The 144,179-nt window shown below is 44.3% G+C and overlaps 3 protein-coding genes across 4 annotated transcripts; 1 reads left to right on the top strand and 2 right to left on the bottom strand.

Annotated features, from left to right (window-relative positions):
* Positions 1-2,363: 2,363 nt before the first annotated feature.
* On the bottom strand, positions 2,364-39,568 carry SPATA6L (spermatogenesis associated 6 like). 2 transcript variants are annotated; one of them, XM_040420326.1, is made up of 14 exons: positions 39,495-39,568; positions 39,163-39,303; positions 38,948-39,085; positions 35,850-35,898; positions 34,380-34,421; positions 23,512-23,636; positions 14,209-14,286; positions 13,822-14,073; positions 10,597-10,693; positions 10,384-10,427; positions 6,268-6,389; positions 5,774-5,864; positions 4,998-5,096; positions 2,364-2,507 (listed from the first exon to the last, which is right to left on the bottom strand). In XM_040420326.1, the coding sequence occupies exons 2-13, from the start codon at positions 39,199-39,201 to the stop codon at positions 5,010-5,012; spliced, it is 1,164 nt and encodes a 387-aa protein (XP_040276260.1). In that variant the 5' UTR covers positions 39,202-39,303; positions 39,495-39,568; the 3' UTR covers positions 2,364-2,507; positions 4,998-5,009. The 2 variants fall into 2 exon arrangements, with proteins under 2 accessions (XP_040276260.1, XP_040276259.1); XM_040420325.1 differs by having other exon boundaries at positions 13,813-14,073.
* An 88-nt stretch (positions 39,569-39,656) lies between these two features.
* Positions 39,657-59,019, top strand: CDC37L1 (cell division cycle 37 like 1). Its single transcript, XM_040417131.1, has 7 exons — positions 39,657-39,781; positions 41,950-42,221; positions 46,980-47,064; positions 49,051-49,166; positions 52,329-52,451; positions 56,816-56,980; positions 58,625-59,019. Exons 2-7 carry the CDS (start codon positions 41,955-41,957, stop codon positions 58,718-58,720), a joined length of 852 nt encoding a protein of 283 aa, XP_040273065.1. The 5' UTR covers positions 39,657-39,781; positions 41,950-41,954; the 3' UTR covers positions 58,721-59,019.
* A 23,796-nt stretch (positions 59,020-82,815) lies between these two features.
* On the bottom strand, positions 82,816-117,292 carry AK3 (adenylate kinase 3). Its single transcript, XM_040417132.1, has 6 exons — positions 116,904-117,292; positions 95,644-95,763; positions 92,963-93,135; positions 86,115-86,233; positions 84,232-85,043; positions 82,816-84,201 (listed from the first exon to the last, which is right to left on the bottom strand). The coding sequence occupies exons 1-5, from the start codon at positions 117,049-117,051 to the stop codon at positions 84,938-84,940; spliced, it is 666 nt and encodes a 221-aa protein (XP_040273066.1). The 5' UTR covers positions 117,052-117,292; the 3' UTR covers positions 82,816-84,201; positions 84,232-84,937.
* Between the last annotated feature and the right edge of the window lie 26,887 nt (positions 117,293-144,179).

Raw genomic sequence — 144,179 nt, forward strand, 5'->3', positions numbered from 1 at the left:
TCCGGAATTGTGCTCTGGCAGCCAGTTCTGGCAAAAAATGCCGGGAATCGACCACAAATTGCGGTCCCCAATACACGGAATGGAACGAATACGTTCGTGTGCAGGAGGCCTTATGCCTAAGTTCAGAGAACCTGTGTCTCTAGGACCTCAGCTGCCAAAGAATCAACTCTTTTCTTACCAGAGGACCCCTGAGAGAAAGAGTCCAGTCTCTTAGAAGGTCCAGAACCATCCAGGCAGTGCAAGCTTCAGACAGTATTTGCTAATTTACGGCAAAAAGGCTTTGCTGCTGTGGAAAGGATTATTGTCTCCTGCACCTACCACACTTTGAGATGGACTGTCCATCCGTATCTAAAGTTTCTACACCCTTCATTCCAGGAACTGCAGAAACACTATAGCACGCCTGTGGTTAACCTGGGAAAATAGTAAATTGTATGGAGTCAGACTCAGGGAGTACTACAACTAACATAATTGTCATTGCCGCTAGACTGTTATTGAAAGAATATAGCACTATGATATACTTTGGAAGGGTGCTTTTGCTGCTATATGTACTACTACTACTACTACCATCAACTCAGTAAAGAGACTGTTATTTATTGCAACCTGCAGCCTGGTTATTGACTCCACAGTCCAATAGCCACTGCATTCGTGCCTTGCACCCAGCCTAACATCCTCCATCAAGGGCACCCTAGCTACCACCAGGCAGGAGCCCCTACACCAGATTGTGCCCCGAGGGAAGAAAGGGTGTGCCCTCGATCTACTGGAAAGCCCCTGGGAGCACCAGAGGGAGGACTGCCAAAGTGAACTGTGAGTGCCAAAGTGAACTGTGAGTAGTACTACCTCTCTTAGGGCCACAACTACCTCTCCCATCCTCTCCGCCCTGTGCCTATGGGTTGCTTCTAATACAGCATGGGACAGCAAAGTTTAGTAGAGGAGAGAAGGGAAACAGAAGAGGGGAAGCAGCTGTCAAAGTTTGAAACTCTTCTCTTGTCTCCACTGGCACGTAAACCCCACCAGCTCATATACCATATCACTACACATATCACAAAAAAATAGTGGTATGCAATGACTGCTGCAGCAAATTTTTTTCATTTGGTCATGGCTCCAACCAATTCATTAAATATTTGAAACCACACCATTAATATTTGAAACCACAACATTAACACACACAAGAAGGAAAATAAAAGTAGAGCATAGAAACACCTAATTAGAGAGGACAGCAAATAAGGGGCGCCTTCACAAGCGGCAAATTTTCTTTCAAAAGATTTCTGGAACTGAAAATCTGTTCCATTCACCTTTATCGGGCTTGCAGAAATCCATTTGCTTGCTGCCAAAAACAACCCTATTCAGATAAATGGAAGGGATTTTCAGTAGCAAAAAATTTCTGCAACAAAATCTGCCACATGTGAACACCCCCTAAAAGATCATTTTTTTGTGTGATTGTCTCATAGAGGGTTTTTGCTGTATTTTGAACTCCATCATTAAATAGAAGACAGTAAGCTCCTAGGCTCCCCCTAGTGTAGGCAGCAATAACTGTATAATTCAATTGTATGAATGCAGCAGGATAATGGGCAATAAACATTTCCTTTTCAATCCCTAACAACATTCAAGGATATTTAGCATTCTGCCCATTAGATATAACAGAAGTCTGGAGGAACTGACAGATATCAGTACAGTAAAATAACCTATTATTAGCAGTATGAATTCTAACAGAAATGTTAAAAAAATTGAAAGTTGTTCCATTAAAAGTGTGCTTGTAGATCTGTAAGGTCAATTTTGCATTCCGACTTCTACAGAGATAGGAGCGGATCCACATACTGTATGTACAGCTGGTTGTCATTTATAATTCACTGCAGGATTTCAATTATATACTCGCTCTAATTAGCTAAACCACCAAGAGCGCTAAATGCACCACTGAGGTGATAAAGATAAGAAGAGCTCGCTCTGCTCATTTATAGCAAATCATCTTAAATTGTATTTCCTCTGATATTATTGTTTCTGGTCATGTAATAATGAAGCAATTTCCATCATCATCTATGTATATCACTGCAAGATAGGTATAGTAAAAGTATAGCTTAGTATCACAAGGGTAAGTTCATCTTGTGGCCAATCCGTGCTGATTCCCCAGCAAAATCTGCACATGTTAAATCCAAACCCTCATGTAAATGATGCAATCTCCGCACTGACTGGCAGTCCTGAGACCATGCCACCGATCTGATATTTATGACCTATCCTGAGGACATATCATCAATAGTGGCTCCAAGGTGGAACTTCACTTTCAGCCTGCAAAGCAAGTTTTTAATTACAACGGGCCAAGGTATTTTATGTTTTATTATAATTCTGCATTTTTCGTGGTGTATAAAACATTAAAACTGATTACAAAAAATTACAAATGTGACAAACAGAGAATAAATAATTATATGATGCAGAGGATGAACACACTGGTTTATATCTAAAGCTTGCAAACATTCAGTTGAAGATTTCTGGATCCCTGGATAATCATTTTAGTCCTGCACAAAAAAATGAAAGATGCATTAGTAACTTTAAAATGAATTGATCGGGGTCTGTTCACACCACACTTTTGCATCCTGTTGAAAAGTGAACAAGAGGCAACTGTCTGGACACAAAAATGATGTTGGTTCTTTTCTTTCTGTCCTGTTGAAGAACAAAATAGATACTGCTTTTTTTACAATCTAACTTAATGGCAGCTATGATGCTACATGATGTTTTAAAGGGAATCTGTCACCAGGAAATTCACTGGTAAACCAGGCAGATGGTGGAGATTTATCAAACTGTGGTGTAAAGTAGACCTGGCTTAGTTGCAAAAACATGGTGTGAACCATGCCTGGACACAAAAAAATCACTTAAAATGGAAAACAGCACTTCTGAGACGCAGATGACACTAAACTGTGTAAAGTAATTAACATAGAAGAGGACAGTATACTGCTACAAAGGGATCTGGATAGATTGGAGGCTTGGGCAGATAAGTGGCAGATGAGGTTTAACACTGACAAATGTAAAGTTATGCACATGGGAAGGAATAATGCAAGTCACCTGAACATACTAAATGGTAAAACACTAGGTGACACTGACATGGAAAAGGATCTAGGAATTTTAATAAACAGCAAACTAAGCAGCAAAAAACAGTGTCAGGCAGCGGCTGCCAAGGCCAATAAGATAATGGGTTGCATCAAAAGGGGCATAGATGCCCGTGATAAGAACATAGTCCTACCACTTTACAAATCATTAGTCAGACCACACATGGAGTACTGTGTACAGTTCTGGGCTCCTGTGAACAAGGCCGACATAGAAGAGCTGGAGAGGGTCCAGAGGAGGGCAACTAAAGTAATAACTGGAATGGGGCAACTACAGTACCCTGAAAGATTATCAAAATTAGGGTTATTCATATTAGAAAAAAGACGACTGAGGGGAGATCTAGTTACTATGTATAAATATATCAGGGGTCAGTACAGAGATCTATCCCATTATCTATTTATCCCCAGGACTGTGACTGTGACGAGGGGACATCCTCTGCGTCTGGAGGAAAGAAGGTTTGTACACAAACATAGAAGAGGATTCTTTACGGTAAGAGCAGTGAGACTATGGAACTCTCTGCCTGAGGAGGTGGTGATGGTGAGTACAATAAAGGAATTCAAGAGGGGCCTGGATGTATTTCTGGAGCGTAATAATATTACAGGCTATAGCTACTAGAGAGGGGTCGTTGATCCAGGGAGTTTTCTGATTGCCTGAATGGAGTCGGGAAGGATTTTCTTTCCCCCTTAAGTGGGGAAAATTGGCTTCTATCTCAGTTTTTTTTTTTTGCGTTCCTCTGGATCAACTTGCAGGATAACAGGCTGAACTGGAGGGACAAATGTCTTTTTTCGGCCTTATATACTATATTACTATGATGCACAGTGTGAATCAGTAAATTAAGGCACTTTCTACTGTCATCGGATTGGCCAGCATTGCTCACATATGCCTTGTTGGCCAAACCGAGAGTTGCGCTGGACAAGCAGGATGTGTCTTGGACTACCAAATGCACCGTCTGCATTGGGTGATTCGTGGAAGTGGTGCAGCCTCATGGCCAGAATACAGGGGGGGATCAGCAGAACTGCAGCTCAAAAGAAGGAAAGGAGAGCACCATGTAAGTGTTCGGTGCATTATCTAGTTAACATGAATTATTTACTAGAAACCAGGGCACAGCCAGTACCTAGTTACATTTTGATGGTTTGAACATAATGGGTTAAAAGGGGTTGTGCTAAGTTTTTAAGTTATCCCATATCCACCGGATAAGTAATAGCTAATTGCTGGGTCCAACTTCTGGGATCCCCACTAATCATGAGAATGCGGTCTCCTGTTTCCCCATTCTAAAGGTCCTGCATGTGCCCTGCTGCTCCATTCATTTTCTATGGGGGCTCCGGAGATAGCAGAGTGCAGAGCTTGTGACCCCCGTTCTTGTGATTGGTGGGGGTCCCAACAGACCCAGCAATAAGCTAGTTATCCCCTATCCTGTAAATGAGCCACTAGGAGCAACGGGGGTGTTGCTTTTACTCCTAGAGACTCTGCTCTCTCTGCAACTGCTGTGCCCTCTGCACTTTGATTGACAGGGCCAGGCAGTGTAAACATGATCACAACTGGTCTTGTCAATCAAAGTGCAAAGGGTGTGGCAGTTGCAGAGAGAGCTGAGCCTCTAGGTGTAACGGCAACGCCCCTGTTGCTCCTAGAGGCTCATTTGCATATATTAAAACTTCATATTTCTCAGCAATGTGAGCACATGTGAACATGGGACCAACTCAGATGCCTTCAGCTGCCAGGTGTACATGTAACAGGTCAGCCAGTGTCATAGGTACAAATCTGCTGACAGATGCCCTTTAAAAACTTGGGATAACCCCTTGAACATATTATGTGCAATCAAAATGTAACTAGGTGCCCTAGTTCTACAAAAAAAACTTAGCACAACCCCTTTAATGAAAGCCCTAGTTTTCATGAAAATGGCATACAATTTATATTCTTTAAAACAGTTTCTCTTCCAAGCTGCTGTTCAGTGATCTCCGTGAGGATCTCTCCAGAATGCGATCCACTTCACTCCTGGATATATCCTAGAAATACAGGAAAAACTGAGCATAGTAAAAGAGGATACATTCAGTAGCTTATGAACCGGCATTACCAGCTCACACACACTCTTTATATGGATTTTACAGAAATGTGTGGGCGACATTAGACCCAATACAACTGTATGTAGGTGATTTTACTGAGCACAAAGCTGACTGATTGGTACGTTATAAGCACAATTACATTTTTACTGTCTGATATAATATTGTATATGAATGTTCAGGTGTGCATCATTTAAAATGCAATGAAATGGAAAAAAAATACAGAAATCATACACTTTTATTATGTGGAGAGACTGTGCAACTGCCGGAGACTAGGAGCCTCCAATGCAGATTCTGTCCAAAATGGCAAAACAGTGCAGCACTGGAGGTATGTGTATGTCTGAATTATAGTATCCTATAGGCATCCAAATTATAAAAAATATTAAATAATAAAATAAAAAAAATTTGTGGGACGCCACAGCATCGAAAAGAGCATATCTACTCAGTAACAATAATGGTATACTGATGTATACAGACCCACGAGGGCCGACAGAATCAAGGAAACGGAGGAAAGGGTGTCATGATCAGTGGGGGGGGGGTGTCCATTTTTTATTTTAGCTTTATTGTCCAATCTTTCTTAATAGGCTACTGATTATGCACAGTGGTACATGCTTTATACTCACTAAGGAAAGTCTTTTCTTGGCACTATGGGTGGATAACAGGCTACGCACTCGATTATGTATGGATTCCCAGGTGTTATTCTCAGATCTCAACCTAAAAAATGAAACACACTGAACACATGACACACACAGCACTGCCATCATTTATGCATGAGTAATAAGAAACATGGCTTCATGTACAGGACCGTATCTGTATTTCAGTTCGCAAATCACAGATCCACAAAATATGGGTACCTTCCATGTGCATTCCACATTTTTCTTACTGCCATCAATAGAAATAACTATTGTCAAACACAACATGGACCAGAATAGGACATGTTCTATAACAGGAATCCCCATAAAATATGGATGTGTGCATGGTCCCATAGGAATATATGGATCAGTGTGCTATCCGCAAAAAATGTGCATAGAACACGGATAAAAAATAGTCTATAAAGTTAAACCGCAGCTATTAGATCATTTTATATGAGTGACCTTTGTGCAATGTGAATACAGACCTTTCTCTTATAGACCGCCTGAGGATTGGACTGGCTCTTAAATCCTGCAAGGAATAGTCACTGGATGTAAAGGGGGCATCCAGAGAAGCTTCTGTGTGAAGGTCATCTATGTCCAGACAGTCCTGTACAACATATTAAGTATTCATATATTAATAAGCCACCACAGAGAATAACACTTCTTACATTTTGTTGCATAAAAAATTTGACTATTATTAATTTGCTTGATCAAGTAAAGGTACCGAAATAAGTCTGACATTTGGTTAACCACTTCCTTACCGCCAGATGTAAATACAGTGGCATGCAAAAGTTTGGGCACCCCTGGTCAAATTTACTGTTACTGTGAACAGTTAAACAAGTTGACAATGAAATGATCTCCAAATGGCATTTTAAGCAATATCAGTTTATTATTTTAATTTGGTACAATTTTAGAGTGAAAAAACGAGATTTGAGCACTCTCAGGGTTTTTTAGGTCTGAGACCTCGGTCAATCTGTTAGGGTTAAGGCTTGTTCACAATCATTGTTAGGAAAATCCGAGTGATGCAAATTTCAACGCTTTACAAATACCCAGACTCTTCTAACCTTGTCCAAAAAACTGCAGCAAAGGGTTCTTCTGAAGAGGTGCCTAACAGGTGCCAACCATGAAAATGGTTGAGGCCTGCAAAGCAGGAGAAGGCTATTTTCAGGTTTTCAGGTTCCCACATTCTCAGTTGGAAAAGTAATTAAGAAATGTCAGTTAACAGGAACTGTGGAGGTCAAGAGAAGGGTTGGAAGGCAACTGCTTGTAGGATTGCTAGAAATGCAAATCAGAAACCCCACTTGACTGCAAAAGACCTTTAGGAAGATTTAGCAGACTCTGGAGTTGTGGTACATTGTTCTACTGTTCAGTGACACCTGCACAATATGGCCTTCATGGACGAGTCATCAGAACAAAACCTCTCCTGCATTCTCACCTCAAAATTCAACACCAGATGTTTGCAAAAGAACATCTAAACAAGCCTGATGGACCGATGAGGTTAAAATAGAACTCTTTGGCCACAATGGGCAAAAGTTTTGCTTTGGGCCGTTTTTCTTTTTAGTTATTTTGAAAATATAAAAAATGAAAAAAAAAAAGTTTTTGCTTAAAATACAAAGGGAATGTTTCATCTTTAACTTTAAGCCTTTTGGAGATTATTTCATCTTCAAATTGCTTAACACTTCAACAGTAATTTTGACCAGGAGTGCCTAAACCTTTGCATGCCACTGTATATGCCAACATATATGCACAATACAAATGTGTACCAACAGCTGTATTAAGCCTCATGCACAAGACATGAGGTTGGGGTCTGCATCCAAGCCCCATTTTTTGTGGTTTGATACAGACCCATTCACTTCAATTGGGCTGCAAAAGATGCAGACAGCACTCCGTGTGCTGTCCGCATCCGCATGTCTGTTCCGCGGCCCTGCAAAAAAAATAGAACATGTCCTATTCTTGTCTGTATTACGGACAAGAATAGGACTGCTCTACTGAGGGCTAAACATTCCGTTCTGCAAAATGCGGAAGGCACACAGCCGGCATCTGTGTTTTGCAGACCGCAAAATGGACACGGTTGTGTGCATGAGGCCTTAGGCCCCTTTCACACGGGCGAGTATTCCGCGCGGATGCGATGCGTGACGTGAACGCATTGCACCCGCACTGAATACCGATCCATTCATTTCTATGGGGCTGTTCACATGAGCGGTTATTTTCACGCATCACTTGTGCGTTGCGTGAAAATCGCAGCATGCTCTATATTCTGTGTTCTTCACGCAACGCAGGCCCCATAGAAGTGAATGGGGCTGCGTGAAAATCGCAAGCATCCGCAAGCAAGTGCGGATGCGGTATGATTTTCACGCACGGTTGCTAGGAGACGATCGGGATGGAGACCCGATCATTATTATTTTCCCTTATAACATGGTTATAAGGGAAAATAATAGCATTCTGAATACAGAATGCATAGTAAAACAGCGCTGGAGGGGTTAAAAAAAAATATAATAATTTATCTTACCTTAGTCCACTTGATCGCGTAGCCCGGCATCTCCTTCTGTCTCCTTTGCTGAACAGGACCTGTGGTGAGCATTAATTACAGGTAAAGGACCTTTGGTGACGTCATTTCGGTCATCACATGATCCATCACATGATCTTTTACCATGGTGATGGATCATGTGATGACCGGAGTGACGTCACCAAAGGTCCTTTACCTGTAATTAATGCTCACCACAGGTCCTGTTCAGCAAAGGAGACAGAAGGAGATGCCGGGCTACGCGATCAAGTGGACTAAGGTGAGTTAAATTTTTTTTAATTTTTTTTTTAACCCCTCCAGCGCTAGTTTACTATGCAGTCTGTATTCAGAATGATATTATTTTCCCTTATAACTATTTTTTAAGGGGAAATAATACAATCTACAGAACACCGATCCCAAGCCCGAACTTCTGTGAAGAAGTTCGGGTTTGGGTACCAAACATGCGCGATTTTTCTCACGCGAGTGCAAAACGCATTACAATGTTTTGCACTCGCACGGAAAAATCGCGGGTGTTCCCGCAACGCACCCACACATTTTCCCGCAACGCCTGTGTGAACCCAGCCTTACACTGTTAATCACTGCATTGATGCAAAATCAATTTAGAAAACACAGGAAAATATGAATACACAGCTGCTAGGCGAGGAAAAAGGATGTAGCACTAAAGCCGCACTACAACTATCATTTTCAGGATTGGCTGGGCAGCCAATCAGAAAATAATGACATATCCTAGTAATATAGCATTACTTTCTGTGATAAGGACATCAGTTTAGGGTCCATTCACACGTCCGTAATTTGGGTACGCAATCGTTCCCCAATTTGCGGACCCATTCACTTTCAATGGGGCTGGAACGGATGCGAATCCGCATTTTCGGGATCCGCATTTTCGGGATCCGCATCCGTTTTTTTGTGATCCACAATTCCGTTCCTGAAAAAAATAGAACATGTCTTATTCTTGTCCGCAATTGCGGACCAGAAAAGGCATTTTCTATTATAGTGTGTGTGATGTGCGGTCCGCAAATTGCGGATCGCACATTGCAGGTGTCCGTGTTTTGCGGATCCGCAAAACACTTACGGACGTGTGAATAGACCCTTAGAGAGGTTATCTCATGGAAATGATTAGTATGTAATGAATAGGGAATTTCAATTAAATTATTACTGCAATATATATGTAATAAAAATGTTGTTTATGTACATTATATTTTCTTCTCTGGTAGGGCCTACTGGTGTCTATCCCTCTATTGAGAAGCTGATTAACATGTTCTGTAGCTGCTCCCTTCCCCTCTCCTCAGTGTTGATGGAGTGATCTCATTGACATTCAAGTGAAGAGGTCCAGACACCTTTCATTCATCCCTACTTCTAAAGTCACAGAAATATACAGCTATATCTCTGTCAACACAAGGGAGAAGGAACTGTGGGGGGCCATTACATAGCATATATATCTCTGAGAGACTCTGTATATGTGAGCGATTTTCTATGCAGAAGAGAAAGGGGTTAAAGAGAGATGCTGCTGCCTACCCACAGAAAGGAAAGAAAGTTCTCAGGATAAGAAGATAAGGGTACTTTTACACTAGCATTATTAGAATCCGGCAGGCCGTTCTGGCAACGGAACTACCGTACCTGCCGGATCCAGCAAACCGTGTACAAACGGATAGCCTTGTTTTCCGGATCCGTTAGACGGATCCGGCGAAATACTGGATCCAGCTCATCCAGAATAACGGATCCGGTATTTACATTTTTTCAAAGATCAAAAGCGAAACTAGCTCCTCCTATATCCCGACGCAGGCACAAACCGAAATCTCTATGGCAAGTGCGGTATTGTTCTGGGATTTTGGCCGGAAAAAATACTGCAGCATGCTGGAGTATTTTTTCTGGTCAAATACCGTACAAGTGACGGAACGGAAGACATCCTGATGCATACTGAACGGATTGCTTTCCATTCAGAATGCATTAGGACAAAACTGATGTGTTTTTTTCTGGTATTGAGACCCTTTACCGGATTTCAATACCGGAAAAGAATAACGCTAGTGTGAAAGTACCCTTAGTGAGTGAAAAATTAGTTTTAAATTAAAAAACCCACCTTTTCAATAAATTCATCAGAGTGCAGGCTGTCAAATGTTAGAGCTGTAAAAAAACACAGAAAACAGGTAAGTAATTCTCATTGTATTTCTCAAAGTTTGCAAAGCTCTAAACATGAACATAGAAAGTTCAATAAATATCACAAAAATCATATGATTTAAGAATGATGCTATCAATAAGATGCCATGCTATATTCTATATGGACTGTCGTTACCTCTTCTTGGAGAATTGCTACTAGTTAGATGGCGTCTGGACTTGGGAGAAGGAAGCTGTGTTGATGTTTTCTCACCTACAGGCTTTGAATAATCAATCTAAAAAGAATGGATCAGTGTTAGAGGCATGCACTTTTTGTATAGCATTTGTGAAATAGACTCTACCTTTCTTAAAGACTTGCCCTCTAAGGCTACTTTCACACTAGCGTTGTTTGAATCCAGCGTGCAATTCCGTCGCCGGAAGTGCCCGCCAGATCCGGAAAAACGTGTGAAACTGATTACATTTGAATCCTGATCAGGATTTTGATCACAATGAAAAAATGCATTGGAAAAAACGGATCCGCCATTTATGGACTTGAACTTTTTTTTTCAAATTTTTCGGGTTTAACATGCAAAAGCCGGATCCGGTTTGATGGAACACACGGTGCCGGATCCGGCATTAATGCAAGTCAATGGGAAAAGGGCCGGATCCGGCGTTCAGTCAAAGTGTTCCGGATTTTTGGCCTGATCAGTCAAAAAGACTGAACTGAAGACATCCTGATGCATCCTGAACGGATTGCTCTCCATTCAGAATGCATGGGGATAAAACTGCATGGGAAATCAGTTCTTTTCCGGATTTGAGCCACTAGGACAGAACTCGGCGCCGGAAAAGAAAAACGCTAGTGTGAAAGTACCCTAAGGCTACATGCACACGACAGTGGAAAAAAAAGTCAGTTAAAAACTAACACATTGTCAGTTTTTCATGACCATTTTGCATCAGTGTGTGTATCCATTATCTGGCCGTGTGTCCGTTTTTAATGTCCGTTTTGCATCCGTTTTTCATGTCCGTCAAAAACGGACATGAAAAATGGATGAATTTGATTGGCAGTTATTTATAGACCCACCCTTCTGAGAACACCCACAGGATGGTAGGCCCCCAGTTAAAATAATGTCCCCCCATAGTGTAGGATTTTGCAATTTTTTTTGCTGCCCCCAGCTTTAATAATGCCCCCATGTAGGCCCCCAGCTAAAATAATGTTCCCCATAGTGTAGGATTTTTTTTTTTTACTGTCCCCAGCTTTAATAATGCCCCCAATGTAGGTCCCCATCTTAAATAATGTCCCCCATAGTTTAGGAATTATTTTTTTAATGTCACCAGCTTTAATAATGCCCCCAATGTAGGTCCCCATCTTAAATAATGTCCCCCATAGTTTAGGAATTATTTTTTTAATGTCACCAGCTTTAATAATGCCCCCAATGTAGGGCCCCATCTTAAATAATGTCCTCCATAGTGTGTGATTTTTTTTTTAACGCCCCCAGCTTTATAATGTCCCCCATGGTTTAAATAATGCCCCCATAGTGTCCCACAGCCAAAAACAAAAACAAAAAAAGACCTCACCTTATCCACTTGCTCGCGCTGCAGCAGTCTCTTCTCTCTTCACTGAACGGGACCTGCCGAAGGTGCGCGATGACGTCACTGTGCGCTCCCACGTGGTTACGGCAGGTCCTGCTCTATGAAGAGAGAAGAGACTGTCGCACCGCGAGCAAGTGGATGATGTGAGGTTTTTTTTTAACCCCTAAATGGCCTGGGTAAAGTGTACCTGTTTTTAACGGCCGTTAGACGGGTGCACTCGTGTCAATCGGCCGTTAAAATTGATTTCAATGGGTCTGTCTGACCGTTAAAAAAAGCCAAAAATAGGACATGTCCTATTTTTGGACGGACGCTGTTCACTGGCCGTTAAAAGAACGGCCATGTGAATAGCCAATAGACTTTCATTGGTGTGCATGAGGCCTTAAATCTTTGGTTACAACCTGGAAGCGATGGCTGCATGATTGGTAAGGAGGTGAGGTGTGTACTGGGTGTTTTTTTATGTTGCTACATTTGCTGCTACTATTTACTATTTAAAGTTCAAACCTTTATAATAGAAATGTGTCCCTTCCACAACAGTAAGGCCTCATGCACACGTTGTTTCGTGATCCGTTTCCGTTTTTGTTTCCGTGTGTCTTCCTTTATTTTTGAAGGACCACCAGACATAAAGGAATGTAAAAAAAAGTCTAAGACAGGTTTGCCATGCGAATGATAGGAATAAAGCGGACGCGCGGACGGGGATGACAATCTTATGTGCCTCCGCGTTTTTTAGCGGTCCCATTGACTTAAATGGGTCCGCGAACCATTTTCCGCGGAAATAATAGGACAGGTTATATTTTTTTGACGGACTGGAACCACGGATCATGGACGCGGATGGCAAACGGTGCACTATCCGCATTTTCAACAATCCATAGAAATTAATGGGTCCGCACCTGAAACGCTAAAATCGGCGGAACGGACGCGGAAGCAAACAACGGTTGTGTGCATGAGGCCTAATAGTAACACATAGTTACACAATTAAACCACCTCCTTGCAGCCTCTGCTCAATATGTAGCATTATGCAGAGGCATACATAATGCCAGTGCACCTGAATCAGCCGCACAGGGGCTCAAAGGAGAGCAGTGCCCCAAAATTTTTTTTTACATTATGTAACTTTATACATTGAGCAACTTGCTCCTCTGACTGGTTGAAATGCTCAAGAAGCAATCGGCAATTCCATCATTCTGAGTGAAGACAGAAGTGCTAAAGAGGACCAGGGAGTATGTGAAGGCATCTCAGGTGGGGTCTGAATATTTTTTTCTGTATATATGAAATATGGCAGAAATATTTGTGTGAAGCATCCTCCATTATCACACACACCATTATACTATACTATAATAATATATCCCACCTAGTGACCTGATAAAAATAAGGGCAATATTGTAAGTCACAAAACTGGCTTAGAAAAGTTCCAAATTTAGGCACAAGTCCTCTCTTGTGTGAAAATGTTGAACTTTTTGCCTTTTCATGCCACTCTTGAAAAGTGGGTGGGGAAGTGGGCATGGATATTTTCACTCCAGATTTTACATATAGACTTTTTTTAAAAGTTGCAAAACCACTCTAGTAGGGGATTGGTGTAAAAAAAAACTGAAGTAGCATTTCTATACAAAGTGTTACATTTAAAGATGCCCCAAATTTATCAAATGTGCCCCATTTGATGAATTTGCTGCAACTTTCCCCAATATAAACTTAAAGCAAAAAGTCCCTTCAGCAGGAAGTCAGAAGTGAACAAACATGGATTCGGCTACATTCTCTATGTTTGCACATAAAAATATTGATGTGGATGGACAGTCAGGTATGAATGACTTTCTGTAACCTGTTGAAGACATACATGTCTTACTATAAATGGAGGCCTTGACTCAGCATCAGACTTGAATTCATAATTGCCCAGGTGTAAATGAGCGAGACGCTTCTCATTGTCTTTGTTCAGTTCACACATTCGCCTTCGTGCATATGGTGATGGAGAGCGGGAATGCGACGATCTAGTAGGGCTGTTGTAAGCCTTCTCTGGACTGGAGTGACCTTTAGATGGACTCTTTGACCTTCTATTGGGAGAGCTCTGCAAAGATCTCCGGGATTGCGTCTTCATGGACTAGACAAAAATGAGTGCAAAATGATATGCACATGTATAGAATTGATTAGGTGGCAACAATAAAGGATTCAGTGGTGAAAACTAAATACTAAAATGCAACGACGCTCTAATCAATCTGCAGAATTTAAACCTTACATCACATCGTTTCCGGGAACCATTTGCTGTTTCTTTGATTGTCGTCGTAGTGGAAAACTCAATTTTCGGTGCAATTCCCTTAAAGAAAAAGAAATAGAATACATGGTTCAAAATAGGGCTTTTATATAGCACAATTTATGTGAACTTATACAACCAACGCAAATCAAATAATGAAGGGTGTGTACATGGTTGATAACACTAGATATGGCCATTATATGACTTTTTATCTGGCATTTTTCAGCAGTCTGCCCATCTGCAGGCTCCATCTCAAATTCTCAACTGTCCCTCAGTTAGTGGGTAAAGACTGTTATGATCTCTTCCAGTAGAATTCACGAAGAGACAGGAGGTTCTGATTTGGATCTGATCAACCTCAGATTAAAGTGGTCATCTGCCGTTGAGCCTAATTAGTAGAATGCGTGCACGCCGGAAGAACACACTGACACACACTGTTCAGTTGGAGCACTTCCAAAATTCTCTGCCTTTAATAGGGCGGGGTGATGCCTTATATAGGACACACAACATAGGTTTACATAGGCAATGTGCTATAGTACATTTGGCAGTTCATGATTGGCTGGTTCCATATAAGGTCATCTTCTCCCAGGGTCCTTATTTCGTGTGCACAGGGTGGGTCCCAGATGGAGGAGTCACCTTAGTTTCTGTAAGCTTCACTCGGGGGAGGAGAGGAAGAGCTCGCAACCATTTTTGAGTAAGGAATCTATAGGCAAGTGAAATAAGCATTTTATAATTCCCTCACTGTCCCTCACAGTCCTCCCTTAAAATGCCATTTTACTGTCCCTAGATGAATTGTCCTATCACATCTGTCCATATATATATGTGCCTAGGAACTCTTTCAGACGAGTGATGGCTTGTCCATCACCCCCCTTGTTACAGTCTTTGCCCATAGAAAAGTCAGATGTCCGTCCCTCATGGCTGAATGACTCGATAATTAACTGGAAGTGACTGTAAGGGAGTGTAGGGTTTTCCTGTTTGTGTCATCATATTGGAGCAAAGTGGGTCTGGTTACCTCAACAGTCTTCTCTATCATCTTCTGGATACAAGGCACGACACAACACTACCAATGCTAGGATAACCAGGATTATTAGAACCATAATCCCTATTTGGCAAAGGATCTTCTGCCACCCATTTATCCAACTAAAGTACTGGTCCCAGGGGTCAATAATCCCTGAGTTCTTTTTTTAGTTCTATTGACAAGTCCTCCAACTTTTTAATGGCTAGAGTGACCTTCCCATTTGGACCAGTATTGTCAGGAATATACGTGCAGCATACACCAGCATCAGGGAGCATCTTACAGACTCCACCTTTCTCTGCCAGAACCATGTCTAGAGCTAGTCTATTTTGAAATGTCATCTGTGAGGTGGCTTCCAATTGTTCTGCTAGGCCTTTCAGAGCATCCCTAGTGTAGTTCACGAACCTCTGTTGCCTTTGTTGCCTTTACCTGATCTCTGGCTTTGGTACCCCCTCGGAACTCCAATGGTGTGTGTGTGTATATATATATATATATGGATCAAAAACTCCCTCCTGGGGAAACTTCCCTTTTCCTTCAATTGTTTTCTGCCATAGGGGCCTTCTCTCCTAGGATGTGCAAGGGCATAATGGCTTTTGCCAGAGCACATTCACCAGTCCAGTTAACTTATAACCGGGTTCTGATTTTCATGTCCCCACAGATCCAATAGATGTCACCAAGGGATTGCACCTGATTCTGTGTCTCTTCTGCTGTCAGGTCACTATAGGTGGAACAGTACCCTATTGTGCAGTTTTTTAAGAACCTTTTTCCCTTTCCCATAGTTTGTGTAGCAGGTGTAATCACCGGGCTTCGGGGTTTTGGTAACTATGCGGTATATAGCCTTCCAATCCTCACAAGTAGAGTGATTGGTTGATGTGTTTGTGTAAAGACTGAGAAAGCAGCTTTCTATGTCCTTGGGAAGGTTCAGGGGTACGGTACCTAGGTGGGGACATGCTCCTCCACATACATAGCAGTTGAATTGGTTGTGTGAATTCGCACTGTATTTCATCCACTCCAACCACAGGTTGATATCTAAATACCCTGTTTCTGAGGCCATAATGTCCTCAAAGGTGGGATCTGCTATGGCTATCATATCTTTGAAAGTGGAGACATGAGGTTCTAGGGAATTAACAGGTGCACTTGTTGCCACGGGTTGCCAGTCTGAAGTTTTGTACATATCTTTTATCTGAAACTTCCCTTGCCTGCCTCTGGTTCCCCCTGCCATCCAAGCACCAAGAATATATGTACCTGCGTCCCCAGGACTGGGGTTTTCTATGTTTAGTGTAAGGTTCATGCTTGTCCCATTCCTTGGTTTGGCCGAATGTTTCTGTGGGGGCATCTCAGTGCGACCTGGATTGCGTTTTGCACATATGGCACATGACTTGCACTATCTGTCTGTCACTGAAGTTATCTCAGAGGCTACATAAAGTTTGTTAATCAAGTCATTCATCAATCCCTTAGATAGGTGTGTAGCCCCATGTGCCCATTGGAACACCGCCAGGTATAATATCTGTGGGAGGCAGAGTCTCTTCCCTATCCTCCAGATGCTGTCTTCCTGCGCATAGGGGAATAGGGGCCCATTGTGGAATTTGAATTCCTTCTTTCCAAGGCTAACTCCCCCTCTCGTGTAAGTGCAGGTTAAACATAGATATAAGATGAATAAGTATACAAAATAGACGCCTTATAATTTCCCTCACCAATCCCCCCTTTTGCGAATAATTTCAGTTTCAACACTCAAAACTTTCTTGAAATGCATGGACCCAAGCTGTTTACTTGTAGTGGCAGTTGTAAAGAAGACTTGGAAGGGTTCAATTGGGGGTCAAGGCTTTTCCTGACGTGTCTCCTCAGGACCACCCAGTATCCTGGTTCAAAAGAGTGGCTCCCTTCAGGACTATTTGGATCTTAGATATCTGTATGTGGTCCACCTGCAATCTCTGAAACAGGTAATCTGGTCTCGTGGTGCTCTTCCTGGGTACTCGGGTAGGCTTACCAGGGTTATGCCTTGCACATGTAAGGCATACCTGTACAACTTTTTCTCAGCCGCATTCTGAAACCCTGAGGCAAACTAGTTCTGTAACTGAAGGTATGAAGTTATGGACCACTGACTGGGACAAGGCGGCCATCATGAAAAACAAACAACAGGGCAGACAGACCTTAGTGCATATACGCCAGGACACCTCCCTCCATCCATCCATACTTATGAGGGGATGTCTGGTTCTGGAGGGTCCATAGCAGTTCTACTTCTACTGCAGGCATGGCCGATGGGGCAGCCACCATCAAGGGGAGTAATGCTGCCTTTCTGGCCTCCTGATCTGACAATGTATTCATCAGAGTTTCAGCGGGTCTGCTCTTTGGTGTATGCTGACACCTTCACCATGGCTGCCCTTTTATGTAATATAAGTCCAATAACTGCTCCCAAACCTAAAATCACCATATAGGACAGGGGGCGTCAACCTGCGGCACACGTGCCAGAAGTGGCACGCAGACCACTTTCTGCTGGCACACCAACTGTCACCAAATGACGGCAAGACATTTCAGTCTTGTAGCCATTTGTTGGATACTCCGCCGCCGCGATGTACCTCTGAACATAAAGATCTTTAGACGCATCATGAACGACACGTCTGCTAGGCCCGCCCCTCACACTTCCCGCCCCGGACTCCACAGAGGAGCGATAGCAGAGAGTGGCACTCTGCTATGCTACTGGCTGGCCTCTACTGTACCTGGTGTGTGTCTCCACCTCCTCAGGTCTGCCAGGAATGCTGTTAGAGGTATTTAAATGTACTGAGAGTTTGTGTGTGAACAGATTGGGGGTGGGGAGATGAGGGGAAGATGGGGAAACCAGCATGTGACCTGATTGGGACTGGGGGCAGGAAGGTGAGCTTGGGGAGATGAGCATGTCACCAGATTGGGGAAGGGGGGGAGATGAGCTTGGGAAATGGGGGAATGGGCATATGGCCAGATTTGCGGTGGGGGGAGGAAGGTGAGCTTGGGGAGATAGGGGAACAAGCATGTGAAGAGATTGGGATTGGGGGGCAGGATTGTGATATTAAGGAGACGGGGGAATGAGCACTGTGACCTGACTGAGGGAGGGGGAGATTAGTGAGCCTGAACAAGATTTATGGGGGGATAGGGCAGGCTGGTTATGAAAGGAAACCAGCTTTCTGACTACTTTGGAGGATTGGGGGAAGGAGTGATGAGCCTTAAAATGATTTCTGGGGGGGATGGGGAACAAGCTGACTACTTTGGGGTGTGCGGTGGGGATGGTCGGAATGTGATTAGTCTGTGGGGGGTGAAATTCTCTGGGGAATTAGGGGGCCAAGGTAGCACTTGGAAGTCTTGGTCATGATATTCCAATCAATATCGGACATTTCTAGCCGTGTGACAAGTCGCATTGTCTTGCTGGAAGATCCCATCTGCCCCAGGGAAGACAATCAGCATATATAGGTGTATGTGATCTGCAAGGATGGATCATTACCCAGATCAGCTGAGAGTGCCTTCCACATTGATTGGGAATGGGTCCAGAAAAGGCCACGAAAACATTCCTCAGACCATAACACTGCCACCACTGGCTTGTGTTCTTCCAACACTGGTTGTAGGTTGTTTGTTCTCTCATTTGTTTTTTAAGCAGAGAAAGTGATTCATCTGAGAAGGCAACCCTTTGCCAATCAGCGGAAGAACAATCTCAATACTGCCGTAAAAATTTAAACCTTTTCTGCTGATGCCACTTTGTTAGCAAATGTGCAGTGATCATCCATGAAGTGTTTTAGGCATACGTCTGGTAGCCCCCTGCTTCATTTTGGTGGTGGGCTGCTCTACTGTAGCGTGTCAGTCCGCCCTCATGGACCTTCGTAACCAACGTTCACCTCTCACATCAATGATGTGTGGTGCTCCGCAGTTCCCATGTCTCTTAGGCTACTTTCACATTAGCGTTTTTTTAAAGGATCTGTCATGGATCTGAAAAAAAAACACTTCCATTACAATAATACAACCGCATGCATCCGTCATGAACGGATCCAGTTGTATTACGTCTTGAACACCATTGAAAGTCAATGGGGGATGGATCCGTTTTCTATTGTGTCAGAGAAAACGGATCTGTCCCCATTGACTTACATTGTGTGTCAGGACGGATCCGTCTTGCTCCGCACCACATGGTGGACAGAAAAACGCTGCAGGCAGTGTTTTGGTGTCCGCCTTCAGAGCGGAATGGTGACTGAACGGAGGCAAACTGATGTATTCTGAGCGGATCCTTTTCTATTCAGAATGCATTAGGGCAAAACTGAACATTTAATGCACACGTCAAAGGTGGGAGAACATGTCAAACTCCATGAGGCTGTCAGACACACTGCAAGTAATAATACTCCAAATCATATTGTATTGTATCTTTAAAAACTAGATTTCTTAATAGGAAGGTAGCAGCTGACATTGCAGTTGGCAAGCAATGTAACTTGCTAATTATCAGAGAAACATCTTGATGTGATACTCAAGGACAGGGCACTACAATGCAATCATAAAACATGCACCATTCTAAGATATGAGGACCTTTACAACAGTGTTCTCCAACCAGTGCCTCTCTAGCTGTTGCAAAACCACAACTTTTATCATGCCCTGGCAGCCTGTTGCTCAAGTCATGATGGAAGTTGTACTTTTGCAACAGATGAAGAAGTCACATGTTAGAGATCGCTACTCTAGATCAGTGTTCCCCAACTCCAGTCCTCAGGACCCACCTACCGGTCATGATTTGAGAATATCCCACAGAATGAATACCTGTGGTAAGTCCTGATGCATTGAAACTAATGATATCCCCTACTCAATACTAAGGAAATCCTGAAAACCTGACCAGTAGTTGGGCCCTGAGGACTGGAGTTGAGGAACAATGCTCTAGATCAGGCATGCTCAACCTGCAGCCCTCCAGCTGTTGCAAAACTACAACTCCCAGCACGCCCGAACAGCCTACAGCTATCAGCCTACAGCAGGGTATTGTGGGATTTGTAGTTTTACAACAGCTGGAGGGCCGCAGGTTGAGCATGCCTGCTCTAGATGATGAAAACTTCAATCTAGTGTTTAAACTTAAGAAAACTTTTAAAACTGTATAAAATTATAAAATCTCACTTCAATAATTCATCCTCAGATTTAAAGGGGGAGGACTGACGATTGAGGGTAATTTTTAAAGTCAGTATTGAAAGAGTCTGCACAGCCATACAATGTTCGATAAATGTAATGTCTAACACTTGTCTTTGAGATGACATTCCTTTACTGAAATGAGATTGTGATTTTTGAGAATGTCACTAACCACACACTTTCTACCCATACATTACTGAGGTCAGTGATGTAAAAATACAAAATGACACAAAATATTTGTGTATATAAGCCCATAAAGTCACAAAGTGCTATTTTTTACTTTGTGAAGTCAGAATTCTGGAGTGCAGGGCTTGATAAATTCCCCTGGAATTTTGTTTTAAGCCAGCACCGCAAAAATGATGGCAATTGTGGTTAGGAATCAAGTCAGAAAAAGGCAAATAAAATGTGCTGCCCCTCATTAATTTGCAACTAATTTTATGTTTAGCGGTTTAGTTTTTTTTTGTCATTTTTCTATTCCATTGTCATGGACATTCTAAGAGAAGTGACAACAGGGCCCAAACCATATTGGTTCCATTTTTGAAGAACTCTTGGTATCGCATTTGGAGTATGCTAACAATATAAGCTTTCTATCTACGCTGCTTACGTTTTAGAAATTAAGGCACAAAAAAGGTTTAGACAGATAAATGTCAGACAGAGCACTATGCTTATCTCTTCAGTTCTCAGATGGAACGGTACAATGATTTAACATCTCATTAAATAAGCCACCAAACCATGATATCCAACTGTGGCATGACTGAGGTCAAGCAAGCTGGCAGTAAATTAAGCTGTAAGCACTGCTTGGAAGAGAAAAATTACAGCAGTAAATAATGTGACACTTCTGTCCAGTCAAGGACATACAATCTTCTGAATCTCTCAAAAGCCGACTTAAAAGGGTTGTGCCAACATTAAATGTTATTTTAAAAATAATTAAGCATGAAAAACGACTTACGGTACTTTTGCAATTTGCTTTCTACAAAAAAAAATTCAGATGCAAGATATTCCCTTTACTTTAAAATAGCACCTCTGGTGGCTTATCTGTATAGTAATGTGCATGTCCACCTACTGAGCTGGAGGAGCATGGTCGCACACGATCCAAGACAACACAGGACTGACTTAGAAAAACCTCTGTGAAGGTCCTTGAGTGGCCCAGCCATCCTTCAACTGCCATCAGCCATAACTACTGTTACAGGGAGAGAGCTGCAGCAGAAGGTGTACACACCTTAGAAAGAACATGCCACTGAGCTGCAATAGAAGAGACACACTCCCTGAGCTGCAACCCTTCTTTGCAGGATCTTAACGGGCTTCTGTCAGCAGATTTGTACATATAAAACTGGCTGACCTGTTACATGTGCGCTTGGCAGCTGAAGACACCTGGTTTGGTCCCATGTTGATATGTGCCCGCATTGCTGAGAAAAATAAAGTTTTAATATATGCAAATTAGCCTCTAGGAGCAACAGGGGCGTTGCCATTACACCTAGAGGCTCTGCTCTCTCTGCAACTGCCGCGCCCTCTGCACTTTGATTGACAGGGCCAGGTAGTTTGTAAACATGATGATGCCTGTCCCTGACTTCTCCTAAAGCTAATTAAAGTGCAGAGGACACAACAGTTGCAAAGATTGCTGAGCCTCTAGGCGTAAAGGCAACGTCCCCATTGCTCCCAGAGGCTCATTTGCATATATTAAAACTTCATTTTTCTCAGCAATGAGGACACATATGGACATGGGACCAACACAGATGCCTTCAGCTGCCAAGCACACACATGTAACAGGTCAGCCAGTTTCATAGGTACATATCTGCTGACAGATGCCTTTTAAACCAAATTATCCCTGGCCTTTAAAGAACAGATCAGTGATCTGACTAAAGTAACCACCAATTTGCTACCTATATCTGCCCCTAGGGGGAGCTCATTGCAAACGAATATATACAGCTCCCAATATTAACCATGTAAAAATCCATGGTCAGATAGGTTTTACCATTGGGGTTTTACTATTGTCAAGGACGTACCGAGACATACGGACGTTCACGCGACAGGTGGCAGGAGATCTGTGAGACTGGCAACACATGGTTTGATCTGACATATTTTCCTTTTTGGATCAAATGACCTCTGTGTTGTTTCTGGTGCCTGCCACACCTTCTTTCCCCAGGTGTGGCTATTGTGGTCATTTTACCTTCTCTATTTATTGTTGTTTCTCCCACTATGCCATGCAGTTTATAGCTTCTGTTGGACTTGTGGTTAGCTTGTGTTTGGTTCTCGGCTGAGTTCCTGGTGCTACCAAAGCTTCATTGAAGATAAGTGCTTCCTTTCTTTTTTGTATTTTGTTTATTTATATGTGTGTGTGTTGCCTTTCCCTGTTGTTTGTCATTAGGCCTGAGGGAGACTCCTGTTCGTCTTTCCCTTTGAAGGAACAGGTAGACTCAGTCCTAACACTAGTTCCAGGGTCCTATAGGGTGAGATAGGATTCTAGGTATCCGGTGTATGAACTTGCCTACCTTCGGGGCCTGTTCATACTGGTAGTCTGTCAGTTAGGGTTTTCTATAGATGGTGTCCATCTTCCTTCCCTAGTTTCCAGGCCTTATTCTGGTATCCCCTTTCCCTCCTATGCTCGGTGTGGTGTTTTCCTCCCACACAAGAGCGTGACAACTATAGACAGTCAGAAAACAGGGTTCCCCAAAACAGATATATCAAGCATGAAATGATGGACATCAGTTTTAATAAAGCCTAATTTATCAAACGTTTCCTACACAAAAACTGACCTTGTTGCCAATAACAGTAGTGTAAGTAATGAAAGCTGAGCTCTGATTGGTTTCTTTGAGCAAAAAGGTCAGATTTTATGTTAGACAGGATTTTTTAAATGAGGTCCAAAGTACATTTGGGGAGTTCTCAATGTAGACTGTCACCCATTGTGAATATTGCTTTGAGGCCCTGTACTTTTGGTACATATATGGGACCACCTGAGTCCTCAAGACTTAAAAAAATCGTTGTGAAGTTTGTCAGAAGATCAGTCCTGACTGATTTGTATACAGATCACTCTTCCTTTTACGCCACTCAAGGAGTTAGAAGGTATATTAATACATCTAAAGAAGCAATCGATGAGCACAGAAATCAAATTTATTTTACTGTGATAATTAGCAATACAATGGAATTAAAACAGAACCACTCACCGGGAAGCCAGGTACAGTTTTCATCAGCACCTCCCGGTCTACTCCTGGATACGGAGGAGTCAGCTTTGGTTCAGGGAATAAGAAGTCTCGATGGTTCTCTTTGTAGGTGGCTAGAACATCCTCACCTGTAGCACCAGAACAAGAGTCTATAAGCAGCTAGAAAGTGATCTGAGCTCAAAAATGAGGTTATTTCTTAACTATATTAAACAATAAAAATCCATTCATTTTTACCATTAAAGCAGAAACTTAAAGTAAATGTGTTCTTATAAAATGATCTATTGTATAAATCAAGTTTTTATTTTAAAGGGGTTCTCCGGTATTATTTCCATAGGCCTCCAGCAACCTGTCGTAGAATGTGAGCAGGACTGGTTGTCACCACTTGCAGAGCAGAGCTGAGTAGGAGGCCATGCCCCTCACTCCCTGAAGGCAACCAGTCCTGCTCAAATTCTAGGACAGGTTGATGGAGGCCATTTTGAATCATGCCACTATCTATATTTTAAAAAAGATCCTAAAATCCTGCAGTTTTCACAATGGCCACTAAGCCACCGAAATCATAGAAAAGTTCAGAGCAAATCTAGCCAGTGGATTCATCACAAATGCGCCACAGATCCGTGTGTAACATAAGGATATTTTACAGTATTTTTCGCCTCTCTACATTTCTGGAGCATGTGGATGAGATGATTTCTCATGTAATCCACTATACTTCACTGCAGATTTTGTCCGTCCTGTGTAATCAGTCCTGCCGCGGGGTGCCCATCACTTGGCCCAGGCAGACTTTTGTCCATTAGAAGTGAACAGTGAAGGTTCCTGCTGAATGACAGCGACCAGAGATATTGAAAACAGCCAGGCATTGATACAGAATATATACAAAAAAATTGCCTTACCTTTTTGTATACAATCACCTTTTAGAAAACCCCTTTAAACAGTCCCGTCACCTCTCCAGACAGGTCTGTTTTAGCAAATACTTGAATTCCAAAGAAACCAACAATCCTGGATTACCATTTCGTCATTGTGCTGTTCCTCTGTCATTCCTCCTATAAATTATTAAATTGACAAGTGGGTGTTACCCCTTGTCAAATGGGTGTGCCAGCAGTGCCATCACTAATGGGACAGTGTCAGTCTGTGTACAGACACACCTAGCTTTCAATGTAGTCATACATTTCTAGGAGGAATAACAAAGCAAAGATACAATGTACAATTATTCAGAATAGATATTTCATGTGAAATCAAGTATTTTACTACGGCAGGCATGCCAGCAATGGTGACAAATCTTTAGGTCAAAATGTATTTGCCATAACTGATGGCTGTAGGTGTTTGAATCAATGAGGAATGTGAATATTCAATGTCTGCAAGTGATTGCACCTCCAGAGAAGGTAGAAGCCTTGACTATTCATTCATTATTATTAGGCTGCTTAGAAATTAGCATGTGAGTTACAATGAGGCACCCGGCCTCCTCCGGGTTATCAGAATGTTACTGTCTCAGGGGTAATTGCAAGTATTACCTAATTCCTAGGAGAAAAGGCTTCTTAAAGGAAAGAAAAGACGAATGAAATGTACGTGAACACAACGAAGCCTTCTCATGAGAAATGAGCCATTTCCCATTTTATTTTTCTTGTACAACCTATTATGTTCCCTCTGAGAAAAGTGAGCTATTACTTAGATGACGGCGCTTTTAGCAGTAAAATGCTATACAATTCTGCTTTTGTATGTAGAGTTGATATCTGTAATGGGAAGCAAAAGGAAAAAAATTACAAACTAGCTTTGGAATATATTTGTACTGTTGAAAAGACGATTACTGGAAAATGCAGAACGGGTTGTTCAAGTGTTTAATAATGATGACCTATCCTTAGGCTGGGTTATCAGTATCTGATCGGTGAGGGTCCGACTTCCAGCAACCCTTCTGACCAGCTGTTTGAGAGACCATGGCGCTCCGTCACGCTCATTGGTCACATGGTCCTCAGACTCCACCGATCAGATACTAATGACCTACCCTGAGGATAGGTATTGTAAAAACCGTAGTACCCCTCCTCAGGTGTTAATAACTCATTTAATTGACCAAAGAATACAATGTTTCAACTATACAGGGAGTGCAGAATTATTAGGCAAGTTGTATTTTTGAGGATTAATTTTATTATTGAACAACAACCATGTTCTCAATGAACCCAAAAAACTCATTAATATCAAAGCTGAATATTTTTGGAAGTAGTTTTTAGTTTGTTTTTAGTTTTAGCTATTTTAGGGGGATATCTGTGTGTGCAGGTGACTATTACTGTGCATGATTATTAGGCAACTTAACAAAAAACAAATATATACCCATTTCAATTATTTATTTTTACCAGTGAAACCAATATAACATCTCAACATTCACAAATATACATTTCTGACATTCAAAAACAAAACAAAAACAAATCAGTGACCAATATAGCCACCTTTCTTTGCAAGGACACTCAAAAGCCTGCCATCCATAGATTCTGTCAGTGTTTTGATCTGTTCACCATCAACATTGCGTGCAGCAGCAACCACAGCCTCCCAGACACTGTTCAGAGAGGTGTACTGTTTTCCCTCCTTGTAAATCTCACATTTGATGATGGACCACAGGTTCTCAATGGGGTTCAGATCAGGTGAACAAGGAGGCCATGTCATTAGATTTTCTTCTTTTATACCCTTTCTTGCCAGCCACGCTGTGGAGTACTTGGACGCGTGTGATGGAGCATTGTCCTGCATGAAAATCATGTTTTTCTTGAAGGATGCAGACTTCTTCCTGTACCACTGCTTGAAGAAGGTGTCTTCCAGAAACTGGCAGTAGGACTGGGAGTTGAGCTTGACTCCATCCTCAACCCGAAAAGGCCCCACAAGCTCATCTTTGATGATACCAGCCCAAACCAGTACTCCACCTCCACCTTGCTGGCGTCTGAGTCGGACTGGAGCTCTCTGCCCTTTACCAATCCAGCCACGGGCCCATCCATCTGGCCCATCAAGACTCACTCTCATTTCATAAATCAGTCAGTCAGTCCATAAAACCTTAGAAAAATCAGTCTTGAGATATTTCTTGGCCCAGTCTTGACGTTTCAGCTTGTGTGTCTTGTTCAGTGGTGGTCGTCTTTCAGCCTTTCTTACCTTGGCCATGTCTCTGAGTATTGCACACCTTGTGCTTTTGTGTACTCCAGTGATGTTGCAGCTCTGAAATATGGCCAAACTGGTGGCAAGTGGCATCTTGGCAGCTGCACGCTTGACTTTTCTCAGTTCATGGGCAGTTATTTTGCGCCTTGGTTTTTCCACACGCTTCTTGCGACCCTGTTGACTATTTTGAATGAAACGCTTGATTGTTCGATGATCACGCTTCAGAAGCTTTGCAATTTTAAGAGTGCTGCATCCCTCTGCAAGATATCTCACTATTTTTGACTTTTCTGAGCCTGTCAAGTCCTTCTTTTGACCCATTTTGCCAAAGGAAAGGAAGTTGCCTAATAATTATGCACACCTAATATAGGGTGTTGATGTCATTAGACCACACCCCTTCTCATTACAGAGATGCACATCACCTAATATGCTTAATTGGTAGTAGGCTTTCGAGCCTATACAGCTTGGAGTAAGACAACATGCATAAAGAGGATGATGTGGTCAAAATACTCATTTGCCTAATAATTCTGCACGCAGTGTACAAAGTCTCTAGGTCATCAGAATTTAACACTCAGACAACCCCTTCAGGGGCCAACTGGTAACAGACCCTACAGGGAAACTTTCTGGAGGGCTTGAGCCCTCCTCACAGCCGCCATTCAGGTAAGGAATGACCTGACACTACCAGTGTTCTGAGCTTGGAGCATCAAGTACTTATATACCTGGCTGGTGGCTGTAGGTGCCTTCTTCATTCCTGAATTCAACTGTAGTGCCACCCTGAGGCAACCAGAGTAGGGGGACAGAACTAGGGCAGCTATCGACTATTTTGTAATCGAGTATTCTATCGATTAATCCAATGATTAATCGACTACTCTAATAAAAAACTAATTAAAAGTACTTTTTTCTTTATAAAAACTCACCAGCCCCCTGTGCCATCTGCTGCCCCCATAGTGCCATCACCTGCCCCTTTAGTGCCACGAGCTGCCCCCCAGTGCCACGAGCTGCCCCCTCAATGCCACCAGCTTCCCCCCCAGTGCCACCAGCTTCCCCCCAGTGCCATCAGCTTCCCCCCAGTGCCATCAGCTGTCCACAGTGCCGTCAGCTGTCCCCAGTATACTATATACATTGTAACAATCCCAAAATATATAGAAGTGATAATTGTCTAAAGCCTGTATTAAACCAACAGATTATCTTACCAAAGATTGGTTAGATGGCCGTTTACACACAGATCTTTTGTAATACACACCAACTGATTAGACAGATATTGTTCAGATAATCTGTTGGTGTAATACAATCCTAAGCCATGTACACGTTAACAAGAATGATATCAATACGTTATCTCAAGTTTGTCATCTAGAAAGTAAAAATGTAGCTGACGACTGAATAGAAAGCTGAGGAGAGCCTTACATTAGACGAGGCTACTCTGCCACCTTGTGTCTGGATGCGACATGGTCAGTGTGAGCTCAAACAGCATTTATTGTACACTGAAGGGACTTTTAGTGGGAATTCAGAGGGTTATATGGTGCACATTACATCATTGATTGAACCAGAAAATATGTCATCTTAAATGTTTAAAATCTGCTTGAAACTAAAGAGCTCAAAAACAAATGTTCCGCCTACTAATAGTCCATATATGTGGCTCTGGTGATCGGGAGTATTCAGAAAATAATTGAATTTTGCCAAGGCCAAAATTTAGGAACTTGGCGCACAGTCCTATTTAAATGATGATTTTTTAACATCATAATTATTTATTGCATGTTTTAGCAATGTATTATTTCCATATTCTAAGTCTACTTGACGTTTAGCCAGAAGTCATTGGGCGAGATTTATCATCCCCCCGCGCCAGAAAAATGGGGTTAAAAAGTTCTGTTTGCAACTTTTCATTTGTGACTTTTTAAAAAATAGAAGCAAATGCTATTTCTAAGTTGCCCTCGCCAATTTTCCAAAAGGGGGCTTGGCGGGAAGAGGACCATAAATGTAGCCAGATATCTACGGCAGTGGACGAGCCCTGCGCCTTGTCATAAATTAGGAGCATCCTCCGGCAGGGCATGGGATATCAAGACCAGAGCAGAAAGCACTGGTCTTGATAAATCTCCCCCATTGACTCCATTTCTTTCCACGTCTGTATGGAAGTCTACAAAACTAAGGAATATCACATTCAGGCAGGTTCAGGACGAGGGTTAGGCATACACACACTGAATAATTTACAAAGCTGTATTTATGGTTTCTGACCTTGAAATATATTCATTATGGCCCATTCACACAACCGTATGGCCGCCGTGCCTGTGTTGCGGACTGCAAATAGTCTGCAAAACATGGGCACTGGCCGTGAGAACTCCGTATTGTGGTGCAAACCCATTGACTTGAATGAGTCCGTGATCCGCAAGATACGGCAAAAGATAGGACATGCCCTGTCTTTTGTGGTGCGGAGGCGAAGACCCAAAACCCCACAGAATGGCTTTGCCTCCTATCTTTTGCCATATCTTGCGGATCGTGGACCCATTCAGGTCAACACACAGTACAGAGTAATGCACCACAGTACAAAGTTCACATGGCCAACGCCTGTGTTTTGCGGACCCGCTATTTGCGGTCTGCAACACGGGCACTAACAGTGCCCCATATTTACCAGCTACAATGCATCATATAACACATCAAAAATCCCTCCCATACATGACAGCTGAGGCACCCCATATTTCGAGTAGTAGGATTTCCAGCAGTAAAATGTAATCCCTATCTCTATAAGAGTGTATCTCTTTGTGCTGACTGGAACAGAAGGATAATATTTTGTACTTATTTTCAATGGCTTAGTATTAAAAAATACCCCTTACTGAAGGAAGTGTCCTTTTTAACTCAAAAATTATGAAGGGTGTTCACATACTCTTCGTCATGTACATTTGCCCAAGTCAAGTGTGCATTCTGGAGGACATAGGCCCTGATTTATCAAGGCTGGCGTGTGCTACACCGGCCTTGATAGGGCGTGCACTGCCAGAGGAGGCATGTAATATATGACGTGGCGCAGGCATCATCTTAAAGTACCTGCCTCCGCCGGCTCTCCGTGGGCCGGAGTGAAATCTATAGGAGCTCGGAGATCTCAGTCATTATTTATGCCAGTTTCTACTGTAAATAATGATGAATTAGCTGGGGGCTGATGGCCTCACTCTACCCTCGCCATGCCCGTTTTTTTGTAGACTTGGCAAAAGCAGTGTAAAATGTAGCTTGCGACTAGAAATGTAGCAAATGCATGACGTTTCTACTATAAAAAGTGTCTGATCAGCGGGGGCCCCATCGCCAGAATAGAGGAGGCAATCACGCAAGCCCGCCATTCAGCTCTGTGAGACTGCTGAGGCTGCAGCGGTCCACAGTATATGGAATAAGTTGTCTTAATGGTACAGTAGCAAGTCCACATAAAGATGGGCCAATTATGAAAATCTTCTGGTCATTATGACAGCTCTTTTCTAGAAGAAACCTTCTAGTGCCAGGTATGCAAATGATCAACGTTTTCTACATTACCACATTATATTCAATGCATAACCAAAGACAGCAAACAAAATGTATATATATATATATCTATATATATATATATATATATATATATATACACACTCACCTAAAGAATTATTAGGAACACCTGTTTCTATTTCTCATAAATGCAATTATCTAGTCAACCAATCACATGGCAGTTGCTTCAATGCATTTAGGGGGGTGCTCCTGGTCAAGACAATCTCCTGAACTCCAAACTGAATGTCAGAATGGGAAAGAAAGGTGATTTAAGCAATTTTCAGCGTGGCATGGTTGTTGGTGCCAGACGGGCCAGTCTGAGTATTTCACAATCTGCTCAGTTACTGGGATTTTCAAGCACAGCCATTTCTAGGGTTTACAAAGAATGGTGTGAAAAGGGAAAAACATCCAGTATGCGGCAGTCCTGTGGGCAAAAATGCCTTGTGGATGCTAGAGGTCAGAGGAGAATGGGCCGACTGATTCAAGCTGATAGAAGAGCAACATTGACTGAAATAACCACTCGTTACAACCGAGGTATGCAGCAAAGCATTTGTGAAGCCACAACACGCACAACCTTGAGGCCGATGGGCTACAACAGCAGAAGACCCCACCGGGTGCCACTCATCTCCAGTACAAATAGGAAAAAGAGGCTACAATTTGCACGAGCTCACCAAAATTGGACTGTTGAAGACTGGAAAAATGTTGCCTGGTCTGATGAGTCTCGATTTCTGTTGAGACATTCAAATGGTAGAGTCCGAATTTGGCGTAAACAGAATGAGAACATGTATCCATCCTCTGATGGCTACTTCCAGCAGCTCGAATCATTTCAAATTGGTTTCTTGAACATGACAATGAGTTCACTGTACTAAAATGGCCCCCACAGTCACCAGATCTCAACCCAATAGAGCATCTTTGGGATGTGGTGGAACGGGAGCTTCGTGCCCTGGATGTGCATCCCTCAAATCTCCATCAACTGCAAGATGCTATCTTATCAATATGGGCCAACATTTCTAAAGAATGCTATCAGCACCTTGTTGAATCAATGCCACGTAGAATTAAGGCAGTTCTGAAGGCAAAAGGGGGTCCAACACCGTATTAGTATGGTGTTCCTAATAATTCTTTAGATGAGTGTATATATATATATATATATATATATATTTTTTTTTTTTTTTTTTTTTTTTACACTGCTACAACAGAATACATGTGTTTTTTGATCAGTAAAACAAGCCTCCCGGCATGCTCATGAATGTGTAAATGTATGAATGATTCCCAGATGCCACATCACGAAGAAGCATTATGTTCTAAATCTGTGTCTCTGGCTTTTGAACATACGAAAAAAATTAAAGAGGTGTCTCTTTCAAGGTTGCTTTGAAGTAGGTTCAGATAAGCCTCAAGCAGTAGATGAACTAGCATTTTGTACAAAATGGCTTCCTTTAATCCTTTTGATGAAAGACACTTCCACCAGTCAGCTGTAGACATGCTTTAAGAAAACCTACAAATCTTTTGTGAGCACCTAAAGATTGATTACACAAATCAAATACACATGGAAAAAAGAAGAGAAAAATCTCAACCTACATATGCACCGAGAAAGCTGAATGCGTTTCAAAGCCCATAAGAAGCTTTAAATTCACCAATGCAGTTGTGTCTGTTTTGCTAAGACATAGAGGAATATAGGTGTTATAGAGGAGCCACAGTACTAATCTTTGGAGGGCTCTGCATGACCAAGTGTTACATGGATGCAGATTTTGGCAACAATACACTTACAAGAAACGTGGGCTCGCATAGACCTGTCAATCAAGCCAAGCCGGACATGGAAAAGCCATTGGGGGAGCCACCATCATGACTCTTCACCTTGTTCCTACGCTCCCGGCTTGTTCTTAAGCTATGTTTCTCATCTGGCAGTGCTTCAGAATTGAACACCGCTGTTTGTAACCAGAGAGCCTTTTGGTATTCCATGGTTCCTGTGCTTCAGGAGGCATGACTCTCCTCACTGGTTCCCTTTAAGGCAGTTGTCCCTTTTACACTGTAAGATTCCCCAGGTAGGAGATGAGAAGCTTGTGTGAATCACGTATTGTGGTGGGTTACTACTGACTTGTAATAATTTGCGGAACAGTATGTCATTTATTATGATGCATCTATGATCGACTTTGTAGTATGAATTAAAGGGGTTTTCCAGCCTGTAGATACTGATGACTTATCCTCAGGATAGGTCATCCATATCAGATCAGCAAGGGTCTGACACCCCCACCGATCAGCTGTTTTCAGCAGCTACTGGCGCCAAAAAAAAAAACGTGTACAGAGCCAGAAGCAAAAAGGCTCTGTCCACTGTGTAGCGGCTGTGTCGGGTTACCAATCACTTGAATAGAGGTTGAGCTGCAGTACGCTGACATGACCACTTCACAGTGGACACTGGTGGACTGGCCATAGACTCTACAGGGAAAGGTACCAGTGGGCGGATGCCTAGGGAGCTTCTCCTCCTCACAGCTCCCTGCTTAGTACATCATGATCTGATGCTCTCAGCATTAATTAATGCTAGAAGCATCAGGTAATTATCCACCTTGCTGGAGGCCATAGGTCTTCTTCTGAATTCAACCATATCGCCATCCTCAGGATAGTGATACTGTTGAATACTGCAGGGGGCAGCAGTGTTTTGTGCTGTACTGTGGTATTTTTTTGGAGTGGTACTTTGTGTCTCACTAAGGTATTTCTGGTCTGCCTACTTATTTTGCCCTGCCGTCTATCAATTCGGACCCACCTACAACATAAGGGCCACTTTAAGTTTCCAGTCTGCCCCTGACATTGGCCGGGCTTCTAAATCTGGTTTCATCTACTGCTTTGGTTATGGCACTGGTGGCTGCCAAAAATAACTCATTGCTGGGGGTGTCGGGTGTCAGCCTGAGGATTGGTCATCAATATCTACTGGCTGGAAAAACCCTTTAAGGTATGATTATGATTAGAGATGAGCAAAACAAGCTTTAGATGTTACATCCAAATTTGCTTCATTCATAACTTTGGATTAGTACTGTACGGAGATCCATCTCCGTACAGTATTAGAATGTATGGGCTCTGATGAGCTGAAGTCAGTTATTCGCGATGTCACGCGTGACTTCGTAAAATAACTTTGGTGATTGATTTTTAAGATGGAAAACCACTTTAAAACTTGAAACAGACCTCAGCTTCAGTTCCGACTGGTACCACTAGTGCTCAGTGAACTTCTCTTCAGTGCTGCTAGAGTTAATCCTTTCTCCTTGCTCTCTGCCCAGCTGCTGGCTAAGGTGCTGATCAGCCTTCCTATTTAGCTGGGCTGGTTGCTCCACCTCTTTGCCTGAACTTTGGGTGTTCTAGTGTTTGATAGTGATAGTGAAGGTGTGCTTTTTCTGTCTGTCAGCCCAAGTACAAACCCTGCCTGTTTCTCAACTATGATTTTTCGCTGCCTGCCATGACTTCGGATTGCTTTCTAGTATACGCCAGTATGCTGCCTTTCCCATCCTCAGCCTGTCTCCCGACTACACATATTGCCTGACTACTTGGTGCCTCTGATCCCTGTGGGTCAGCTGCCAACTACACCAGGACTACTCCAGGAGGTAGCGGCCTGGTTGGTGCCCTGCAGCGAAGTCCAGATACCTGTATAGGGTTTAAAGGGTGAATACAAGGGTAGTATAAGGATAATAGGCTTAGTTTAAACCCAAAATTGTTAGTTGGCACAAAGGAAGGAAGGAAAAAGGGAATTTGTTGTACTAGTCCTACATAGACAGTCTAAAAAAGTGAAAATGTGGACTATAGAGTTACATAACTGTCCTATACACCTCCTGCCAGCCTTTGGGACATGTCATAATCTGCTCAAAATATAATAACTTAAGGCAGTTGGTGAGTACTGAGAGCTAGGTCTAATGCTGATGAGACAAGTTTTGTACTAAAAGAACTGAAATAATGAAACAGAGCAAGAATATAAGTGGAGACAAGGACTGCAATTTGTCATCCAGTCCAACAACATACCTGACGCTGTACAGGAAACAGCACATCGCTGTAGACGAAAATAAGTGGTCTACAGTTTTTGTGTGAGCTGTGCATTACCAAAATTACAGTAACTTGACTTTTGCAATGCATAATTACCACACATAGAAATATTCACCTATGACAAAATATGCTTTGTGTACTAATAACTTTTATTGTATATACTGTGCATATAAAGCCAGCATTACCCTATGTACATCCTCACATATTGCGACCAGGAGAATTCTAGGGTAAAATCTTACCTAATGCATTGAGTTGTATTAATTCAAAACCAGCAGTGCGCTCTGGAAAATAAGAGAAAGTTTCAGTGGTAAAATACTCCAGGAAAGTAGAAAAATCCAGTATATATCAACAACCAAAAGCAACAGAAATGGTAACAGGTACAGTAACTAAGGTTGCCTAGAAATAAAACTTTCAATTATATCCAATATTAAAATCCACACACATAAATCCTGGACAAGGTTCTCATGGCATGCGGCGGACCGCAAAAACGGAGGCTTTACAATGATACATTTAGAGAATAAATGTACGGCACATATGGCAGATGTCCTGAGGGGTTGTCCCTATTTTATGACTTCTGTTATTAGGGTCTACTAGGGGCACGTTAGTCCAGGGCATAGAAGGTCAACCATATGCTATTCATTCTGATGCATCTTGATTCAAGTCTGGCAGCTACAGAAACGGGTGAGGTTAAAATAGTGAAACCCCATTTTCCCCCTCGTTTTGATACATGCCATGTGTATGTTTGTTGTCAGAGATTTACATGGCACTGGATGTGTAGATAGTAATAATGCATATCATGAAAGGTTATCTTTTATACACAAATTTATTTTTAAAGTTGAAATATACTCTAAGAGGCAGTTTTGTCAAATTTAAAGAGTTTAAAGGGGTCGTCCCACAATCCCTATTTATCACCCATCCATAATATAGGTGGTAAATGTCTGGTTGATCAGGGTCCCACCACTAGGACGCCAACAGTCAGTAAAATGGGGATCCTGTGCCCCCCCATTCTTCGTCATTGTTTGAGAACAGTTAGAAGGAGTTTGAATGGAGAAGTGGTTGAGTGAATGCTAACAAAAGTATGTTCACGGATGGCAGAACACTTTGCGACTGTCTTAGACACGTGAATAGTGTTTGTCAAAATCCATGCACATGCTCCTCAAGCAGCCCCATTGAACAGATTGACTTTCAGTCACAAAGTTTGTCTTACTATTTTTTATGACAATTGTATTGATCATTTAAAAGTATATTGATTGACAGTAATGGAAGTAGTGAATTTTCATAACACCACTGGCACCATCAACATCATAATGTGGCAAAGCATCACCAGCACCAGCCAACACATTGTGCAAGAGAAGATACTCATCAGCCCCTAGCATTAGGATAAGAATGGAGATGTAACCCTTGACAGATCCGCTGGTTGTACTGTATAAGCTCTTCGAATTTCTCAGTTGAGGTCCCAGTCAATGAAGTCCATATCCCCTAATAAGTCATATAGGTAGGGGCAGTGTAGTTGGAGCAACCCTGGTATAGGTACATACAGGTGTGTGTAGTGAACAAAGTAACCCTACTATATGGTTTAGTTTAAATGTACACGTTCTATTTTTGAGGGATTTTTGTCTTCCACGTAAGTACCGCTAGAGAAAATGGAGTGGAAATGCAAAATAATAATTATCGTTTTAATCACAACTCTAGCAGTTAATGTCACTCACTTTCTAGTAATTCTACTACAGTTGCTGGGTCCACTGCCTTTTGAAAAACCTGAAAGTAGAGGAGAACATAAACAAATTAGTTTTAAACAATCTGTGATTAAAGATAAAAAACAGCACAATAAAGTACAATGAATTATTCATTCAAAAAGAGTCACAAATCTGCAGAGGATTCTAGACATACTGCGAATTTTAAAGCGTACCTGAGTTTTCAAAAAAGGTTTGCATAATGGTTGTGCTGCTTTGTACTAGGGCTGCAGCTAACGATTATTTGAATAATCGATTAGTTGTCGATAATTTCTTCGATTAATCGGGAAAAAACACCAAAATGACCAAAAAAGGGGTTTATATGATTTTACTTGAAAAATTATGTTCAAAGGCCATATTGAAACAAATTGTGGATGGCACTGTTATGGGGGATCTGTGGATGGCACTGTTATGGGGGATCTGTGGATGGCACTTATGGAGGGGATCTGTGGATGGCACTGTTATGGGGGATCTGTGGATGGCACTGTTATGGGGGATCTGTGGATGGCACTGTTATGGGGGGGATCTGTGGATGGCACTGTTATGGGGGATCTGTGGATGGCACTGTTATGGGGGATCTGTGGATGGCACTGTTATGGGGGATCTGTGGATGGCACTGTTATGGGGGATCTGTGGATGGCACTATTATGGGGGATCTGTAGATGGCACTGTTATGGAGGGGGAATCTGTGGATGGCACTGTTATGGGGGATCTGTGGATGGCACTGTTATGGGGGATCTGTGGATGGCACTGTTATGGAGGGGATCTGTGGATGGCACTTATGGAGGGGATCTGTGGATGGCACTTATGGAGGGGATCTGTGGATGGCACTTATGGAGGGGATCTGTGGATGGCACTTATGGAGGGGATCTGTGGATGACACTGTTATGGGGGATCTGTGGATGGCACTGTTATGGGGAAATCTGTGGATGGCACTGTTATGGGGAAATCTGTGGATGGCACTATTATGGGGGGATCTGTGGATGGCACTATAATGGGGAGGGGATCTGTGGATGACAATGTTATGGGGAGGGGGACCTGTGGATGACTATGCTATGGGGGATCTATGGATGACACTATATAGCATCTTATGCTATATGTGCCATCCACAGATCTCCCCCATAGCAGTGTCACCCACAGATCCCCCTCCCCATAACAGTGTCATACACAGATCCCCTCCATAACAGTGCCATACACAGATCCCCCTCCCCATAACAGCCCCGGCCCCGCCACTCACAGCAGTATTCCTTAACCGGCAGTAACTTTTACTTTAAATCACCGCATCTTTATTACCTTACAATGAAGCTCCAGTAACAGGTAGAGCGGGCGGTGGCGTAACGTCACTTACTCACATGATGCGCCTGCTCGGCCCACTTTATGAATGAAGCAGGCGGAGCATGCGCGTCACGTGAGTAAGTGACGTTACGCCGCCGCCCGCTCTGCCTGTTATTGGAGCTTAATTGTAAGGTAATAAAGATGCGGTGATCTAAAGTTCAAGGACCCGCAGGCAAAGCGCCTGACCGCCCACTCCATCCCGCATAGCAACGAATCGGCCGATTATTCGATAACGGGATTCGTTGACAACGAATCCCGTTATCGAATATTATCGATAACGTCGATTAATCGTTGAAGCCCTACTTTGTACAATCATAACTGTGAAGGAGCAGGTGTTCTTGGGCTTTCCTAATGTCTTTCTCAGACTAATTATTCCCCTCTTCAGCTGCACAGCTAGATGCATGTCACTCAGAAGCAGGGAGCGTATTCCTTTCTATGAAATCTGCCTGCACTGTACTGCTTTGACGTCCTTTCTCTTACTTCCCAATGTGTTTGTTTTCAGCTCCAGAGCTCACAGAATAGATAAGGAGGGGGAAATCACACTTACAGATGGCTCCTATAATCTTCAAAAGCTGTGGAGAAGCTGTTCTTTTATCAGGCTCAGAATCTCAGCTAGCTCTGACACGCCCACATTTCTTGTATGCCGCCTTCTGAGTCTCTGTTACTAGGGATGGATCTTGCCTGGCAACAGGCAGTGGACTGAAACTTAGGTGGAAGTGAGACCCGTAGTGGCCATTACTTTACAACTTTTTTCAAATAGATGCAGGCAGTGTCGGACTGGGGTTCCTAGGGCCCACCATTAACATTCATTCTGGGGGCCCACTGGACAGCTGCATGCAAATAATACAGAGTTCTCTGGGGAAGGGATGCTGACCAGCTTGTCTCTATACCTAGAAGTCACCTCAACCACCTGATGCATCTATGATAATAAACTGGATAGTTTGATAAATAATCTGCCCAGTTTTATATGAATATAGGCTGGTTAAGGTACTGTGTGAAGTTTATCTGTATATATAGTGCAATCAGTCTACTGCGTTATGAGCCACTTGTGCAGGGGATAAAGGACTAGGGGCCCACCTTGCTCAGGGGCCCACTGGGGGATTCACTTGTTCCCCCGTGGGCCAGTCCGAGCCTGGATTTAGGAATATTTTTTAAATTATGTGATTTAGAAATTCACTAGTTACAACATGCTCTATTAATTAAATGAAATTGTGTGAAAGCACAGTGACTCTTTAAAATCCTTAACATACCCTACGGTCTGTACATCTTCATTTCACACATTGCATTATTCATGTGGATTTTCAGACTACCTCCGCAATATCTATACTTTGGGAAACATGTAATGCATCTCAGAAAATTCTGGGTTGGTCTAGGTTCATGAACATCTCTGATTCTCAGAATGGTAGTTGCTAGTTCTTTTAGGGAACACTACGGAGCTACATCAGTGGTCTACGCAACACATACCACATCTGCCAAACTTAAAATAGACCTGTGATGGCTAACCTCCGGACCGGCACTCCAGCTGTGGTAAAACAACGACTCCCAAGATGTTCTCAGAACTCCATAGAAATGACGGGAGCATGCTGGGAGTCGTAGTTTCTCCACATCTGAAGCGCCGGAGGTTAGCTATCTGTGCAATATATTATGGTAGGCACAGGCCCCCATAAAGGCACATAGCTATGGGGAACAGCTGGTGATAGATGACGCCAGTAAATGTAGATAAATGATGTCCTTCTCACCTTCTCAAACCTCATTTTTTCATGAAACAAGAGTGGGAAAACAGCAGGAAGGCACCTCGTCTCTTTAGACTGGGACAAAATACTGACACTGAGAAATATGTCATCTTTATCCGGCAAGAAGACTCCGGGGCATGTGACCTTAGAGGGAAAGAAATGAGATGCATGATGGCTAGGATATTACCTGGAATATTTAAGGCCAATACATCGACACTTACAGCATGGATCTGGAGCTCCACCACAACTTTCAGAGGCATGTTTCTGTTAAATAGCAGCAAATAATGCTTCAAACTATCAGGCGGGATGTATGGTGCATTGATATTAATGAGCCATTACTAGTAAGGAGCCACACCTCGTATCTGAAAAAAATCACACAAACAATAGAATAATACTCTGTGTATGTATATGTATATATATATATATATATATATATATTCTTTCATTCATGAATACAAATGAGTTAAAGTATGAATGAATAAAGTTTGATGGTCAGTCCATGAGAGATTATGAGTAATGATAGATAGATAGATGAATATAATATGGTACTTACCGTACTAGTGTATCTTTCCTGTCGCTTTCCAGTATCATAGAAGCGTCGCGTCTCCATGGAAACCCAAACAGGCTAATCTTCACGCAGCCGCTCAGACGTCATCATCAGGCGCAGCCCAACGTGCTTTCGTCGCACTTGCAGTGACGTACACCTTGAGGAAGCCATCTTAGTTGAGGCACGCGTGTCTGAAAGCTGGAGGCATCATTGGCTGTGGCCCCGCCGGAAGGGCATTGATTGTGGTACACGTCCGGTTGTATTTGCCTTTTCATGTTGCTTTCTGCTAGCAGGTAAGTGAGTGATTTGTATTAGGTGCTAGTTTATGTGCACGGGTCTGCCAGGTGTGGCGCTCTGTAGGGGTTAGGTAACCGTTTGGTACTTTGTATATAACCTGTGTGCTTGTTTTCAGTACATGATCCCTCCACTTGTCATGTGTGTACTTATGTATGGTGACACTTAATGGGAGCAGATGTCTATACCAGTGGTGGCGAACCTATGGCACCCTTATATTATAGTCAGGCGACTCGGTTATACTAGGCGGAGACTCGCAGTTTTGCTGGGGGTGGTTCTCTTCTCCCTGGCTGTGAGTGCATCCAATCAGAGCGCACCGCTCTTAGCCAGGGAGAAGAGAACCGCCCCCAGCGAAACTGCGAGTCTCCTCCTAGTATAACCAAGTTGACTCCTTATAATATAAGGCGCTTAAATCAACGTGGCCAACAGCGGATGAATGGGGGGGAGGTGCCATGGCATCAGTGGGGGCCGCCCTATAAGGTAAGACCATAATTAGACTAGGGCTAAACTGATGAAAGGTCCTCTTTAATTATAGCTCTGACACTTTACTAGGTAATCAGGTGGCATAAAGCAGCAGTAGTGGTTCCCTCTGTTGCCATAGTAACATAGGATGCTCCCATATTGCTGGTAGGAGTTGTAATCATGAGTAGGGATTAGTGAACTTCTGTTTTCAAGTTTTTGCGTACGAATTACGGTCTGTGTACTGGATGTCTGTGGAGTCCAGTTCAGGAAAGGGGGGGGGGGGGGGGATCATGCAAAGGAGTTTGATCTTTACAATTACACTGCTGGCTGTAAACGCATAGAGACCCGAGATCCATGGCGTCCAAGATTAGAAAAACAATATCTCCTTTTCCCCCCCCAGAAACAACGCCACTCCTTTTCATGGGCTGCGTCTTGCATTGCATCCTAGCTATGGATGAGCGAATCGACTTCGGATGAAGTCGATTCGCATAAAACTTGATTCCAATACTGTATGGAGCAGGAGCTCTGTACAGCATTAGAATGTATTTGCTCCGATGAGCAGTGGTTATTGCTTCGTGAAGTCTCGCGAGACTTCGGGCAATAACTTCTTAAATTTGTACTGTAAAAAACCATTTACCGAACTCTGGTTCGGTTCCAAGTGGTACCGTGGAACCGAACCTGAGTGCGGGGGGCAGGCTGCTGTGTGTGCAGATCTGCTGCAGGAGAGGGGAGCCAGCCTCCTGAATCAAGCAGATGTCTTAGTAAGGGAGCATTCACACGACCGTATAAATGGATCCGCATCCGTTCCATCAACTTGCGGAACGGGTGTGGACCCATTCATTTCAATGGGGCCGCAAAAGATGCGGACAGCACACCGTGTGCTGTCCGCATCCGTTGTTCCGTTCCGTGGCCCTGCAAAAAAGATAGAGCATGTCCTATTCTTGTCCGCGGTTGCGGACAAGAATAGGCGTTCTCTATATAGCACCGTCCATGTGCGGTCCACAAAATGCGGAACGCACACGGCAGGTATCCGTGTTTTGCGGATCCGCAATTTGCGGACTGCAAAACACTTAGGGTCGTGTGACTGCACCCTAAGAGTCTGCTGGATTCTTTGAATGCTCTTATTGGCAGACATCCATTGTTGTATTGTGCCATATCATTTTGCAAATTAAGCCTCATTCACACGTCAGTGTTCCACGTGTTCTCCACGGACAGCTCACGTCCCCATTAATTTTAATGTGTGTATTCACACATCAGTGTTTTAGCACCGTCCGTGGGTCCGTGTTTTCAGCACGGATGCAAGCTCTATTTTGTCTGTGTTCACGGATCCATCACGCCCATTATAGTCTATGGGTACGTCGGATGCCATCCGCGTTTCACGGATCATTAGGAAGAGATGCTTTGAAAATTAGTTTTCAGCTGTTCAGTGTCAGTGAAACACGGATGCAACACGGACCCTACAAGGGTCCTTCACGGACAGCTTCATGGATGCATCACTGACCACCTTCTCACGGACTTGGACACGGACGTGTGAATGAGGCTTTAGTCTGTGCCACACCTTTGGTGCACACTGTGTATGACTATGGACCACAATGTCCCAGGAGATCTTAGTTTAGTTCCTGCTAAATACATGGATAAATCCAATATCATTACTTTGCATTTAACACTATGAATATATCTGCATTTCTTTCCCTTGATAAAATAGGTGGCATGGATTATCCTTGCCAGGAGCTGTGTGAGGGTGACAGAAGTTCCTTGGCATGCATGTTGAGCTTGGCAGAGGCTCAACAAAAATTGAATAGTTTGGCACTTCATAATTCAGAGTCCATAGATCAAGAACATGCCAAGGCCCGAGCCGAGGTGTCAGAACTGCAGCGTAGCGAGGAAGAATGGAGACGGAAAGAAGCCGCTTTGCCACTAGGGGAGAACGGGGGAATGTCGTCTTCGGATGCCTTTAGTCAAGAGGTTTTTAATAAGGTACTGTAACATGTTACTAAGTCTTAAGTACACCAGCTTAAGGCTACTTTCACACTGGCGTTTCTGGGTCCGCTAGTGAGATCCATTTCATGGCTCTCACAAGCGGCCCAAAACGGATCAGTTCATCCCCAATGCATTCTGAATGGATAAGGATCCGTTCAGAATGCATCAAGTTTGCCTCCGTTAAGCCTCCATTCCGCTCTGGAGGCGGACACCAAAATGCTGCTTGCAGAGTTTTGGTGTCCGCCTGGCGATGCGGAGCCAAACGGATCCGTCCTGACTAAGTCAATGAGGACGGATCCGTTTTCACTGACACAATATGGTGCAATTGAAAACGGATCCGCCTCCCATTGACTCAGTGTTTATATTTTTTTGTTCATGGTAATGCAAACGGATCCGTTCTGAACGGATACAAGCGTTTGCATTATCGGTGCGGATCCGTCTGTGCAGATACAAGACGGATCCGCACCTAAACGCAGGTGTGAAAGTAGCCTAAGAAGCCTACTTAGAAAGAAATCACAGGCTTAAAGGAGTTCTCCCTCCAGCAAATGGCATTTATAATGTAGAGAGATTTAATGCAATGCAGAATTTCCTTACTATGGGACAAAATCTTAACCTTTTCTGTAATATCCTCTGATAAATCTAGGCATGGAGCTCTTTCCTTGGGCCTGGCTGTGTCCTGCAGCAGATTCATGTAGCTCTTTAGCATATATGCCCTTAACCCCTTAAGGACTCGGCCCTATTTCACCTTACGGACTTGGCCATTTTTTGAAAATCTGACCAGTGTCACTTTAAGTGGTGATAACTTTAAAACGCTTTGACTTATCCAGGCCATTATGAGATTGTTTTTTCGTCACATATTGGACTTCGTGACACTGGTAAAATAAAGTAAAAAAAACTAATTTTTATTTATAAAAAAAATACAAATTTTTGTTAAATTTGGTAAAAAAAAATTGCAAATTTCCAAGTTTCAATTTCTCTACTTCTATAATACATAGTAATACCTACAAAAATAATTATTACTTTACATTCCCCATATGTCTACTTCATGTTTGGATCATTTTGGGAATGATATTTTATTTTTGGGGGATGTTACAAGGCTTAGAAGTTTAGAAGCAAATCTTGAAATTTTTCAGAAATTTTCAAAAACCCACTTTTTAGGGACCAGTTCAGGTCTGAAGTCACTTTGCGAGGCTTACATAATAGAAACCACCCAAAAATGACCCCATTATAGAAACTACACCCCTCAAGGTATTCAAAACTGATTTTACAAACGTCGTTAACCCTTTAGGTGTTCCACAAGAGTTAATGGCAAATGGTGATAAAATTTCAGAATTTAGATTTTTTGGCAAATTTTCCATTTTAATCCATTTTTTCCAGTAACAAAGCAAGGGTTAACAGCCAAACAAAATGCTATATTTATTGCCTTGTTTCTGTAGTTTGCAGAAACTCCCCATATGTGGTCGTAAACCGCTGTATGGGCACACGGCAGGGCGCAGAAGGAAAGGAATGCCATACGGTTTTGGAAGACAGATTTTGCTGGACTGTTTTTTTGACACCATGTCCCATTTGAAGCCCCCCTGATGCACCCCTAGAGTAGAAACTCCAAAAAAGTGACCCCATTTTAGAAACTACGGGATAGGGTTGGCAGTATTGTTGGTACTAGTTTAGGGTACATATGATTTTTGGTTGCTCTATATTACACTTTTTGTGAGGCAAGGTAACAAGAAATAGCTGTTTTGGCACCGTTTTTATTTTTTGTTATTTTCAACATTCATCTGGGTTAGATCATGTAATATTTTTATAGAGCAGGTTGTCACGGACGCGGCGATACCTAATATGTATACTATTATTATTTTTTTTTTTATTTATGTAAGTTTTACACAATGATTTCATTATTTTTTTTTTTAAACTCGTTTTATGGAAAAAGAGTAATAAGGCACTTTCATGGTACAGACATATGCACACAAAGTATTCTTATACAGTAACATGCAAATTGACTTTTTCTGATAGAAGTACAATAAAATGTAATAAAACGGATTTAGTTGCGTTAAATTCACTACACATGAAATGCATACACCCGTAATAACAAGTTAAGCTATTAGAATCATGATAAGCGTGTAAGATTTATTACTGTAACGTATCAAGAATCTATAGAGACCGCAGAGCCGGAAGAGGTAGAATGATTTCATTTTTGATACAAAAAGAAAATCATGTTTTAGTGTCTCCATATTCTGAGAGCCATAGTTTTTTTCAGTTTTTGGGCGATTATCTTAGGTAGGGTCTCATTTTTTGGGGGATGAGGTGACGGTTTGATTGGTACTATTTTGGCGTACATGCAACTTTTTTGATTACTTTTATTACCTTTTTTGGGAAGTAAGGTGGGCAAAAATTCAATTTCATCATAGTTTTTTATTTTTATGGCGTTCACCGTTCGGGTTAAGTAACATGACCGTTTTATAGATCAGGTCGTTACGGACGCAGTGATATCAAACGTGTAGGGAATTTCTTTTTTTTTTTTAATCAGTGATAAATGTGTTTTTTTTTTTTTTTTTTTTTTTTACCCAGACCCACTTGGTTCTTGAAGATCCAGTGGGTCTGATGTCTGTGTAATACAGTACAGTACACTATATCCCGGCGGGCGGCGGTGATCGGAACTATACATGACGTACCTTCTCATAACACAAATTCTGATTTTAAACCAGTCATGCTCCACAGCTTACCTTGAATCGGCTGTTCTGTTCTATATTGTAATCCGTCCAGTAGTTTTGCAGAAAAACAACTTTTATAATTATGCAAATTAACCCTGAAGGTGCCCAGAGGGGCGTTATGTTTCCCTTTGTGTGCCCAGTAACGCCCCTCTTCCAGTGCCCAAAACGCCTTCCTCCAGAATCCCTAACCGCCCACAGCGTCTTATCCCTCTCCTCCCCCTCCCTGACGGCTGAGCGAAGTCTCGCGCAGACGCAGTACCCACTGAGGGCTGCGTCAGTGCGATTTGCTGGAGACTGAGGGAAGAGCGAGCGTGACGACGATGAAGCTCCTGCCCTCAGTCTCCAGCAAATCGCACTGGCGCAGCCCTCAGTGGGTACTGCGTCTGCGCGAGACTTCACTCGGCCGTCAGGGAGGGGGAGGAGAGGGATAAGACGCTGTGGGCGGTTAGGGATTCTGGAGGAAGGCGTTTTGGGCACTGTAAGAGGGGCGTTACTGGGCACACAAAGGGGAACATAACGCCCCTCTGGGCACCTTCAGGGTTAATTTGCGTAATTATAAAAGTTGTTTTTCTGCAAAACTACTGTACGGATTACAATATAGAACAGAACAGCCGATTCAAGGTAAGCTGTGGAGCATGACTGGTTTAAAATCCGAATTTGTGTTATGAGAGGTGACAGAATCCCTTTAAGTACCAGGACAACATGCCGTACCGATACGTCATGTGTCCTTAAGAGGTTAAAGGATAACTGTCATTTTTTTTTTTTGCTAGTTTATTAGAGCTGGGCATGTATACCTGAGTTAGTCTGTCAGTGATTGTCAAAAGATCTGTAATTACCTTATAATAACAGCTTTCATTAATACATAGAGGATGTCTCCCTTTCCACTGCTCCCTTAAAAGACTTTTGCTATGGCTTGTCTGTCTCTGGCTAAGAAGACAGGAAGAAAGAGGGGCGGTCCTTCACACTGCATGCCTGCATTAGGCTTCAGAGTGAGGAGGCGTGTCTCTCAGTAATCCAATCTGATTGGCTGGCAGGGAGAGCTGCTGGCTACAGCAAGTGTGTATGGGAAGTGAGGGAAAGCAGTTTTGGCCTCAGAGAACTGGCAGAGGAGCCATCTTGAGAAGATCCTCATATTGTAAATGTTTAAACATCTGTAACTAAGGGGAAAACTCAAGGAAAACAGTGGTATGAGAAGAAACTAGGGATTGCTTTATGCATAATGCTGCTGCAGCAGTAACATATACTAAAATTGATTATAATTGAAAACCTGACAGTGGTACCTTTTTAAAGTGATATATGCAGTGGAACCACTAAAAGGTCCCATGCAGTGCAAACTGTAATGAATTAAGGGAGATAGCAGTATACGCTTCACTCAAGCTTTTATTTTTTATTTTTTTTTCTCTCTTCAGAAGGGTCATTCATAATTTTCAAGCAATATGTTTTGAGCCCCAGATATTTTAGGCTGACGGCTAAGGCTACTTTCACACTAGCGTTAGGAGCGGATCCGTCTGATGTTTCATCAGACGGATCCGCTCCTAAAATGCAGACGTTCGCATCCGTTCAGAACGGATCCGTCTGCGTTAAAACTTAGAAAATTTTCTAAGTATGAAAGTAGCCTGAGCGGATCCGTTCAGACTTTACATTGTAAGTCAATGGGGAACGGATCCGCTTGAAGATTGAGCCATATGGTGTCATCTTCAAGCGGCTCCGTCCCCATTGACTTACATTGTAAGTCTGGACGGATCCGCTCGCCTCCGCACGGCCAGGCGGACACCCGAACGCTGCAAGCAGCGTTCAGGTGTCCGCTCACTGAGCGGAGCGGAGGCTGAACGCTGGCAGGCGGATGCATTCTCAGTAGATCCGCCTCCATAGAGAATGCATCAGGGCCGGGCGGCTGCGTTCAGGACCGCTCGTGAGCCCCTTCAAACGGAGCTCACGAGCGGACACCTGAACGCAGGTGTGAAAGTAGCCTTACATGCTCATACTGTCTTAGTACATTGCCATGTTGAGACACATATTTAATACACTTCTGTTTCCCTCTGTGCAGAGCTTTATCAATCAGGGTAAAAGAGAGCAGGAAGATGAACCATTATCTTTTATACAGAGATACGAAGGAAAAATTCGACATTTTGGTACGTAGAACTATCCCTGCATTTTTGTGGTTTCCCGTATTCCATGTCATTTTCTATTTCATCCACCATGACGGCTACAGATGAGATTGACCCCTTGACCTCTGTAGGGCCAGGAACACACAGAGAGAGAGAATTGAAAAGCCCCCACCCACTCTCTCCCGTCAGTGTTTCCTGTCCCTACAGGGGCCTTACACAGAGAGGCCTCCCAGGAGGCAGGTGAAGAGTTTCAGTTTTATAATTTTTTTATTTTATTTTTTCATTATTATTTTCCTTAAAATATAACTGGAGGTTGGCTTACCAATCTTCTCCTTTGCCCTCCCGCAGCTGCTGCTAAAGCTGGGCAGAGGAAATTAGGGTGGTTCTCGTCCCTGAGATTGGGGGCCTGTTCTCACCCCTTGCTGCATGGTCTCCCTTCCCTCCGGTGAGGAGGCAGACCTGTGAGAGCGGGACGCTGCACGCCTGAGGGGGCGGAGCCAAGATCTAGCTTTCGGATTCCAATTGAGGTCCAGAGGGGGCGGAGCTTCCCCTTAGTGACTGGCCTGTTTTGCACCTTAGTGAGCTAGCAATTTTTATTTTTATTTTTTTCGTCAGTGTAGCCCATTTTAATTTTTTTTTTTCATTTTTTTTTTTTTATTGAAGAGATACACATTATACGGACCAAATAATAGTAACTGTTTTATGCAGTATAAAAGTAAGAGACACGTGGTTGTCAAGTCATTGCGTTCCAAAGAATGTAAGGAAAACAGAACAAAAATAAGCAGCAAATAATAACCTGGTGGACTTGTAATAGTTTGGCAGAAAAAATAGATGTGGGCATGGAAAAGACCGTACCGTTATATCAGAAAGGGCCGCACACATGGGGTTGAAATCGGAGTCTGGGCACATATGCACAAGCAGTTTAGCGGGTGGGGAGACTACTGCGAGAAGGGCAGAACTGAGGAGTAGGTTTCCAAAGTGCGATATGTTCCTGAGTCAAAATAATAGAGGAAGAGTAGTAGATCCAATAGAGGTACAAACCCTGACCATAATGTCCATAATCCAGGAAGGCACAACAACGGCCCTTAGTCATAGATCAAGTGAATAGAGTGGTCGAAGAAGTCTATCCTGGGATCTGGACACATGTCCCAATCAATTACAACATAGAAAAGGGGAGTAAAAACGACGTACTTGAATTTAAAATCAAGGCAGTTCTATGATTGAACATGAATATCCAGTAACAAGCTCTCCTGGCATCACCTCCTCTTGGAGACTTTAACCTGCTCTATGCCTGAAAATCCAAGTCCAGACTCCAGATATTTTACATGGGCGGCTCTCTCTGAAATACTTGTATACATTAGAAGGCTTGCTTACTTGGGCATTTAAAGCACCGTTAATCCTGATCCATTGATCCTGCATTACTTGTTGTCTATACAGTAGACTGTGTGGGCAGAGCGCATTTACAACATGTACAGCATATGTCGCCCCACCTGAAAAAACTGAGAAATGTAGGTTGTTTTTTGTTGTTGTTTTTCTTTGTCAGCTGCAACTGAACTAGTAGAAAACAATGAAGCCAAAGTATGGGTTCTCTATGTTAAAAAGAATAAAACCTCACCCCTTGAATTGGATTTCATGCGCCGCTGCAGCCAGTGACTGGCCTCAGCGGTGATGTGTCCCTAAGTGGGACGTCATAGCTGGGTCACGTTCCACTTGGGAACATGTCATTGGCTGTTGCAGTGCCTGCAGCCTTGTCCGTGTGGAACTTGACAGACCGGAAGTCCAGTAAAGACGGCCCAGGAACCAGAACAGAGCGGCAGGCACTGGCTGCGGAACAGAGCAAAAAAATAACAATCCTGGACAAGCACTTTAAGGGCTACAATTTTTCACAATACTAATTCAATGCATTTTGGTGCAGACACATTATTTTATTTTTCCAAAGGTAACGGACACATCTGTGTATGCACAGTACTAGTACTATAGGTTACTGACCGCTGTTTTCCATCTTTTCAGGTATGCTCAGCAGGTGGAACGACAGCCAGTGTTTCCTGTCTGAATATCCTGACCTTGTCTGTGAAGAAACTGCTAGATATCTACAACTGTGGTGTTACCATCTAGAAAGTGAGCAGGTATTATCGCCACCACTTTGGATTACCCGTGGCAGTTAATTTGTTTGATTGCTGTAACATTTGCTGCTTCATTTCACATCAACCCTTTTTTATTGGTATGCATTATATTGGAATGAAAGCATGTGATGTACATCTGTGTATGGGCGCATTTATTATACCCAGCGTTCTCAGCGTCTATTAGCCAAGACTCAAATGATTCAATCAGAACTGATCAGCCCATCATGGGTCATGTGGTGCTGGAAGACCATTCCTCTTGGGCTTTGCCTAAACCAAAGCAAGTCCGACCCCGATGTAAGTGGGTTTTAATTGATCAAGAATCTTGTATTGGAAGATCCGAACGTATTAAACCTTTGATTTGTAAAATGGGCTCCATTTAAGGTAGGTCTGCACGTTCGAATACCAGAATACTATAACATGCCGCCCTTTGCATGGCGTTTGGCCATGATAACAATAATGAGGTAGACTACTTTCTATGGATCTGTACTCCACATGCTTGGACAGCCGAGCAGAGGAATTGAAAGCCAAAGGTACAGAGTGCTCTGAACGTGTTTGTAAAAAAAACACATTTTCTTCTAACATTATGGCTAGCAGTATGTACTGAATGCAGATTCCAGGCACTGTTCTGTAACGCAGCAGATGTCTCTATATAGAATAGCATGTGCTATTTAGTATACATAATCAGTACGTATAGATGCCTAAAAAACTAGGACCACATACTGCTTCTAGGTAGGTCAAGAAAAACATATAATAATGTTAATAAAGCCTTACATTCCCTTTTTAAGTCGGCCAGCAATAACTCCAGAGAATGTAGAGTTAGGCTAGGGCTACACAGCGACACTTGTCACGGCCAGGATCGCTGCGCAGCGGTGATCCTATAGAAATGAATGGGATGGCAGCGGCAGTCGCAAGAAATCCAATCTTGCGACTTCTGCGGCGATCCCAATAATTTTTATGGGATCACCGAGGCTTAGTGACCTTGGCTGCAACAGGTGTCGTGCGACCATTGTAGCCCTGGCCTTAGGCCACTTTCAGACGAGCGTATTGAAATCCGTCAGTATTGTGGCTCAGGATCCTGATGATATACCTTCAGTATTGTCATCAGGATTTACATGCGTAGCTCTTCCTTCCTTCATTATTCATGCACTGCACAGACTGTAATGTACGTATTTGGAAACACATCCGCACAACACTTGGACATGCTGCGGATTACAAATACTGAAGGAAATTAATCGCCCATGTGCCTAGCTCCATTCATTAACTTTAGGAGCGGATTCTGGTACATTAAATCCAGACTATATACGTATTGCAAATACGCTCATCTCAAAGCGGTCTTAGGGTAGGTTCAGACACCGTTTTTGTTTTTTTTGAGGAGATTTTGAGGCAGATTTCGCTTTTGGTTTTTCAGCCAAAGCCAGCAATTGATCCAGCAGGAAGGAGAAGTATAAGTCCGTCCTTTATATGTCCAATTCCTTTTGAATCCATTTCTGGCTGTGGCTGAAAACCCTGCAGAAAACTTGTGAACCTACCCGTGCACGACATCTGTTTGGTTTCCTCCTAATGCAATTCAGAGGATGAGGGCAGCCTAGGACTGAAGTTCCCTGGGCTCGCCAGAGAAAATGATCCTGAGAGCCTACCCTCATAGATTGCAAATGGCCCCTGTGCAAGAAAATAATGTGGGCCCTTGTAATCTAACAGCTAGTTAGAGTGAGGTACTCAAATATATATATTCGCTTGACAAAGGCTCTTGTATGAGCTGAAACGTTGCCATCCACATGGGTGAATAAACGCTATCTACTTTTACCTGGAGTGCTGTCCGTTTTTTCATTATATATATATATATATAATAAATACCAGCAGTCAACTTCACTGCATTCCATAAGTCAGATGATAAAGTTCAGTGCATTTTGACTCCTCTAGTGTAATTGCCATTTGTGACAAGCGCCCTGTGTGACAGACTCGCGGGGAGTGTCTGTAGCATCAGGTCTCTGCCTCTCCTTCCCCTCCCAGCGTCATAGATCCAAGCCTGCTTTAAAGAGGACCTTTCATGGGTTTGTAGTAAGTGAGATAAATATCTGTACCTGCGGGGTACCCCCCACTGATGCTGCCACCCTGCCTGGCTTTTTAAAATAGCGCTCCCGCGCCCCCTTATAGCCTCCCGGTATTTTTCACGCTCGGTATGCTAATACAGAGCATCGGAGCAATGAGGAGGAGATGCAGTCTTTCTCCGTGGGCGTCTCCTTCTCCCATGGCTGTAGTGCTGTCCAATCGCTGAGAAAAAACCTCCCTGGCTGTGACGTTCTGCGCTGCGATTGGACAGCGCTACAGCCAGGAATAAGGAGACGCCAACAGAGAGAGACTCGGTCTCCTCCTCATTGCTCCGATGCTCAGTATTAGCATACTGAGCGCAAAATTTGTGGGGGGCCATAACGGGGCGCAGGAGCACTATTTTAAAAAAAAACAGGCAGGGTGGCAGCATCAGCGGGGGGTACCCTGCAGGTACAGATATTTATCTTGCTTACTACAAACCCATGAAAGGTCCTCTTTAAGACCTGCTAGAAAAACCCCACCCTAAGACATGGCATCGTTGCTGACATCATGTCTACAGGCCAGGGTCCAGGAGAATGAGCAGAATACCCCTTTAACATTGAGCTCCCTTCTAGCAGGTTGCTTAATGATGTGCCAACTACTTTTAATCCACCAGTAACGGCTATGATAGTAGTGAAACTGTCCTTTACATCCAATGAATGGGGACATTAGGATGCATGGTGGTTGTGTCGGTAAGGTGGTGGTGGACCACTACTCCTGCTGGGCCTGCAGCACATATAGTATGTCCACTCCTGATCTCATTCCAAGTTCAGCTTCAAATGAAATTGTCTTCTGCTAGACTGTAAAGGTTCTGTTTAGTTAGAGGTTCTTTACTGTGTTGTAGCCTGGGCTCAGTGGACTCTTGCTTGAGAGACTGAAATATTGTTCAGCCCTAGACAGACATCGGTTGTGCCACTCTTCAAGACACCCTTTAGTACATCCACATGCCTTAACAGGGTAACTAGACGGTTACTGTAACTCCATTTAAGCCATTATAGTCTGAGTATGAGAATGAAATATACTGTGATTGCTCTTCTTTAGCTATGAATTTAATATTACATTTGTGTGACTTTACAGAAAAAGGCACTTATGGAACAAGTAGCTCATCAAGCAGTTGTCATGCAGTTTATTATTGAAATGGCAAAGAGCAGTAATGTGGATCCTAGAGGATGTTTTCGGTTATTTTTTCAAAAGGCCAAAGTAAGTATTGCTACTGTTTTAGTAACATAGTACATAAATAGAAAAATACATTTGTCCATCCAGTTCGGCCTGTTATCCTGCAAGTTGATCCAGAGGAAGGCAAAAAAAAAAACTGTGAGGTAGAAGCCAATTTTCCCCACTTTAGGGGAATAAAAAATTCCTTCCCGACTCCAATCAGACTAACTGCCTGGATCAACGACCCCTCTCTAGTAGCTATAGCCTGTAATATTATTACACTCCAGAAATACATCCAGGCCCCTCTTGAATTCCTTTATTGTACTCCCCATCACCGCCTCCTCAGGCAGAGAGTTCCATAGTCTCACTGCTCTTACCGTAAAGAATCCTCTTCTATGTTTGTGTACAAACCTTCTTTTCTCCAAACGCAGAGGATGTCCCCTTGTCACAGTCACAGTCCTGGGGATAAATAGATGATGGGAGAGATCTCTGTACTGTCCCCTGATATATTTATACATAGTAATTAGATCTCCCCTCAGTCGTCTTTTTTCTAAAGTGAATAACCCTAATTTTGATAATCTTTCAGGGTACTGTAGTTGCCCCATTCCAGTTATTACTTTAGTTGCCCTCCTCTGGACCCTCTCCATCTCTGCTATGTCTGCCTTGTTCACAGGAGCCCAGAACTGTACACAGTACTCCATGTGTGGTCTGACTAGTGATTTGTAAAGTAGTAGGAATTTGTTCTCATCACGGGCATCTATGCCCCTTTTGATGCAACCCATTATCTTATTGGCCTTGGCAGCAGCTGCCTGACACTTTTTTCTTTTCAGCTTAGTTTGCTGTTTATTAAAACTCCTAGATCCTTTTCCATGTCAATGTTACCCAGTGTTTTACCATTTAGTATGTACAGGTGACTTGCATTATTCCTTCCCATGTGCATAACTTTACATGCACAGATAACAAGTATATATAGGGAAAATCATCTATAGATAAGGCAAATATGTGAATAGAGTCCAAGTTGTAATTGGACTATGACAAAAAGTACACAGTAGATCTGCATCAATGGCTGGTGGTAATTTGAGTGGGAAAATGAGGCTGTCTTTCAGCATGGCACTGTAATATGCGGGACTGAAGGAGACATGTCACTATATTAACTAGAATGGGAGCCGAGCTGCTGTAATCTGGCACAGCCACACAGTGTATGGAGCTCTATACTTCCATCTCTGTACACTTCTAATATTGATGACCTATACAATATCCAAGTAAGGCAAAACTGTGCACATTTCAGAGTGGCCTTTTATTGTGGGCAGTCTAAGGCACCTGTGCAATATTCATGTTGTCTAATCAGCACCTTGATATGCCACACCTGTGAGGTGGTATGGATTATCTCAGCAAAGGAGAAGTGCTCTCTAACATATTTGTGAACAATATTTGAGTAATGGGTCTTTTGTGTATGTAGAAAATGTTTCAGATGTTTTGAGTTCAGCTCATGCAAAATGGGAGCAAAACCAAAAGTTTTATATCTCTATCTTAATTTCGTATAGCTTGATAGTAGTTGGAGGTCTGTTTTCTTTCTGACACGGTCTTCCAAATACACTGCACGCACAAAAAATTTAAGCATAGCATGTTGTATACCTGCAACTGCCACCAGAGGGAGTTTAGCTGTCAAAGGGGTGGTTTCATTACAATAACTCCCGTTTTAAATGAAGCAGCGAACTCTGAGACTGCTGGGGACAGCAAAGTACAAGATGTCGGCTATCTGCAGCAATACCATAGAGTTGAATGGAGCAGCAGCGCATGTGTGTCTGCCACTCCATTCAAACAGGGGAGCACAGGCCTACGTTCTAGTGATCGGTGGTGACTCCAGTGGTCAGACACCTGACCTGAAGTGGTTGTAAGGAAACAACCCAAATAACTGAATACTGGTGTTCTTCACTATCTTAGGCTGCTTTCACATCAGCCTTTTCCTTTTACGTTGTTCTGCTCCGTTATAGGAGCAGAAGAACGGAAAGGACCGATTTGGCACATAACTGAGCCGAACTGCATGCAAACTGTTGTAATTCCTACACCGTTCACCTGATTTAGATATAAATACCCTCAAATTAAAGCGGATAGTCTGCAGTTAACCTGTTACGGACACAGGGCGTACAGGTACGCCCTGATGTCCTGGTACTTAAGGACACAGGGCGTACCTGTACGCCCTGTGTATTTCCGATCACCGGCAGATCGGAACCCTGTGCCTGCTCAAATCATGCACCTTGGCTAAATGCGAGGGGGGGGGGGGGGGGGATCCCGTGACTACCCCCCCCCCCCCCTCCCCCGTGTAGGCGATTGCCGCAAACCGCAGGTCAATTGCGGCTTTTACATGTGGCGGCGGTTGCGGGCAGCTGTGCCATCGGGTCCCCGTGGGTCTGTAGGGGGGACCCGATGGCATGGAAGGCAGCGCGATGCCTTCCTGAGGCATCGGCGCTGCCTTCCGGTGAAGAGCCTGTGAGATACAGCACCCTGGATCTCACAGGCCGGAAGCTGTATGAGTAATACACACAGTATTACTCATACAGCCAATGCATTCCAATATAGAAGTATTGGAATGCATTGTAAAAGGGATTAGACCCCCAAAAGTTGAAGTCCCAAAGTGGAACTAAAAAAAAAAAGTTGAAAAAATAAAGTCCCCCCCCCCCCCAAAAAAAATTAAGTTTCAAGTAAAAATAAACAAAAACGTTATTTTCCCCAAATAAAGTAAAAAATAGGGGGGGGGGGGGGGGGGGAGTAGACATATTGGGTATCGCCGTGTCCGTATCGACCGGCTCTATAAACATATCACATGACCTAACTCCTCAGATGAACACCATAAAAAATAAAAACTGTGCTAAATAAACCATTTTTTTGTCACCTTACATCACAAAAAGTACAACAGTGAGCGATCAAAAAGGCGTATGCCCACCAAAATAGTACCAATCTAACCGTCACCTCATCCCGCAAAAATCATACCCTACCCAAGATAATCGCCCAAAAACTGAAAAAACTATGGCTCTCAGACTATGGAGACACTAAAACATGATATATATATATTTTTTTTTTCAAAAATGAAATCATTGTGTAAAACTTACATAAATAAAAAATAATTGTATACATATTGGGTATCGCCGCGTCCGTGACAACCTGCTCTATAAAAATACCACATGATCTAACCTGTCAGATGAATGTTGTAAATAACAAAACAAAAAAAAAAACGGTGCCAAAACAGCTATTTCTTGTTACCTTGCCTCACAAAAAAGTGTAATATAGAGCAACCAAAAATCATATGTACCCTAAACTAGTACCAACAAAACTTCCACCCTATCCCTTAGTTTCTAAAATGGGGTCACTTTTTTGGAGTTTCTACTCTAGGGGTGCATCAGGGGGGCTTCAAATGGGACATGGTGTCAAAAAACCAGTCCAGCAAAATCTGCCTTCCAAAAACCGTTTGGCGTTCCTTTCCTTCTGCGCCCTGCCGTGTGCCCATACAGCAGTTTACGACCACATATGGGGTGTTTCTGTAAACGACAGAATCGGGGCCATAAATATTGAGTTTTGTTTGGCTGTTAACCTATGCTTTGTTACTGGAAAAGAAATATTAAAATAGAAAATCTGTCAAAAAAGTGAAGTTTTGAAATTGTATCTCTATTTTCCATTAATTCTTGTGGAACACCTAAAGGGTTAGCGACGTTTGTAAAATCAGTTTTGAATACCTTAAGGGGTGTAGTTTCTAGAATGGGATCCTTTTTGTGTGGTTTCTTTTATGTAAGCCTCACAAAGTGACTTCAGACCTGTAGTGGTCCTTAAAGTTGGTTTTTCAAAATTTCGGAAAAATTTCAAGATTTACTTCTAAACTTCTAAGCCTTGTAACGTCCCCCAAAAATAAAATGTCATTCCCAAAATGATCCAAACATGAAGTAGACATATGGGGAATGTAAAGTAATAACTATTTTTGTAGGTATTACTATGTATTCTAGAAGTAGAGAAATTGAAACTTTGAAATTTTTGGCAAATTTGGTATTTTTTTTATAAATAAAAATGATTTTTTTTTTACTCCATTTTACCAGTGTCATGAAGTACAATATGTGACGAAAAAACTGTCTCAGAATGGCCTGGATAAGTAAAAGCGTTTTAAAGTGACACTGGTCAGATTTGCAAAAAAATGGCCTGGTTCTTAAGGAGTTAAAGCACATCTTATTCGTTTCATTTCAAATCCATTGTGGTGGTGTATAGAGCCAAAAATGTTAGAATTGTGTCGGTGTCCCAATATTTATGGACCTGACTGTATCTATTAAATATATCTATATCTCTCTCTCTCTCTGTAGAAGTATGAATTTATAGAGTGTGTTGAATAAGCAGCTTAATTTTTTCCATATCTCCATCATTGCTAGGCAGAGGAACAAGGGTATTTTGAAGCTTTTAAAACTGAACTTGAAGCATTTAAATTAAGAGTTCGAATGCACACAGAATCTTCTAGATGTTCGGCGGCAATGGTGCAGAATGTATCTTTTTTATCAGACTATGGAAATGTAAGAACACAGTGTTTTAACCAACAGGTATGTATGAACATGTGTGATCTGCGTGTAGACAGTTGTATTTGCAGTACATTGTGTGGATTTTTTATATACAGGACTTCCCCACATACGGCACTCATGATTTAGCAATCTGTAATTGCCACAGAATATTTTTAAAGGGGTTGGCCCATGTCACAGATTGGGGGATTATATGTATAGTTTTTTGTTTCTTACTACTTTAGCACAATGTTGGCATGTCTCATGCAAAAACAATTGTTGATTCAATCACATTCTAAGAGTCATCATTTTATTCATGTTTCTGCCAGTGTAGCCATATACAGTTATTTTTTTGCGGGACAAGATATGGTTTCATTGGTACTATTTTAGGTTATATGGCACTTACTAATTAACGTTTTTCTTCTTTTTTGGGGGGGGGGGGGATTTTTCTTTATAATACGGGTTTTGTCAAACACAGCACTGTACAATAGATGGGGGTTACCCTTTTACAAAATATTTTTTTATATATAAACTTTAATAACCTTAATTTTTTTTATTCTCACTAGTGGTCATGGCATTTATAATGCACGGGTATACCTTGTATACCACTGTATTATAGCCTATCACTGTTACTTGATCACAAATTAATACCTTGCAAAAAAAAAACCACAACAATATAAAGTCTTACACCTGCAGCCTCCTTGATCCCTTCGTTCTCCCCAGGTTCTCACTTCGCAGCGTCCTTGATCTAGACTCTCTCCCCTAAGCCTTCTCAGCTCCTGTGCTTTCTACCGGCTCCACTGAAAAAGCTGTGCAGCCATGACACATCCACCATATTAAAGATCCAAGACGCACATGCACACACCATAGTGAACATCCAGCGTAGCCTGTGCAGGGTCTCTTCAGTCCCAGCAGCCGGTGCCAGGATTAATGGTGCGGGTGGGAGGGGCTGAACGGACTACACAGGCTGTGCCGATACGGCACTCCAGATGAAAAAAAAATTTGATTTCTATAAACCAAATTGCAGAACACAAAGTGCAAATGAATTGAATTTGATTAATCGGCCAGCCCTACTGTATGCATGGCATCATGTGAATACAGTACAATAGACCCCGCAAGCCGATAGGAACTGACTATCATAAAACTCTATGTTGCAGGCAGTTCAGGTCATGGGTGATGCGGTTGGTTCGGGATATGTGGCATATGTGACTCATATGCCATGTTTCCTGGACTTAACATGGCCGTGTAAATCAGCCCATAGGGTTCTCTGAGGATTGGAATTAGAATTAAAGGGGTTGTCCAGCCATTAATATTGATGACCTATCCTGACGATCGTTTATCAATATCTGATCGACGGGGGTCTGGCACCTATGATGATCAGCTGTTTAAAGAGGAGACGGAGCATAAAGCTGTTTAAAGAGGAGAATGAACTTGTAATTACATTATACCTTCCACGAGACGAGGTGTTGTGTAAAGACTAGGAAGCAGTACTCGTATGGAGCGCTGCCTCCTCTTCAAACAGCTGATCAGCAGGGGTTCCAGGCGTTGGGCCCCCGACAATTAGATATTGATAACCTATCCAGGTGATAGGTCAGGAATATTAACGGCAGGACAACCCTTTTAAATACCATTGTTATCAAGCAGGATAAGTCTGTGTAATTACACACTTTGGCTATTCTTTTAACACAGGATATTCCACAGTGTCATCTGAATACTGGTACGGATCATGTAAACCTTATGGAGCAGGTCGGAGAAGAGGACACAAAGATGATGGATATGCTATAATATCTTCTTTAGACAATATTGCTACATGGACTCGTGTTCTTATCAGTGACAGTTATAATACACAATTCTGCACTTTATTTATTGATATTTTTTTTTCATTTTACTTCCAATGGGCAAAATCCTGAGAACAGATTGTGGTGTCTCTGCGTAAATATAATGCTGCTATTTTACCATGTCAGGCAAAAGAATGGAATTTAATGCAGTGCTTCTGCCAATAGTAGATTCGCCTTCAAGCTCCTCCATGGTTTTTATGAGGACAAGTATTAACTTGAATAAAGAGCTAATGAGCTATTGACAGTATTCTGTGCAGATCTGGAATGCTTATTTTTATTCCATCATGAATATGATCGTTTTTTACGACTAGATCCATGACTTTACAAAGGTGGGGACAAGAAAAAAAAATACATATTTTCTCATCCGTTCATTGGGGGAAACAGGCTTTGACCATGGGTATAGTTGTTGCCACTAGGAGGCGGACACTAAGCACAAAAGTGTGAGCTCCTCCCTTTAGCTATACCCTTCATACAGGAACTAAGCTAAAGCAGTTTAAGCTTAGTGTCTGTAGGAGGCAGACCTCCCTGCTTTCCAGGTCTGCTAATTTTCTTCCATTTTAAAAAAAAAAAAAAATTTTTATTTCTTTTCTTCTAGCGGTATTTTAGTCAGTCCTAGCTGCCTGCACTCCCACACGGGAGACCAGGGGGTCCGCAAGCCCGCTGCTCCTTCCCAGTCTCCAGATGTCAAGGAGGACCAGAGGTTCCAAAAGCCTCTGCATCCCGCCAGCCTTCGGATCACCGCGGCCGTCCACTACAAGTCCCCTCTGTTCTGGTGTAGCAGCCCTCCTCAAGGGGCCGCACACCGAAGGTGGTGATCCAGCTGGAGCCAGGGGGGCAGAAGACACCGGACGTGTGAGTATTTCTGGCCCCCAGAGTGCACCCCTCCTCCCTCCCCTTCTCAGGTTACCTTGAGCAATTCCCCCACGGAGGCCTTGTTCTCTCCATGCGCCTTTTTCCTGTCGGGAGAAGCCTCCGGTGCGCACAGCACCCTCTCCTCAGGGCCCTTCCTCCTTCTCAGGGTTTCTGGTCCTGTGCTCCACGGGGGCCGCTGCTAATTGAGACCCCAGCTTCTCTGCGGTCTACTCCCGCATCGGCTCCGTTATCCCACAAGCGGAGGGGGGGGGGGGCCTAGGCCTCTTTAGCAGGGTCGGCCCTGCGCTTCCCCACAGTTTCTCCGGGGACCGACTCCATTTTGGGGCCGGGGCATGAAGTTCTCCCCGCTCCCCCACCTTCAGCTGTATCCTGGGGCGAATCTTGGCGCCTTTTCTGCCTCTGCCCACCTCCTGTTTCAAATGAACCTCGGCGGGACTCTGGCTCAAGGCACCTCCGGACAAGCTGCATTGAGGGACACAGGCCAGGTAAGCTCTGTCTCCCCTTCCTACAGGGTTTAACCTAACCACCTCATCCTCCTACCTGTCACTACAGGGTACTCATTATGTCCGAGCCCAGACTCCAGGCCCCAAAGCAGGCGGTCACTTCTGTGTGCCATTTTGCTTGTGCTTCTTGTCGCTCAAAATTTCCATTCGGTCAGTTAGATCCCCTCTGCTCTTCGTGCTCTGCTCCACCGCCAAGTGGCTCTGCCCCTGACCGTCGCCCCTACTGCCCAGCCTATGGTAGAGCCGGAGTGGGCGCGCTCCCTGTCAAAGATGGTACAGGACGTCTCCCATACCAACAAAGTCATTGTGGAAATACTGGGGCGTTTGTCCGCAAGGCCGTCCTCTGACCAGTCCGACTCTGGGGATCCTTGGGCTTATTACCATCGCGGCCATCCCGCTAAACGGGCCAGACCATCCTCCCCCAAAAGGGTATCTGAGTCTCCCGTTTCCTCTGCCTCTCCGCCACCTCCCAGAGAGTCTCACTCAGACGTGTCCTCCTTGGAAGAGGCATGTTCCGAGGAGAGGATTTTGTCTCTCCTGAGGGTCAGTCTTCAAAGCTGTCCTCCATGGTGGACAATCTCATTACAGCGGTTATAGAGACCTTACAGGTTGAGGACCCCACACCCTCATCGGCTGGCTCGGGTTTTTCCTTTTAGTAAGGTCCCATCGCTCTCCCAAATGTTTCCCCAACCACCAGGATTTTGATTTCTCTCTTTCCAAGGAGTGGAATTTTCCTGATTGACGTTTTGCCTTGCCAAAACGCTTAGACGTCCTTTATCCATTTCCGGAGGATTTGACTAAAAAGTGGTCGTCCTCGCCTATAGTTGACCCGCCAGTATCCCGCTTGGCAAAACATAACACTTTGCCGATGGCAGATGGGGCTTCTTTCTCTGATATCAGGGATAAAAAAATTGAATATTTTGCAAAATTTTCCTTTGAAGCAGTGGGCACAGCACTGCGGCCGTTTTTTGCCTTATACATGGGTAAGCAACGCTATGGGGGAGTGGGCAAATAATCTACGTCAGGGTCTCACCTCGGGGGAACTTTCCGATATTGCCCTGCAGCTCTCCCATGCCAGTGCATCTATTTGTGAAGCCTCTATGGACGCGGTCAGGCTTATGGCCCACTCGTCAGCCCTTTTGGTGGCTATTCGCCGTATCCTATGGCTCTCCTGCTGAGCGGCAGATAATGCTTCAAAGCGGACCCTGACGGCCCTCCCCTTTACCGGCAGCAGACTTTTTGGTAAATGCCTGGACAAGATCATTTCTGATGCTACAGGTGGTAAGAGCACTCATTTACCACAGAACAGGGTTCGTTTCAACAAGTCAAAAAAGCATAAAGCTCTTTTTCACCCCTTTCAGAGTTTTTCCAGCCCCAAGCGGCCAACCGACAAGTCTGCCACGGATCAGATGCGCAAACCTTCCTTCAAACCTCGCCCTTTCTCGCGTCCCTGTCAACAGGGCTCCAAGTCCTATAACCCCAAACCCTCCTCTGCATGACGTGCAGCTTCCAGTGCCCTCTGATTGGGTGGGTGGCTGGCTTCATCTGTGTCGTCATGTTTGGCTGGCTCCCATCTCGGATGCCTGGGTGAGAGAGGTCATCGCAGAGGGTTGCAAGCTGGAAATCAGGTCCTCCCCTTCATCCCGATTTTATTGCTAGTCTCCTCCGACCTCTCCCTCTGCCGCAAATTCCTTTTTTCAGGCTATTCACACACTGCTGCGGTTCTACTCCAATCTCTTTGTGGTCCCCAAAAAGGAGGGGACGTTCCGTCCCGTTCTGGACCTCAAGGCACTCAACCGCTTCCGGATGGAGTCCCTGAGATCGGTCATTGCGTCCATGGAACCGGGGAGTACCTGTCCTCGATAGACATCAAGGACTCTTATCTTCATGTTCCCATCTGCCTCAGCCACCAAAAATGTCTCTGGTTCGCAGTGGGTCCCTTTCACTACCAGTTTGTGGCCCTCCTGTTTGGCCTGGCCACCGCTCCCAGAGTCTTTACAAAGATTCTGGCGGCGGTCATGGCCCTGCTCCATGCCAAGGAGTATAGTGGCGATCCCTTACTTGGACGATATTGTGATAAAGGGTTCGTCATTCCGGGCAACGGCGGACAGCCTGCGCATAGTCCTGGACACCCTGGAATGCTTCGGATGGATCCTGAACCGGCAAAAGTCTTGTCTTTATCCATCTCAGTGGCTAACCTTTCTGGGCATGTTACCAGACACCTTTCAGGCCAAGGTACTCTTGCCCCCGGAGAAGCTATCCACTCTCAGTCTTCAGATTCTCCCCTTCTTGCGGCCCCGTCCTCTTCCCATTTGTCACTGCATGCAGGCTCTGGGTCACATGGTCTCTGCCTTCAAAGCAGTTCCCTATGCTCAATTTCATACCAGGACTCTTCAGCTAGCCATTTTAACCAATTGCGACCGTTCCCTAGCCTCCCTGGATCGGCCCATACGTCTCTCTGCCCCGATCCGCCGGGCCCTCAGGTGGTGGTTGGTTTCCCCGATGCTGACGTTGGGCCGCTCTTTCCTACCTTTCCGTTGGACGGTGCTGACAATGGACGCAAGCCAGTGGTGGTGGGTGTTGGAAAATCTATCCGTTGAAGGCGTGCGGTCACGCGAGGAGCACTCGCTTCCAATCAACATTCTGGAATTGAGAGCGCTTCGTCTCTCTCTGCTGCATTGGATCGGCCATCTCCGGGGATGTTTGGTTCTAGTTCAGTCCAGCAACTCCACGGCTGTGGCGTACTTCAATCACCAGGATGGCGCCCAGCAGCCATGGCAGAAACGGCTCTGATTCTCAGCTGGGCGGAGAGTCATGTTCAGCTCTGTCGGCAGTTCACATCCCCGGCGTCGACAACTGGATCAGAGTTCCTCAGCCGGGAGCGTCTCGATCCCAGCGAATGGGCTCTTCACCCGTAAGTTTTTTTTCTAGCCATCTGCGAGCGATGGGGTCGGCCGGACGTGGATCTCATGGCCTCCCGCTCCAACCACAAGGTCGAGAACTTCGTTTGCGGTCTAGGGATCCCATGGCCCTCACGTGCGACGCCCTAGTGATTCCGTGGAGTCAGTTCATGTTTCCTTACGTGTTCCCTCCTCGTCCTCTCATTCTGCGTCTCCTCCGGAAGATCAGGTCCGACGGTCTGCCTGTCATTCTCGTGGCCCATGATTGGCCACGCCATGTGTGGCACGCATCTCTAGTCACCCTCGCTGTCTAACCCTGGCGTCTTCCTCTTCAGGAGGACCTCTTGTCGCAGGGACTGATCTTCCACCCGAATTTAGGGTCTTTACATTTAACGGCATAGCTGTTGAAGCCGCCGTACTAAGGGCTCGGGGTTTCTCTGATGCTGTTGTCCAGACCATGATTCGTGCCAGAAATCTGTGGTCTTCCCGAATCTACCACCGGACCTGGAAGTCCTACTTTAGGGCTCTTTCACACCTGCGTTCTTTTCTTCCGGCATAGAGTTCCGTCGTCGGGGCTCTATGCCGGAAGAATCCTGATCAGGATTATCCTAATGCATTCTGAATGGAGAGAAATCCGTTCAGGATGCATCAGGATGTCTTCAGTTCCGGAACGGAACGTTTTTTGGCCGGAGAAAATACCGCAGCATGCTGCGCTTTTTGCTCCGGCCAAAAATCCTGAAGACTTGCCGCAAGGCCAGATCCGGAATTAATGCCCATTGAAAGGCATTGATCCTGATCCGGCCTTAAGCTAAACGTCGTTTCGGCGCATTGCCGGACCCGACATTTAGCCTTTTCTGAATGGTTACCATGGCTGCCGGGACGCTAAAGTCCTGGCAGCCATGGTAAAGTGTAGCGGGGAGCGGTATACTTACCGTCCGTGCGGCTCCCCGGGCGCTCCAGAGTGACGTCAGGGCGCTCTAAGCGCATGGATCACGTGATCGCATGGATCACATCATCCATGCGCATGGGGTGCTCTGACGTCATTCTGGAGCGCCCCGGGAGCCGCACGGACTGTAAGTATACCGCTCCCCGCTCCTACTATGGCAACCAGGACTTTAATAGCGTCCTGGGTGCCATAGTAACACTGAACGCAATTTGAAGACGGCTCCATCTTCAAATGCTTTCAGTACACTTGCGTTTTTCCGGATCCGGTGTGTAATTTCGGCAAGTGGAGTACACGCCGGATCCGGACAACGCAAGTGTGAAAGAGGCCTTAGTTCGTGCGAGCGTCACCAGCTGTCTCCCATTTGTTTATCATTGCCGCGACTCTTGTCTTTCCTGCAGTTGGGCATGGACTTGGGTCTGGCTGTCAGCTCCCTCAAAAGGCAAGTTTCGGCGCTTTCCATTATTTTTCAGTGGAACTTTGCTTCGCTTTCTGCGCCCCCTTTCCGTCCTCCGTTGAATCATTGGGATCTTAATCTAGTGCTCAGCGCTCTCCAGTCTTCACCATTTGAGCCTTTGCAGCAGGTGTCGCTTCGCTTGCTGTCCTACAAAGTGGCCTTTTTCGTGGCAATTACTTCCATCCGTAGGGTGTCAGAACTCGCGGCTCTTTCCTGTCGCCCTTCCTGATCCTCCATCAGGACAAAGTAGTCCTTCACCCTGTTAAGTTCTTCCTTCCTTCCTTCGGCATTCCATCTCAATGAAGAGATCATTCTCCCTTAATTTTGTCCTGACCGGTCTTGTCCTCGTGAGCAGTCGCTCCACACTCTGGATTTGGTACGAGCTGTTCGCATCCATCTGTCCCAGACATCATCTTTCCGGCGGACGGATTCATTCCAGAGGGGCCGAGACGACGGCTGGCTGCATCTAAAACTTCCATTTCCCAATGGATTTGTTTGGTCATTGTGGAAGTGTACCGCGTCAGTGACCGGGCCCCACCCTTCCAGGTTACTGCTTATTCTGCTCGAGGCAGTGTGGGCCTCTTGGGCAGTGCATCATGGGGCTTCAGCCCTTCAGGTATGCAAGGCGGCTACCTGGTAGTCTTTGCACACCTTTTCCAAATTTTACAGAGTACACACCTTTGCGTCTTCTGACGCTTCTCTGGGTCGTAGAATTTTGTAGACGGCAGTTCTCTGATTGGCCAGAGGTTCTTGTTTATGCCCACCCTTGGGATTGCTCTGTAACGTCCTATGGTCAAAGCCTGTGTCCCCCAATGATACAGATGAGAAAAAAAGATTTTACGGTAAGTACAAAAATCTAGTTCTCTTCCGTTCATTGGGGGACACAGCTCCCACCCGTTCTCTTTTACAGGCCTTTTCTGGCCTGCGTGGTTCTGGGTTTGTTCATAGTTTGGTTTTCCTCCTTTTTTGTCTTGCTTTTGCACTGACTGATTAAGCTTGGTCCCTGTAGGAAGGGTATAGCTGAAGGGAAGTAGTTCACACCTTTTGTGTTTAGTGTCCGCCTCCTAGTGTCAACAGCTATACCCATGGTCAAGCCTATGTCCCCCAATAAACAGAAGAGAAACCTATTTTACGGTAAGTACAAAAATCTAGTTATTTCTGTAAGATAATGAAAATAAGATATGGCGACAATTATACCAATGTAGGAATCTCTTCACGTAAATGATTACTTCTTGCATTTTTAACTTTTTATTACTATAAATCAGTACTTAATTTGAATTAAAGGTTTTCTTCGCCTTTTGAGCATTATTAACCGTTTTTAAATCAATATAATCTATATAAATTGTGGCCCAGATTTACTAATCCTAAAGTTGGCATAGACCTGCACCAGATTTATGACTGGCTCAGACTGGATGACAAATCTGGTGCAGGGATAGACTCTATACCAGGGATCTGCAACTTTTGGCACTCCAGCTGCTGTGAAACTACAACTCCAAGCATGCACACTTACATGGCTGTTCTTGTAACTCCCATAAAAGTGATAAGAGGATTCTGAAGGTTCTAGTGAACAGCTGGAGTGCCAGAGGTTGCTGATCCCCGCTCTATACCAAGTGTTGGTTGGCTTACTCTGAGAGAGATTTTTACGCCAGAATTATGGTGCAATTTTGGTTCAGAATGGAGCATTTTAGGTCTGCCCCTCTAAAGCGAAGCCCTGCCTCCTTGTCGAGCATTTCAAGGAAAAAGTGTAGGAACCCAATATGTGCCAAACTGAGTCAATTTGCTCCACTTTTTAGAGAGATTTTTTGCGCAGACACATTAGTAAATCTGAACTATTGTATTTGTTTATACATATCTTTTACAGCCTGTATATTAGTCCAAAAATGCAATTGTAAAAAACTCATTTCCCAGGATGCCAATAACCAGTTATTGAGCAAGCAATATTAGAAAATTTGAGGTTTGAAATCTGCAGCATTGAGAATGCAGAGAGCCATGCACAGGCGTTCTGGAGATCCAACGTAATGTGTTTCTTCGGACTGCAGCAGTAGCGCTCCAAAAAGTTTAAGGCCTTATTCACACATCAGTGTTTTCGGTCACTAGAAACCCAAAGCAGGACCAAAACGCAGAACCTGTGCAAATATTTCCAATATATACCTTATCTTGGTTGAGGATCCACCCCTGGCAAACCCTGATGTGTGAATAGGACCCAGGGGTTTGAGCCCACTGTGTATCAGGAATTTGAAGGTCCCACACCACACACATGAAATCTGGCCTGGCCTTAAAACTGTGTCATGAAGCAGCAATTCTGTTGATGGGTAAAATTAAATAGGCAGTGTAATCTACATTGGTAAGTCAAATACAGTACAGTATGCATTGGCAGGAGCCAATGTTAGGCGGTGCACTTTAATGTGTAAATTCAACTTTCTAATCTATAAATGAAAAAAGTGTTCAGCGGTTGACCCAAAAACTCAAATCAAGCGTAAAAAAAAAAGGCCCACTACACACACAAAAAATATAAACCATGTGTGTGCTGCATTTAGTATTTTACATAGACTTCAATGTAACAGCTGGAGCTGGCTTTTTTTGACTAAAGACACCAAAACTGCAAAACACCAGAAATAACCTGCCTAAGCCTTAGGCCTCTTGCACACGACCGTATGGTTTTGCGGTCCATTTTAAATGGATCAGTTTTTTTGTTTCGGTAGTGTTTCCGTTCCGTTTGGGATCGGAAACGGAAGCATACAATAATGTTTAATCAGTAAGTACATTAAAAACATGGGCTGGGCATAAAATTTTCCGCAAAAACGGAATGGATACAGAAGACATACGGATGCACTCCGTTTTTTTTTTTTTTTTCCAGACCCATTGACTTGAATGGAGCCACGGAACGTCCTATTATTGGCCGCAAATCACATGTTCTATGTTTGAACGGAAATACGGAAACTGTGTACCTTCCATTTAAATTTTTTTATTTTTGCAGATCCATTGAAATTAATGGTTCCATATACGGAACGTAAAAAAACTGGAAAAAAAAAAATATAAAAATGAAAGGGCACTCAAAAGATCAGAACGTATATGGAGTCAAAAGATTTGGATTTATTAAAACGAACACTCCGTGACTGACCCAATGGGGGAGTCACAATCAATTGCCTGGTGTTAAAATGGGGTTCAAATTAGGGATCGACCGATTATCGGTTTAGCTGATATTATCGGCCGATATTGAGGATTTTGAACGTTATCGGTATCTGCATCTATTTTGCCGATATACCGATAACGTATGGGGAACACAGAACGCGCTGCTCTCAGCGCGTTCTGTGTTCCCTCCGCAGCACAGGGGAGAAGGAAGCAGTGTCTCCTCCCCCTGTGCTGCTGCCAATGACAGAAGAGAAGACAAGAGGAGGGGAGGGGCTGTGGCCGCTGCGCCACCAATGAAGATAAGCCTTTCATTCATTCATATACAGGAGGCGGGAGCTGGCTGCAGAATCACATAGCCGGCTCCCGGCCTCTATGAGAGGTAGCTGCGGTCCGCAGTAGTTAACTCCTCAGGTGCCGCGGATCGCAGCTACCGCTCATAGAGGTCGGGAGCCGGCTATGTGATTCTGCAGCCAGCTCCCGCCTCCTGTATATGAATGATTGAGAGACTTATCTTCATTGGTGGCGCAGTGCGCCCCCCCCCCCAAGCCCCCCAGTATTAATCATTGGTGGCGCAGTGCGCCCCCCCCCCCCAGTATTACTCATTGGTGGCAGTGGCCACAGGATCCCCTCTCCCCTGGGGCTCCGATCGGTTACCATGGCAGCCAGAACACTATTGAAGCCCTGGCTGCCATGGTAAGCTCCATGCTGCTGTGTGCACTATGCACAGAGCAGCAGGGACAGTGTGAGCTCCTATTCACCCTGATAGAGATCTATCAGGGGGAATAGGACAAGGGTTCTAGTCCCTAAGGGGGCTAAAAGTTAGTAAAAAAAAAAAAAACACAAAAATATTAAGTATAAATGAAAAAGACTTATAAACAAAAAAATACACATTAACAATAAACATATTAATTTTCAGCAGATTTGTGTAGGATTTTTTATTTTTTTTTCTCAAAAATGAAAATTCCCAGAATATCGGTATAAATTATCGGCTATCGGCCTGAAAGTTCACAAATTATCGGTATCGGCCCTAAAAAATCAATATCTGTCAATCCCTAGTTCAAATACACATACCGATAAAAAATTTCCCCAAAAAACTTTGGAAAAGAGATCTACTCAGAATAATTTTAGACATGCAATTACCTTTTGGAATGTCCATGCCACAAACAGTACATTGGTCGCACAAAAAGGCCCTTGAAAGTAAGGATATCTGAACACATGAATATTAGAAAAGGTTATGAGTTACATACAGTATCTAAACATTTTAGAGCACCACAATCAAGATCCATCCAAATTACAGTATACAGCACTTGAAAAGATACAAAGATCATGGAAAGGGGGCAACCATATGTATGTCGAGAGCAGAGTCGTTAAAAATCGTTGAATTTGAATCCCTACAACCAAAAGGGCTAAATACTGAGATGGAAATTTTGGGCTTCTTGTGAGAGGGTTGGCGGCTCTTTGGTGACGGGACATCAGCACAACGATCTCCTCTCCCCGTCGAGCCTCCACCCCCATCTATCTATGATTTGATTTCCCAAATACAGTTATATATATATTTTTTTAATTTGTCTGTCATGTACCAAGCTAACCATTTATGATGAAATGGCAAAATGCAATTAGTGAAGGTTATTCCTGGCGAAATATCACCTTTCCATGCAAAGACGCATGTAAAATGCATGTGCGTTTTTTTATATGAATCTATCCAGGGATTCAGTCACTACATTGTCTATTATATATCTTTCCCCTGGTCAATTAGATTGTTAAATATATAGTATATTAATTGGTGAAGGTTACTTCTGGTGAAATATCACTTATTCCTGGTTAAATATCATCTATTTCTGGTCAAATATCACCTTTTCATGCCAAAATGCATTAAAAAAACGCATGTAAATCACATGTGCGTTTTCTATGTGAATCTGGCCATATATATATATATTCACTATATTTAGTTCACTATATCATTTAGATCATTGAGTATATGCTATATGAATATCTTTGTATTTTTGGATAAGATGCTTGATGATCGAGTGATGGAATTGCTATATATGGGCTATTACTTTTATATATATTTTTGCCAATATGGTTGATAAAAGAATCCAGATCACCTTTTCTGAAAGACAAAACATATCAACTTATCTCTGCCCCTTCTTAATGATGGGCTTATTTATCAAAAGTGAGAGTCTAAATCACTGCTAACCACTGAAGGAGGTTGATCCTCCGAAACGCGTTTGGTATTGAGAAAAGCACTGTTACGAATATTGTGGTGTTTTGTTCAAGAAGTTGCTGACTTGGACACCCTCTGATATTGAACCCTAAACTGGAGAATTAATCTATTGAGATACAGCATGCTACTTACGTATTGATTTTAACCTACATTACAGTTCCCGATTACTTGGGACGCCACGTGATACATCACGTGAGATGCCAAGAGACGCAGAAAGACCCGGCATGTGATATATCACGAGAGACGCCAAAATATCCGGCACCTATAATGCAGTGTGTTCCACTCTAAAACTGCTTCATCACCCCAAGTTGAGACGGGGACTCCAGCTACAAAGAGAGTGTAATGTACTTTGATGCCAACATATTCAATTAATATCTATCGCAGCACTGGTATCTTGTTTTAACACTAAGTGGCCACTTTTTTTCCAATATGGACACCATTTTTATTAATTAGGAGGGACATCAAATATGTCCAACTGATTTATATCTGTACAAAAACTGTGATGAGTGTTTTGTGATTCCAAGCATGAGATCTGTTTCGATTGTCACTTTCAATCACATATACGCAAACAGTCGTACTTAATTATGGTTATAATATTAATTATGTTTTATTAGCATTTTTTTTTTGTATTTTGTGTAAGTACCTGACTTTGAATTACTAGGCCAGCACAACCAATCCGAGTGTGCGGCCTCGCTTTCCACAATTATTCATAGGCAGTATGTGTATTTTAACGCTATTTTAACCCCATGCAATTGATTGTGACTCCCCCATTGGGTCAGTCACGGAGTGTTAGTTTTAATAAATCCAAATCTTTTTACTCCATATACGTTCTGATCTTTTGAGTGTCCTTTCATTTTTATTTTCATTATATTTTTCTCCTTTATATCGGCAGTGGGTGTTGCCGTGAAAGCGAGCACCCAGTCCTGCTGTTTAGACAGGTGAGCCACTACATACTTTGCTATATTTAGTGTTTTATCTGTGACTATGCCCATGAAGCTTCAGTGTTTGGTCTGTGTGTCCTTTTTTTGCCCTCCATGTGTCATCTGTATTCCACCTGCAGTGCTAGGCTGAAAAAAAGGGATTTCTAGCACATCTCCTACCGATGGTCATTGAAAACTACTGACAAATGGATTTGTTCAACCAGTCCCTCTTAACAGGAGGTGTTCCAGAAGATTGGAGAATGGCCAGTTTTGTGCCCGTCCACAAGGTTAGCAGAGAAGAACCTGGGAACTACAGACCAGTGACCTTGACATCCGTAGTACTAAAAAAAAAGAAGATAGCTAACCACCTAAGAACCAGCAATTTATTGGACCCCAAAAAGCATGGCTTTACACATAAAAGTCAAATGGATCCACGTGAATGAGGTCTAAGGGTCCCTTCACACATCCACAAATGGGTCCGCATCTGTTCCGTAATATCGGGAACGGACCAATTAATTCTCTATGGGGCCGGAAGAGATGCGGAGAGCACACTATGTGCTATCCGCATTGCCGGAGCGTGGCCCCGCAAAAAAAATAGAACATGTCCTATTGTCTGCAATTGTGGACAAGAATAGGCAGTTCTATGGGGGGTGCTGGCCGGATCTGCAATATACTACGGACGTGTGAATGGACTCTAATGCTGTTTTTTTTTCCTTTTATTTACATCCAGGCTTTCTGTTTTTATGGAGTTCTTTTAAGCCGTGTGAAACACGTTTTCCCCTATAGAGAAAAGAATGTCAGAAAAATGCCAAAAGCTTCAGCGTGTTTTGTTTTTGAAACAAAAATGGCAAAGACCTCAAAAATACACCACCAAATTAACAAAAACACCAGACACAAAAAACCCTGTGTGCCCTGCCTACTTTCACACCAGCGTTTTTGCTGGATCAGCAAAAACGCTTCCGTCATGATAATACAACCATCTGCATCTGTTATGAATGGATCCAGTTGTATTATCGCTAAAATAGCCGTGATGTTTTCTATTGACTTAGATTGTGAGTCATGGCGGATACATCTTGCTCTGCATCTCAGGATGCACTCAAAAATGCTGCTAACTGCGCTTTTGTGTGCATCATGGGAACACAACCAAACGGAACGAAATACATTCTGGTGCACTCCGTTTCGTTCAGTTTTGTCCCCATTGAATGGGGACAAAACTGAAGTATTTTCCTCCGCTATTGAGACCCTATGACAGATCTCAATAGCGGAAATTGAAAACGCTGGTGTGAAAGTAGCCTAACAAACAAAACCCCCCAAAAAAAAAATAAGCTTGAAGGGTGGTGTCACACACAGCTTTTTGTGACAGGTTTGGATGCAGTTTTTTGAGCCAAAGCCAGAAGTGGGTTTGAAAGAAATTAGAAATATAAAGGAAGCACTTAGACTTTTTTCTACTGGATCTGCTTTTGACTTTGGCTCAAAAAAACGCATCGAAAGACTGCTACAAACTGAATGACCACAAGCGGAGATCTTAAAAAAAACCTTGAATTCGTACAAAATGAACATTGAAAAATTTGTCAAACTTTCTATTCTGCAATGTATAACAACTATTTACGGATACCGGAATATCCCATGAACTAAACACTCAGGCCCCAACCACATTAGACTATTGTCGTCAGAACCCAGTATTTTCAGCAGGACCAGCTGACTGTGTATGAGGACCCTGCCTCTTCATCAACACATGAGGTCGGGGGATACCTCATCTGCATTTCAAGGTCTGATCCTTTTGTTCTTCTGGGAGATAAGCCACCACCAGAAGTGATTGGCAGCAGCTTTCTTCCCCTTTAACAACACATACATCCTATCCTTGAGTTATTGGTGGGGAGAGACAACTGTTGAGTATGTTCACACATGGTATAAACACTGCAGATCTGCATGTATTTTACAGTACTCACTGAAAATTCAACTGCATTAAATTAAAAGGTTTACTAGATTTAGGTAAAATTGGACACAAAATTAGAACATTTAGATAAAGCCACAGATAGGCTTAGGGTAATTATTTAGGAGTAATTATTTCAGAAGACTTAAAGGTGGGAAGACAATGTAATAGAGCAGCACGAAATGCCAGCAGAATGCTTGGATGTATAGGGAGAGGTATAAGCAGTAGAAAGAGTGAAGTGCTTATGCCGCTGTACAGAACACTGGTGAGACCTCACTTGGAGTATTGTGCGCAGTACTGGAGGCCATATCTCCAGAAGGATATAGATACTCTAGAGAGAGTTCAGAGAAGAGCTACTAAACTAGTACATGGATTGCAGGATAAAACTTACCAGGAAAGGTTAAAGGACCTTAATATGTATAGCTTGGAAGAAAGAAGAGACAGAGGGGATATGATAGAAACTTTTAAATACATAAAGGGAATCAACTCGGTAAAGGAAGATAGCATATTTAAAAGAAGAAAAACTACCACAAGAGGACACAGTTTTAAATTAGAGGGGCAAAGGTTTAAAAGTAATATAAGGAAGTATTACTTTACTGAGAGAGTAGTGGATGCATGGAATAGCCTTCCTGCAGAAGTGGTAGCTGCAAATACAGTGAAGGGGTTTAAGCATGCATGGGATAGGCATAAGGCCATCCTTCATATAAGATAGGGCCGGGGGCTATCCATAGTATTCATTATATTGGGCAGACTAGATGGGCCAAATGGTTCTTATCTGCCGACACATTCTATGTTTCTATGTTAGGGTAGTTTCACACTTGCATTAGAGTTCACGGGATCCGGCCTAGCCGTACACTGCCATTCACCGCTGGATGCTCTTGGCTATAATAGAATCCGAGCAGTTTCCAGCTTGAGTGCCGGGTAAAAAATCGTTGCTGTAGATATTCACAATGAATTTCAGCTTTCTCAATGCATAGGAATTTTCACTGTGGAATATCTGCAATGTAGGTCCATACCCTCGGGCTACTAAGCTGCTCCTAGGATGTCCCTGAATATTCTGACAGTCAGCACTGACTAAACAAAGTCAGATTGTTTAGGGACATACCCATGGACTAGACGCAGGGATGCTCAACCTGCGGCCCTCCAGCTGTTGCAAAACTACAACTCCCAGCATGGCCACCTTTTTTCGGTGCAGAGGCACAGAGAGAAACCCCACTGAAGCACTCCATATTGCTTCTGTAGGGTTCCGTACTTCCATTCTGCACCTTCTGGATTGTGTAACCATTCAATGTACACTGCTCAAAAAAATAAAGGGAACACAAAAATAACACATCCTAGATCTGAATTAATTAAATATTCTTCTGAAATACTTTGTTCTTTACATAGTTGAATGTGCTGACAACAAAATCACACAAAAATAAAAAAATGGAAATCAAATTTTTCAACCCATGGAGGTCTGGATTTGGAGTCTCACTCAAAATTAAAGTGGAAAAACACACTACAGGCTGATCCAACTTTGATGTAATGTCCTTAAAACAAGTCAAAATGAGGCTCAGTAGTGTGTGTGTGTGTGGCCTCCACGTGCCTGTATGACCTCCCTACAACGCCTGTGCATGCTCCTGATGAGGTGGCGGACGGTCTCCTGAGGGATCTCCTCCCAGACCTGGACTAAAGCATCTGCCAACTCCTGGACAGTCTGTGGTGCAATGTGACGTTGGTGGATAGAGCGAGACATGATGTCCCAGATGTGCTCAATTGGATTCAAGTCTGGGGAACGGGCGGGCCAGTCCATAGCATCAATGCCTTCGTCTTGCAGGAACTGCTGACACACTCCAGCCACATGAGGTCTAGCATTGTCTTGCATTAGGAGGAACCCAGGGCCAACCGCACCAGCATATGGTCTCACAAGGGGTCTGAGGATCTCAGTGTGAACCTGCTTTCATCTGTGAAGAGCACAGGGCGCCAGTGGCGAATTTGCCAATCTTGGTGTTCTCTGGCAAATGCCAAGCGTCCTGCACGGTGTTGGGCTGTAAGCACAACCCCCACCTGTGGACGTCGGGCCCTCATAGAGTCTGTTTCTGACAGTTTGAGCAGACACATGCACATTTGTGGCCTGCTGGAGGTCATTTTGCAGGGCTCTGGCAGTGTTCCTCCTTGCACAAAGGCGGAGGTAGCGGTCCTGCTGCTGGGTTGTTGCCCTCCTACGGCCTCCTCCACATCTCCTGATGTACTGGCCTGTCTCCTGGTAGCGCCTCCATGCTCTGGACACTAAGCTGACAGACACAGCAAACCTTCTTGCCACAGCTCGCATTGATGTGCCATCCTGGATAAGCTGCACTACCTGAGCCACTTGTGTGGGTTGTAGACTCCGTCTCATGCTACCACTAGAGAGAAAGCACCGCCAGCATTCAAAAGTGACCAAAACATCAGCCAGGAAGCATAGGAACTGAGAAGTGGTCTGTGGTCACCACCTGCAGAACCACTCCTTTATTGGGGGTGTCTTGCTAATTGCCTATAATTTCCACCTGTTGTCTATCCCATTTGCACAACAGCATGTGAAATTGATTGTCACTCAGTGTTGCTTCCTAAGTGGACAGTTTGATTTCACAGAAGTGTGATTGATGTTACATTGTGTTGTTTAAGTCTTCCCTTTATTTTTTTGAGCAGTGTATGTGTACCCATACAAGACTGGTGTAAAAGGTCAGTCTTTGTAAATGAACCTATTTGTTTCTGGACAGCAGATCTTCCTGTGTAAACAACGATCTGCAGCCCAGGAACTAATTCTTTATGTGGACAAGCAATCTTTTGTCCCCATACAGCAGTGGTTATTGCTGCATTTAAATGCAGCTCTCATCTCTGCTGACAAGGAGGCAATTATCAGGAATTGAGATGAGGAATCGATTCATACAAGTAGATTTGGCTCTTTAACAAGAGTTCTTCACCTGCCAGGGGCTGTCCCCGCTGCTGAAGTGTCCCCCTTGGCACTTGATTCACAGGGCCGGACATCTTATCTTGTGCCTGTGCCGCTACTCCAAGTACAGAGTCTCTGTTTTCACTTCCAGAGAAGCAACTGCTCAAGCGCCACTACCTGGGAGTAGCAGTAGTAGATTCTATGCTCTTGTGCCATATTACTCATAGCAGCAGCGCAGGTGAGATTGACAGGACTGGCAATCAGGCAGGGGGAGGAGGGGTTGGATTCCTCAGCAGCGGGGCCAGCATCTTGCAGATGAAGAATTTTTGTTGACTAGACAATTCACTCATCTCTAATCGTGAACATTTTGTTTGTTCCCAATAATTGCCTTGATATACTGGTCCATGTAAAAGGGCCTTTAGTTAACATTATTGTTGGCAGCAAATCCCGTTTGCATGAGCCGATGTGCTACCAACAATCATTTTTACGTCTGCATAAAAAATTTGATCAACAAGAAACAGGTGTTTTCTTAATATATGATCAAACACCATGTATACCTGGGGCAATTATCAGGAAGGAATAAGCCTATGAACTACAGTATGGTTCAGGTGGTCATCGCCTTCTGTAAAAGACATCTTGCTGGCATTTTTCTGGGAGATAACTGGATCCATAAGTTTGCTATGCCTACTATTATTCATCAGCTTTCACTGTATGTAGGTCTTATTTTTTTTCACTTCTTGTATGGGATTCTCTGTGAAAAGTAATCCATCTTGCCTCTACTCCTGCATTTTGCCCCTGTTTAATTAGCCCCCTTAGCATGTGGTACCTAATGAAAGAATGATCCTTGCCTGCTCTGTTCAGCGATTGTCTGTTCCATATCTTGTTTACTTCCACCCGGGGTATGATCGGGGTCACCTGCACCGCTCCAGCCACCTGACTGGTCTCAGCGGTGACTTGTACCCAAACGGCACATGGCTGGAGACTGGTGGAATGCCAAATAGAGCCAGGGTGGTGGAACACAGTAGTGGGGAATGGGATTCTTTTATAAGGCGCAAAAGGGCCAAAATCCTGGAATACCCCTTTAATATAATCTCATCAAGTCTGTTCTTTATTCATTGTGGTTGGCAAATGAATTAAAATCTGATCTGATTGGTAAACTTGTCCAGCCTTGTGTAGATTCACATTTTTTCATCCCTTCTAACACTAGGTTTGCATACATGGTGCCTGAATAAGCCCAAATGCAAATGAATCACATTTAGCATATAAAACAAGATGTCTTTCAAAGCCTCCCTGCTTGTAAATTCACAACATCAATAGAACGAGACAGACACAAGACGCCGGTCAACACGGTTTTATTGACAGCTTCACATCTGAAAAGTGACCACGGATGTGCAGGGCATCTGCTGACTACATTACAGACATCTAAACGTTAAGGCACACACATTTCATAAAACATTCTTCAGTGTCGGAAAAAAGTGACGGATATCATTTCATACCTCATTTCTTACATAGCAGCTGTTCTGAATACATTTCACATGTAGTTCTAAAAATGAACCATCTAATATTAGGCATCCAGCGCACTGAGAACTCATTTACTGTTCATGTCTTCAGAAACTGATAGGATATTACCATAGGCGGGCAGTGGTTATTAGCATTGCTTTACCATCACCTTATGTCAGTATCATAGTCAACCTTTAAAGGGAACCTGTCACCAGGATTTTGTGTATAGAGCTGAGGACATGGGTTGCTAGATGGCCGCTAGCACATCCGCAATACCCAGTCCCCATAGCTCTGTGTGCTTTTATTGTGTATAAAAAACAATTTGATACATATGCAAATTAACCTGAGATGAGTCCTGTCCTTGACTCATCTCACGGACAGGACTCATCTCAGGTTAATTTGCATATGTATCACATAGTTTTATTTTACACAATAAAAGCACAGAGAGCTTTGGGGACTGGGTATTGCGGATGTGCTAGTGGCCATCTAGCAACCCATGTCCTCTATACACAAAATCCGGGTGACAGATTCCCTTTAACATTTCTTTTAAAATACAATATGCTTTGTGGGAATTGCTTGCAAATGTTATTTAGAGGGAATGTGTCAGCAGAAAATTATTGTTTAAAATCACGTTTTTATGTTAAAGGGGTTATCCGGAAAGTAATATTGATGACCTATCCTCAGAATATCAATATCAGATCGGTGGAGGTCCCGGGTGATCAGCTGTTAGAAGAGGTCGTAAGCATTGCGACCTCTTCCTAGGCCGCGTGACGTCACGTTCATCGGTCACATGGCCTAATTGCAGGTCAGCCCCATTGAAGTGAATAGACATCTGTCTATCCAGTTCAGCCTCTTATCCAGCAAGCAAACCTAGAAAACTATCCCATAGAAGTCAATGGGGTCAGCTCCTGTCCATTGTGTCTATGGACCATGTAGCTGCTCCCGAAAGACAAAGCCTAATGGCCAGTGTGAAAATTGCAGGATTATATACATTTATATATATATATATATATAGATATATATATATAGATAGATAGATAGAGAGAGAGAGAGACATTAGTTTTTTTTTAAAGTTTAACCAAAAAAAACTTAATTTAAATAATAGGTCATTTTCTGATGACACATTCCCTTTAAAGGGAACCTGTCACCGGGATTTTGGGTATAGAGCTGAGGACATGGGTTGCAAGATGGCCACTAGCACATCCGCAATACCCAGTCCCCATAGCTCTGTGTGCTTTTATTGTGTAAAAAAACTGATTTGATACATATGCAAATTAACCTGAGATGAGTCAGAGCTTGAAAATATGACTCTTCTCTGGTCACACAAGTAAGATATGACTCTTTTATGTTAATTTGCATATGTATCAAATCAGTTTTTTTACACAATAAAAGCACACAGAGCTATGGGGACTGGGTATTGCGGATGTGCTAGTGGCCATCTAGCAACCCATGTCCTCAGCTCTAGACCCAAAATCCCGGTGACAGGTTCCCTTTAAAGACGAGCTGTCACTTCTCCTAACATTTCTGGCATAGTAAATAATTGTATTCCCCATGAAATGACACATTTTCAGCTTCTTTTCCCACACAACTGACAGCTGGGTGTTACCAGTTTGCACACTCCTTTCCAAACTCCATTACAGTACTTGATTGGACAAGAGGACACAACCCTTTTTACAAAGGAAATTGTAACACCCAGCTGTCAAATTAGTCATAAATTTATAGCAGGAAAAAAAAAGATTACCGACATCAAAAGAGGTATCTATAGAGATCTACAGCACTTGGTATTAAAGGGTCCCTTTACACGGGACTATTATCAGGCAGACTATCAGGAATGACCATTAATTTGGAATGAACGCTAGTTCCTGGTAATCAGCCCCTGTAAAGCAAAATGCTGGTTCATTGGGTGAAATAATCCTTTATGAGGACACCTCAGTCATCATTTCTGGGCAGAAGATTGTGCTGTGTAAACAGGGATCTACTGCCCAGAAACAATGAATCTGAATGAGGACGAGTGATTTCAGTAGCGAACCCTCATCCCCATACAGTGTAGGAGATCGCTGCATGTAAATGCAGCTCTTCACCTCCACTGATGAGCAGGCAATTATCGGGAAAGAACATTTCCATCCCAATCACTGCCTGCTCAAGTAAATGCAGCTCTTCACCTCCACTGATGAGCAGGCAATTATCGGGAAAGAACATTTCCATCCCAATCACTGCCTGCTCATGTAAATGCAGCTCTTCACCTCCACTGACGAGCAGGCAATTATCGGGAAAGAACAGTTCCTTCCCAATCACTGCCTGCTCATGTTAATGCAGCTCTTCACCTCCACTGATGAGCAGGCAATTATCGGGAAAGAACATTTCCATCCCAATCACTGCCTGCTCATGTAAATGCATAAATCACCTCCACTGAACGAGCAGGCAATTATGAAAGAACGATTCCTTCCCAATCACTACCTGCTCAGTCGGTGCGGTGTAAATGCACCATTAGCTCCCAATCCAAATGCTATTTTTAAAAAGGTTCTCTGGGATTTAAAAAATAATAACCTACCCTCAGGATAGGTCATCAAAATGAGATTGGCGAGGGTCTGACTTGAGAAGGCTGCAGAGCTCCAGTGAGTAGTAGGACACAGCCTCCTCACAGCTTAATAAGAACAGCGCTGTACACTGGATAGCAGCTGTGCTTGGTACAGCAGCTCCGCTCCATTCAGTTGAAAGGGGCTGAGCTGCGCCTAGGCCACGTGACCAATGAACATGACATCACATGGCCTAGGAAGAGGCCTAAACTGATGGAGCACGCGGCTGTTGTTTTGGTCCGCATCCAAGCCTTCACTTCAATGGGGCCGCAAAAGATGCAGACATCACTCCGTGTGCTGTCCGCATCCATTGCTCCGTGCCGAGGTCCGCAAAAAAAATATATAACCTGTTCTATTCTTGTCCGCGCTTTGCGGACAAGAAGACAGTTATATTAAAGGCTGTCCGTGCCGTTCCGCAAAATTGCGCACCGCAAAACACACAACGGCCGTGTGCATGAGGCCTAATACAGAACCAGCAGTAAATAAATGAGATTTGACGAGCCTCATGTACACTTTGGACTTTCTGTGCGGAGAGTGACCTACCGTGTGGATTTAGAAATCCACAACATGTCAATTCTTTGTGTGGATTTCACTCTGCAACGCAAAGGGTGAGATCGGGGGGAAAACGCATCAAAATCCGCAAGTAACATGTGAATTTTGGCACGGAAACGTAGAGAAATCTGCACAAAAATCGGTGTGGAATTTCTGTTTTGAAACCCGAACCTGTGTGCAGGTAGGCTAAGGTGGAAAGCTGTAAGACATTTTGGTCCCCAATGCATAGCCTCAAAGAACATCAACCCACGTATAACCTTGAAACAGTACCAAGTATGACAAAATAGCAATACTAAAACAAATAGGTACATATTGTATAAGATTTTATCATACTACACATACTACCGTGTATGAGAACCCGCAAAGGAGAGAGGCCAGAGCAACAAAACAGATAAAATGATCAGTCCACACAACATATAAATGCTGAATGAGGTAGTCCGTGTATGTACATCAGGTAATGGCACAGACATCGGGGGAGATTTATCAAAAGTGGTGCAGGGGAACCAATCAGATTCCACCCGTTTCCAAGTTCCTCCAAAAACAGCCCCAAATCTTTTCACAGGTTCAGTGTGGTATTGCAATTCAGCCTCACTCCAAAGTAGCTGAGCTGCAGTACGATCCACAGGTGTGGCGGTTTTATGCGTTTTTTTTGTTTTTGAGGTTGTCATGGCAGTTTTTGAGATTAACACAAAAATGCATACAAGAGACAGGAGAAGCATCAGTCTTTCCTTTAGGCTACATGCACACGACCGTGTGGCCGTATTGCGGCCCACATACAGCGGGTCCCCAATACACGGGCACCGGCTGTGTGCATTCCGCGTCACGGAACCATTCACTTGAATGGGTCCGCAATCACGGAGATGCGGAACGGAGGCACAGATGGGAACCCCACGGAAGCACTACGGAGTGCATCCGTGGTGTTTCTGGCCGTGCCGCCGCACCGCAAAAAAAGTAGCGCATGCACTACTTTTTTGCTGTCCGGACCGTCGGATGCAGATCGCGGACCCCTTTCAAGTGAGTGGGTCCGCGATCTGCATGCGACTGCCCCACGGTCTGTGCCCGTGCATTGCGGACCACAGCACGGGCACGGAGCCCTTATGTTCGTGTAGCCTTATACTTTTCTTCCTTGTTGGATCCTTTTCTAACTTTGGCACAAGAAATCTGCATGTAGAGTTTAAAGGGGTTTTCCGGTTTTTATCACCATCCTTTAAAAATAATAATTTATGAAGGCTGTAATTTTGTAATGTTTTTCTTTTAGTTTTATTGCACTTATCTTCCTTTCTGGGCTGCGGTTACATGACCATGTCCATGCAGCTCTCTCATTTCCGGTGATGTTATGTCCATGGATGTGTCAAAGCAGCACCAGGAACAGTGATAGGGGAGTGTCTATGTAACTAGCTGGTGGGAGGAGCTATAAACCAGCTGGGTGTTAGGGGCGGGGCTGGAGCTGTGGCAGAGAAAGGAGAAATGCATCATGGGTTTGGTTGGATACAACAGGAAGTGCTACATACAGGATATAAATAACCCACAGTGATTTGTTTACATGGTGAAAATGGGCCAGGAAGGTCCAAATTGAAAAAAAAACAAGCATGGGAAAGATGTACACGAGGTAAGAAACTATATGAGCATATATGTTAAACACCATAGTCATTCCGGAAAATCCCTTTAAGGACCATGTAGTCAAGGGGTGGATTGGGAATTCAAAGTGGCCCTGGAAAATAATATGCAAATGTCCCCATGTTGTAGGCAGGGCCAAACTAGTAAAAGGCACGGTCAGACCAAGTAGGCGGGGTCAAAAAACCGTTAGGCATGGTCATAATGCTCGTTGGTGGGTCCAATACAAACAATGATCCTTTTCATTAGGCAGGTTCACATCACGTGAACAGAAAATAATTATTTTGCATCCATTTTAGCCATTCCCATCTGAGATCCTTTTTTTTTTTTTGACAGGACTTTTCCTACCATCTAAAATAACTGATCTCACATGAAAATGGCTACAACAGATGCAAAATAAAGGATTTTCTTTTTTTTTTTATTCTCTGTATTTCTGACAGATCAGAAGAATTGAAAACGAAACATGATGTGAACTTAGGAGATGTAAACACACCAGTAGGGAGTGGGATTTCACTTTCTTGTCATTGTCTCTTCTTGTCCTTCTCTCTTTTATTGGCTGAGCAGCTGTCCTTCATTTCTACTACCCTTACAGGGGTTCTGCAGTTTGTTTAAACTGATGATCTATCCTCTGGATAGATCATCAGCATCTGATTGGCAGGGGTCCGACACCCGGGACCCCCGCCGATCAGCTGCTTGAGAAGGCAGCGGCGCTCCAGCAGCGCCGTAGCCTTCTCACTGTTTACCGCAGGCCCAGTGACGTCACAACTAGTATCAACTGGCCTGGGCGCGGCTAAGCTCCATTCAAACTGAGCTTAGCCCCGTCCAGGCCAGTTGATACTAGTCGTGACGTCATTGGGCCAGCGGTAAACAGTGAGAAGGCTGCGGCGCTGCTATAGCGCCGCTGCCTTCTAAAACAGCTGATCAGGTTGGGGGGGGGGGGGGGTCAGATGCTGATGATCTATCAAGAGAAACACAAGAGCTTAGAAACCTGTTTTGCAAAGTTATGCTACTAATACTATCGGCCCTGCTGTGCGGTCATTATCGTACACCATGCATGGTAATGACAGCCCTGGTCGGCCCTGCTGTGCTATTTTTATGGTAATGACAGCGCAGCAGGGCATAGTAAAAAGGGCAGACGGCCCACCGAGACTATTTCCGGTGAAGTACATTGCCAATCCGCCCCTAATGTAGTCACAAAAAACTGATATGGTGAGCTGGCTTCAGTTTCCATTGATGTGCACACTGCATTTGAATCTAGTATAATCACATTATTTCAATCACGGCACAGAAGACACAATCAGATCTTTAACCAAGCACGTTCACAGAGAAAAAAAGACAAGATCATACGGGTATATGCACATACAGAAGGGGACTTACATTATAACTACAGATAAAACAATTTTACTTGTAAATTACTGGCTCGTCCAGTCTGCAATGAAACTATTAACTCGGGTTCTTCTGTCCTATTTTATCTATGTATGCCCAGAATTCTGTGCTGATTACTTATCAAATACTATATGTATATGTTTATAGCACATTCATACATATAGAAGCCTTGTCCAGGCCTAGAAAATCAATCTACAAACAGGGCCACACTTGTCCGTGGATTGTGCCTGGCACTGCAGCTCCGATGACCTGAATGGGGCTCAGATGCACTATGACGCACAACCTGTGGACAGGTGTGGCACTGTTTTTAGAATCAATCAGACATGTTTTTCTAACCCTGTCTAACTTCAGCCACCACTAGGGGGAGCTTAGGAGTTTTGCTGCATACTGTTATACTATGAACTCAAAAATAAAATGCCTATGTTCCCTAAGTGGCAACAAGGCAGCCAGAATGGCTTAATTTTACTTTATAGCTGCATACAATTTTGAGCTGTCTATCAGAAGAATTGAGTCCCGACCTCTAATTAGCACATCATGTTGGGCTTAAAAAACAAAGATGTTAAAAGATGGACAATCACTTTAAAATATGGAATCTTGTAAATGCCAATTTGAGTCTACCCTTCATATACCGATCAGGCAATAGGAAGCCAGTCCATGCTTCGTCACAAGTAATAGGAGTCTGTAAGTCATGTATCTTCACTTGGACAGTAGCTTCAACCTAGACTCTGAAAACCTTCTACCTGCAGCCATCAGTTGTCAATGATGGCTGTAGCATAACATTCAATGTGTCTATATAAATATATGACGGGAAGCAAAACCAAACTACCATTCAATTCATCTTTTCAGAACTATGTGATAGAAGTCACATCATTAAACCTGTAGAGTGTACGTCCAGTTGGAAATGGGTCTGATGAAGACGACCATGTTCCAAGCAGTACAAACAACGTACCAGCACAGCATGGTCCTCACAACAGAAGACATGCCAGTAACTGACTGGTAAATGCCTCAAGGACAATCTTATTACTAGATTGTACAATATTCATAGTACTGGCTTGACTTAGTTGACTACCCATGGGACGTGATGTGTGGACAATACTTTGGGGCCCGCTCCATCCAAGTCTGTTGGAGATACAGAAGTAGCCTATAGATCAGTGATCAATAGAATCTGGAAGGAAAACCCTGAAATGAAAATGTGACATACCGAGTCATTTCTCACATAAAGGAGTACAAATATAAAAGCAAATATTTCTCTCTTTAGACTACATTATGTTAATAAAAATATATTCAGCTGATTCAACCACAATCAACAGCCATCACATTGTGCAAGCACCAACTTCTTAGAAATTCAAGAATCACTTACTTCTGGAGCAATCACTTCAGGCAGCAAGAAGAATAAATGAAGTAGTATACAGAAGCGAAAGCTGCTTTGGCTAAAATGAGGTCATGACATTTAAAATCTTTTTTATAAATCATTATTTACATGTTTGTTTGTTTTTTAACACCTTTTCTTCCAAATTTTATCTGTTACATCAGTATAAAAACTGAAAACATGATTGTACATGTCAGTTATTAAAATACTACTACTCTCAGAAAAATAGTTAAAAAGGCAATAAAATAGCAGGCACATAAAATGAGTAGCATGAAGTTAAAAATGAAAAGCGCTGGATTAAACGATTAAAAATGTTCAGCGGTTGGCAACTCATAGTCCGGGTCTCGGTGCATCTCCCTTCCTGTCTCCATTTACTCTTGACTCGCGTCAGGAAGCTTTGTTTGCAGGAAGGAATGAACATGGGGCCAGATCTTGTTGGTCTCCGTTCCAGAAAACGTTTCCAAGACACCCTTGTTTCTAGACAGACCACAAAGAAAGAGTATTCAAGAACTGTTCATGTACAATGGAAAGACTGCACGTCCTGGGAGATGTATAAAGCTAGTGTATGTCCTTGTGCACCCAGAGGTGTCCAGATTTCAGACCAAAAAAAAAAAAAAACATCCAAAAAATACGGACAGCTTCCGTGTGCATTCTATATTTTCATCACTGCTATCAATGGAAAGGACTATTCCTCATCTACAAATGCAGACAACAGAAGACCTGCGCCGAGAATGTGGTTTGCGGACTGCACTATGGACACGGTCGTGAGCATGAAGCATAATACAGATAGGAAAGCCAAGCAATCCATCTGAAACTGCTTGCACAAGCTGCAAGTCTGTATCCACCAACGGGCATGGTTGACAAATAGTCGTAAATTTACGTATAATCCGCAAGCAGAGGTTTTTTTTCCCCACTGACCGTAGTGGCAGATAAAAAAGAAACAATGACCATGATTCTGGACTGGTTTTGCACTGCACTATCTATATAGCGATGATAATACATGTGTGCTGGCGCAATCCAGTTTCTTAGGAGGTTTCCTCTGGATAGAATATTAGGCAATGACGTCACAGTTGACCTGGTTGTAAACCATTCAATCTTTACAACATGGGCAAACTGATCATTAGGGTGCATTCACACGACCGTATAAATGGTTCCGCAATTTTGCGGAACGGGTGCGGACCCATTCATTTCAATGGGGCCGCAAAAGATATGCATAGCACACCGTGTGCTCTCCGCATCCGTTGTTCCGTTCCGCGGCCCTGCAAAAAGAATATGGAGCATGTCCTATGCTTGTGGACAAGAATGGGCATTCTCTATGTAGTGCCAGCCATTTTGCGGTCTGCAAAATGCGGAACGCACACGGCCGGTGTCCGTGTTTTGCGAAACCGCAATTTGCGGTCGTGTGAATGCACCCTAAATCTGTATGTTGGGAAATAAACCCAAGGAAATATCCTCTAAATGATATACAGTATGGTATACCCTATACAAAGTGCAAAAAACATGGGCCTTACATCCACCCAGAACACATTTATCTGAAGTAATACTTACTTGTAATATTCCAAGACAGGTTTTGTAAGAGCCTCATAAGCATTTAGTCTCTTGGTGACAGTTTCTGGCTTGTCATCGTCACGCTGAACTAGTGGTTCTCCAGTAAGATCGTCAATGCCCTATTGCCAATATTAATCCATAAAATATCAATCCTCTTGTGAATACAGTAAACAGGTGCATCTCAATAAACTATAATATCATTAAAAAAAAAAAAAATTCTATTAAAAAGGTGGAACTGATATATTATATAGATTAATTACACACAGAGTGATCTATATCAGAGCGTTTATTTATTTTTATGTTGATGATTATGGCTTACAGCAAATGAAAACTCAAAAGTTAGAATCTCAGAAAATTAGAATATTTTATAAGAAGACCAATTAAAAAATGATTTTTAATACAGAAGTGCTGGCTGGCCTACTGAAAAGTATGTACAATACAGGGAGTGCAGAATTATTAGGCAAGTTGTATTTTTGAGGATTAATTTTATTATTGAACAACAACCATGTTCTCAATGAACCCAAAAAACTCATTAATATCAAAGCTGAATATTTTTGGAAGTAGTTTTTAGTTTGTTTTTAGTTTTAGCTATTTTAGGGGGATATCTGTGTGTGCAGGTGACTATTACTGTGCATAATTATTAGGCAACTTAACAAAAAACAAATATATACCCATTTCAATTATTTATTTTTACCAGTGAAACCAATATAACATCTCAACATTCACAAATATACATTTCTGACATTCAAAAACAAAACAAAAACAAATCAGTGACCAATATAGCCACCTTTCTTTGCAAGGACACTCAAAAGCCTGCCATCCATGGATTCTGTCAGTGTTTTGATCTGTTCACCATCAACATTGCGTGCAGCAGCAACCACAGCCTCCCAGACACTGTTCAGAGAGGTGTACTGTTTTCCCTCCTTGTAAATCTCACATTTGATGATGGACCACAGGTTCTCAATGGGGTTCAGATCAGGTGAACAAGGAGGCCATGTCATTAGATTTTCTTCTTTTATACCCTTTCTTGCCAGCCACGCTGTGGAGTACTTGGACGCGTGTGATGGAGCATTGTCCTGCATGAAAAACATGTTTTTCTTGAAGGATGCAGACTTCTTCCTGTACCACTGCTTGAAGAAGGTGTCTTCCAGAAACTGGCAGTAGGACTGGGAGTTGAGCTTGACTCCATCCTCAACCCGAAAAGGCCCCACAAGCTCATCTTTGATGATACCAGCCCAAACCAGTACTCCACCTCCACCTTGCTGGCGTCTGAGTCGGACTGGAGCTCTCTGCCCTTTACCAATCCAGCCATGGGCCCATCCATCTGGCCCATCAAGACTCACTCTCATTTCATCAGTCCATAAAACCTTAGAAAAATCAGTCTTGAGATATTTCTTGGCCCAGTCTTGACGTTTCAGCTTGTGTGTCTTGTTCAGTGGTGGTCGTCTTTCAGCCTTTCTTACCTTGGCCATGTCTCTGAGTATTGCACACCTTGTGCTTTTGGGCACTCCAGTGATGTTGCAGCTCTGAAATATGGCCAAACTGGTGGCAAGTGGCATCTTGGCAGCTGCACGCTTGACTTTTCTCAGTTCATGGGCAGTTATTTTGCGCCTTGGTTTTTCCACACGCTTCTTGCGACCCTGTTGACTATTTTGAATGAAACGCTTGATTGTTCGATGATCACGCTTCAGAAGCTTTGCAATTTTAAGAGTGCTGCATCCCTCTGCAAGATATCTCACTATTTTTGATTATTCTGAGCCTGTCAAGTCCTTCTTTTGACCCATTTTGCCAAAGGAAAGGAAGTTGCCTAATAATTATGCACACCTAATATAGGGTGTTGATGTCATTAGACCATACCCCTTCTCATTACAGAGATGCACATCACCTAATATGCTTAATTGGTAGTAGGCTTTCGAGCCTATACAGCTTGGAGTAAGACAACATGCATAAAGAGGATGATGTGGTCAAAATACTCATTTGCCTAATAATTCTGCACGCAGTGTATATGCACCCAATACTTGGGCTCCTTTTGCATGAATTACTGCATCAATGCAGCGTGGTATGGAGACCATCAGCCTGTGCACTGCTGAGCAGTTATAGAAGCCCAGGTTGCTTTGATAGTGGCCTTCAGCTCATCTGCATTCTTGGGTCTGGTGCCTCCCATCTTCCTCTTGACAATACCCAACAGATTGTCTATGGGGTTTAGGTCAGGCGAGTTAGCTGGCCAATCAAGCACAGTGATACCATAGTTATTACACCAGGTATTGGTACTTTTGGCAGTGTGAGCAGGCGCAAAGTCCTGCTGGATAATGAAATCAGCATCTCCATAAAGCTTGTGAGCAAAGGGAAGCATGAAGTGCTCTACAATTTTATGGTAGATGGCTTCGCTGACTTTGGACTCAATATAACACAGTGCGCCAACACCAGCAGATGACAGGGCTCCCCAAACCATCACTGACTGTGGAAACTTCACACTAGACCTCAAGCAACTTGGATTGGGTGCCTCTCCACTCTTCCTCCAAACGCTGGGACCTTGATTTCCAAATGAAATGCAAAATTTACTTTCATCTAAAAACAGGACTTTGGACCAATGAGCAACAGTCCGGTCCTTTTTCTCCTTAACCTAGGAAAGATGCTACTGACATCTCTGGGTCATGAGTGGCTAGACAGAAGGAACGCAACAGTTGTAGTGCATGTCCTGGATACGTCTGTGTGTGTTGGCTTTTGAAGCACTGACTCCAGCCGCAGTTCACTCTTCCCCAAATTCTTAAATTGCCTTTTCTTGACAAGCCATTTAACTTTCCATTAATATGTTTGGATACAACACTTTGTGAACAGCCAGCTTCTTTAGCAATGACATTTTGTGGCGAGTGTCAATGACTGTCTTCTGGACAACTATCAAGTCAGCCGTCTTCTCCATGATTGTATAGCCTACTACTGAACCAGACTGAAGGACCATTTAAAGGCTTAGGAAACCTTTGCAGGTGTTCTGTGTTGATTAGCTGATTAGAGTAGGGCGCCATGAGTCTACAATATTGAACTTTTCACAATATTTTAGTTTTCTGAGAAACTAACTTTCAGGTTTTCATTAGCTGTAAACCACAATCATCAACATTAAAAGAAATAAATGCTTAAAATATATCACTCTGTGTGGAATGAATCTATATATATACTTTTCTTCCTGGAAATATGAGTAAGACCTAAATGGTTGCCCAACTGCTGGGACCCTTACTAATCACTGGAAAGGGGGACCCCAGTCCCTTGTTATCTCCAGCCACCCAATCTCATCACTCATCATGGAGGTGTATAATTGGAGCAGCAGTCAAGCATGTGTGCTGGTATTCCAGTTAAAGAGACACTACCATCAAGATTTATATCACATACCGGTAATAACAGTCTGTCTATGAATATCCTATGTATTTTTTTACAAAAAAAAACAAAAAGGTGCATGGTTTTCTAAAAGTCACTCCATGTATTCTGCTTCCTAGCCTGGCCCTTAACTTCCTTCTTTGCTTGGACTGTTAGCACAGCAAACACACTCTCTGGACTTATTTACTCGGACAATCACTGTGACCTGACAGGCCCCCTGTAGTGCTTCAATTAGGGGATCACACATTAAGCTACTTTCACACTGGGGTTTTGGCTTTCCGTTTGTGAGATCCGTTCAGGGCTCTCAGAAGCGGTCCAAAACGGATCAGTTTTGCCCTAATGCATTATGAATGGAAAAGGACCCGCTCAGAATTCATCAGTTTGCCTCCGTTCCGGCTCCATTCCGCTTTGGAGGCGGACACCAAAACTCTGCTTGCAGCGTTTTGGTGTCCGTCTGACGAAACTGAGCCAAATGGATCCGTCCTGGCACACAATGTAAGTCAATGGGGATGGATCCGTTTTCTCTGACACAATCTGGCACGATAGAAAACTGATCTGTCCTCTATTGACTTTCAATGGTGTTCAAGACGGATCCGTCTTGGCTATGTTAAAGATAATACAAACAGATCCATTCTGAACGGATGCATGCGGTTGTATTATTTGAACAGAAGCGTCTGTGCAGACCCATGACGGATCCGCACCCAACACGAGTGTGAAAGTAGCCTAACACTGGTAAGTGCAATGCTCTTCTGTGGAATCTTTATCTAGAACTATCAAGAGAACAATACAGTTATCATTCAGTTATCTCAATTCTACTGATCTACTATTTTACTAGCATTTAGTATCTCCCCCTCATTGCAGTAGTATACTGACAATGGATTACCTACCTATATAGGAGTTCTATCTCTCTGTGCTGACTGCTGTAGTAGGAAAATATTTTGGGAGAATTATCAAATTGGTGTAAAGTAGAACAGGCTTAGTTGCCCATAATAAACAATCAGATTCCACCTTTTAATTTTCCAAAGGAGCTGTCAAAAATGAAGGGTGGAATCTGATTGGTTGGACAACTAAGCCAGTTCTACTTTACACTAGTTTGATAAATCTACCCCTTTGCGTTAATTTTTTTAAAATCAGACCATTTTTATTGTCATTTTACAATTAGGTCAATGGTACATAACATACAAAACAACGAACCCCTCAAACCCCCTCGCTTTCCCTCCCTCCTCCGTGCAGTGTCCACCCTTCCCTCAGCAGTATACGTTCTACAATCCTTCCAGAATCTACCTACTCCCCTCTCACTCATTGCATCTAATGGGCAGCTATTGCCTTCCCTCCGATCCGAGCAGAGCTAGCTATCCCCATACTATCTACCAGCCACGCTCTCAGCAGATCCTGTGAGGCCAAGTCAGAACGTATCCCCCTTTGTGTTTAATTTTCCACGTGTTTAATACTGATGACCTATCGTCAAGATAGGTCATCAATATCTGATTGGTGGGGGTCTGACTCCCAGAACCCCCGCCGATCAGCGCCCCTGTGCCAATTCTTCAGGGTGTCAGCATGAAATACACTGCTCCAAAAAAATAAAGGGAACACTTAAACAACACAATGTAACTCCAAGTCAATCACACTTCTGTAAAATCAAACTGTCCACTTAGGAAGCAACACTGAGTGACAATCAATTTCACATGCTGTTGTGCAAATGGGATAGACAACAGGTGGAAATTATAGGCAATTAGCAAGACACCCCTAATAAAGGAGTGGTTCTGCAGGTGGTGACCACAGACCCCTTCTCAGTTCCTATGCTTCCTGGCTGATGTTTTGGTCACTTTTGAATGCTGGCGGTGCTTTCACTCTAGTGGTAGCATGAGACGGAGTCTACAACCCACACAAGTGGCTCAGGTAGTGCAGCTTATCCAGGATGGCACATCAATGCGAGCTGTGGCAAGAAGGTTTGCTGTGTCTGTCAGCGTAGTGTCCAGAGCATGGAGGCGCTACTAGGAGACAGGCCAGTACATCAGGAGACGTGGAGGAGGCCGTAGGAGGGCAACAACCCAGCAGCAGGACCGCTACCTCCGCCTTTGAGCCAGGAGGAGCACTGCCAGAGCCCTGCAAAATGACCTCCAGCAGGCCACAAATGTGCATGTGTCTGCTCAAACGGTCAGAAACAGACTCCATGAGGGTGATATGAGGGCCTGACGTCCACAGGTGGGGGTTGTGCTTACAGCCCAACACTGTGCAGGACGTTTGGCATTTGCCAGAGAACACCAAGATTGGCAAATTCGCCACTGGCGCCCTGTGCTCTTCACAGATGAAAGCAGGTTCACACTGAGCACATGTGACAGACGTGACAGTCTGGAGACGTGGTGGAGAACGTTCTGCTGCCTGCAGCATCCTCCAGCATGACCGGTTTGGCATTGGGTCAGTAATGGTGTGGGGTGGCATTTCTTTGGAGGGCCACACAGCCCTCCATGTGCTCGCCAGAGGTAGCCTGACTGCCATTAGGTACCGAGATGAGATCCTCAGACCCCTTGTGAGACCATATGCTAGTGCGGTTGGCCTTGGGTTCCTCCTAATGCAAGACAATGCTAGACCTCATGTGGCTGGAGTGTGTCAGCAGTTCCTGCAAGACGAAGGCATTGATGCTATGGACTGGCCCGCCTGTTCCCCAGACCTGAATCCAATTGAGCACATCTGGGACATCATCTCTCGCTCTATCCACCAACGTCACGTTGCACCACAGACTGTCCAGGAGTTGGCAGATGCTTTAGTCCAGTTCTGGGAGGAGATCCCTCAGGAGACCGTCCGCCACCTCATCAGGAGCATGCACAGGCGTTGTAGGGAGGTCATACAGGCACGTGGAGGCCACACACACTACTGAGCCTCATTTTGACTTGTTTTAAGGACATTACATCAAAGTTGGATCAGCCTGTAGTGTGTTTTTCCACTTTAATTTTGAGTGTGACTCCAAATCCAGACCTCCATGGGTTGAAAAATTTGATTTCCATTTTTTAATTTTTGTGTGATTTTGTTGTCAGCACATTCAACTATGTAAAGAAGAATATTTAATTAATTCAGATCTAGGATGTGTTATTTTTGTGTTCCCTTTATTTTTTTGAGCAGTGTACATAGATTATATACTTGATCAAGACAGTCCATTGCCAGATGTATAGGCAAAATATTGAGTGTGACATCATCAGTTTTGTTTAAAGAGTCACTACGTTTTCAAAAAACTTCTGATTTACCATAGAGACATATCTAAACTTTTGATCAGTAGGTGTCTGATTGCAGAAACCCCCACTGATCACTAGAACGAGGAGAGAGAAGTGCTTGCATATCACATTCTCCTTGCTGCAGAAGAGGGGCCCATAGACTTCTATTAAACGCTTTAAATAAAACATATAGAAAGCATCTAGTTATAGTACACATATAGCATACCATACAGCTACAGCTACAGCTATAAGAGAAAACAAAGTCCTTACTGAAACTTTTGGTGGATTGAATTCTGTGTTATATACTCTTCCACTAGCAGGGTGGATCCACCGAGCAGTGAGACGATCCTTAATAGTCTGAAACGGAACATTCAAGTCAATGACAGTGTTTATTTGATAGGCCTTATCTAGGGCTTGTGCTTGAGGAACAGTTCTTGGGAAGCCTAAATAAAATGGGGGGAAAAAAACAAAACATAACATCACTGCCATAAAAAATAAGAAAAAAAAGTGTAATATATATATATATATATATATATATATATATATAACAGTTGAGAATTAAGAAAAACACTAGCTACCTTGTCTGCAGCAATTTCACATTGATTTTATTTCTACTGAATAAATTGCTCCAGCAGTACTCACTGCAGTGATTTGGAAGTGATCTTGGAAGCTACTCTATGAATGGAAAGCAATTTTGTAGAAATTTTTGTAGTGTGACCAAAAAAAGTCTAGGTACCCGCCACAGCCTAAGGCCTCATGCACACGGCCGTTGCCCGGCCTTGGCTCGTATTGCGGTCCGCAATATGCGGGCACCAGCCATGTGCTCACTTGAATATGTTCACAATCTGGATGTGCGGTGCGGAATGGAATGCTTCCGTGGTGTTTCTGTCCGTGCCTCCTTACCACAAAAATAGAACTTGTTCTATATTTTTTTGTTTGCGGTGCGGACGGATCATGGACCCATTCAAGTTGAATGGGTCTGGATCCGTCACGGCAGTCGCATGGATAGTGCCCGTGCATAGGGGCCCTGCAAATTGCGGTCCCCAATGTACAGAACGGCCGAGCAACAGCCGTGTGAATGAGGCCTAAGTACAGGGTTGGCCATTTATATGGATACACCTTAATAAAATGGGAATGGTTGGTGATATTAACTTCCTGTTTGTGGCAAATTAGTATATGTGAGGGGGGAAACTTTTCAAGATGGGTGGTGACCATGGCGGCCATTTTGAAGTCGGCCATTTTGAATCCAACTTTTGTTTTTTCAATAGGAAGAGGGTCATGTGACACATCAAACTTATTGGGAATTTCACAAGAAAAACAATGGTGTGCTTGGTTTTAACGTAACTTTATTCTTTCATGAGTTATTTACAAGTTTCTCTTTGTTTACAGCCATTGACATGTCGTGAGGAGCGGATAGAAATTGTGTTAATGTCTGGTGAACGCAGTAACCGGGTCATTGCAGCAGATTTCAATGCAAGACAACCTACGAGACCACCCATCTCCCATGCTACAGTTAGCAAACTGCTTGCTAAGTTTCGTAAAACTGGTTCAGTGTTGGATTTGCCAAAATGTGGACGCATGAAATCTGTCTCTAATGAAGAAAAATCAGTGGCTGTCCTAGCTTTATTCAGCAAGAGCCCACAGCGTAGCACTCGCCGCATGTCACTGGAGAGTGGCATTAGTCGAACATCCCTTCGGCGGATATTAGCTACTCACAAATGGCACCCTTACAAACTCCAGCTACTGCAGCATCTCAACGAGGATGACCCAGATCGGCGCACTGAATTTGCAGAATCGGCAAAACAAAAATTGGAACAGGACCCTCAGTTTACGCAGAAGTTTTTGTTCAGTGATGAGGCAAACTTTTATGTGAATGGTGAAGTTAACAAACAAAACCACCGCTATTGGTCTGACACTAACCCACATTGGATAGATCCCTCCAAGACTGTTGGAACAAAAAAATTGATGGTATGGTGTGGTATATGGGGTACAAAGATAGTGGGGCCATTCTTCATCAATGGAAACCTCAAGGCCACTGGATATACGAAATTGTTACATGATGATGTGTTTCCCTCTTTATGCACTGAAGCTGGCACGTTCCCTGAGTTTTTCCAGTAAGATGGTGCACCACCACATTATGGGTGTCAGGTCCGAGCATTCCTAGATGAACAGTTTCCTGGAAAGTGGATTGGTCGTCGTGGGCCAGTTGAATGGCCCCCAAGGTCTCCCGATCTGACCCCCTTAGACTTTTATCTTTGGGGTCATCTGAAGGCAATTGTCTATGCTGTGAAGATACGAGATGTGCAGCACCTGAAACTATGGATACTGGAAGCCTGTGCTAGCATTTCTCCTGCGGTGTTGCTATCAGTGTGTGAAGAGTGGGAGAAGAGGGTTGCATTGACAATCCAACACAATGGGCAGCACATTGAACACATTTTATAAGTGGTCAGAAACTTATAAATAACTCATGAAAGAATAAAGTTACGTTAAAACCATTGTTTTTCTTGTGAAATTCCCAATAAGTTTGATGTGTCACATGACCTCTTCCTATTAAAAAAACAAAAGTTGGATTTAAAATGGCCGACTTCAAAATGGCTGCCATGGTCACCACCCATCTTGAAAAGTTTCCCCCCTCACATATACTAATGTGCCACAAACAGGAAGTTAATATCACCAACCATTCCCATTTTATTAAGGTGTATCCATATAAATGGCCCACCCTGTAGTATTCATCCAACACTCACCATGTACATCCATACAAAAAGGGGCAATAAGCAAAGAAAAAGACCTGCCAGATCCCTCCCATTTGATTGTAATCAAAAGTTCACCCTATCGTTGCTCTAACCTGAGGTTTTGGCAAGCTGAACTCTAATGTGTATGTTTCTTTTAGTTAAAATGATGTTGCCCTTTTCCTTCAAAAGACCAGAAAGATCCAGCAGAGTAAAGCTTACCATCTAGCAGCCAGTTATGTTCACCAAAGTTGTTCAGCTCTTGTACGATTAGCCGGGTGATCACACCATCTGGAACTAGCTGACCTTGTTCGATGTAAGATTTCGCCAGTATACCAACTTCTGCCGACAAAATGAAGAAGAAAACGTAATCATTTATATACCACATTTCATGCAGGATTTTGGAGCAAATTTAACCACCTCAGCCCCCAGTGCTTAAACACCCTGAAAGACCAGGCCACTTTTTACACTTCTGACCTACACTACTTTCACCGTTTATTGCTCGGTCATGCAACTTACCACCCAAATGAATTTTACCTCCTTTTCTTCTCACTAATAGAGCTTTCATTTGGTGGTATTTCATTGCTGCTGACATTTTTACTTTTTTTGTTATTAATCGAAATTTAACGATTTTTTTGCAAAAAAATTACATTTTTCACTTTCAGTTGTAAAATTTTGCAAAAAAAACGACATCCATATAGAAATTTTGCTCTAAATTTATAGTTCTACATGTCTTTGATAAAAAAAAAATGTTTGGGTAAAAAAAAAAATGGTTTGGGTAAAAGTTATAGCGTTTACAAACTATGGTACAAAAATGTGAATTTCCGCTTTTTGAAGCAGCTCTGACTTTCTGAGCACCTGTCATGTTTCCTGAGGTTCTACAATGCCCAGACAGTACAAACACCCCACAAATGACCCCATTTCTGAAAGTACACACCCTAAGGTATTCGCTGATGGGCATAGTGAGTTCATAGAACTTTTTAGTTTTTGTCACAAGTTAGCGGAAAATGATGATTTTTTTTTTTTTTTTTTTTTTCTTACAAAGTCTCATATTCCACTAACTTGTGACAAAAAATAAAAAGTTCTATGAACTCACTATGCCCATCAGCGAATACCTTGGGGTCTCTTCTTTCCAAAATGGGGTCACTTGTGGGGTAGTTATACTGCCCTGGCATTCTAGGGGCCCAAATGTGTGGTAAAGAGTTTGAAATCAAATTCAGTAAAAAATGACCTGTGAAATCCGAAAGGTGCTCTTTGGAATATGGGCCCCTTTGCCCACCTAGGCTGCAAAAAAGTGTCACACATCTGGTATCCCCGTACTCAGGAGAAGTTGAGGAATGTGTTTTGGGGTGTCTTTTTACATATACCCATGCTGGGTGAGATAAATATCTTGGTCAAATGACAACTTTGTATAAAAAAATGGGAAAAGTTGTCTTTTGCCAAGATATTTCTCTCACCCAGCATGGGTATATATAAAATGACACCCCAAAACACATTTCACACCTTCTCCTGAGTACGGAGATACCAGATGTGTGACACTTTTTTGCAGCCTAGGTGGGCAAAGGGGCCCATATTCCAAAGAGCACCTTTCGGATTTCACTCATCATTTTTTACAGAATTTGATTTCTAACTCCTTACCACACATTTGGGCCCCTAGAATGCCAGGGCAGTATAACTACCCCACAAGTGACCCCATTTTGGAAAGAAGAGACCCCAAGGTATTCGCTGATGGGCATAGTGAGTTCATGAAAAAAAAAAATTTTTGTCACAAGTTAGTGGAATATGAGACTTTGTATGAAAAAAAAAAAAAAAAAAAAAAATCATCATTTTCCACTAACTTGTGACAAAAAATAAAAAATTCTAGGAACTTGCCATGCCCCTCACGGAATACCTTGGGGTGTCTTCTTTCCAAAATGGGGTCACTTGTGGGGCAGTTATACTGCCCTGGCATTTTCCAGGGGCCCTAATGTCTGGTAAGTAGGTAAATGACCTGTGAAATCTGAAAGGTGCTCTTTGGAATGTGGGCCCCTTTGCCCACCTAGGCTGCAAAAAAGTGTCACACATCTGGTATCTCCGTACTCAGGAGAAGGTAAGGAATGTGTTTTGGGGTGTCATTTTACATATACCCATGCTGGGTGAGAGAAATATCTTGGCAAAAGACAACTTTTCCCATTTTTTTTATACAAAGTTGGCATTTGACCAAGATATTTATCTCACCCAGCATGGGTATATGTAAAATGACACCCCAAAACATATTCCCCAACTTCTGCTGAATACGGAGATACCACATGTGTGACACTTTTTTGCAGCCTAGGTGGGCAAAGGGGCCCAAATTCCTTTTAGGAGGGCATTTTTAGACATTTGGATACCAGACTTCTTCTCACGCTTTGGGGCCCCTAAAATGCCAGGGCAGTATAAATACCCCACATGTGACCCCATTTTGGAAAGAAGACACCCCAAGGTATTCAATGAGGGGCATGGCGAGTTCATTGAAAAAAAAAAAATTTGGCACAAGTTAGCGGAAATTAATTTTTTGGATTTTGTTCTCACAAAGTCTCCCTTTCCGCTAACTTGGGACAAAAATTTCAATCTTTCATGGACTCAATATGCCCCTCAGCGAATACCTTGGGGTGTCTTCTTTCCAAAATGGTGTTATTTGTGGGGTGTTTGTACTGCCCTGGCATTTGAGGGTCTCCGCAATCATTACATGTATGCCCAGCATTAGGAGTTTCTGCTATTCTCCTTATATTGAGCATACGGGTAATGAGATTTTTTTTTTCCGTTCAGCCTCTGGGCTGAAAGAAAAAAATGAACGGCACAGATTTCTTCATTCGCATCGATCAATGTGGATGAAAAAATCTCTGCCAAAAAAAGAAAAAGGAGGGGAAAGGCGTCTGCCAGGACATAGGAGCTCCGCCCAACATCCATACCCACTTAGCTCGTATGCCCTGGCAAACCAGATTTCTCCATTCACATCAATCGATGTGGATGAATAAATCATTGCCGGGATTTTTTTTTTTATATATACAAAGTGTTTGCCAAAGTATATGAACACCGCCACCTCCTCAGCTCATATGCCTCGGCAAACATATCTTTTACTGCTGAGGAGAAATCTCGTCTTGCAGCGCCGCATACACCGACTTGCGTGTAATCTGACAGCAGCACAATGCTTCTGTCCGAATGCACATCAGTGCTGCAGCTGGTCGATCGGTTGGTCCACCTGGAAGGTAAAAAAAACAAAACAAAAAAGAAAAAACCAGGCCGCAAAGCAATAACTTTATTAACTTTAGAACAGAACATATTAACTTTTTTAAACTTTTTTACTTACCGGTAATTTTTTTTTTGTTTAGTTTTTTTTACCTTTATAGAACAAACCTCTCCTTCCCCATGGGACAATGTGCAAAGCGCAAATCGCCCAAAGATGTGGCGAAGTACGTTATGCACTTTATCCCAGGTGAAAGGAGAGGTTTGCAGCAGCTGAGAGTAAAAGGGCCCTAATAGCCCTGTGTGCCTGTCCTGTGAGATGCAATCCCTATGCTAGGTGTACCTGTGTGTGGTACTTCCGGAAACACTCTCCATAGCATAGGGCAGGGTGGTCAGCACAGTCAGGACAGAAATAGCGGGTGTCACGCCTTATTCCACTCCTGCTACAGACACGACATCTTTTTCGGGGTGACGGTTGGGTTGAGGTACCAGGAACGACACTGGGGAAATGTCGCTCGTGTAGACGGCTAACTACACTGGGGGATGGGGCCACGGAACCTCCTGGGTAAAGGAGGTTCTCGATGATCTCTTCCTGGAATTTGAGGAAAGATCGTGTTCTCCCAGCCTTACTGTAGAGAACAAAACTATTGTACAGCGCCAATTGAATTAAATATACAGACACCTTCTTATACCAGCGTCTGGTTCTGCGGGAAACTAAATACGGAGACAACATCTGGTCATTGAAGTCCACCCCTCCCATGAGCGCATTATAGTCGTGGACACAGAGGGGCTTTTCAATGACACGGGTTGCTCGCTCAATTTGGATTGTCGTGTCTGCGTGAATGGAGGAGAGCATGTAAACGTCACGCTTGTCTCTCCATTTCACCGCGAGCAGTTCTTCGTTACACAAGGCAGCCCTCTCCCCCCTTGCAAGACGGGTGGTTACAAGCCGTTGGGGGAAGCCCACGCGACTAGTTCGCGCGGTGCCACAGGCGCAAATCCGTTCTAGAAACAAATGCCTAAAGAGGGCCACACTTGTGTAAAAATTGTCCACATAAAGATGGTACCCCTTGCCGAATAAGGGTGACACCAAGTCCCAGACTGTCTTCCCACTGCTCCCCAGGTAGTCAGGGCAACCGACCGGCTCCAGGGTCTGATCTTTTCCCTCATAGACACGAAATTTGTGGGTATAGCCTGTGGCCCTTTCACAGAGCTTATACAATTTGACCCCATACCGGGCACGCTTGCTTGGGATGTACTGTTTGAAGCCAAGGCGCCCGGTAAAATGTATTAGGGACTCGTCTACGCAGATGTTTTGCTCGGGGGTATACAAATCTGCAAATTTCTGGTTGAAATGGTCTATGAGGGGCCGAATTTTGTGGAGCCGGTCAAAAGCTGGGTGGCCTCTGGGACGGGAGGTGGTGTTGTCGCTAAAATGCAGGAAACGGAGGATGGCCTCAAATCGTGCCCTGGACATAGCAGCAGAGAACATGGGCATGTGATGAATCGGGTGCGTTGACCAATATGACCGCAATTCATGCTTTTTTGTCAGGCCCATGTTGAGGAGAAGGCCCAAAAAAATTTTAATTTCGGAAACTTGGACTGGTTTCCACCGGAAAGGCTGGGCATAAAAGCTTCCCGGGTTGGCGGATATAAATTGTGTGGCATACTGGTTGGTCTCTGCCACGACTAAGTCCAAGAGCTCCGCAGTCAAGAACAGCTCAAAAAATCCCAGGGCCGAACCGATTTGAGCCGTCTCAACCCGAACTCCAGACTGGGCGGTGAAAGGGGGAACTACAGGTGCGGCTGAAGTTGGTGACTGCCAATCAGGGTTTGCCAGCACCTCAGGGATTCTAGGGGCTCTACGGGCCTGTCTTTGCGGTGGCTGCGACGGGGTAACTAGTGCACGTGCCACCGTACCAGCTTCAACTGCCCTTCTGGTGCTCGCCACGTCACCATGTTGTACGGCAGTGCTGGTACTAGGTCCAGGGAGGGCTGCGCTGCTGGTGTATGCCTCACCACGTGATCCGGCAGCGACAGCCCCACTCTGCTGCTCTTGAAGCGGATCCTGCATAACCTGTGGTCTAGCGACATGGGGCCGGGTACGCCTGGTGCTGCCAGGGACCTCCACCTCCTCGTCCGAACTTTGGGTCAGAGAGCCACTGCTTTCCACAGGTTCATATTCTGACCCGCTAGATTCATCAGATGAGGGTTCCCACTCCTCATCCGACTGGGTCAGAATCCTGTAGGCCTCTTCAGAAGAATACCCCCTGTTTGACATTTTGGACTACTAAATTTAGGGGTATTCCCTGAGACTACCCAAGAAAAAAAGCAAACCTGTCTTACAAAGGGGAGGCTAGCGAAGTACCGGAGGCCGCTGCGGTTGATAAAAAATATCAAAACTGATTTTTTTATCGCCGCAGTGCGTGTAAAATGAATGTGCAGTGATCAAAAAATATATTTTTTTTGTCACTGCGGTGGGGCGGGCGTGGGTGAACGCACGTGTGGGCGACCGATCAGGCCTGATCGGGCAAACACTGCGTTTTGGGTGGAGGGCGAACTAAAGTGACACTAATACTATTATAGATCTGACCGTGATCAGTTTTGATCACTTACAGATACTATAAAAGTACAAATGCTGATTAGCGATACGCTATTCAGCGAATAAAAGTGACTGCGGTGCGGTGGGGTGGGCGCTAACTGACGCTAACTACCTAACCAAGGGGCCTAAACTATCCCTAAAACCTAACAGCCAATACTAGTGAAAAAAAAAAAGTGACAGTTTACACTGATCACTTTTTTTCCTTTCACTGGTGATTGACAGGGGCGATCAAAGGGGTGATCAAAGGGTTAATTGGGGTGCAGGGGGGTGATCTGGGGCTAAGGTGTAGTGTTGGTGCTACTCACAGTTCAGTCTGCTCCTGTGCTGGATCCAACCGACGAAAAGGACCAGCACAGGAGCAGAGAAGCCATATAACAGATCATATTTACTAATATGATCTGTTATATGGCTTGTGATTGGATTTTTTAAAAATCGCCAGCCTGCCAGCCAATGATCGTTGCTGGCAGGCTGGTGACGAACTTGTTCTTTAACTTTTGCCGGCCCGCGATGCGCATGCGCGGGCCGGCTTGGAGCGAAATCTCGCGTCTCGCGAGATGACGCGTATATGCGTGACTGTGCGCAGCGCTGCCACCTCCGGAACGCGAATCTGCGTTAGGCGGTCCGGAGGTGGTTAATCAAAATATGCATGAATTCTGGCTCAAATGTGCCCTGCACCACGCTTAGCCTATGCTCCATGTTCGACAAGGACACGTGGCTTAGTGAGAAAAAAAATTGTAGTAAAAGGCCTTCTACAGGGCCCGACATTTGAACAGATCATTGCTGACCAGCATTACTAGTAACGCTAGCGATAATCTTGCACCGCCGATTACCCGATTTTTGCAGCACAAAAGATCGTTGTTTCCCAGTAGCAGATCGTGCTGTGTAAACACCATCTGCTTCCGGGGAAACAACGAGTCCGTATAGGGAAGAACGATGACATTAGAAATCGCTCCTCCCCATACTCTGGAGGAGATCGGGGCATGTAAATGCATCGGTCTCCAACACTAGCGATCAGCAGATTGTCAAGAAGGAAGGCTTCCTACCCGACAATCTACTAGATCGTCGTCCCGTTTAAAGGGACCTTAACCAAAGTAAGCCAACCACCGTGAAAAGAAGAGAAAACTACTGTAATCAAAGCATTTCCACATAATTTAGTTGCTCATCAACTCAACAAATTTAACCATGTTTTGTTGAGTTAGACTGCGGCATCTGCTTAGCTGGAGACAATTAGCATTTATTACCGTAGACAAGGTTCATCTGCTGTCTGTTGGTAGTCATATTAATGCCATTGCTGGAGATCTGCCTGAAGTCTTGCTAAGGACACAAAACTCACAAGGCAACTTTCCACGGGCCAATTATTTGGAACAAGCGTTCGTACGCCCAAATAATCTGCCCAAACATTGGGCCGTGTAAACCCACCTTTAATCTTCCAATATGCAAAGCAATATATTCACTTAGGGTACTTTCACACTAGCGTTATTCTTTTCCGGCACTGAGTTTCATCCTAGGGGCTCAATACCGGAAAAGAACTGATCAGTTTTATCCTAATGTATTCTGAATGGAGAGAAATCCGTTCAGGATGCATCAGTTCAGTCTTTTTGACTGTTCAGGACTGAGATAATACCGCAGCATGCTAAGGTTTTATCTCCGGCCAAAAAAACGGAACACTTGCTTGAATGCCGGATCCAGCATTTTTCTCCATAGGAATGTATTAGCATTCAAATTGCCGCATTGACGGATCCGGTATTCCGTTCTGCACATGCGCAGACCTTTAAAAATATGAAAATAAATAAATACCAGATCCGTTTTGCCGGATGACACCGGAAAAACTGATCCGGTATTGCAATGTATTTTTCAGACTGATCAGTATCCTGATAAGTCTTAAAAATGCCTGATCAGTCAGAAAAAATGACATGCGTTTGCATACAGTTTGCTTGATCAGGCAGCTAGTTCAGGCACCGGAACTGCCTGCCGGAATCAAACAACGCAAGTGTGAAAGTCCCCTCAGTAGGAACTGCTGGAAGATAGAACTTGTAAGAAGACTCATTCTCAATAGTTGCCCTCTGTAAATGTGCTGGTGATCACCTCACAAGCAAGCAGATGCTCCACTGCTACATTATCTAATTGCTTGTACAATGCAAAATAGAATTGGTTTTTGGCAGCACCTCGCCCTTTACAAACGGGGTGATGTGCTGCTAACAAACAGTGAAACCGTAGGGGGGAAAACGAAACACTCAGATCCTTCATCCCCATACGGCAGCCAATATTGTCGCATAAATTAACAGTGAATTGGGAGAAGTGGTTGATGGGATATAAACCATAATGTAACTAATATTCCATTAAAAAAAATTATATTCAATAAAAATATGAAAATAACGTTTTTTTAAAAATCTGGTCCATGTTCTGATCCATGTTCACTCAGCATGGGTAAAAGGCCCTAACTGAGGATCAGCAGAAGGTGAAAGTCTCTTTCGCACACGTATTGCAGCTTGCTATATCTAAGCACATACGTGGCAATGTACGTCCTCAGCTATGTGCTTTCCAGAGTGTGACTACCCATCACATGCTCAGTTAATGATCTAACAAAGACGGAAAGCGGTCTAGAGGTCATTGAACAGTCTTGAAATGAAAGGAGAGGTGAGAAAACCACACAAATTCCCAGCTGTCAGTTCTATTCTATACATCAGGCACGCAACTCCACCAAGTAAGGGATCATGCATACGACCATTGGAGTTTTGCGGTCTGCAAATTACGGATCCGCAAAACACGGATACCAGCCGCCTGAATTCCGTATTTTTGTGGAATGGAAGGGCCGGCCCCTAATAGAACAGTCCTATCCTCGTCTTTAGGCCCCATGCACACAACCGTATGTATTTTGCGGTCCGCAATAAATACGGATGTGTGCATTCCGTATTTTGCGGAACGGAGCAGCTGGCCCCTAATAGAACAGTACTATCCTTGTCCATAATGCGGACAATAATAGGACATGTTCTATTTTTTTGCGGAACGGAAATACGGACATACGGAAACAGAATGCACACTTCTTTTTTTTTTGCAGACCCATTGAAATGAATGGTTCTGTGTATGGTCCGCAAAAAAAAAACGGAACGGACATGGAAAGAATATACGTTCATGTGCATGAACCCTTAATGCAGACAATAATAAGACATGTTCTATATTTTTTTTGTGGAATGGCCATGCAGACACGGAATTCACACAGAGTTATTTCCGTTTTTTTTGCGGCCCTATTGAAGTGAATGGTTTCGCATACGGGCCACAAAAAACGAAACTGACAAAAAATATGTTCGTGTGCATGAGCCCTAAGGCTAGTTTCTCAAAAGCATTAGCGAGATCCAGCAGGGAATAGTCTCTCTGGATCCGACATTGCTGGAAGCTACATGAATGCCATCAAGCCCCATTAATTATAATGGAGACCAGCCGCAACCTATCAAATATGTAGAGAATCAGCCGAACAAAAAACCGCTGCACATATTTCCCAGGTTGCGGCCAGATCTCCGCCGGTCCTCATTATAGTTAATGGGGCTGAACAGCATTCATGTAGCTCCTGGCAGCTGCCTGATCTCCTGAACGCTAGTGTGAAAGAGGATGACATAATATCATGCAAAGTGCAGCCATTTTAAATCATTGTATTTCATGGTACAAACATTTTGGGGAAGATTTATTAAATGGTTGTCCCAATAAGGCAACTTAGCCTCTATTCACAGCTTATGGCGTCCTGCACACGAACGTGTGCTTCCCGTTGCCGTATTGCGGAGTGCATTTGCGGATCCGCAATACATGGGCACCGTTCCGTGTGCATTCCGCATCACGGATGCGGACCCATTCACTTCAATGGGTCCGCAAATCCAGAAATGCGGAACGGAACCGTACAGGAGCACTACGGAGTGCTTCCGTGGGGTTTCGTCCCCTACTTTCGTTCCGCAAAAAGATAGGACATGTTCTATCTTTTTGCGGAACGGCCGGATCACGGACCCATTAAAGTTAATGGGTCCGCAATCCGATGTGGCTGCCCCACGGACAGTGTTCGTGCATTCGGGCCTGAAATTTGCGGGCCGCAGCACAACCACGGGGCGCACACGTTCGTGTGCAGGAGGCCTATGACTTATCCTCAGGCTAGTGCTTCAGTATCAGATCTGTGGAAGTGGGACACCCAGGACCCCCCGCCAATCAGCTGTTAGAAGGCCTTGAGCACCGCGGCCTCTTCCTGGGCCAGTGACACCACTGTACATCGGTCACATGGCCTAGTTGCAGCTAACCCCTTTAACGAGACAAGTCCTGTGTGGAGACTTGGGGTCCATTCACACGTCCGCAACTGTTTTGCGGTCCGCAAATTGCGATTCCACAAAACACGGACACCGGCCATGGGCTTTCCGCATTTTGCGGACCGCACATGGCCGGCACTATAATAGAAATGCTTTTCTTGTCAGTGTCTGCGGACAAGAATAGGACATGCTCTATTTTTTACGGGACTGCGGAACGGAAGTGCGGATGCGGACAGCACACGGTGCGCTGTCCGCACCTTTTGCCGCCCCATTGTAAATTAATGGGTCTGCACCCGTTCCGGAAAATTGCGGAACAGATGCAGACCCATTTTGCGGACGTGTGAATGGAGCCTTACTGGAAGTACTCCATGGTATGGAGACTTATTTGCGAGCTCCATGGGAAAACGAATATACAAAGAGGTATCTCCCAAGAAAGAGAACCATCTCACTAGCGTCACCTATTGGAAGTGGCCCCATATAAGTCAAGATCTCACTTTCCAACAAGCCTTGGGATTTTGTCTGTATTTCATTACTTTATTAAGGCTACTTTCACACTAGCGGGACGGACCTCCGGCAGGCTGTTCCGTCGGGTGAACAGCTTTCCTGATCCGTCCTGCCGCTAGTCACTGTGTGCCCCCAGACTGCCGCTCCGTCCCCATTAACTATAATGGGGGCGGGGGCGGAGTTCCGGCAGAGGCAGCTCACGGCGAGAGGCTGCTGGAATAAAACTACGACATGTCCGACATTTATTCCGGCAACCTCTCGCCGCGCCTCTGCCGGAACTCCGCCCCCGTCCCCATTATAGTCAATGGGGACGGATCGGCAGTCCGGGGGCACACGGTCACTAGCGGCAGGACGGAACAGCCGTGCCACTAGTGCTGATTTATGTCTGCACTTGCAATTTATTTATACATTGTTTCTTCTACACCCTTTGATATATGGCTATTCTTACCTGAATATGGCACTCACCTCATGGATTGTGTGTCTTACCAACTAAATGTATTTTATTTTTATCATTAATTTTTTTTAATAAAGATGTTGCAATTTTTTATGAATTGGTTGCAGTGTGCGAATCATTTTTGGTATTGGTACTTTTAGCCTTTGGCTCGCACCTGCAAATGATAGTAGGTTTATTATGCCCACAGTGAATAGTAGCAACTAGTGGTTGGGAGAACAACGATGAAATGGCTGAACCTCTGCATGGTCAGATCGTCTGATTAGAAGAATGGTGCCTAGTAGGGTTGCATCGGGTATCGAATTATTGATACCCAATCGATACTTTTGTACCCGGATTGATTCGATACCGGGATTTGTTATTTACCCATGCAAGGCTGCACTGCCTAGATTTTTTGCGACTGTCGTGTCGCATTTGCAGCATGTCACATGTCGCAGTGCAACACCATAGCCTTTCATTATAAAAACTGTTGACACATGTCGCCATGTAGCCCTAGCATTAAAGGGGCAGGGCACTGTGGAGGTCACTGTTAAGGGGGCAGGCCACTGTGGAGGTCACTGTTAAGGGGGCAGGCCACTGTGGAGGTCACTGTTAAGGGGGCAGGCCACTGTGGAGGTCACTGTTAAAGGGGCAGGGCACTGTGGAGGTCACTGTTAAAGGGGTCAGACCGCTGTGGAGGTCACTGTTAAGGGGGCAGGGGCCACTATTAAAGGGGCAACTGCTGTGGAGGTCACTTTTAAGGCAGCAGGGTGCTGTGAGGTCACTGTTAAGGCAGCAGGGTACTGTGGAGGTCACAGTTAAGGTAGCAGGGTACTGTGGAGGTCACAGTTAAGGGGTCGGGCTCCTGAGAAGGTCACTGTCAAGGGAGTGGGGTGATGTGAAACTCACTGTTAAAGGGGCGGGCTGCTGTGAAGGTCAAAGTTAATGGGATGGGTGGGCTGCTGTGGAGGTCCCATTTTAAAGTGGTGGGGCACTGTGGGGAGGGGTCAGTGTTAAGGGGTGGGGGACTGTGGAGTTCATTGTTAAAGGGGCGGCGTACTGTAGAGGTCACTGTTATGGGGGATACTGTGGATATCTTTTAACGACACACACAAACATAAAATGAAATAGATGAAATATACCTGTGCGAAGCCAGGTTCTTCAGCTAGAAATAAATAAATATAAATATATATATATATATATATATATATATATATATATACACACATATATATATATATATATATATGGTATATAAATAAATATAACAACAAGCAAGCAAAAAGAAACAATGGAATGCGAGTCCATTGTTGTAGTACACTGGATTTCCCTATGGATCAGGATTACAGTGAAGTGTGGTTAGAACATCTGCTGACAATTATGAGAATGTTAATGGGTTTTAGCACCTCTGTAACTCAGCTGTGCCCTCACAAACATGTTCCTTGCTATTTGTACAGGTGGTGAGATGTTGGTGCCTGGACATCAGTGGATGTATTCCTATTCTCTACAATAACGCACTGCAGATGTATGCTGCCCTGATAGGATTTCTTTATCACTTCCAGTCACCCACACATCTGCAGATTCACTGTTCACTGCGGTTCTCAAGGGAACTAGAACAATGCCTTGCTTTTTTACAGCACGCAGATGGTTTTCTGCAATCCCCACGCAGAAGAATGGAACACTTTCACTCAGGCCCAATGTGACATCATATGAAACCACTGTGAAGCAGGGAGCACAAGGGAGGTTCCTATGAACAATTTAAAACCTAGCCTCAGGATAGGTCATCAGTATCTGATCAGTGGGGGTCCTACACCAGGGACCCTCGCCAATCAGCTGTTTGAGAAGGCACCAGCGCTCCTGTGAGCAAAGTGGCTGTGCTTGGGATTACAGTGCACCCCATTCACTTCTATGGGGCTGAGCTGCGCCTAGGCCATGAGACCGATGAACGTGTCATCATTGTCCCCCGGAAAAGCAGCGAGAAGCTGTGGCGCTACTGCGAGCGCTGCTGACTTCTCAAACAGCTGATCGGCGGGCATCCTGGGTGTCAGGCCCACGACGATCAAATACTGATGACCTATCCTCAGGAAAACGTTGACTACTATTGTAGTGAATGGGAGCTACACAAGAACAAGCTACACTGCTTCCATAACTCCCGGATGCAAGTAACTTGTTCTGATACACTTTTTACATAGTGTCCATTTACAACAATGGGAGTTATGATAACAGCAGAGCACCAGCCCACTCGGCTGTTTCCGTAAACCCGGCCTTCTAGGGCTGGCGTTTAATCCAATTTCATCATGGAAACGGCGAGATAGGACAACCTCTTTAAGCATTATACATGGAAGCACAGATCTTACTACCAAAACTGTAATGGTGGTTTTACAGTACTTTTTTTTTTTTTTTTTTCAAAAACAGATTCTTTTTTTGTTGCTGTTTTTTTGGGAGCAAAAAGCTCTTCGTCCTGTTGCAAATTCTAAAATGCCCTACAAACACTGCGTTTCCTGGCGACTTTTTTTTTGTCCCTTTAGATTTTTTCCTATGACTCTGTCTGTACTTGAACTCCCTGACTCTAAAGTGCTGTAGAATATGCTGGCGCTATATGAATAAAGATTATTATTATTTTAGACTTCTCTATACGGGGGTCGTAAAACGTATGTCTAAAAAAAAAAAAAAACATGGCACCGCCAAATTTCATGGAATGTTTTTACAAGACAAAAAAAAAACCTAAATTAGCAAAAGGGTTTCTACATTTATTTCAATTTATTCTGGAACACAATGATACTTTAGGTCCGAATCTCATCTGTATTTTTGAGGACGGGATGAGGACCCATTTATTTCAATGGGGCAGTAAAAAAAAAAAAAATTATGTGAACAGCACACTGTCAGCATCCGTATGTCTGTTCCGCAAAAAAAAAAAAAAAAAATCTGTTTTACGGACAAGAAAAGTCATTTTTAACATAGGGCAGGACATGCGGCATGTACACGGTTCGTATCTGTGTTTCGCAAAACTGACATGGTTGTCGAGGTCTAAATCTTTTTTTGAGGTTTTTTTGGGGGGGCATTTTTTACTTCACACATGTGAATTGTGCTCTTTTCTAAGTGTTTTTTTCCTATAGTGAAGGGTATGGAAAAACATCTGTAAAAACACCACTGCTACAACATGCTGCGATTAAAAATTATGGACACAAAAAAAAAAAAAAAAACACTGAAAAAAATGAATGCGTGTACGTTTCATACTTCACATAGACTTTCTGGTAACAACCTAAAAAAAAAAAAAAAATTTGAATATGTGGCAAAAACATTATAAAATTCAATATGAACCCAGCCTAAGAGGAGTTGACCTCCATAATGAACAGTAGATTTGGGATTTAGCAGACATACATTCAGGACACTGTCAGGGGGGAGGAGGGGTGGAATTACGGATAGAGGTAGTCAAGGAGTAGAAGTATATTCACACATGAGATTTGTTGCAGAAACTTTCACTTTTAGGGTACTTTTTACACTTGCGGCAGAGGATTCTTGATCCGTATGACAAATGCATTGAAAAGCCGGATCTGTCTCTCCGATGTTATCCGGAAAACCAGATCCGGCATTTATTTATTTTTAAATTTTTGCGGTCTGAGCATGCGCAGACCGCAATGCCGGATCTGTTTTGCCAGAACACTCGGGGCATTAATGCATTTCAATGGAAAAAAAATGCCAGATCCGGCATTCCGGCAAGTGTTCCGGAATTTTAGACAGAGATAAAACCGCAGCATGCTGTGGTATTATCTCCGTCCTGAAAAGTCAAAAAGACTGAACTGAAGACATCCTGATGCATACTGAACGGATTGCTCTCCATTCAGAATGCATGGGGATGAAACTGATCAGTTCTTTTCCGGTATAGAGCCCCTAGGACGGAACTCAATGCCGGAAAAGAATAACGCTAGTGTGAAAGTACCCTTACTGTCCTATGTATCTGAATGAAATTTGTATATAAATGTGAACGAACCACTCTTGTCTCACATAATAAACCTATGTCTTCACAGCTAGTTGAAGCACATTCCCTTCTCCTATACTTGCATTTCATTCCATGCATTTCACAGGCCACTTGTTTGAGAGATAGGTATAACACGTAACTGGCGCAGCTTATTTTCCACTGCAATTTGTCAATCACACGGAAACCAGGACAAATATTTACATGGATATCTGATTACAGCCACTTTCAATAGGCATCCGAGCTAGCGAAGCGTGGAACAAGCAGTGGGCACTCAGGCCATGTACTAAATAATAATCATGTTATTAGAAAGTACAAAAAGTACGTAAAATACCAAACCATCAGATACAAAACGGCAATTATTGACAAAAAACAAACACACAACGCACCAAGAAGGAATTGTTGGAATTGAATGAAACTTTCTATGTGTAAATGTTCTGTTGATATACGTAAGCGATTACAATACTACAATGAAAGAAAACTGTACAATTAAAAGGAGGCTCTATTACCCTGTTAGGCCGCCTCTAGCCTGGATACAAGATGAGATATGGTTGGGCATGGAGACATACAGGTTCTGTAAGGTATCCTGGGGCAGATTTGCCCACAGATGTTGCCGCTGGGCCAGTAGTTCCTGCACACTCCTAGGTTTCCAAAGCTGACCTCCCAGCTGGTCCTATAAATGCTGGACTGGCAATAAATCTGAAGACCGGGCAGGCCAAAGAAGTGGTGCATCTGGTGGTACACATTCCTGGGAAACCCTTGGTGTGTGTGGGTGAGCATTATCCTGCTGAAGCCCAGACATGAGAGGAAACACGTGGCCACAGGATGTCCTCACTAACATGGGTGACCAACCAGTCATATGTGATGGCTTCCCAGATCATCACACCAGCAGTTGGGGCAGTGTGTCGCTCCGCAGCAAAGACACGATTGATACAGTCACCACTAGGTCTCCATACGGGAACCTGACTGTCGTGGGATCCCAAACAGAACCCTGAATTTGTTGTTTAAGATGATACTGTCTCAGTCCGTAGCAGTCCAGGTTTCTCGTTCATGACACCACTGGAAATGAAGGTTACAGTGGCTGGCTGTCAATGGCAGGACACACAATAGGCACTGCGACACGAAATTTCCTTCTGCTAAGCACCTGGAAATGGTCCAGGCAGAGACAGGGTTGTGTAATGAAGGTGCCACCTGTTTCTGGATGGTGGACAACAAAACTGTTGGAGCTGCTCGTGCTTGCCAGGACCCTCTCAACTGGTGGTCTGTCTGGACAGCCCTTATAGAGCCTCTGCTCCCAAGACCTCCTAACAGCTAGGTCAGAACAGCCTAGATGGCGTGCAATGTGTCGAAAAGTCCATAATGCTTCTCTCAGTTCAATGGTGTGTCTTCTCTCAAAGTCTGCCAATTGGGCAAAACGTCTTCTAGTGCACCCTACAGGCATGTCTAGCACTAAAAGGTATGCTACCCAAAAGTAGCCCCTGACAACCTTTTTATAGGGCAAAAGGGGGAAAGCACTTGTCTGCCCTCTTGTGGCAACACCCAGTGTCTAAACAGGCTAGCCAAACAATATTGACAAGTACAGCCGGCAACTGACTGAATGTACAGTTAAAACAGCATTCACCATATGTATCAACACTAGTGTGGCTTCATCAGTGGTGTTACCATACCACTACCATATCACAGTTCCCCAGTATGCTCAGTTCAGACTTTACATTGAAAATCAATACATTAAGTACACTACAACTGTAGCAGTTAATCAGCCAGCACAAAAACTGTTTAATTAGTCCATTCAGCCACAAGAATACTGTGTCCTCTGGCACTGATGTGGAATGATTTGAATGGAACTGAGCTGCAACTAGGGCACGTGACCAGGTATGGAGATGTCACTGGCCTAGGAAGAGGTCATGGCATTTACAGAGTTCCCAGCCTCCTCCAACAGCTGATTGGCGAGGGTCCTGGGAGTCGAACTCCCGCCGATCTGATATTGATGACCTATCCTGAGGACAGGCCATCAATATCTTTTCCCAGATAACCCCTTTAATCTCGGAATTGTAGGCTAGCTCGGCCAGAGGCAGTGGCTCACCCAGGAGAACCCCCTCTATGGCCTAACAAGGCATATGGACTAGGTGGTCTTCACGAGACAAACCCTTTAATATCCTTCAACATGGAAACCTTCTGTTTATGTTGAAATCTTATGAAAATCCTCCTGTCTAATCACAGATTTCAGGTTTATGGTATTGGCAAAAAAGTTTCCCAGAAGTGTGCCAAAACGCACAAAGCAGCTGCGTGGAGGTATGAGCATTTGGTCAAAATACTCCATCAAACCTGAACATTCACATCCACACTGTGGGGCACATTTGCTAATGGACTTGCAACTATTTTAGGCTTGAGATAGTGACAAGCCGCCTTTTTTAACCGTCTGTGCGACAATATTTAGTTGTACGGCCTGTTTTACACTCTGTCCGCCAGTTGGGCGTGGTGAGGCTGGGGTGTGTCGGGGGCAATGGCGGGACTCCAGTCCTGGTAGAGTTAGGCTACTTTCACACTGGCGTTTCTGGGTCCGCTTGTGAGATCCGTTTCAGGGCTCTCACAAGCGGCCCAAAACGGATCAGTTCAGCCCCAATGCATTCTGAATGGATAAGGATCCGTTCAAAATGCATCAATTTGGTCTCTGTTGCGTTTTTTAGACGGTCACTAAAACGCAGCTTGCAGCATTTTGGTGACCCTCTGACTATGCGAAGCCAAACGGATGAATGTAAGTCAATGGGGACGGATCCGTTTTTCACTGACACAATATGGTGCAATTGAAAACGGATCCTTCCTTCATTGACTTTCAATGTAAGTAAAGACAGATCCGTTTTGACAGACTTTTTTTTGAATGAATAATGCAAACGGATTCGTTAATAACGGATACAAGCGTTTATTATTTATTTATTGGTGCGGATCCGTCTGTGCAGATACAAGACGGATCCGCACCTAACGCAAGTGTGAAAGTAGCCTAACTAACATTTACGCCTGGAAACAGGTGCAAATGTTACCAAAAAACGTACGTAGCACAGGGGGGAAAAGCCAGTCTTCGTAAATGTGCCCCTGCAAGTCTGGCCCGAACTGCTGGAGGCTGCCCAATGCTTGGGCATGGGAACGTTACAAGCGCATTAGCAAGAAATCAGACCAAATCCTACAGTAAAAACTATCAGACCGGAGGAAAACACAGAAACGGTGAGCGGATCACAATGCCTGATCCACAGCAGTGGCTACGGAGGATGGTTTTTATGAACTAGGTGCCTCTAATCCACAAGTGTGCAAAACGTGACGGAGGAGAAAATAGCGCCTTGGGCTATGCATACAAGATTAGGTAAATGTTGGACAATCCAGTAAATTATGGAGGGATATACTGTGCATTGGGGCATTAGAGAGTCTCTAGATCAGGGATCAGCAATCTCCAAAACGCCAGCCGTTCTGAAACTACAACTCCCAGAATGCTCCATTCACTTCCGTAGGAGTTATAAGAACAGCCAAGCATGTTAGCATGCTGGGAGTTGTAGTTTCGCAGCAGCCGGAGCGCCGAAGGATGCTGATCCCTGCTCTAGATAACTCCTGGAGCAGCTTATCCCCCGATCCTTTTAAAATACACAATAAACGACGTATAGATAATCCTTAGGCCTTAATTTGGAATGTGTCAGGGTCTGTTCAGTGAAGGACAGAGGGTTCAGTGTTTCAGTCTGCTTGTCAGGATTCCATACGTTTTTCACACGTGTGAAGAAAAACTGCAGAATAGGGTCTCATGTCCACAACCGATCCGCATTTTTTGTGGGTCGGATGCGAACCAATTCACTTCAATGAGGCTGCAAAAGATGTGGACAGCAGAACGAGTGCTCTCCGCATCCATATTCCCGTTCCGTGGCATCCGCAAAAATACAGAACATGTCCTTTTCTTGTCCGTATTACGGACGAGGATAGGATTGTTCTTTTATGGCACAGACATTCCGTTCTGCAAAATGCGGAATGCACATGGCCAGTATCCGTATTTTACGGATCCGCAAAACAGGCTACAGTTGTGTGCATGAGCCCTAATACAGCGTGAGCAACCATCAGTGAAAAAAAGACTGCATCCGGATGGCATGAGTGTGCTGTCAGTTTTTTTTCACTGACCCACTGACTTGCGCGAAAATCAAATGAAGATAGAACAGGCATCTTCAAGGATGAACCACTGACCCTCTGGTCCCGAACGTCATCACGGATGTATGAAAGAGGCTTTAGACCGTGTTCACATCAGGTTTTGTCCCACGTTTAACATGTGCACGATGTATATGTAAAATGGATGCCTCAGACGGATTCCATACAGTATCTTCTAAATCGGTCGGCACTGTGTAAGGTGGGTGATCAGTCAGAGGGTCGGTTACCCTAATATCAAATTGAAGCAAAAGACCGGCACTCCACAGTTGCTGATGCGGTGAGTTTGTTGGTCACACATTACATCCGTGACGCGCGTTTCGGCATCAGCAACTTTGCAGTGCCGGATTCCATACAGTGGCATGTGTCACCATAGGGTTCCATTGTAAATAAAAGGTATCCTTATGTAAGGAAAAGCGGTGTGTACTACACGTTTGCATTTTTTTCCCCCCAGTGTATATGTATATGTGCGTCTTGTGCTCGTAATGTGGCCCACAAATAGCGGGTCCATTCACTTTAAGTCGTTTGCGGTCCGCAATACGGGCACAGAGCCCTTATGTTCGTGGGCATGAGCCCTTAACAATCCTACATTTTACAGAATGGGTGACCTACAAGCGCGAGTACAGTTCTTTTTACAGGAAGCTATTTCCTTAGAAGAGGCACCTTTATAACACAGCACCGCCATTCATTGACTTTTATGAAGCAAGGCCACACAGTGAAAACTACAAGCAAAGGTCTCTTTCCACTATTTTTTTTTTCAGTTTGCGGGCCGTTTTTTGCGTTCCGTAAACGGCCCGTATACGGAACCATTCATATCAATGGTTCCGCAAAAAAACAGAATGTACTCTGTATGCATTCCGGTTCCGTATTTCCGTTCCGTCGAAAGATAGAACATGTCCTATTATTGCCCGCAAATCACGTTCCGTGGCTCCATTCAAGTCAATGAGTCTGCAAAAAAAACACGTCTTCCGTATGCGTTCCGTTTTTGGGGAAACATCTATTGAAAATGTTATGCCCGGCCCAATTTTTTCTATGTAATTACTGTATACTGTATATGCCATACTGAAAAACAGAACAGAAAAGGAAACACAACGGAAACAAAAAACGGGACAACGGATCCGTGAAAAACGGACCGCAAAACACTGAAAAAGCCATACGGTCGTGTGAAAGAGGCCTCAGACGGTTTTGTGGAAGAGGTTTTGAGGAAGATATTCCTTCAGGTTTTTCAGCCAAAGCCAGAAGTGTATTTGAAAAGAATCGGAAATATAAAGGAAGGACCTATACTTCTCCTTCCTGCTGGATCCACTCCTGGCTTTGGCTGCAAATCCTGTCTCAAAACCTCCTCCAAAGAAAACTGTGTGAACCTACCCCCAAGGATCCCTGAAGTCAGACTCTCCAGTGGCCAAGAAGCCATGGCCTATCAATGGTTATGATTAGGGAAGAGCAAACTTGTGTTTAAAGTTCGGCGTACAAGGTTCGGGTTATCTAATAATTCTGTTATGGATTCTCATAACGGAATTCTTAGATAACCCGAACCTTGTACGCCGAACTTGAAACACAAGTTCGCTCATCCCTGGTTAGGATGTGAAACACCCATCCATGCAATTTGTCCTAAGGTGACTATCCGAGATACCACCAAGGCAGTCATTTACAAGGAGGCCTCTGAAACGATCCCTAGCTGTCCCACAAGGTCATCGTTATGACAGAACTGGTATGCTTTGTAAATCTCCCCCATAGGGACCCACGTAAAAAAAAGATGTGGTTGCCCATAGCGACCACATTCCACCTGTCACAGCAGGAGAAAATGAAAGTAGTAATGTGATTGGGTGACGCAGGAAACTCCTCCAGATCTAGATCATGCAAGGATCTGATTCCAGCTGTTACGTGCTGCAGCTTGACCTGCCATACGCATACACATGGCTGTCTCTAATCAGCATGCTCAGAAATCAGTCACATTATAGCAGAGGGACTACCGCAACATATAAGGCCGCATTCATACCGTCAGTGTTTGTGAGCCAAAACCAGGTGCAGGTCTGACCTGCAGATCTTTCCATTATACCTCATGTCTGTGGAGGCTCCACTCCTGGTTTTGGCTCACAATCACTGATGGAAATCACTGATCAAACACTGACGTGTGAAGCTGGCCTAAGAGGTGACTTGCTGTCACTGGATCTGGCCATCTCACAGTGACAGCACTATGATGGCAGTGGTGACCTCGGTGACAGTTGAGGAGGAGATGCCGAGGTCTCCTTCATGACTGGGATCCAACAAGTCTATGGGTGGCCCTCTCCCCCTGTCACTCAGCTGTACCTGTCTTCTTCTGGATGTTCAGCCTAAGCAAGTCCCCGCTGGACAAGTGCTTGAGGGCGAAGTGCTTCACAATCCTGTCCGAGATCGTCCCCTTCCCCGATCCTGGGGGCCCCATGATCACTGCCCGGAACAGCATGCGAGATACCATTGTGCCGATAATATTGGGGTTGCAGCTCCACAGACCTTAGTCTTAAAACTTAATGGTAGTTATCAAACACGGTGGCCTGTGCGATCAGTAAGGCAGTGTGCACAGATCCAGAAGCAAAATAAAAACAATGACCAAAAAAACTTAGAAAAGAAAGTGCAGCAGCAGCAGCTTCATGAGGGAGCCTGGGCTGCGATCCTCCTCCAGCATGGACTTGGTGATGCCTCCCCCTGTGATCTGCTCTCCTCCCCCTGTGTCTCCGCGGATGGAGGAGGAGATCTCCACAGTGAAGCAGGAAGTGTCCTCCTCCCAGTGGCAGCAGTCACCTGCCTCCCCTCTGCGCCCATTCACAGGGACCGCAACGAATGCGGTGTATGTGGTTCTACTCTGTGACTGAGGTGACAACGTCACGTGCTGGGGTTAACATGGCCGCCTGCTGGAGCATTCACAGACTAGCTAGGTTCAGAATCATAGCTGCATTAGAGGCTCCTTCAAAGTGGGGGAGATTTATCAAGCTGGTGTAAGGCTAGGGCTACACAGCAAGGCAAAGTCACCGATAGTCAATGACGGTGACACAACAGTCGCAAAAAAATCCATTGGTTGCATTTTTGGCAGTCGCAACATGTCGCAGTGCAACACCGCTGTCTATCATTACAGAAAATGTTACGTGGCATGTCGCAGTGCAACACCGCTGTCTATCATTACAGAAAATGTTACGTGGCATGTCGCAGTGCAACACCGCTGTCTATCATTACAGAAAATGTTACGTGACATGTCGCGGTGCAACACCGCTGTCTATCATTACAGAAAATGTTACGTGACATGTCGCAGTGCAACACCGCTGTCTATCATTACAGAAAATGTTACGTGACATGTCGCGGTGCAACACCGCTGTCTATCATTACAGAAAATGTTACGTGACATGTCGCGGTGCAACACCGCTGTCTATCATTACAGAAAATGTTACGTGACATGTCGCGGTGTAATTGTTCGCCGTGTAGCCCTAGCCTAAAGGAAAAGTGGCTTAGTTGCTCATAGCAACCAATCAGATTCCACCTTTCATTTTCCAAAAGAGCTCTGCAAAATGAAAGGAGGAAGCTGATTGGTTGCTATGGGCAACTAAGCCACTTTTCTTTTACAGCAGCTTGATAAATCTCCCCCAATAGCTATTTTTTAGGGTGCTGAAGTTGGTTTCTTATTCACATTAGGTCACGCTCATGTTGTTCCTTTACCTTATAGGAGCAGAACAATGAAACTAACGGATTTGGCACATAGCTGAAGCCAATGGACTATAATGGGGTGTGCATACTTGCCAGCATTTAAATACATTTGGGGCTTCCAAACCCAGCTCCCTGGGAATGTCTGAACTCTGCACAGGAACACCCACTTATGGGCAGGGTTATTATTAGCCCCACCCATTGTTGGGCTGGGACAGCCTCATTTTTGCCAGGACTGTCTCTAAAAATCAGGGACAGTCCCTGCATGTTCAGGACACATGGCCACCATTTGGTCCTTTTTTGGCGGAGGCCCCAAAAGCAGTTTCCAAAGCAGATGCGAACAAGCCCTTAGGCTACTTTCACACTAGCGTCTTTTGCGGATCCGTTATGGATCTGCAAAAACGCTTCTGTTAACATAATGCAACCACATGCATCCGTCATGAACGGATCCGGTTGTACTATGTCTTCTATAGCCATGATGGATCTGTCTTGCGCACTATTGAAAGTCAATGGGGGACGGACCGTTTTCTTTTGTGTCAGAGAATACGGATCCGTTCCCATTGACTTAGGCCCCTTTCACATGAGCGAGTTTTCCACGCGGGTGCAATGCGTGACGTGAACACATAGCACCCGCACTGAATCCTGACCCATTCATTTCAATGGGTCTGTGTACATGAGCATTTTTTTTTCATGCATGAGTTCTGTGTTGCGTGAAAATCGCAGCATGTTCTATATTCTGCGTTTTTCACACAGCCCTGGCCCCATAGAAGTGAATGAGGCTTCAGTGAAAAACGCATTGCATCCGGAAGCAAGTGCGGGGGCAATGCATTTTTCACTGATGGTTGATAAAAGATGTTGTTTGTAAACCTTCCGTTTTTTATCACGCGTGTGAAAAAAACGCATCAAAACGCATTGCACTCGCACGGAAAACACTGAACAACTGAACACAATCGCAGACAAAACTGACTGAACTTGCTTGCAAATTGCGAATTTCGAATTTCACTGAACGTACCCTGAATGCATCCGGACCTAATCCGTCACGCTCGTGTGAAAGAGGCCTAACATTGTGTGCCAGGACGGATCCGTCTTGCTACGCACCACATCGCAGACAGAAAATCGCAGCATGTTCTATATTCAGCATTTTTCACGCAACGCAGGCCCCATAGAAATGAATGGAGATGCGTGAAAATCGCAAGCATCCGCAAGCAAGTGCAGATGCAATGCGATTTTCACGCATGGTTGCTAAGGAGACGAGGGATGAGTTACCCAGGAGCCCATTTACTTTATTATTTTCCATTATACACGTGGTGAGCGCGATGACATCACCGAAGGTCCTTTTTCAGCCAGGTCCTGCAAGAAGAAGAAGAAAGAAGACCCCGCTGTGCGATCAAGTGGATGAGGTGAGTTAAATTTTATTTTATTTTTTAACCCCACAATGGCCCTTTTACTTAGCGTTCTGAATAAAAAAAATATACAGAACACCGATCCCAAACCCGAACTTCAGAGAAGAAGTCCGGGTTCGGTTCTGGGTACCACAGTCAGTTATTTATCACGCGCGTGCAAAACGCATTGCACCCGCGCAATAAAAACTGAACAACGGAACGCAATCGCAGTCAAAACTGACTGCAATTGCGTACCTACTCGCACGATTTTCCTTGATCGCAGACGCAACGCATCCGGACCTAATCCGGACACGCTCATCTGCAAGGGGCCTTATATGTATTTTTTTATTAATGAATTATGAGGAGAGCTTATCTCAGTAATAACATCTGTCACACTGAGCTGTCCTGAGGGGAAATTAGTTGAAAAATAGAAATAACTGGTACAAAATGGGCATTAAAGTTAAATGACTTTGGGCCATTGGTCTAACACTGCCAACATACCCAGAGTGATGCCCTGTATAAAATTCAGTTCAGTCCAGCCTGGTCTGAACAGGTTCTGGGTACAAGAACTAGCATCCAATTGGGCAGACAACACTTTTCACTGATTTGAATAAGGTGTTTTTAATGAGTTTAACCAGTTCACGACAAGTCCTTCCCCCCTTCCTGATCAGGCTCATTATCTGAGTACATTACCCCCCTTCCTGATCAGGCAAATTTTCTGTGTTTTTTTTTTTTTAATAGCGCAAGAGTCTTAGAAAGCCATAAAGTTTTTTTCTGTTTGGTTACATGGGGCCTTCATTGTTTATTTTTATAGCAAGAAAAATGTAAAAAATAAAAAAAATAGCACAACATACAACCAAAATATATATTTTTGTATTATGTCCCCTCTCCATAACGGTCATTATACTGTATATATGGGATGTATGGGTTATGGTACGTGGGGGCAGGGCTAAAAGCAGGGGTGTGGAGTGTGGTGGGTTTTTTATTTATTTGTTACATTTTGTGCCTTTATACAAGACCTTTGAAGGACATTTAACATAAAAAAAAATGTATTGCTGATTTCTCCTGTAACAAGGGCTGACATAGTAGCCCCATTTACAGGGAGAATACAGCCACCAGGGAGGTTGTACAGGGCTGTGCAACCTCACTACAGAGCTGATCTGGGTCTGCTAAGACCCAGCAGCTCGCATAGACTCACAACCGCTGGCGATCATATGACTGCTGGCAAACAGAATGATACTCCATATCAAATTCGGGTTCTGGGAACAAGAACTGGCATCAAAGTGGGCAGACGGACACTTTTTACTAATATGAATAAGGGCTCATGCATACGACCGTATGTATTTTGCGGTCTGCAAAAAACGGATCCGCAAAAAATACGGATGACGTCTGTGTGCATTCAGTATTTTGCGGAACGGAACAGCTTGACCCTAATAGAACAGTACTAACCTTGTCCGTAATGCGGACAATAATAGAATATGTTCTATTTTTTTCCAAAACGGAAATACGGAAACGGAATGCACACGGAGTAACTTCCGTTTTTTTTGCGGACCCATTGAAATAAATGGTTCCGCATACGGTCCGCAAAAAGAATGGAACGGACACACAAAGAAAATACGTTTGTGTGCATGAGCCCTAAGTAACGGATGTTTTTAAAGGGTTAAATGACCTTGGACCACTGATCTCACACTGCCAGCACACAGAGGTGAATGTCCTCTGGAGGTCATCCTGGCCAATGTGGTGCTAAGCGTATACCTGTACTGAATTTAAGTGGGCAGTCACTCATTTTATTTTTTTTTACTCCCAGCCTTCCCAAAGCCATAACTTTTTAATTTTTATATTCAGTTAGCCGTATGAGGGCTTGTGTTTTGCTGGACAAGTTGTACCTTCTAATGGCACAATGTAGTGGGAAGCAGAAAAAATGGGGTGGAATTATAAGAAAAACACAATTCTGCCATACTTTTATGGGTTTCCTATGCGGTAAAACTGACCCATTCATTCTTTCTGGGTCAGTACGATTACCATGATATCCCACATGTATGGTTTTCTTGTGTTTTAATGCTTACCCCCTTAACATTTTTAGTTTTATATGTATAGAGCTGTGTTGGGGTTAATTTTTTGCAGGGCAATTTGTACTTTTCATTGATATGTGGTGTGTATAACTTTATGTTCACTTTTTAGTCCATTTTTGGTGGGAAAATCACTAAAATAACGTGGTTTATAACCGGGGGAGCAGATCCTCCTCATGTGATCCGTTGCTAGCGGCTAACCCCAGCAAAAAATGCATACAATGGAGGATGTCGGCAGCGGACCACATGCACCTCAAAGGCATCTTACACAAGATTGAGCAGTGTGTGGATGAAAATATACAAATACATAAATCACTGCAAAAAGTGCACCACAATGTGGTGCACCTTTTGCAGTGATTTACATTTTTGGTGGGAGGCAAAAAAAAACTGTAAAAATTAATAGGAGATTCCAGGGGAAGACTGTGGCCCTGAAAAAAATAAAATAAAAGTGGCCCCATGTTGTAGGAGGGCCCAAACTAATAGAAGGTGGGGCCAACAAAACCAAATCTGCCCCTCTGTGGTGGCCAGGGCTATCTGCCATGTTCTATCCTTTTCTGCCAGTTGTCTCTAATTAAGATATTCAAACATACAGGAGAATACAGCACCTATTATATCCAGGGACGTCTCCTCTGATCTAGACATTCTATTTCCTCATCTTCTCCATTTGGTCGAGATCACCATCATGGTGGTCTTGTCTCTGGAAAGTTTGCCTCTGCAGACATCTTAGATTCTTCACTTTTCCATCATCTTCCCCACCTTTTCTTAAAAAAAACTCCTCATCCTAGTGCCCAAATGTGTTTTCCCTGCAGAAAAAAAATGAAAACCCCAGTAACAATAATTCCACTAAAATGCCTCCAGTAATAATAATGCATGCACTGCTAAAAAAAAAATAAAGGGAACACAAAAATAACACATCCTAGATCTGAATTAATTAAATATTCTTCTGAAATACTTTGTTCTTTACATAGTTGAATGTGCTGACAACAAAATCACACAAAAATTAAAAAATGTAAATCAAATTTTTCAACCCACGGAGGTCTGGATTTAGAGTCACACTCAAAATTAACGTGGAAAAACACATTACAGGCTGATCCAACTTTGATGTAATGTCCTTAAAACAAGTCAAAATGAGGCTCAGTAGTGTGTGTGGCCTCCACGTGCCTGTATGACCTCCCTACAACACTTGTGCATGCTCCTGATGAGGTGGCGGACGGTCTCCTGAGGGATCTCCTCCCAGACCTGGACTAAAGAATCTGCCAACTCCTGGACAGTCTGTGGTGCAACGTGATGTTGGTGGATAGAGCGAGACATGATGTCCCAGATGTGCTCAATTGGATTCAGGTCTGAGGAACGGGCGGGCCAGTCCATAGCATCAATGCCTTCGTCTTGCAAGAACTGCTGACACACTCCAGCCACATGAGGTCTAGCATTGTCTTGCATTAGGAGGAACCCAGGGCCAACCGCACCAGCATATGGTCTCACAAGGGGTCTGAGGATCTCATCTCGGTACCTAATGGCAGTCAGGCTACCTCTGGCGAGCACATGGAGGGCTGTGCGACCCTCCAAAGAAATGCCACCCCACACTATTACTGACCCAATGCCAAACCGGTCATGCTGGAGGATGTTGCAGGCAGCAGAACATTCTCCACGGCGTCTCCAGACTCTGTCACGTCTGTCACATGTGCTCAGTGTGAACCTGCTTTCATCTGTGAAGGGCACAGGGCGCCAGTGGCGAATTTGCCAATCTTGGTATTCTCTGGCAAATGCCAAACATTCTGCACGGTGTTGGGCTGTAAGCACAACCCCCACCTGTGGACGTCGGGCCCTCATATCACCCTCATGGAGTCTGTTTCTGACCGTTTGAGCAGACACATGCACATTTGTGGCCTGCTGGAGGTCATTTTGCAGGGCTCTGGCAGTGATCCTTCTGTTCCTCCTTGCACAAAGGCGGAGGTAGCAGTCCTGTTGCTGGGTTGTTGCCCTCCTACGGCCTCCTCCACGTCTCCTGATGTACTGGCCTGTCTCCTGGTAGCGCCTCCATGCTCTGGACACTACGCTGACAGACACAGCAAACCTTCTTGCCACAGCTCGCATTGATGTTTCATCCTGGATAAGCTGCACTACCTGAGCCACTTGTGTGGGATGTAGACTCCGTCTCATGCTACCACTAGAGTGAAAGCACCTCCAGCATTCAAAAGTGACCAAAACATCAGCCAGGAAGCATAGGAACTGAGAAGGGGTCTGTGGTCACCACCAGCAGAACCACTCCTTTATTGGGGGTGTCTTGCTAATTGCCTATAATTTCCACCTGTTGTCTATCCCATTTGCACAACAGCATGTAAAATTGATTGTCACTCAGTGTTGCTTCCTAAGTGGACAGTTTGATTTCAGAGAAGTGTGATTGACTTGGAGTTACATTGTGTTGTTTAAGTGTTCCCTTTATTTTTTTGAGCAGTGTATAATGTCGCCAGTATTAAAGGGGTTTTCTCATCTCAAGGGTTTTCTCATCCGCATGCGGCTGCCCCACAGTCGGTGACCGTGCATTGCGGACCGCAGTTTGCGGTCCACAGCATTGGCACAGAGCCCTTACGTTCGTGGGCATGAGCCCTTACACAAATGTTTTTGCTCCTGCAACTTTTGGTCACTGTGTAGCCCTAGCTTTAAAGGGGTTTTCTCATTTCAGACAATGGGGGCATATCGCTAGGATATGCCCCCATTGTCTTATAGGTGCGAGTCCCACCGCTGGGACCTGCACCTATATCGAGAATGGAGCCTCAAAAGTGAAGGAGAGCACACTACGCATGCGCAACCGCCCTCCATTCATTTTTTATGGGGCCGCCCAAAATAGCCGAGCGCTGGCTCGGCTATTGCTGTCTGCCCCATAGAAATGAATGAGAGCATGAGCCGCGCATGCGCGGCACACTCTCATTCACATCTATGGGAGAGGCAGGGATTAGCGTTTGGTGGTGGACAGACCCCTGGAAATCTGGGGTCCTCCAGCCACAGCGCTCCCCGCTCCGTTCTTAATATAGGTGCAGGTCCCAGTGGTGGGACCCGCACCTATCAGACAATGGGGGCATATCCTAGGATATGCTCCCATTGTCTAATATGGGAATACCCCTTTAAGGTCCCTTTACGCTGCCTGATGTTTGGGCAGATTATTGCTACCTAGCATTCGTCCTCTTTAACATCCCAGGCTCCCTTGACCTTTCAGCTGCTTTCTATCCAAAATATATTATCCTCTCCCTATTGAACGTTATCCTCAAATAGCAATTTATGATGTGCATCCACCTTACACCTTAGTAAAGCCTCATTCACACGTCAGTGTTTCACGGACGTGTGCTGTATGTGTTCTCCGCGGACAGCACAAGTCCCCATTCATTTTAATGTGTGTATTCACACATCAGTGTTTTCGCACGGTCTGTGGGTGTTTTTTTTAGCACGGATGCATGCTCTGTTTTGTCCGTCTTCACGATCCATCACGCCCATTATATTCTATGGGTCCGTGAAAACCACGGATGCCATCCGTGTTGCATCCGTGTTTCACAGATCATGAAGAAGAGATGCTTTGAAAATTACCGTATTTTCAGCTGTTCAGTGTCAGTGAAACACGGATAACACACGGACAGCAAAAAACTGACACACAGACCCAACACAGATCCTTCACGGACAGCTTCACGGACCACCTGCTCACGGATTTGAGCACAGACATGGACGTGTGAATGAGGCTTACAGCTGCGAGGTCTCCACATCTTCTCTCTTAAAGGGAATCTGTCACCAGTTTTACGATGTCCTAACTAAGAGCAACATAAACTAGTGACAGATCCCTTTAGCTAAATGCTGGGTCACTTTATTTAATTAACTTAGTCATTTTGCTAAAATCAGTCAGAGCTGCACTAAAATACACAGTCCAGAATGCGGTGCTGTTCTAATATAATGGAGAGGACTCCTGTGCGCATATACAGCAGTCCTGACAGTGTATTTCAATGCAGCTCTGAGCACTGGCAGCGGGGGACAGGGGGGCAGTAGAAAAATAACAAATAGTGATCTGAACTCATTATCTGCAGGAGAAAATGGTCCAAAATCAGGGTGACAGAATCCCTTCAAAGCTATGCCTTGTAAACAAATTATTTACTGATGCAAGACTGTGTCCCATCAATGTTGTATGTCCAAGCTACAGTTATGGGTTGGCTATGTAGATAGATAGGAGATAGATAGAGATAATTGCTGACTAAGACAATGTTACGATGCATATAGCAGCCAGGCTGCGGAATTGTAGCTATGCAAGTATTCCCATTTTAAAAGTTTCTTTTTCTGGACAGATAGGCTATCATACCATAATTTTGTGTGCTTCCTTCAGTACACGGTACCCTTCCATCTCAGCCAAAAATGTATAAATAAGCATTTATACTATGTTATTAATTTTGATTCAATCCCCAGAGGAGCGGAGGATGGGAGTGGTAGTGGCTCTGACTGTAATAATTATTCACAGTGGCAATCCCCACTCCGGTGCTCCCTAAGTTATAGGAGGGCACACCCTTTCTTCCCTCAGGGCACACCCTGATGTTGGTGCTCCTACTTGATGGTATTTGGGGTGCTCTTGGTGTTATGAGTATTGTATGGGTGCAAGGCAGGCGATGTAGATGCAGCGGCCAGCGTATGGTGCTGGAGTCAGTAACTAGGCCAGTTGTAGAAGTTAAACATCTCTCTTTACTAAAGTGAAAAATGGGAGTTGTAGTACATCCAACGGTATCAAAACTTGGTTCCAAACGGTTGACATTGCAAATCTTCCCAGATAGCAATATATGGATATAGGCCAGGATGGGCATTGTAGTATTCCTTCCCTCTATCTCTCCAAAGTCTCTCTTTGCAGGAACTAAGGCCGACAATATTACTCCTATAATGGTGGCTGTAAGTCCCAGCTGAGGGGTACAGGATTAAGATACGACTGGCCAGGTCATGTCCAAGAGTGAAAGATGTTTTACCAAGATTTCTCTATCTCAAAATTTCTCAGAGATAGTGATTCTGTGGGATGAAGGCCTAGTTCTATGAGTAAGCACATGCGGTTTCCTCTCACTTCCTCCACTGGCACCCTACTGATCTAGGATCCGATCCAAGTCCATCTCCTAACTTCCCACAGGGGCAGAATCAGGATCATTAACCCTGACTGAACCATACAGAGATATGTTTGTGTTATTACAAGGTATTAACATATTAAATAACTTTATGCAAAAACTTTTTGCATTTATCCTATTCTGGGGTACTGCAATTTTACCTTGGGTAATGTGGAAGTAGACATCTTTTTTTATCAACTTTTTGCTTTTTATTGCCAACATTTTTTGAGAAAGGGATCAGTCCATAAATAAAAAATAATAAAATATCTGGAGTAATGCAAACCATTATTTTAATGATTGCGATGAAAAAAAAATATGGGTAGGCAGCAGCTTGTCAAGTGACACTGTATCTCCCAGGAGTGCATTGCAATCGCATAGAAAAATTCTATAGAAAAATAGAAAATAGTTCCTCACACACAGCTCCAGCAATTCCAATAGTACATAGCACTATACTATCCAATGCTCTCTCCCAATTTCCTTCTCCAATGACTATAGAGACATATAGCTATATACACTAATGGAAAATGAAAAAAAAAGATTCTTAATGGGGGAGAGATGATCAAGCTGGCCAAGGGAGCTGCTGGATACCTGAAGAGCATGTTGTGGTGGTAGGTATTATCTGTTGAAATATCAAGTTTTCTAAGTAAAAAAAAAAGGCAGTAGTACTGGTTCCACAATGTCCTTGACATACCAAAGACTGGTCAATGTTAAACAATTGTGTTCAGTGATGAAAGCAGGTGCTGCTTTGGTACTAATGATATACGCATCAGAGTTCTCAGGAGGCCTGGAGAGCGCCTTCTGCCATCATACATACTGCACAGACACACAGATCCAACACCAGGAGCAATGATGTGTGGCACCATTAGTACCATAGCTGTTACTATCTGGTATTCATGGAAGGAACATTGACCGACCTTCGTTATATAGTATGCCCAGGATGTTGTAGAACCAGTACTACTGCCTTTTTTGGCTCAGTTAGGAGAGATTATATTCCAACGAGATAACCAATTGCAGCGACCGGGTCTGCAGGGGCAACACATAAACACTTCTTCAGCTCAATAAAGGTGTTTATATTTTCTTCTGTCAGTAATTAAAGCACATTCAAAGTCTCTCTCATAAGACACATGTAAGTTGGGGTCCTATTCACACTAGGCGCAGAGGATTTTGATCCTGTTCGTGACGCCAATTTTGATGCAGCGGCCGGGTCCACAGGGGCAACACGTGAGCTACGGTGGGCCGATGTGGGTAGTAGTAGTTTTTACTCATGGTTAGCAGAGCCTCCCTGGGCCGGCGTGCAGTGAAGGGAAGCACAGCACCAGTTCCTTCTGGGCACACTCTGTTGTCCAGGGATTCCCGTCAGATGGTGGTTGTGGTGCCCTTGGTGGAATGGGTTTTTAGGTGCCTTGGAGGCAGGGTCCCTTGTATTCGTGACGCCAGCACCGTTAGGTGCAAAGGAAGGTGGTAGAAAGGATGAGGATTCAATGGTTGGAAACAATGGAACTTTTACTTGAATCACTTGTCTCAGAATAGTCAGCACAGTTCATTTATATTGCAAAGATAATAATCCCAATAATATCTCCACTGTAATCCTTATAACAGGCTTGGCAATTGCAGCTTGCAGAATTTCCTTTCTAACACGTGGGAGAGATTCTTTCTTATGTCTGTCTACACTAGGTCCACACTTTAGCACTCAGGTACTGGATATAATAACTTCTTACTTGTAATTAGCAATCCCCAGGGCGGTCTCCCTAACGGCAGGCAAAATCCTTCAGCTCCATTATTTATGCAGGATGCTTTACTCAGATCCACAATGTCCATAGAGGCTTGTGGTAATTAGACAACTTGGCGCCCAGTCGTCCGGCTTTGTCCAGGTGCTTTTAGGCTTCTCCCGGTCACTGGTGCTTGTGAAGCCCATGAGCTAAGGCTGTTTCTATCTCCACTAGGCTCACTCCATATCCAAGTAATGACTCTTTGGTCCGTGCTAGGTAGCTGTAATAATGTTCTCCATGCTCCCTCAGCTTGATCAAAGCCAAGGGGCTAAATCGGCAGCTACATCTTAGACAGGTGCTGCTCCACACCTCCAGCCACTTACTACTTTTCCACACTCACTGATTCTACTTCCTCTCTTTCTAACTTCTTTAACACACCCTGAGCTCTATATATAAGTGGTGCCAGCACCACCTAGGGGCGAATGGTTGTAATGACACTCTAACAGCCTGTTATCAAGAATATACACTTTACATACAGCAATAAATTGACATAGAAATTACATAAATTTAAAGTGCCCACGAATATCACTGAGTGGGACACTGCACAATGGCGGATTATAATAGGGGTGTTTGGGTCAGCAACCTCGGGCCCGACGTCATTGAGGGGCCCATTGCCGCCCCAAATGCCCAGATGCCATTACATATTCATATTTTTGCTTGTCAGCACAGCGATAGTGCAACAAACCAGGCTTCAAGTGGAAGCAGCGAGAAAGAGCGAGGCGGAGGGACTCACTTCACTGCATCTCCTCCAGTGACATTGCAGCTGAGCCTCTGCCATACCCACTCCTCTCTGAAGTCCTCAGTGGAAGTTTTTATCCCAGCCACGGTTGCCACCACCAGCTTTGCCGGCATTTTCTCCCACGGGGGTCGTGATGAACGCCCCCCGCTAACTGCTCAGACACTCTTGGACATGCTGCCTTGCTCACACACAACCAGTGACTGTGGCTCCACCAATCCAGCGCAGGGGGCATGTCTGAGAGCCTCCCGCTCAGCTTTCAGTGGTGGCATCCTCCTGTCCATGGCAGCATCTGGCTGGTGCACACCTCGTGATGGTGTGGCGAGTACCAGCTTGCTCACAGTTTTGTTAACAAGCAGGGACAGTTTGCTAAAGTCTTTTTTTTAAACAGTCTATCTGGGCACTGGGCTGCATGATTTCTCCGCTATCCTGCTGTCAGGAAGATATATGGTGCAGGGAATGCACAATACGTGCTTCTCATGATTTATACTTTCTCCACTGTTTCTTCTAAGCAGAGTTCAGGCTCATCAGGTTGTTACTGATAGGGGTCAGTGAGCCTGAACTCTTTAGCTGATAAGGAGCTGCTCAGTGACATGTCAGTGTCCTGGCGTCTCTTCATAGGAGACATGATAGTGCATCAGGTGTAAATCCTAATGCACACTGCTCTCTGTGGCCAGCAGCGCCACTACTTATCTGCTGCAGATATAAAAGTTGTAGTTCTATGTCCTGGGGGATCACAGTTTGATCTGTGTCGTGACAATGATATCATTTACACCCCCATATCTGTGGGGTGATACACCTTATATTGCATACTGTTGTATACTATATATGGTATACTGAGGGGTGTTATAGTATATAATGTATCTTGTGGAGTTTTACACTATATACTGCATACTATGGGGTGTTGTATACTATGCACTATGAGAGGCTGGAGGTTTTATATTATACACGGTATACTTAGGGGTTATACTATATACTGTGGGGTGTTATATACTGCAGACTATGGGTATAACGTGTACTGTGGAGTGTTGTATACCATACATTCTTAGGGGCTGGGGGTGTTAAACTCTAAATGTGGCATAGTTATATATATATATATATATACAAACCGGATTCCAAAAAAGTTGGGACACTATACAAATCGTGAATAAAAACTGAATGCAATGATGTGGAGGTGCCAACTTCTAATATTTTATTCAGAATAGAACATAAATTACGGAACAAAAGTTTAAACTGAGAAAATGTACCATTTTAAGGGAAAAATATGTTGAATCAGAATTTCATGGTGTCAACAAATCCCCAAAAAGTTGGGACAAGGCCATTTTCACCACTGTGTGGCATCTCCCCTTCTTCTTACAACACTCAACAGACGTCTGGGGACCGAGGAGACCAGTTTCTCAAGTTTAGAAATAGGAATGCTCTCCCATTCTTGTCTAATACAGGCCTCTAACTGTTCAATCGTCTTGGGCCTTCTTTGTTGCACCTTCCTCTTTATGATGCGCCAAATGTTCTCTATAGATGAAAGATCTGGACTGCAGACTGGCCATTTCAGTACCCGGATCCTTCTCCTACGCAGCCATGATGTTGTGATTGATGCAGAATGTGGTCTGGCATTATCTTGTTGAAAAATGCAGGGTCTTCCCTGAAAGAGATGACGTCTGGATGGGAGCATATGTTGTTCTAGAATGAATGGGAAAGAATCGAGTACGGGGTTAGGGGATTTTATGAATGAAAGAGATGTGTGACTCCCTATTAGCTGAGTCCAACCATGTGATCGGAACAGCTATATGAATGGGGATTTGTGTCCCATAAGGAGGACACATATAAGTGTAAGGATTATGATTTCAATAATAGGGGTAAAAACCTTTAATAGATCTATGGAACATCTGAGAATTTTAATAAGGTATTATTAAATTTGTTTGACTTAAAGAGGACCTTTCACCGATTTTTACACTATGAACTAACTATACAGACATGTATAGCGGCGCCCGGGGATCTCACTGCACTTACTATTATCCCCGGGCGCCGCTCCGTTCTCCCGTTATGCCCTCCGGTATCTTCGCTCACTAAGTTATAGTAGGCGGAGATTCCAGTCACTAAGTTATGGTAGGCGGAGTCTGCCCTTGTTCTGCTCTAGCGCTGGCCAATCGCAGCGCAGAGCTCACAGCCTGGGAGGTTATTTTCTCCCAGGCTGTGAGCTCTGCAATGCGATTGGCCAGCGCTACAGAAGAACAAGGGCAGACTCCGCCTACCATAACTTAGTGACTGGAATCTCCGCCTACTATAACTTAGTGAGCGAAGATACCGGAGGGCATAACGGGAGAACGGAGCGGCGCCCGGGGATAATAGTAAGTGCAGTGAGATCCCCGGGCGCCGCTCTACATGTCTGTATAGTTAGTTCATAGTGTAATAATCGGTGAAAGGTCCTCTTTAAGGTTTGTAAGTTATGATAATTCAGAAGAGTAGCCTTGCATTTAGAACGTATAAATGGAACGCCCTAATGAAGGTGGAGTATGCGCCCCTGATGTAGTGAAAGCGAAACCTAGGTCGAGCAGAGTTACGAGAGCTGATACAGTTTTATGATATGCTGATTATTTTGCTACCTTTGTGAGTATAATACATTTTTATTTATTTTAATTTGTTGGTGGTTTTTCACTATTTGTGCAATTTTTGGCTTCCACGGAAGGATTGTCTTGAAAACAAAAGGATTTCTGTGGGCCATCGATGTTTGACTATATCTGAATGCGGTTTTTGGCTTTATCTTACGAGTGACACCTTCTGGATATTTGGAGCAGCACGGTCCTAGATTAAGATTAAATAAAAATGGACAGCCTTGCCTAGTACCTCTATTGTAGCTGATTCACAGACCCTGATGTTCACCCTAACTGCGGGGTCCTTTATATAGCACAGGCAGGGAGAGGAAATTTGAACCAAAGCACCATCTCCATAACAACAGGAAGAGAAATTCCTGAAATGCTTTCCATACCCCTAAGGAAAGAAGCATTGCCTTGCCTTGAGGGTTTTGACCAGCTTAACCTGATTGGATTAAGGAAACCTTAATTACTCTATGTTTTTGTTTATGCATGTGTATCCCTGGTATAAACCAGACCTTGTCTAGATGGATACATGTTGTCAAAAAGATATTCATTCTCATGGCTAATATTTTATTCAATAGTTTCATTATTGTTTTTTTCTTACATTTCCATAATACTATAATAGTAGCCAGTAAATACTCCGCACCTAATTAATGGTTGGGGAGAAGAATTTGAAGAAGTATTTTCTGACTATATCCGGACTAGGAGTTCTTGCAGATTTGGCAGATTTCATGGCCAGTGATACTTCTTCAGGAGAAATTTCCTTCTCAAAAAAATCAAGGTGGGAAGGAATGAGCATTAGTAGCAGATGTTCTGACAGAAGAAAAGTCCACTTTTGGGTGGTTCGCCCCTGCTAAAGCAGATTAAAAATTTTTGTAAAAAGTGAAAAAGCTCAGTCATGATTTCCTCAAGATTTTGGGAGAAGCACTAAGTTTAGGGATTGCTCCCAATGAATGCTTAAGGTGAGTTTTCTTGCAAGAGGAGCCCTAGTTTGTCTCCCTTTAGAGTAAAATTTGGAACCAGACCAACTTGAGCTTTTTTCCACAGTGTTTGAGCCATATTTATGAATTTATTTTAAAATTGTTTCCTCGCAAATATTTTCACTAGATGGTGCTCAACAACCAGGAATTGAAAACTTGCAAGCTCAATTCTGAGAGGATTTTGATTTTTACAGCAGATGGGGCTAATGCACTAGTAAGCGAGACAATGCCTAGAACACTAGGCAGGGTAAACAAATACACTGTAAGGGATCGCTCTCAAGCGGGGCGGCGATGACAGATTCCGCATCAAACAGGGTGTTTAAAGTCCATACGGTGCTTTATATGGCTCTTCAGCACCGGCACCAACATAAACAAAGCAAAATTAACACCTGCTTGTCTAGGCACAACCTAATACATAGGTTGTCTCTACCTCACCTATAGAGCGCAGTTCACACACAGGATTAGATACGGCTTTCCTCAGCCATAAGATCCAGCAGCCTCCTGGCTTTAAACACAGCCTCATGGCCCCCAGCCCTCCTGGCTGAAACCTGTCACGAATAATGGGGAGGGGAGGATCACCAGATAGACAACAAAAGAGACAAGACAAAGAACTAGGCCTCAAGGCTAGGGAGAGGGGAAAGGTCACCTCCTAGGAAACCCCTAGATCAGTATGTATAGACCCTAAAGGTGGGAAAATACATTCGCCGGAACCGAAACCCTAGGAGCCTTGAGATGCCCTACAGGTAGTGAAAGGGAATGAGACTCAGGTGAATGAACCAGCGCCTCCCTGAGGCCTAGTAACAAGCACAAGGGAACAACCAAATACAAAGAGCAGTACAACTTATCTTATAGAAAATGGATGAGCAGGAACACAAGTAAGGTCCACACACCAACTCTTCCAAATTCAAGCAGAGAATACCAACCGCATGGTATGAAGTGTGAAACCAAACTAAATAGGGAAACAGTAATGACCGCCAGCTTCAACTGGCAAGAGGTGTGGTCATTACCAAACAACAACATTGAGAATCAAGAGACTGTCAGTTAACCTCACGTGCAGTCAGTCTCTCCGATCTTCTAACCTCTGTCACAAAAGGCACCGTGACAGTACCCCCCCCTTCTACAGGTGACCTCCGGACACCCAGGACCGATCTTATATCAGGATTAGCCCTGTGAAAGGCTTTCACAAGGCGACTAGCATTAACGTCGGCTACTGGAACCCACATTCTCTCCTCTGGATCGTAACCCTTCCAGTGAACGATATACTGGAGGGATCTACGGAGAATTCGGGAGTCCACTATCCTGGCGATCTGAAATTCGAGATTACCGTCCACCATGACAGGAGGGAGTGGCAGGGAGGATGGTTCAGCAGGTTCGACATATCTCTTCAGTAATGATTTGTGGAAAACATTATGAATCTTTAAGGCCGACAAAAGGCTACAGGATTAATAATAGCATAGATCTTATATCTCTTATATATATAAAAATGAGTTTCTGTCTGTCTGTCTAGACGTCCTTTATGCGCGACCAAACGAATGGACCGATCTTCACCAAATTTGGCACACTGGTACATCAGGTGTCCGGGAAGGTTTTAGGTCTCAGCTCTCTAGGACGTACCATTCCTGAGATATTGTCAATGACCTGCATTAGCCAATAGAAGCCAGCAAGCATTTCCCTTAAATCCAAACTGCCATTAACATGGTCAAATGTCCCTTATTAGCCAATAGAAGCTTGCAGGTCCTACTCCAGGTTGCCATAACAACTGATCACAGGTTTTAGCAGTTCACAGGTCCTTAAATATTCAGTCATATTACGGCACAACTACACTGCTACATGCATGGGGGGCAGGGGCCACTATTAAACAGACGGGCGCTGTGGAGTTCACTGTTAAAGGTGCGGGGACTGTAGAGGTCACTGTGAAAGGCGCAGGCACTGCGGAGGTCAGTGTTAAAGGGACAGGTACTGTGGAGGTCACTGTTAAAGTGGCGGCCACTATGAAGGTCATTGTTAAAGGGGCAGGCACTGTGGAGGACACTGTTAAAGTAGTTGGCACTGTGGAGGTCACTGTTAAAGGGGCGGGCACTGTGGAGGTCACTGTTAAAGGGTCGGGCACTGTGGAAGTCACGGTTAAAGGGGCGGGCCCTGTGAAGGTCACTGTTAAAGGGGTGGCCACTATGACGGTCACTGTTAAAGGGGTGGCCACTATGACGGTCACTGTTAAAGGGGTGGTCAATGTTAAAGGGGCGAGTACTATGGAAGTCATTGTTAAAGGGGCGGTCATTGTGGAGGTCACTGTTAAAGGGGCGGCCACTATGAAGGTCACTGTTAAAGGGGTGGTCAATGTTAAAGGGGCAGGCACTGTGGAGGTCACTGTTAAAGGTGCAGGCACTGTGAAGGTCACTGTTAAAGGGGCAGTCACTATGAAGGTCACTGTTAAAGGGGTGGTCAATGTTAAAGGGGCGGGCACTGTGGAGGTCACTGTTAAAGAGGCGGGCACTATGGAGGTCACTGTTAAAGGGGCAGGCAGTGTGGAGGTCACTGTTAAAGGGGCAGACATCGTGGAGGTCACTGTTAAAGGGGCAGACACTGTGGAGGTCACTGTTAAAGGGGCGGGCACTGTGGAGGTCACCGTTAAAGAAGTCGGCACTGTGGAGGTCAATGTTAAAAGGGTGGGTGTCACTGTGGAGGTCAATGTTAAAGGGGCGGCAACTATGGAGATCACTGTGAAAGGAGCGGCACTGTGGAGATCACTGTTAAAGGGGCGGGCACTGTGGAGGTCATTGTTAAAGAGGTAAGTACTGTAGAGGTCACTTTTGATATCTTTTTACGACACGCGGAAACATAAAATGAAATAGATGAAATATACCCGTGCAAAGCCGGGTACTTCTGCTAGTCTCTTATATATATAAAAATGAGTTTCTGTCTGGACGTCTATCTGGACGTTCTTTATGCGCGACCAAACGACTGGACCTACCTTCACCAAATTTGGCACACATGTACATCAGGTGTCCGGGAAGGTTTTAGACCGGGTCTCAGCTCTCTAGGACGTACCGTTCCTGAGATATTTCCAAAAAATAACCTGCATTAGGCAATAGAAGCCAGCATGCCTTTCACTTAAATCCGAACTGCCTTTCCTACTTCAGGTTTTCATAACAACTGATCACAGGTTTTAGCAGTTTGAAGGTCCTTAAATATTCATGAGGTGTGTCAGTCAATATAAGTTCATATTTAATTTATCCAGGTTTTCATAACAACACAGCCATAAATAGACTGTACACACAGTCACATATCCGTTATCAGCCAATAGGTCAAAGTTAAAGGGGCGGGCACTGTTAAAGAGGCAGGCACTGAGCAGGTCATTGTTAAAGATGCGGTCATTGTTAAAGGGGGGCACTGTGGAGGTCACTGTTAAAGGGGCGGGCACTGTGGTGGTCAATGTTTTGGCAACGTGTTGTTGTGAGAGCATGCGGTGGCAGTGTCTCAGCCTTCTGTGTGATTGCCGTGACATGGTTGCCACGCATGCTGTTGCCGGTGGTAACGTGTGGCTTAGTTTGCTTGTGTGTGTGCACTTCCCCTTTAAGTGGCTTCCTTCCTCTGTCTGGTGTTGGAAGGGTTAACTCCCTTCCTAGTGTTTTAACACTGGGTTTATGTGTGTGTGGCTCCCCTCATCCATGTCTCAGTGGTTCTGTCGCTTGTGTCGTGGTGATTGGCTGCAGTCCTTGTTGAACTGGCTTTGGTGTATGCTGGTTGGGGATGCATGCTGGCAGCAACTTGGTGCGAACCGTGTCTGAGTGTGGACGCAGTGATCAGTGCGGTCTCTCCTGGCTGTTTGGTGGCTGGCGCCCTGGTTCCTGTGTGTGGCTCCAGGGGCTGGCAGCAGTTCTGGTGAGACTCGCTTGCGCTGACACTGATTCTGCCACTTTTTTTTTTCCCTTCCCCCATCCCTGTTTGTGGGTTTCTCACTAGTTTCCACTTTTTTTTGTTGGGGGGGACTTTGAGGGGTGGGAGTGTCACGGCCTTTGGTTTGCACTGTGACACTGTTGCCACACTTGCGGTTGCCCGCGGCAACGTGTTGTTGTGAGAGAATGCGGTGGCAGTGTCTCAGCCTTCTGTGTGATTGCCGTGACATGGTTGCCACGCATGCTGTTGCCGGTGGTAACGCGTGGCTTAGTTTGCTTGTGTGTGTGCACTTCCCCTTTAAGTGGCTTCCTTCCTCTGTCTGGTGTTGGAAGGGTTAACTCCCTTCCTAGTGTTTTGTTAACACTGGGTTTGTGTGTGGGGGTGTGGCTGCTTGGGCTATTTAGCCTCTGCTGGATGCCTGAAGCTGAGGGGGTACTCCAGTCATGGTGTGTGCTGGAGCTATGCTCCTGGTCTTTATATTCCATCTGTCCAGTGAGGGCCACCCTTGTGGTCATAGAAGATAGTAGATGTTCTTGTGGTGTCTCGCGTTGTTGCAGCTATGGTGTCCTGGGTTCCTGTGTGTTTTGTGGTGTGTGCTGTGTCCTTTTATGTTGGTGTGGACATCAGCACTTGTGCACGGGTTCCAGTCAGTGTGTCTGTGGCAGGTAAGTGTGTTGCTGGTTTCACTTACCTGCCATCTCCATATGCTGTATGTGTTCCCCTCTCCTTGCAGCTTGGCCAGTGGAGACTCCTGTTTGTCCGTGTTGTGGAGGAACATTTCGTCTTACCCTGCTCCTAGTCCAGGGATTTCCTGAGGGCTTGTAGGGCCCCGAGGTTCCGGAGTATGAGACCTCCTACCATCTGTGTTGGCTCATACGGTTAGGAGTCAGGGTCAGAATTAGGGACGCATTAGGAGGTGACCTGCTCCCTGATCCCGGCGTCCTGGCCTAGCAGCTACCCGTTATCCCTTTGATACCGCACGGTGGGGGGTTTCCCCCACTCCCCGCCATGACAAAGGCATCCACCTTGATGTTCTTAATCCCAGGGCGATAGATGACAATGAAATTAAATCTGGTAAAAAACAACGACCATCTGGCCTGCCTTGGGTTCAGACATTTAGCCGACTCCAGGTAAGCCAGATTTTTGTGATCAGTAATTACCGCAATAGGATGCATCGCTCCTTCCAACCAATGCCGCCATTCTTTAAAAGCCAACTTAATGGCCAGCAATTCTCTATTGCCTACGTCATAATTTCTTTCAGAAGCCGAGAGTTTCTTAGAGAAGAATGCACATGGGCGCCATTTACTAGGTGAAGGACCTTGCGATAAGACTGATCCAACCCCTACCTCAGATGCGTCAACTTCCACAATGAATGGCTGTGACACATGAGGTTGCACCAGTATGGGAGCAGAAGCAAAACACTCCTTCACCCCAAAAATCGCATAAGCGCATGGACTTTCGCCAGATCCATACGAAAACCTGAAGATGAGAGTAGGTAACCCAGGAATTGCACTTCCGGAACTGCAAATACACACTTCTCCATCTTAGCATACCATTTATTCTCTCTTAGGATCTGTAACACTTGTCTCACATGATCCTGATAAATTAGTATATCATCCAGATACAGCACAACAAACCTGCCCACCAGATGAAGAAAGATGTCATTAATGAAATGTTGGAAAACCGCAGGAGCACTGGTCAACCCAAAAGGCATGACCAAATTCTCAAAATGACCTTCAGGGGTATTAAAGGCCGTCTTCCATTCGTCCCCCTCCTTGATTCTTATCAGATTATATGCCCCCCTCAAATCTCATTTTAAGCCTAAAGTTCTTATTATCAGATCCAGGGGTAGCTCCCCCCAGCTGCATTGGCTCCTCACCAGACATGTGCTCAAGTGTCTCTTTACCCAAACTGTCGGAAGAGGCCGCCACCTTATATGATAGTACGTCCTGAGTGTGAGGAACCTTAGATCTCTCCCTCAAGTGTCTATCAATACATACAGCAAGGGACATAGTCACCTCCAATGACTCGAGATATTCGTGAAACGCCAATGCGTCCTTCAGGCTCTCGGATAGCCCTTGGCAGAATTGACTATGGAGAGCAGGATCATTCCACTCTGTATCCGTAGCCCATCTCCTAAATTCAGAGCAATAGGTCTCCGCAGAACGCCCTTCCTTGCCGTAAGACACGCAACTTGGTCTCGGCCAGGGAGATCCGATCTGGGTCATCATAGATAAGCCCTAGAGCTCTGAAAAATTCATCTACCGACTGGAAGGACTGTGATCCGGTTGGCAACGAAAAAGGCCAAGACTGAGCGTTACCTTTTAACAAAGAAATGATTATACCCACTCTTTGACTCTCGTCCCCAGAAGAACGTGGACACAGTTTAAAATATAATTTGCACGACTCCCTGAATCAACTAGAATTGTCACTTCCCCTGGAAAATCTGTCCGGGAGAACCACCTTGGGTTCAGGGCAGACCTGGTTCCCTGCAGTCGGAACCAGTCGCCTGTGGTCTCTGGATCTGTGAGACGGTCGTACGGAGGTCAGCTACCTACAGAGACAGGCCCAGGAGTTGTCCGAAATAGGATACATTGCCGCACTGATACAAACAAAATGGCGGTTTTTGGGCGGTTGATAATGTCACGAATAATGGGGAGGGGAGGGACACCAGAAAGACAACAGAAGGGAGAAGACAAAGAACTAGGCCTCGAGGCTAGGTAGAGGGGAAAGGTCACCTCCTAGGAAACCCCTAGATCTGGCCCTGACTTTTGTCAGTATGTATAGACCCTGAAGGTGGGAAAATACATATGCCAGAACCTAAGCCCTAGGAACCCTGAGATGCCCTAGAGGTAGTGAAAGGGAATGAGACTACTGGTTCCTTCCCAGGTGAACGAACCAGCGTCTCCCTGAGGCCTAGTAACAACAAGCACAAGGGAACAACCAAATGCAAAGAGCAGTACAACTTATCTTATAGAAAATGGATGAGCAGGAACACAAGGTCCACACACCAACTCTTCCAAATCCAAGCAGAGAATATCAACCACATGGTATGAAGCGTGAAACGAAACTAAATAGGGAAGCAGTAATGACCGCCAGCTGCACCTGACAAGAGGTGTGGTCATTACAACAAACAACAACACTGAGAATTTCATGATTTTCCTATTACATGACGTAAAGTCATGATTTTATGAAGGACACGTAGGCGAGTATTGCTATCTCTTTCTTTACTGAAAATCACAGCAGCAAAGAAAAAAACATTAAATACAGAGAAACCATGGCAACAAGCCCACCCCTCAGTCCCAATGTATATATATCGTGTCTTCCACTGGGATCCTCCTCTTTCTTTGTGTACTGTCAGCATCTGAACTAAATCTTCCTGGTGCAAACAACAAACCGGAACAACCGGAGAGCTTCCTCGGTAACTTTTCCTAACCGGAACAACAAACTCAAGAACGAGGAAGAACGGACCTCGGCATCGAAAAGATGGAATATGCTCCCCAAGGCTTGACGTCTTCAACCTATGGAGAAAATGTTGGATAAAACGTTCTGAGAAATTCAACAGGGCTCACCATAATGCATATAAAAAACTGTCACTGTTAAACAGAAAACCAATGTAACAGAGGCAATATACAGCGTATCAAACAGAATTTACTGACAAAGCAGGGAGGGCAGAAAAAAGGGGCGGGGCAATACTCGCCTCCATGTCCTTCATAAAATCATGACTTTACGTCATGTAATAGGAAAATCATGAAATTTTATATCAGGACACGGAGGCTCCTATTGCAAGTTTAAAGTTGAGCCACCACAGAAGAAAAAGCATGAGATGGTGGCCGAAAATAAAATTCCCGGAAGGTTGACACCCTAGACCAATCTGCCAACTTCATGACATCCTCCAACCGAGCTTCGGAAACTGTCATGGAAGTGGCCGACGCGCTCCGAACTGAATGCGCGGTAAAAATAGAAACATCAATCCCTGCTAAGGATAAGATTCATTTAACCCACAGAGAGAGCGTGTTTCGTATTCCTGCAGACAAGCCACTGGACACAACTGCGGTGAAGAGGGAAAAAACGGATAGGATACTGAACAAATGTTGGTTTTCGTACGCCGGGAGATGTTGAACGTAACTCCCTCCGGAGTAAACGAGCGGGCATCATGGTCTAATGCCCGAACATCTGACACTCTTTTTCAAGAGATTAGGCATAATAAGGTGACCAGTTTCGCAGAAGAGATTGCAGACCTGTAAAGGTTGATAGTGCGGTACGCCTTGTCCTCGTCGAACAAGGACGACAGGAAAGACAGTATAGCAGTTACAGGCGCCTCAACGGGATCCACGTCCCGAGGGCGGCACCAACGAGCCCAGGTATCCCAGGCTGCTCGATAGGCTCGTCTGGTCCCGGGGGCCCATGCACTCTCCAGTAAGAACCTAGTCATCTCCGAAACGCCTGAGACGTCACAGGGACCCCCGACACCCTGCAGGCGAGGAGATGCAAGACTCCTTCTAGAAGCAACGGGTGAAGCTAACCCGCTGGCCCTCCGAGAAGGTAAGGGTGAGCGGGCAAGAGAACCGGCTCGTCGACGAGTAGTTCTAACAGATGGGGAAACCAAGACTGGGACATCCAGAAAAGAAGGATCAGAACCACTTCGACAGATTGACGTCGAACCTGTAGGAGAACCCTCGGGATCAGGGCGAGAGGCGGGAACGCATACATGATGGGTTCCGACCACTGTTGGAGGAAAGCGTCGACCGCTTCCGCCTCCGGGTCCGGCCGCCAACTGAAAAATCTGGGTAGCTGCGCGTTCAACCTCGATGCGAAGAGGTCGATGGAGAAGGGGCCCCATCGAGATGAAATGGCAGAAAAAATGGTGACATCTAATTTCCAATTGCTAGAGTCGGACATGAAACGTGAACTCCAGTCTGCTCGAATATTGTGGAGGCCCGGAAGATATTCCGCGACCACCATGATGTCCCTGGCCAAACAATGATCCCAGAAATTTTTCGCAAGGTGCGTCAGAACGGAGGAGCGCGCGCCGCCCATGCAATTGACATACCGAACCGCCGACTCATTGTCCATACAGAGCCTGATACAGGCTCTGACTGTGCCATTGACTAAGCTGCGTATCGCCAAGGAACCCGCTAGAAGCTCCAGGGAATTGATGTGAAGACGAGATTCGTCCTGAGACCAAGGGCCTCCGGTGGAGACGCCGTTGCAATGCGCTCCCCAGCCGTGAAGACTGCATTTGACTCGATAATGAGGTCCAAAGATAGCCCTGCCATTCCATACCGAAAGGTTGTGGATCCACCACTTCAACTTGTGTCTGGTCTCCACGTCCAAGGATAGGTTGTCGGCATAAGATGCTCCTGCACGCAGGTGCGCGATCTTGAGACGTTGCAACGCCCGGTAGTGAAGAGGTGCCCGAAATATAGCCTGAATGGACGAAGCTAAGAGACCGATTATCCTCGCTAAGTGTCTCAGGGACACCTGAGGCAAAGTCAGGGAATGTTTCAACTCTTTCCGAATAGCCCGGACCTTCGAGACCTGAGACTCTGAGCAACAGAATCTATGGTGAAACCCAAAAATTCTATGAATGTGGAGGGGGTCAGGCAAGATTTGTCCTGGTTGATGATGAATCCCAGGCTGGAAATGAGTGTCGCGGACATCGTTAGATGTTCCTGAAGATCGGACCGACTGTGGGCCATGAACAGGATATCGTCCAGGTAGATAATCAATCGCGCTCCCCGGCTGCGAAGCCAAGCCACTACCGGACGCATCAGTTTGGTGAAACACCACGGTCCGGAAGAGAGGCCGAATGGGAGACATGTAAACCTCCAAATTTGATCGTTCCATTGAAAACGTAGTAGATTCCTGGAATCGGGTGCCACAGGGACCATCAGGTAGGCATCCTTCAGGTCTATTTTGGCCATCCAATCTCCTGGAAGGAGCATGTCCCTCAGGAGATGTATGCCCTCCATTTTGAAGTGGCGATATTGGATCAACGTGTTTAAAGTTTTTAGATTGATGACAGGGCGCATCTGGCCTCCTTTCTTCTGGACTAAGAAGATGTTGCTGACCACGCCTACGCGATCCATGGGGGCCAGTTCTATCGCCCCTTTTTGGTATAAATCTATTAATTTCCTGTGGACGAGTGCGCGTGCCGGGTCGGACAACACCATGGGGTGTGGAGGAGACAGACCCACCGGGTTGGCCACGAGATCTATCTCGAAACCGCAGACCATGGACAACACCCATGGGTCGGAGGTGACCCTTGTCCACGCATGGGAAAAGAAACGGAGTCTGCCCCCTATGCAAGTGACTGAAGAAAATAGAGGAAGATGGTGCTTTACCATATGGCCTCCTGGCGTTAGGATGTCCTCGGAATCCTCTGGATCGTCCTGGACCGCCTCGAGATGGGAAGAATGTAGGTTGGTGGCGCGGTTCTTGTAATAATGGCCGGTAAGCAAAGGAGCCTCTACCCGAACCACGGGCATGGAAGGAGGACCGGCCGGACAGACGGCCCCTAGAACTGCCGGCCCTGGCGGAAAAACGGTTCGGAAAAACCTTCCGCATAGATGACTGTGCCTTATCGAGGGCCGTGAAGGCACCCACGTACTTCCCTAGCTCCTTAATAAAGGAGTCCCCAAATAGGAGCCCTTGGGCATCCTTGCCTGTTTCATAGAGCGCCAAGTTGGTCAGCTTGGGATCAATTTTCATTAATAACGCCTTCCGCCTCTCTATGGCGAGCGATGTATTGGCGTTACCCGTGAGACAGATGGCCCTCTGGATCCAGCCACTAAGCTCCTCAGGGTCCCCCTGTTTACTGGCCGCTCTGGCCAATTCAGCCAAGTCAAAAATTTTTGCCAGGGGCCCCGTGATGTCTAGGATTTTATCCTGACACGCCCTAAGGGCGGAGTCTAGACCCTTGCGGGGATTGAATCCCGTTTTTGTCAAAAACTGGACCATCTTCGGGTCCACCACCGGGGTCTCGCAAACTTTTTGCGGAATAAGAGGTCGAGGGCATTCCGCCCGTAATTTGCTACGGGCGTCCTTGTTGAGAGGCTTGCGCATCATGGCCTCCATATACTGCGCCACATGAGTGGCTGGGAGCCATTCCGAGGACCGGGGTTGATGTAAAGAATCAGGGTCAAACATCAGCTCCCCTGCCGGATCCGTAAGGGAAACGGCCGACCCTGACGCTACCACTGGGTAGGCGCTTGCTGGTGGTAAACTTGGGGAGTGATCGCCCTCTAAAGTTTGGTCTACCTCAATATCGATCAAATCCTCCTCTGATCCATGCAGAGAGTGTAACTGCGCCTCCTCCTCGGACTCCCTATCGGAGTCTGATTCTGGTTCGGGCTGTGACCGCGCCGACT

This window comes from Bufo bufo, chromosome 2 (genome assembly GCF_905171765.1).
Source record: "Bufo bufo chromosome 2, aBufBuf1.1, whole genome shotgun sequence".
Lineage (NCBI taxonomy): Eukaryota > Metazoa > Chordata > Amphibia > Anura > Bufonidae > Bufo > Bufo bufo.

Bases quoted from the DNA above. Each gene is read 5' to 3' on its own strand.
- SPATA6L (XM_040420325.1), bottom strand. From the start codon at position 39,201: ATGCCTCTGAAAGTTGTGGTGGAGCTCCAGATCCATGCT. The intron at 5,865-6,267 runs GTCTGTATTCAC...TTCATTTTTTAG, and splicing joins AGGCGGTCTATAAGAGAAAG to GTTGAGATCTGAGAATAACA. The intron at 5,097-5,773 runs GTGAGTATAAAG...CTGTATTTCTAG, and splicing joins CCAAGAAAAGACTTTCCTTA to GATATATCCAGGAGTGAAGT.
- CDC37L1 (XM_040417131.1), top strand. From the start codon at position 41,955: ATGGATTATCCTTGCCAGGAGCTGTGTGAGGGTGACAGAAGTTCCTTG. The intron at 47,065-49,050 runs GTACGTAGAACT...CCATCTTTTCAG, and splicing joins AGGAAAAATTCGACATTTTG to GTATGCTCAGCAGGTGGAAC. The intron at 56,981-58,624 runs GTATGTATGAAC...CTTTTAACACAG, and splicing joins CACAGTGTTTTAACCAACAG to GATATTCCACAGTGTCATCT.
- AK3 (XM_040417132.1), bottom strand. From the start codon at position 117,051: ATGGTATCTCGCATGCTGTTCCGGGCAGTGATCATGGGGCCCCCAGGA. The intron at 93,136-95,643 runs GTAAGCTTTACT...CATTTTATTTAG, and splicing joins ACATAACTGGCTGCTAGATG to GCTTCCCAAGAACTGTTCCT. The intron at 85,044-86,114 runs GTAAGTATTACT...TGGTCTGTCTAG, and splicing joins CCTGTCTTGGAATATTACAA to AAACAAGGGTGTCTTGGAAA.